This window comes from Hemiscyllium ocellatum, chromosome 43 (assembly GCF_020745735.1).
Source record: "Hemiscyllium ocellatum isolate sHemOce1 chromosome 43, sHemOce1.pat.X.cur, whole genome shotgun sequence".
NCBI lineage: Eukaryota > Metazoa > Chordata > Chondrichthyes > Orectolobiformes > Hemiscylliidae > Hemiscyllium > Hemiscyllium ocellatum.
In genome coordinates, this window is record NC_083443.1 from 19,442,399 (window position 1) to 19,586,577 (window position 144,179).

General features: G+C 42.5%; 1 protein-coding gene across 1 annotated transcript; it reads left to right on the forward strand.

Annotated features, from left to right (window-relative positions):
- The first annotated feature begins 1,399 nt into the window (after positions 1 to 1,399).
- On the forward strand, positions 1,400 to 51,161 carry comtd1 (catechol-O-methyltransferase domain containing 1). Its single transcript, XM_060854125.1, has 8 exons — positions 1,400 to 1,442; positions 5,041 to 5,244; positions 9,089 to 9,225; positions 11,041 to 11,146; positions 13,537 to 13,655; positions 28,789 to 28,843; positions 46,450 to 46,583; positions 49,814 to 51,161. The coding sequence occupies exons 1-8, from the start codon at positions 1,400 to 1,402 to the stop codon at positions 49,961 to 49,963; spliced, it is 948 nt and encodes a 315-aa protein (XP_060710108.1). The 3' UTR covers positions 49,964 to 51,161.
- The last annotated feature ends 93,018 nt before the right edge of the window (positions 51,162 to 144,179 follow it).

Here is a 144,179-nt window from a genome sequence, read left to right on the forward strand (position 1 = left end):
TTTCTATGTGCTGGGGGCTTTGGCAATGGTGGCAAACAGCGTTCTATCTCCGACTCCAGCCCAACCCCAGCTCAATGGTGTCAAGTCCAATAAGCAGGCCAAAGTCTCCAATATTAATACTATTCTGAATCTAATGTGGTAACATTCAAAGTTATGGGCCAAGTGCTGGAAGGTAGGATTAGTGAAGATTGGTCAATGCAGACTAGAAAGGGCGAATCCCCATTTTGTCATACCTTCAGCACTTTTCCAGTCCTCACAAATAGATAGGAAACAAACCCCAGGTAGCCCTATATAGAGTGTGCAAGCAAATGATTCCCACTGACACTTAAGGTCAGGCATTTAGCTCCCCACCCTCCAGTCAAAACAGGCTGCTTTTGCATTCAGCCTGTTTTTCATGTATTTTTCCATGTTATTTCAATTGCTCATTATCATGTCCAATTAATCCTTAATGATTAACCCTTAATGGTCTGGTTTGAAGATACCTTTGAGCCCAACACCACAGGGGCTTCACTGCCCCTTACCAGGAAAGGCTTGGCAACACTGAGCTGGTCAAATCCTGGAGACTGGAACTGTGACAGGTGCTATGAGCTCATCCTCACCAGCTCTCATGGAGTCAGACACCAATGAACAGGCCCTTTGGCCCATCGAGACTAAACTGACCGATCCTTGCTAATCCTACTTTGTAGCATTTGGCCAATAGCCTTGAATGTTACAACATTTCGATGCTCATCCACATACTTTATAAAGATTCCTGCCTCAACTACTCTCCCAGGCAGTGCATTCCAGATGCCCACCACCCCCTGGGTGAATAGGGATTTCCTGAAATCCTGTTGCTTGACAATGTTAACCTGAGTGATCACTGTGCAGTCCATGTGGATGCAATGTCCTAATTTCCCAACGAGGACAGTCTCCATCACGTTGTGGATCACTGCCACTGTACTCAAAAGAGTAGGTTCAGAATAAATTTAGCAATTTTCAAAAAATGGGCACCCACAAGCCACAGAATTGTCTCCCACCATAATCTGCAGCACGGCACATTCCTCACTCTGTTACTGTCTCACAGCCAAGCCAGGTAATCAACCTCAGCCCAGAGCAGAACCAGGCATGCCTCAGAAATGAGGTGCCATCCTGGTGAAGTTACAGCTTGGGCCTCCACACCTGCCAATCAGAAGAAGCAGAATATTCTGACAAGTGATCTCCGCCATGATCACATCAGTCCTGTCCCATCTAATCATGAACGGCGGTGAACCTTTAAAGAAATTGACTCAAAGAGAAGTTGCCACATCTTTGTTGGAGGAGCCCAGCACCATAGGCAGGGCTGAAACATTTGCAATGTTCAACCAGATGCGCTGAATGCTTGATCCATCTCAAACTGTTCCTGAAGTAACCACTGGTAGAGATGCCAGTCTCCAGCCACTTTGTTTCACTCCACGTGATCCGGAGTAATGACTGAGTGATCCGGACACTATGGAAACTACAGACTGTAGTACCTGAGCTTCAATACCAGCTCCCCCCACCCCCTCTTCCCCACCAGCCAAGGTGTTCAGTATAACAGTGACAATTATATCTACCTAAAAATGTAGAAGGAAATTGCACAGATCGCTTCTGTCCACATAAAATCAGAAGGAACCCAATTCCTAGCTGATCATCTCCCCACTCATCAACCAAGACATCAACTTTTTCAAGCAGAGGGTAGTACGTGTATGGAATAAGCTGCCAGGGGAAGTGGTGGAGGCTGGTACAATTACAACATTTAAAAGGCATGTGGGTGGGTATATGAATAGGAAGGGTTTGGTGGGATATGGGCCAAATGCTGGCAAATGGGACTCGATGAATGTAGGATATCTCATCGACATGGACGGGTTGGACCAAAAGGCTTGTTTCTGTGCTGTACATCTCTATCACTCTAAGTCCCTCACCCTCAATAACCTGGGGCTTACTTTTTGACCTGAGACCTAACTGGACCAATCACATAAATAGTTGGCTACGATAGTGCGTTTGAAGCTGGGATTTCTGTGGCAAGTAACTCCTCTTCAAATGTCCAAAAGCATAAATTAGAAATGTAATGGCATATTCTCCACCTACCTGGATGAGTGCAGCTCCAAAAACATTCCAGGATCTTGGTGTCATCTCGAACAAAACATTACACTTTCAATATTTGCTCACTTCACCAATGATGTGCAGTGGCAGCAGTGTACACCAAGGTGGCGCAGTGACTCACCGAGGCCCGTTCATTAGTCTCTTCCAAATGACCTCTACCCTTGGGAAGGACAAGGTCAACAGATACATGGCTACAACACCATCTGCGGTTTCCCTCCACGTCGAACACCATCTTGGCCTGGAATTATATCACTGTTCCTTCAGTGCCACAGGGTCAAATCTCTGGAACTCCTTCCCAGTCTGCAGTGCTTCAAGATGACTGTTCACCTTTTGAGATGGGTAATAACCATCTGACCTCACCAGCTTTGCTCAAATCCTATGAGTGAAAAAAAACATTTTAATAATTGTAACCAAGAAGCTATTATTTTGAAAACAGGAGCAGGAATAAATCATTCATCCCACCGAGCCAGATCCACCGTCAACATGACCACTGCTGATGCTCTGTGTCAATGCCAAACCTCCACTCTCTTCCCATACCCTTTAACCTCCAGAAATCTATCTATTTCCTTCTTAATTACATTCAGTGAAGTCACCTTCTCAGTCTTCTGTAGTAGAGAATGCCTCTGGATGAAAACATTTCTCTTTATCCCAGTCTGAAATTAGCCAACAGTAAAACCTAAGGCTGTGACCTCTTGTTCTGAACCCCCTGGGCCAGAGGGTACATCAGCCCTGTATCCAGTCTGTCCAGCCCTGGCAGGGTTTTATCCATTTCAATGAGATTTCCTCTCATCCTTCAAAAATCTAGCCATCCCGGGAATCAGTCTGGTGAACATTTGCTGTACCCTCTCTATGGCATGTATATCTTTTCTGAGGTAACGAGACCCAAAATTGCACCCGATATTGCAGGTGTGGTCTCACCAAGGTCTTATACAATAGCAGCTGAACGTGTGTTGCTGGAAAAGCGCAGCAGGTCAGGCAGCATCCAAGGAACAGGAAATTCGACGTTTCGGGCATAAGTCCTTCATCAGGAATGTGGAAAGTGTGTCCAGCAGGCTAAGATAAAAGGGAGGGAGGAGGGACTTGGGGGAGGGGCGATGGAGATGTGATAGGTGGAACGAGGTCAAGGTGAGGGTGATAGGCCGGAGTGGGGTGGGGTCGGAGAGGTCAGGAAGAAGATTGCAGGTTGGGAGGACTCTACAAGGATTTCAGTGAGTCCCTCTCTCACTGCACCCTCCAGGTCACACCGCCCTCCTAACCCGCAATCTTCTTCCTGACCTCTCCGACCCCACCCCACTCCGGCCTATCACCCTCACCTTGACCTCGTTCCACCTATCACATCTCCATCGCCCCTCCCCCAAGTCCCTCCTCCCTCCCTTTTATCTTAGCCTGCTGGACACACTTTCCTCATTCCTGATGAAGGGCTTATGCCCGAAACGTCGAATTTCTTGTTCCTTGGATGCTGCCTGACCTGCTGCGCTTTTCCAGCAACGCATTTTCAGCTCTGATCTCCAGCATCTGCAGACCTCACTTTCTCCTTATACAATAGCAGTAGAGATTTCCTTGCTCCTGTACTCAAACCATCTAGTACTGAAGGCCAGCCTACAATTTGCCCTTTGCACTGTTTGCTGTATATTTCTTTCATTGACTAATGTACAAGAACATCCAGATCCCTCTACACATTAATGTTTCCCAATCTGTCACCAGTTAAATAATACTCAGCTAGTCTGCTTTTCTAACTAAAGCGTACAATGTCATTTTTTGCACATTATATTGCATCTGACCATAGAATTCTTACAGTTTGGAAGCAGACCATTCAGCCCATCGAGTCCATTCAGACACTCCAAAAAGCATCCCACCAGGACCCAAACCTAATGACTAAGCCACCTTAGCCTGCGCCTGCGTTGACACTATGGGCAATTTAGCATCACCAATCCACCTAACCTGACACGGGGACAACACACAAACTCCACACAGTCACCTAAGGGTGGAATCAAACTCGGATCCCTGGCGCTGTGATGCAGCATTGCTGACCACTGTGCCAACCATGTACTTTTCCAATCACTCAACATTCACTAAATCACCCTCTTCATATCCTCCTCACTACAACCACTCAGTTTTGTGTTGTCAGCAAACTTGATAATAATAACATCCTCCATTCCCTCATCCAAAGCATTGAGATAGTTTGTGAATTGCTGAGGCCCTAGCGGTGATCCCTGCAGTAAATCCCCCAACATCACCTGTCCTTCCAAAAATGTCTCATTTGTTCTGAACTGCTGTTTCCTCACTGCTAATCAATTCTCAATCGATGCCAGTAAATATTACCCCCAATAGCACGTGCTTTGATTTCACAAAACATATACTTTATGTGGGACTTTTATCAAAAACTTCCTGAACAATCAAAATATGGCTCTCCCTTCAACTAAATGTGTCCTCAAAAATGCCAACAGCTTTGTCAAAAACAACTTTCCCTTTCATTAATCCATGCTGACTCTACAGTTGTAGCAAACCTCACCTTACTTGGTAAGGAGATTTGGATCTGTTTTGAGGTTCTGGACCAGGTTAAACCTATTTATTCGGGATGTGGAGGTGCCGGGCTGGGGCAAAGTTAAAAATCACACAACACCAGGTTATAGTCCAACAGGTTTAATTAGAAGCACTAGCTTTCAGAGCGCTGCTCCTTCATCACGTAGCATCTCAAAGCTAATACTTTCAAATAGACCTGTGGGACTATAACCTGGTGTTGTGTGATTTTTAACTTTATTTATTCAGGGAAGGATGTGGCGGTGGTTTGCTGGTTCTTGTCCAAGCCTAGCTGGCCTTGGGGGTACAAAGGTCAAACGGTGGTTATTAATTCACGATGTTTTTTTCCGAACCAGCGAATGGCTGTTAACCAGGCGGCAGTGAGAGGAGATTTCATGAAGCAGTGGTAACCACCTACAGATGTCGCTGGTCAGATTGGGAAGCTGCCGTCTGGGTTCCCTCTTCAATTCACTTTGCTGCCATTCGCCTGTTGCTCTCACATCGAGAGTGAGGGATTCTGGAGAGAAGCGGAGTTTCTGCTGCTGGCCATGTTTAGCTGGAATAGGGATGCGCTGCTATGCGCTACTACCCTGGGAGTGACTTTCAGCGCTGGCGTCTGGCTGGGTAAGCTTTTCGAGCAACCTCCCCCTCTCCGTCCCTGCTTCTCCCAGCTCCGGGCCTTGACTCTGCTTCCTGCTTCCTTTGAGTTGGGTCAAGCAGCACGATGCTACACTTACCGCACTGTTATGGTGTCTATCTGCTGGAGAACTCTGTGGGTGCTGGTGAGCTGTGATGCACCCTGAATATTGGGAATGGTAAATCCCTCCTGAGAATTCGTTCCTTTTGAATGAACTGTCACTGCCGGAGGAAGTAGTTCCCGTGGATATAAAACCCTCTAGTTACCCGATGTGACTGAGTTAAATAAATGCCTGCTAAGGACTGAAGCTTCGCCCACAAATTATAAACTCCTGTTTTTCTTTGTGAGACTTTACACAATGTGATGAGGAATCTCGTTCCCATTTCACTTTCCCCACTTCGTTATTGTGTTCCTAGTCCAAAACCTAATGTACTACCTGACCCGCAAAGTTAAAACAGAGGAAACATATTAATGAAGCAAAACACAGTCTCCTGAACTGTTCCATCCTTTTTCTATTTTTTTTCTGTACTTTTGGACGAGTTGGGCCGAAGGGTCTGTTTTCGTGCTTTACAACTACATACCTTGGTGAAAGGTTCACAGCTCGTTAAGAGCCTGAGTCTACATGCACCTCATAATAATGATTTGATTTCGATTTGCAGTTCATTGTATCTGGCAGAGTTAACGGTGGTTTCAGCCAGTGTATGTGTCTATTCGAATATACTGAAAATGTGTTGCTGGTTAAAGCACAGCAGGTTAGGCAGCATCCAAGGAACAGGAAATTCGACGTTTAGGGCCAGAGCCCTTCATCAGGAATCATATATTCGAATATACGTTTGACTCTGCTTAGTTAAAACCCTTGATTGCAGTTGAGAAGTTTTGATACAATATAACAATTTTTTTTTTACACAATGATAAAGTTAAAATCTCACAGCACCAGGTTATAGTCCAACAGGTTTAATTGGAAACACTAGCTTTCGGAGTGACGCTCCTTCATCAGGTGGTTGGGGAGTCACAACCACCTGATGAAGGAACAGTGTTCTGAAAGCTAGTGCTATAATTGTTGGACTATAACTTGGTGTTTTTTTTAAACTTTGTACACCCCAGTCCAACACCAGCATCTCCAAATCATTTATACAATGAAACGTTCCAACTGCAGGATGATCAGTAAAGAGAGAACATAGGTTACAGCAATTGGCAACAGAGCTGGGATTAAATGCCATTTAAACTGCACCTTTAACAGATTGAATCAAGTATAAAGACAAGATAATATGTGGAAGCAATTGCCTGGAAGCTAGGGTGGGAATAGATTCAATGGAGATGAAATTGATGAACTCTTTCCAGGTGAAATAAAATGCAGGGCCAATGGGAAAGAGTGGAGGAGTAGAATTATCTCAAACTCTTTGCAAACCAGGTATTACTGGGAGATTGGACCAAATTGGACCATCACCACCTGGATGCATGGCTCAATAAAGTGAGTTTGGAGTTTGCTGTTTCTGTGGTGCTATCTGTTCCCCCGTTGTCTGTATCCATGATTTTTTTTCCATTCTCCTAAGTTTTTTTTTATTATCCAAACATCAAAAAGGACAAATGCCCGCATCATATTAAAATATTTTAAGACTTAAAAGAAATAGGACCAGGAGTAGGCCATTCGGCCCCTCGAGCTTGCTGCACCATTCAATAAGATCATGGCTGATCCAACATTCCACATGTCCACTTTTCTGCCATTTCCCTATAACTCGTGATTCCCCAACTGATCAAGGATCTATCTAACTTGGCCTATAGTCATAGAGATGTACAGCATGGAAACAGATCCTTCGGTCCAACTCGTCCATGCTGACCAGATATCCTAAATTAATCTAATCCCATTTCCCAGCATTTGGCCCATAACCCTCTAAATCCTTCCTGTTCATATACCAATCCAGATGCCTTTTAAATGCTGTAATTGTACCAGCCTCCTCCACTTTCTCTGGCAGCTCATTCCATACACGCACCACCCTATGCATGAAAAAGTTGCCCTTAGGTCCCTTTTAAATCTTTCCCCACTCACCTTAAAGTGATGCTCTCTAGTTTTGGACTCTCCTCACCTGGGGAAAAGATCTTGGCTATTCACCCTATCCGTGCTCCTCATTATTTGACAGACTTCTATAAGGTCCCCACCCCTCAGCCTCCGACACTCCAGGGAAAACAGCCCCAGCCTACTCGGCCTCTCCCTTGAGTTCAAACCTTTCGACCCTGGCAACATCCTTGTAAATCTTTTCTGAACCCTTTCAAGTTTCATAGCACATTTCCGATAGTGTTAATATATCTAAGGACTCTGCTCCCGTAACTCTGTAGCAAGGAGTTCCAAAGAGACAACCTTTTTAGAGAAGAAATTCCTCCTCCTCTCAACTTTAAATTGTCGTCCCTTTTATTCTGAGACTGTCTCCTCTGGTCCTAGACTGTCTCATGAGGGGGAAGCATCTTCTCAGCGCTGACCCTGTCAAGCCCAATAAGAATCCTATCTATTTCAATGAGATTACCTCCTTTCTCAAAACTCCAGTGAATAGAGTGCCTACCTGTATAGCCTTTGCTTATAAGGCAATTTCTCCAAATCGGGAATCATTCCAGTGAACCCTCAGTGAAATTCCTTCAATGAAGCAATATCTTTCCTGAAATAAGGGGACTAAAACTGTCCCTGATGTGTTCTGCACTTAGCCCAGTTGCAGTAAAAACACCCCTATTTTTAAACTCTAAATGCCTTGAAATAAAAGCCGATACTTCGTTGGCCTTCCTGGTCACCTGCTGCACCTGTGTGCTACCTTCATGTTTTGTGCACAATTCCCCATTTCCCACCCCCCCCCCCCCCGAGTCCCTTAGTGTTGCAGCTTTCTGCAGTTTTTCTCTGTTTGAATAATACTCAGTTCTCTTGTCCCTTCCAATTTGAACAACTCCCCATTTCTTCACACTCTACTACATTTGCTAACTTTTTACCCAATTACTTAACCTAGCAATATCTCTCGGTAAACTGCTTGTATGCCTCTCACAACTTGCCTTTCCATCTATTTTTGTCATCTGCAAATTTTGCCATGGCACGGTCACTTCCTTCCTCCAAAGTCATTAATTTATAAAGGGTGATGTAAACAGTTGCGGTCCCAGTATTGATTCCACTGGAACCCCACTGCTTAGATATCGCCAACCTGAAAAAGAACCCTTTATCTCCATTCATTATTTCCTGTCCAGTCAGCAATTCTCTAAGTATGCCAATATATTGCCTCCAACATCATAAACTCTTATTTTGTGAGGTGCCTTGTCAAACCACATCAGGAAATCCAAATACACCACATCCACTATCCACTTTGGTTGAGCTGTCCTCCAAAACCCCCAACAAATTAGTCCGACACATCTTTCTTTTCATGAAGCTGTGCTGACTCTGCTTGATTAGTTTGATTTTCCAAATGTCCTGCTACTACCACCACAATAATTGATTCCAACATTTTTTCCAGCAAGAGCTGTCGGGTTAATTGGTCTATAAGTTACCTGCTTTTTGTCAGATTGGCAATTTTCCAATCCTCCGGTACTTCTCCAGCATCCAAGGATTTTTGGAAAAATTCACCCGCTATATTCAGATGCTTTCAAGATGTGCAGGTCAGGTGAATTGGCCGTGCTAAATTGCCCATCACGCTCGGTGCATTAGTCAAAGGGAAATGGGTCTGGGTGGGTTACTGTTCGGAGGGTTGGTGTGGACTGGTTGGGCCAAATGTTTCCATACTGTCGGGAATCTAATCTAATCTGATAGATTTATGACAGAATTGGAGCAACCTGATTAGTTAACCATTTGACTTTCATTTACAGGGAGAAAGTTGTTCTCACACCGTTATTCACTTTTAAGAACCTTTAAGAGCCACAGTGGTGCCAAAGGAGACCCATTAATGGATTACGTTCTACAGAATTCTCTCCGAGAGCATCCAATCCTGAAGAAGCTAAGGATGGTCAGTGAGTTAATTGCTAATAACTATTCAGTGGGATTTAATGCCAAGCTCAGAACATAGCTTAACCACAATTAAAAGAACTGAGAGCTGAATGTAGAAAGTAAACTTGGTGAACTTAGACAACCAAGTCCAGGAGAAAAAGTAAATTCCACACTTTCCTGGTGTTACAGAGATTTGAAATGTTAATTCAGTTTGCACTTGAACATAAGATAAATATGAAGAGCGTGCCAGATAGATCTCCTTCTGATATTCAGAATTAAAGAGTCAGTTTACTGAAGTATTCAAGTGAAGTATCAAACTTCATTTATCAGGTAAAAGCTATCCCAAATTCTATAATAAACACACACTCATCATCACGCAGGCAAACATTACATACAGTATGTGGGAGGTGGAATTCAAAAAGTCACTCATGGTTCCTTGAAGAACTTATGAATTGAACAGTGATGTTTCTGGAGACAGTTGTATAGTAGAGTTCCACATTTGTCAAAGATTACATTACATGAAAACACAGTTTGAATTTTGTAAAGCAAAGTAAACAATTGAAAACCGATTCCAAGTTTCTAAATTACAGCTGGAAAATGTTTGTTGGACTCATTCAAGAACTGGATTGCGTCAGCCTGATAATAGGTCACAGTCTAAATGCACACTCAAAACACCTTTGATTAATTCACATTGGTTTTTTGTCTCACACTCTTTTTTTTGATAAATTTTCGTAATGCTTTCAACTGGTTAGCCGTAAAGCAGCTGAGGGTGCACGGCACAGTGGCTCAGTGGGTAGCACTGCTGCCTCACAGTACCAAGGGCCCAGGTTTGATTCCACCTCTGGTGATTGTCTGTGTGGAGTTTGTACCGTTTCACCATGATTGGGTGGATTGGCCATGCTAAATTGCCCATAGCGTCCAGGGAGGTGCAGGCTAGGTGGATTAGTGATGGGGAATGCAAGGTTACAGAGAATGAATAGGCCTGGGAATGATGCTGTTCAGAGAGTTGGTGTGAACTCGATGGGCCAAATGGCCTGCTTCCACACTTATGGATTATATGATTCTATAACTTCTGCCAATCTAGGTACCCCTTCCAATGAAAGAGGGTATCTTATCCTGGAGGTGGCTGGTCCTCTTTCTATCACAAAAAAGCCCTCCGCTTATGTCAGGGCTGCTTATAGGGAAGGTTTTTATACTGGAAAACACAACTGTTGGCCCACGGGGCAGTCCATTTTTTACAGAATGTTTCAATGGTCCAATGTTAGGTTCCCCTTGTCGTAGGTAGTAAGTATACTATGACACAGATCATAGAGTTTCATTTCTCAGTCTTTGTTTCAGTAATACATTTAGTCAAGAAGTCTTGTCTCCAGAAACATCTGAAGGCTTCATTGTGAGCCACATGTCCCCAAGTGAATGACCCAGCTGAAATTTGTAGCTTCCATCTTGGAAACAAAGTTGTGGCAGTGCCCTGAGACAATTGTCAACATGTCAAATGTTCTGTGCAAAAAAAAATTCTAATCCTTGTCATAGTGACTGTGACCATATCAGATTCTTTGGAGGTTCATTGATATTGATCAGGAGAGAAAGCAAGCTCATGTTTCAAGTCTAGATGACTCTTCAAAGGTCATTTAGAGCTAAACTTTTTTGTTAAGCATAGCTATTAAGGGGTATGGGCCAAAAGGTATGTGGAGTTAGTCCACAGATTGGCGATGACTTCACTAAACGGTGGAATATGTTCAAGGGGCTAAATGGCCTACCCCTGTTCCTAAAAAAACAATGTATTCGGAAGTCTCTTTCTCACTACTTTTTTTTTGTTTGTAAAATTCCTCTTCAGCGTACTCTCCAGGATCGAATGTGCATGATGTTGGTGGCTTGTGAACAGGCTCAATTCATGGGCAATCTGGCAAAACTTATCAAAGCAAAGAATGTGCTGGAAATAGGTAAGTAAACCTCCACCAGAACCCGTATTTTGCATTTCGCTTGTAAACCTGCTCACGTGGAAGTCAGTACTAATGAACCAAGAATTATTCATATAGAACAGTGTGCTAACGGAAGAGTCACTCGTGCTTTGCTATCGGTGACACAAAGTGTGAAAATACATCTGAGATTAACCATGAGCATTCAAGGGCTCCTAATAGTCAATAAAAATGTAACTTTGTCCAAGTGGTTTGCAATAGTTAGTTATGCAATACTCAGAATGTATGATCAACAGTTGTATTTGATCAAACGTTATTTATTTACTTATGAACATGACCGTCATTGGTTTGGATAATTTAGAATGATAGGAATGTGATTCTCATTCGATTCTGTACAACCTGTTGTCGAGAAATCTGATGGGCCCTTGTTGAGTTAGCGCCTCAGAAGCCAGTTGCAGTCCATATCAAGTGATTTTAACAGGAGGAATCTCCCAGTGGTTCACGGGAGAGAAAGGCAACTGTTGCTAAAGATTTATTACGATGGTTTAGCGAGATGAGGTGATGTTTTGATCAAGACTGGGTTTTGTGAAGGTGCTAAAGGGGTACGGTAGAGGTGAAAAGAATGACATTCATAAAGTGCCTTAATTTAATAACTCCATTTGAAGCACAATCACTGTTGTAATGCAGGAAATGTGAGAGCTGATTTGCACACAGCAAGCTCCCACAAAGAATAGAGTTACAGCTGGATGAGCGATTTTATTCAGGGATAAATGTTGATTCAGACACTGAGTAGAACTGCACTGCTCTTCAAAATAAGAGGTACTTAAGTCCATTTGAGAGGGTACATAGGGCCTTAGTTTAAAGGTTTATGTTAAAGACAATACAATAGAAGATAGAATACCCTCTGTACTTCGTTGGAGTAGCTGCCTAGATTTGAGGTAGAGATTTAAATTGATACTATCACAGAGGCAGAAATGCTACCTTTGAACCATAGCAGATATCCTGGCCAGGAGGGTTGAAGGGGGAGTGTGTTGGAGAGTAGAGGGTCAGGAGAAGTGTCCAGGATGCCGGAGTGAGGGAATAGGAGTGTATGGGAAGAGCCGTAAAGTTGTGGAAAGCTACAGAAGGAAATGGGCCAGGATTTGTTGATGAGGACCATGTACTTCTGACCTCCAATGGAATGAAGTCTGTACAAGTTATTCATATGTCGCGGGCTAACTGACATCAGAGTGACCCAATATTGATCTCCTAAACCAGCATCACTGTGCATGTTATCTGGCTATTAATCACATTCAATGGTAGAAAAGTTAAAAGGTCTTCTGAGGGAGGTGGCTGAGGAAATAGCGGAGGGGTTGGTTGAGATCTTTCAAAAGTCACTGGAGTCAGGGAAAGTCCCAGATGATTGGAAGATAGCTGTTGTAACCCCCTTGTTCAAGAAAGAATCAAGACAAAAGATGGAAAATTATAGGCCAATTAGCCTAACCTCGGTTGTTGGTAAATTTCTAGAATCCATCATTTAAGGATGAGGTTTCTAAATTCTTGGAAGAGCAGGATCATATTAGAACAAGTCAACAAGTAAGGGGAGGTTGTGCCTTACAAACCTATTGGAATTCTTTGAAGAGGTGACAAGTAGTTTAGACCAGGGAAACCCAGTGGATGTGGTCTATCTAGACTTCCAAAAGGCCTTTGATAAGGTGCCACACGGGAGGCTGCTAAGCAAGGTGAGGGCCCGTTGTGTTCGAGGTGAACTAATGGTATGGATTGAGGATTGGCTGTCTGACAGAAGGCAGAGAGTTGGGATAAAAGGTTCTTTTTCGGAATGGCAGCCGGTGACAAGCGGTGTCCCACAGGGTTTGGTGTTGGGGCCACAGCTGTTCATGTTATATATTAATGATCTGGATGAAGGGACTGGGGGCATTCTAGCGAAGTTTGCCAATGATACGAAGTTAGGTAGACAGGCAGGTAGTACTGAAGAAGTGGGGAGGCTGAGAAGGATCTAGACAGTTTGGGAGAGTGGTCCAGGAAATGGCTGATGGAATTCAACGTGAGCAAATGCGAGGTCTTGCACTTTGGAAAAAAGAATAAAAGCATAAGCTACTTTCTAAACAGTGAGAAAATTCATAAAGCCAAAGTACAAAGGGATCTGGGAGTGCTAGTTGAGGATTCTCTGAAAGTAAACATGCAGGTTGAGTCCGTGATTAAGAAAGCGAATGCAACGTTGTCATTTAACTCTAGGGTTGGAATATCAAAGCACCGTTGTGCTACGGAGACTTTATAAAGCTCTGGTTAGCTTTTGGAGCGCCATTCCTTCATCAGGTGGTTATAGAGTATGAATGATGGAGATACCAACAGATCTTTAGTAAAGCTGCTGTTTTGTTTCGCTATCTGATATCTGGCTTGTTTTGTTTCTTCAGGTGTCTACACTGGATATAACACCTTGAACATGGCACTTGCAATACCCAATGATGGGAAAGTCATTGCCTGTGATATCAGCCAGGAATATGCCAATATTGGGATACCATACTGGAAGGAGGTGAGGAGTGATTCCTGTGTGAGCACCACTCAGTATAATTGATCAGGTTAACTGTAGGGTGTGTGTGTGTGTGTGTGTCCGTTAGATTTTGTGCTGACAATTATCCTTATGAATATTTACCCCCAAAATGAAACTTTTAATCCTTTTGGAGGAAACATCTTGAATGAGGCGTAGGCCATTCAGCCCTTCAAGCACGTCCTATTCAGTGATACATTAAGTATTACTTACCTCTATTTTTCCAATGATCTCTGAAAGCCTTTTAAATAAGTGGCCACTTAGTACAGTGCATACCTCCACCGTGCTGTGTTTACTCAATGTTATTATAATAATGCAGCTCTTTCTTGGAGACTTTTCCCGGTCTGGTTGATGGTCTGTAACTTCACAGCTGAAAGCAAAAATCCTTTTCATGGAGAGTTTCCATCTCGCTGAGGCAGCTTCAGGCTAATCCAGTTCCAATGTCCTACTCTGGAAACCTTGCTCAAGTTTTGACAAACTCCACAACTGCAGCTAAAGCAATCTGTAACATGTTGGATCGACAGCATTCCAAATCAAACTCCATTCTACTAACTTTCTGATGACTCTAGTACAGGCTTTGAAAACGATTATTGAGGGAGGAGTATTATGTGACTGGCAATTGTTAGTAGGATGAATTCATGTCTGAGCAACAATTAAATTGTAATCGCTGATGTGAACCCTCCCTTTGAACAAGCATCAAAACAGGAATTGAAGTTTTTAAAACAGCAGCTGGTACATGGTGACTATGTCTTTACGATAATGATATCCGTCAGGTAGAGAGTTCCTACCTAAATGAGCAGCACCCCCAGTGCTGTGAGTTGTGCTGTTCCTATGAGATTGTCATTTTGGAGCCCTGTGAGGGGTAGCTGCAGTTCCATAAACAACATTTTGTTGCTTGAAATGTGCAGTGAGTGACTCTCAATTCGGTGTGTGCCCCAAATTGACTGAGAAGGCAGCAGAGTTAAGCAGTGCTTCTCCATCGTCTTCAGAAATGAAGGGCTTTTTTTAAAAAAAAAAGATTTATCCATCTTCGCAGGAGGGTCCAGTGAGTAATTGGATAGGAGAAAGAGTCCAATACAGCAGCTGGTCATGATCCATTTGTTCCATCTGCTTGGCCATGATTCCAACTGAATGAAACATATGGAAATGCTCTCTCGGGTTCCTGCAAAGGGGTGTCGTGCTGTTTTGGACACACATAGGGCGAAGTCCAACTGGGCTTTCAATGTGGAGAGAAAATCCCAAAAGAGGCTAGAAAATCACACACAGGTGAAAACTTGTGAAACAAAAAGGAGAAAGAGGATGTAGACTCTTCATAAACTGGCAGAAAAATGATGCAATGTCAAAAAGAGTGGCGCAGGAAAAGCACAGCAGGTCAGGCAGCATCCGAGGAGCAGGAGAGCTGATGTTTCGGGCATAAGCCTTTCCATCAGGAAGGTGGGGAAGAGGGTGGAAGGGGGCTGAAAGATTAATTAGGAGCGGGGAAGTGGAGGTGGGGAAGATAGCTGGGAAGGTGATGGGTGAGGTGGTGATGGTGTTTTCAAGTCTGGGAGAGTGTGGCCCTGAGCTGGTTTTTCAGGTCTGGGAGATGCAGCATTACAGAATGAAAGGAGGGAGGTAATGAATTGAGGGTGAATATGTTAACTGACTGGTGCAGGATTAGTGTCCTGAATCACTGATAATCATGGGTTTAATATCCTGAATAGTTCTCACAAGCTTCAGTTATCATCATGGGTAAGGTGTGCTGCTGATACTAGTATACTACTGAAAGCACATGAGGAAAAAAAAATTCTGCATATTTTCCATGACCAGCAATGATTCCTGAAATCCTGGGTATGGTTTAAACTGGAGACTGTGCTTGTGGAAAACTTTTTGTGATGTAGATTCCATTGTCGCAGAGTGACCTTTCCCTTCCATGAACATTTATCTGCAGCTTTGCTCCTCCTCCGTTTCTTTGCCATGTTTATTTTTGGTGGCTAAAAATGTGCACTGGCAGAGTTTTCTTTTTCTGTTGGACACTATCCCAGTATCAAGTGATTATTCTCCATGATCACATCCAGTTTTGACTTTGGGACAGTGAGTGGTCTGTTAACGATTCAGTCTCCAAAAACAATGCTCGTTGTGATGTCCAGTGTGTTCAATAACTTTCTGAAGCTGGGAATCTCGAGAGGGGAATGAATAGGATTTATCGCTGTTCTCCTCCAGTTTTAGACCCTTCTGTACGTCAAAGTTTAAGCACAGACTCAGAAATTCTCTCAACTCAGAAAACTCGGGCACTAAACTCAGAAATTCTCTCACTTAATCCCTCAGTTTCTCTTTCCTCGTTTAAGATGTTTCTTAAAACCTAACTCTTTGACCAAACTTTTGACTTGAGTTAGCGTCATCTTGACTGGCTCCAGTTTTTTTTTGGTAACTGCTCCTTTGAAGCATCTTGGGGCTTTCTGATGCCAATTAAAAATGTTATCATCAGTCACATGCATTGATACAGAACCTTTCACAATCCCTAGCTTTCTGAAAAGGCATTATATAGCCAAAGGGCCAGAGACGAGAAGGGAATCCTCTTTATGTAGCATGTCGTTACGATCTGCAGTTCAGCGCCTGATGGAGTGGTCTGGATAAATTCAGTAGCAGGTTTCAAACTGAAAATCAGACAGGTAGTTGAAGGAAGGAGCAAATTGCAGGGATATAAACAAGAATAGCTCTTCAAAAGAGCCACTGATAGTTGAGCTCATTTTCTGTGCTGTATGAATCAGATTCTATGAAGTACTCTTTGTTTTAATGCATAATCATCATCATTGTTACATTGGGATCACATTCCTAGAACTAATGAGTATGAATGAAGCAAAGAACTGAACTCTTGTTAAAAAGGAACAGCACTCCAGGTCATTGCCACACATCCTAGACACATTCACTGAGCGACAGAGACACTGATGTACAGGACCCTAGCTTGAGAGTTTGAGGGAAGTGGGAACAAGAGTGAGGGACTAAAACAGGAGCAGATAAACTAGATCTGTATCTCCGCCTTGAGGAAACACCAGCAGTGAGGCAGCTGCCTTGGCTACCTTCAGTATTCAGTGATGAATGATGTTCTGGACTTCATCGTTGATGCAGGAAGTTGATGAGATCAGTAGAACCGGGAGAAAACTGCAAGGTGCCACTCCCAGAAGCTGAGTCAGCTGTGGCCAGCCGAGAGCTGAGGTGAAGCTCTTCTGAGCTTTGACAATATCTACTGGGGAGGCGGTGGCCTAGTGGTATTATCACTGGACCTTTTTAATCCAGCGCCCCAGGTAATGTTCTGGGGACCTGGGTTCGAATCCCATCATGACAGATGGTGGAATGGCTGGCTCCAGAATTAAGAGTCAGTGACCCAATGAACCCATTGTTGGAAGAATCCATCTGATTCACTAATGTCCTTTTTTAAGGAAGGAAACTGCAATCCTTATCTGATCTGGCCTACACGTGACTCCAGACCGACAGCAATGTGGTTAACTCTTAACCACCCTCTGGGCAATAAATGCTGGCCTAGCCACAGGCTCCCACATTCCGTGAATGAATCAAAACAAATACACACTCTTTCTACTTGAAATGACAGAGTTCCCAGCCTGCCAGTACTTATTTAATCTAGAGAATACCTTGCAGCAAGTTGAACTGTGAAAGCTCTGGGAATGCGAACCTGGAAAGTTGGTAGCTATAGAAAGTCACTGATCCTTTTTCCCCTGAGGTTAGGGTGGCGCAATGAAGTGTGTGATGTTCAGTTAACACCTAAACCGGAGGCTGTTGGACTTCCTACTGGCTGACTGCTTCATTGAAAGTCTCTAACCTTGATCTGCTATATCTCACGACCCTTGTCCTCGCTCTCTCTGCTCTGCTGAGAGACTGTCCCCCAGATTACATCATGGTGGTGGAATCCAAATGCGCTGTGTCAGATTAGTGGAGAGTTATCTGAGCCAGGATACATGCTGACTGAACTCTAGCATCACTCTGTGGGACCACGTCACTGTTTGGTGTCGATTTTGAATGGGGGTGGGGGGATGGTGGTGTTAGTGGTACAAGGAAAAGGAGGGAGTGAGGTGGAAAGAATTGCTTGATCATAAACTTGGATTCAAAATCATTTGTATAGACTTACAGGAAAACGTACTATGCATGTAAAACAGGAGTATGTCTGATATTAACTGTGACTGGTCATTGGAATAAAGAATGATAGATGGAAGAAGGCCATTTGGCCCATCCACTGTATAAATAGTGAGCCTAGAATTTCCTACAGAACAGTACTGCTTGCATTTAGTTGTCAGGCAGATTGAATCTGTATGCCACTGTAGACAGGCAGGAGGGTGGAAGAACACAGCAAACCAGGCAGCATCAGGAGGTGGAGAAGTCAACATTTCGGGAGTAACCCTTCTTCAGGACTCGTGTTACACCTGAAACATTGACTTCTCTGCCTCCTGATGCTGCCTGGCTTGCTGTGTTCTTCCAGCCTCCAGCCTGCCTACTTTGGATTCCAGCATCTGCAGTTTTTTTTGCCACTAACTGTTGAGCCACTAGCTCATTTTCAAATTCATTGGCATTTTCCACCTCTGTTATTTTTCCATTCACCAATCATACTGCCCCAAGCCTGGCTTCCAAAATTCCGAGTCCTTCAAACATTGTGCAGGACGTAGGAACACGAGGGAAATCTTTTTGCACCTTGACTGTTCCTGACCCAGTGAGACCATAGGTGGTAAACGAAAGGACACTTTGGCACCTGGTGCCATGGGGTTAGGGTCAGCAGCTGCCATTCCCCACCCCATCACAACTAGCCAGTGGGGAAAGTGCACATGAAGGTGTAACACTCACTATCAGCAGGGTGTTATAAAGCCAAGGTTGGCACCCACCCTCTAACTCTCTGATAACTAAAACAAACATCCAAAGAGCAGCATCTTGCCCTATAATCTATTAAAAAAAAATTGCGAAATGTGGTGTAACCTGCTTTTCAGAAACCTTTGTGGTTAAATAAAATAAATCCCTGACGCTCCCTTTAAAATCAACAAGGAACAATTTATTTATCTAACTCTAACAGTGAACAAATTAACTATTTTATTAATAAAACTGAATAAATATCTTCTAACTACAAACTATCCCAAATAAAACAAGGTTCTAATGTTATGCCGTTCCAATCAATTTAAATCCTACTCATTGAGTCACAGAGATGTACAGCAAGGAAACAGATCCTTCGGTCTAACTCGTCCATGCTGACCAGATATCCCAACCCAATCTAGTCCCACCTGCCAGTACCCGGCCCATATCCCTCCAAACCCTTCCTATTCATATACCCATCCAGATGCCTTTTAAATGTTGCAATTGTACCAGCGTCCACCACTTCCTCTGGCAGCCTATTCCATACATTAAAAAATAAATAGAGTTTCGTCTTTTGAAATTACAGCCAGGTTACGATTCTTCCGGAATGATCAGTGCCATCTTTGTCAATTTTTCTGTTAGAAGTATTCACGAACGCCGTTGGTACTGTTGTTATTTAGATGCTGCTTTCTCAAAGATACAGAGGAACCTCAATTATCTGAACAAGATGGGCGGCAATAATTGATTATTTGGTTAGTTAATTTCCTCTGGGGCTCGGAGTTTTCTCTGAAGTCTACTCCCCGTTCAGGAGACTAGACAAAAGCACACTGCGTGCAAGCCCCTGCCCCCCTCAACCCTGTCCGCCCACACCCCACCTCACCTCCACCACCTCTCTAGGTCTGAGGGACGTTAGTTCTGGCGGATGGTAGTTAGCTCTGAGATCTTTATCTAACTGCCCCCTCCTTTTAGACCTATCAATATTTCTTACAATAGGATTGGTCCTCTATTGTCAAAACTATCAGATTTAAATGTAATAGGTTTCACATTGATTGGCTAAATTCAAAAGCTTGTTGTGTTGGTTAAATCTTGGTGCTCGGCCTGCTAACATTTCAGATCAGGCTGTCCGTGCACCTGCAAGCCCCCAAGCTGCTACTCATAGGCATCCATTTTAGATCTTTAAGCACAAAAAAACACATGATCTTTTAAAAGGACCACTCAATGCTTTCCCCCCCCCCATCGCCCAGCACTTTACAAACACCAAATTCTCACTTCCTGCCTCCCAATTCAAAAGTACTCTATCCAGCTTCACCATAGAGGTGACGTACGGCATCATGGCCACCCCATTGGTTGGTGGCTGCTAATAACCGTGACATGGTCCCCGGCTACGTGTGTGTGCTCAAAGACCAGGTGAAGCAGAGATACCTCTAAGTAAATTGAGCGAGTGAGCGAGTCCAATCTGTCAGCTGACAAAGTGGCCTTACAGTGCTGAGAGGTGCTGGGGTGCAACATTGAAGTGCAGCAGTCTACTATAGGTGGATCAGAGTCTGTGCCGTGATTGTGTGGAGGGGGTGGCACTTCTCAGATGCCAATGTCTGTGGATGTGGAGTGCACGCCACCACTGCCTGAAGCATGCCCCAAAACGTTGATGCTGGGTGTCCACGTGGCGAGCTGGTGTTGCCCGATACCCACTCTGACTCATGTCAGGAATCCTCCATGTCTAGTTTCTGTCCATTACGGGTGGCACAATGTCTCAATGGTTAGCACTGCAGCCTCACAGCGCCAGGGCCCCAGGTTTGACCCTACTGTTCGGAGGGTTGGTGTGCACTTGTTGGACCAAATGGCCTGATTCTATACTGTAGGGAATCTAATCTAAAGGATGGTATGGTGGCTTAGTGGTTAGCACTGCTGCCTCTCAGCACCACGCACCCTGGTTCAATTCCACCCTGGTGTCTGTCTATGTGAAGTTTTCACATTCTCCCTGTGTCCCTCTGCGCGGGTTTCCTCCCACAGTCCAAAGATGTACAGGTTAGGTGAATTGCCTGTCCTAAATTGCCCCATAGTGTTCTGGGTTTTGCAGGCTAGGTGGATTAGTCATGGTAAAATGTGGGGTTATAGGGATTAGGGGCTGGGTGGAATGCTGTTCGGAGGGTTGGTGCAGACTCGATGGGCCGAATAGCCACTTTCTCCCCACAAGGGATTCTGTGGTAGAATAGGAAACCATGTGAGGCTAACAACGTTTGATCAAGTTGTAACAAGTGGTGATCACCATGAATAGGCCTTGTGCTATTGTGAATCTCCTCTTGATGTCTGGAACTTTGTGGGGAAAATGTGATTTTTGTTTTGCTTTCAACATCAAGAAATACTTCACATGATTTTACCGCATATTGCATGTTTTAAAATGAATTTTGACGAGTGGATTACTGTGATCTTAGGAATAAAATGGCTGTAAAATATTGAGACTGCAGCATTCCATTTCCTGTGTCCGTCTCTGCCCACACTCTCTCGGGCCTCTCTCTCCTCATGACCTCAAGCTCCCTTTAATCCAACGTCCAGTCCGTGTACACACACTCTCTCTCACACTCTCTCTCACACTCTCTCTCACACTCTCTCTCACACTCTCTCTCACACTCTCTCTCACACTCTCTCTCACACTCTCTCTCACACTCTCTCTCACACTCTCTCTCACACTCTCTCTCACACTCTCTCTCACACTCTCTCTCTCTCTCCTTGGTTCTATTGGCCTGAGTCCAGCTGACAAACAACAAGGGTTCCTCAGCCTCCCTAACCCAAAGGCAGGAAATCCTCTAGTACTGGGAATGTGCTTTACCTAGGACACTTAGCTGTGAGGTGAAGCAATGATGGCTCCTGAGAGGAGCTGTTGACTTTCTGCAGAACTTTGCCTGCCATTGCCCACATCTGCTGGCCCTGCAGTAGCTGAGCTGCTGACATTTCTGGCTTACATTGAGGTCAGACCAGACTCTGGGCAAGAATAGCTGCTTTCACTGCACTCCGTGCAGGGGGCGGGGACAGAAAGTATTGACGTGTTCCACAAAGCATGTGTTCTGATTTATCAGTAAACCCATCTTTCTAAGGTGTGAATTGATTTGGTGTATTGATTTAGTCACGTTGTTTCAGATTACTTCAGTTCCTGAATTTTTGGAAGAGAGGCCCATGTTTTGAGTTTGATTCTGATTTATTCTTTCTCTGACCTGCCGTGTGTTAATGAAATGAGAGCTTTTGAAAGCTTAACGTTCAGTCACGTGTTTTGTTGAATGTCACATTGTTGTTGATCAGCTTTTATAGGATTACCTTGTCTGGAGAGATTTGCAATGGCCAATACAGTCAGAGATTGAAGTAAGATTATTTCTAAACAGTGCTTGATCATTTTTCAAATACTCCAATTTCATTCTGGACATCATCTAGTTTAAAAAAAACTTAATTGAGAAATAAAATTAATTGAAAATGAAGGAAGGGTCTGTCTCTCTTCCTTTCTCTTGGCGTGTTCTCAATCTTTCTGGTGACTTGCTGTGTTTCTTTGATTAAAGATTGTGACTAGAAATTTAGTTTTGAGCTGATTGGGTGTGAGGGGAATGGGGCAGGGTGGAGTGGATATTGGTCAGATTGAGGCTTTGGATGATGTGATCTGGATCACGGTTCGTGAGTTAGAGGTGGAGCGTAGACTGGAGTTCATAAACTGAAGTTAGGTTAGAACATAGAAGAATACAGCACAGTACAGGCCCTTCGGCCCTCGATGTTGCACCGACCGAAGCCTACCTAACCTACACTAGCCCAATAACCTCCATATGCTTATCCAATGCCCTCTTAAATGACCATAAAGAGGAAGAGTCCACCACTGCTACTGGCAGGGCATTCCATGAACTCTCAACCCGCTGAGTAAAGGTTGTTGGCAGGGTGAGTGTTCGGAGGATGTGGAGGTGCATTGGGGTGCTCTTGGAAAGGATATGCTAGCATAGACACTTTATTTAAAAAAAAACCTATGATAGCAGGAGTTAACTCACCTACATTCATCTAAGGTGTTGAGGGTGGCATTGCTGCCTCGCAGCATCAGAGATCCAGGTTCAATTCCAAACTCCAGCAACACTCTATGTGGAGTTTTCATATTTTCCCTGTGTCAGCGTGGTTTTCCTCCAAGTGCTCCGGTTTCCTTCATTGCACTGAATCAAAATGGATTTCACCAGTTTCCTCATCTTCAGAGAGTCAGTGTGCACCAATGGGCCGAATGGCCTGCATTCATGCTGTAGGGATTCTACAATACATGTTTGCCTTAGTTGCACAGTGCCTCCTTCTGAAGGCTTTGACAGCCTCTGGGCATTCCAACACTGAGTGGTATCCCTGAGCAGAGGGCATGCGAATACAGAATTTTAGAATCCCTACAATGTGGAAACAAGCTCTTTGGCCCAACAAGTCTACACTAACCCTCCGAAGTGTAACCCACCCAGACCCATTATATTTATCCCTGACTAATGCACCTAACCTAAACATTGCTGAACACTATGGGCAATTTAGCCTGGCCAATTCACCTGGCCTGCACACCTCTGGACTCTGGGAGGAAACCGGAGCACAGGTAGATACTGGGAGAGCGTGCAAACTCCACACAGACAGTCACCTGAAGTTGGAATTGAACCCGAGTCCTTGGCACTGTGAGGCAGCAGTGCTAACTACTGAGCTACTGTGCCTCTGGAGCAGATAAAGGATGGCGCTTGTTTAACCTCGCCAGATGAGGAATGGGAGTTTAGTTTTCGTGTACCGACTGGGGCCAAAGGACACTGCACAGCTCCTGTGAACTGATCAGCGCACACCCAGTGTGTCAGCCCATGACTTCACTCTGGTACAACTGGAGCTGATCCAGTCTGCTGAAGAAAAGCCTGGCCTGATGCCTATGATTGTACCAGTTTGTATTTGAGTCACTGTACTCCCTATCATTGGAAACACTGCGTGAGGAGCACAGTGCGTCATGGTGAGGCATCCAATTTTCTTAAGCCTGGAACTCACGAGAGTCATAGAGGTGTACAGCACGTAAACAGACCCTTCGGTCGAACTCATTCATGTCGACCAGATATCCCAAGCCAAATCTAGTCCCACCCACTAGCACCCAGCCCATATCCCTACAAACCCTTCCTATTCATATACCCATCCAGATGCCTTTTAAATACTGTAATTGTACTCGCCTCCACCACTTCTTCTGGCAGCTCATTCCGTACATGTACCAACCTCTGCGTGAAAAAGTTGCCCTGTAGGTCTCTCTCATATCTTTTCCCCTCACCCTAAACCTCTCCTCTCTAGTTCTGGACTTCCCCACCCTAGGGAAAAGACCTGGATTTACCCTATCTATGCCCCTCATGATTGTATAAACCTCTAAAAGGTCACCCCTCCGCCTCCGACACTCCAGGGAAAACAGCTCCAGCTGATTCAACATCTCCCTATGTTCAAACCCTCCAACCAGAGCAACATCCTTGTAAAACTTTTCTGAAGCCTTTCAAGTTTCGCAACATCCTTCCAAAAGGAAAGAAACCAGAATTGTACACGATATTCCAATAGTGGCCTAATCAATGTCCTGTACAGCCACAACCTGACCTCCCAACTTCTGTATTCAATACTCTGACTAATAAAGGAAAGCATACCAATCACCGCCTTCACTGTGCTCCAAGGTCTCTTTGTTCAGCAACACTCCCTAGGACCTTTACCATTTAAGTGTACAAGTCCTGCTAGAGTTTGCTTTCCCAAAATGCAGCACCTCGCCTTTATCGAAATTAAACTTCATCTGCAACTTCTCAGCCCATTGGCCCATCTGACCAAGATCCTGTTGTAATCTGAGGTAACTTCCTTTGCTGTACACTGCACCTCCAATTTTACTGTCATCTGCAAACTTACTAACTACAACTCTTATGTTCACACCCAAATCATTTATATAAATGATTTAAAAAAAACAGTGGACCCAGCACCGATCCTTGTGGCACTCCACTGGTCACAACTCTCCACCACCACCTTTTAGAGCCCATTCTGTATCCAAATGGCTAGTTCTCCCTGTATTCCATGAGATCTAACCTTGGTAACCAGTCTCCCATGGGGAACTTGTCGATCGCCTTATTGAAATCCATATAGATCATGTCCACTGCTCTGCCGTTATCAATCCTCTTTGTTACTTCTTCAAAAACCTCAAGTCTGTGAGACATGATTTCCCACGCACAAAGCCACGTTGGCCATCCCTAGTCAGTCATTGACTTTCAAAATACATGTACGTCCTGTCCCTCAGGATTCCCTCCAACAGGCTCACTGGTCTCTAGTTCCCTGGCTTGTCCTTCCCACCCTTCTTAAATAGTAGCACCACATTAGCCAACCTCCAGTCTTTAGCACCTCACCTGTGCCTATTGATGATATAAATATCTCGGCAAGAGGCCCAGCAATCACTTCTCTAGCTTCCCACAGAGTTCTAGGGTACACCTGATCAGGTCCTGGGGATGTATCTACTTTTACGCATTTCAAGACATCCAGCACCTCTTCCTCTGTAATATGGACATTTTCCAAGATATTACCATGTATTTCCCCACATTCTATATCTTCCATGTCCTTTCCCACAGTAAACACTGATGCAAAATACTCCCCATCTCCTGTGGCTTCACACATCGGCTGCCTTGCTGATCTTTGAGGGGCCCTATTCTCTCCCTAACTACTCTTTGACCTTAATGTATTTGTAAAATTCCTTTGGATTCTCCTTAACCCTATTTGTCAAAGCTATCTCATGTCCCCTATTTGCCCTCCTGATTTCCCTCTTAAGTATACTCCTACTGCATTTATACTTTTCTAAGGATTCACTCGATCTCTCCTGTCTATACTGGGCATATGCTTTCTCCTTTTATCTTAACCAAACCCTCAATTTCTTTAGTCATCCTGCATTCCCTATACTTAACAGCCTTCCTTTCACTGTAACAGGAATATACTGTCTCTGGATTCTTGTTATCTCATTTTTTTTGAAGGCTTCCCATTTTCCAGCCATCCCTTTACCTGCGAACATCTGCCCCCAACCAGTTTTTGAAAGTTCTTGCCTAATACCATCAAAATTAGCCTTTGTCCAATTTAGAACTTCACCTTTTAGATCTGGTCTATCCTCTTCCATCACTATTTTAAAACTAATAGAACTACGGTTGCTGACCCAAAGTACTCCCTCGCTGACCCCTCAGTCACCTGCCCTGCCTCATTTCCCAAGAAAGTTTCAAGTTTTGCACCTTCTCTAGTAGATACATCCACATACTGAATTAGATAATTTTCTTGTACTCATTTAACAAATTCCTCTCCATCTAAATCCTTAATACTATGGCAGTCCCAGTCCATGTTTGGAAAGTTAAAATCCCCGACCATGATGACCTTATTATTCTTACAGATAACTGAAATCTCCTTACAAATTTGTTTCTCAATTTCCCTCTGATTATGAGGGGGTCTGTAATACAATCCCAATAAGGTGATCATCCCTTTCTTATTTCTCAGTTCCACCCAAATAACTTCCGTGGAAGTATTTTCAAGGATGTCCTCCCTCTGTACGGCTATAATGCTATTCCTTATCAAAAATGCCACTCCCCTCCCCTCTCGCCTCCCTTTCTGTCCTTCCTGTAGCATTTGTATCCTAGAACATTCAGCTGCCAGTCCTGTCCATCCCTGAGCCATGTTTCTGTAATTGCTGTGATTATCTCAGTCCCATGTTCCTAAGCAGGCCTTGAGTTCATCTGCCTTCCTTGTTAGGCCTCTTGCATTGAAATAAATGCAGTTAATTTATCAGTCCTACCTTGTTCTCTGCTTTGTATGTGCCTACCCAGACTGTTTGACTCACTTGTGTTCTCAACTGTACCAGTCTCAGGTTGATGTCTTTCCTCACTATCTTCCTGGGTCCCAATTTCACCTCCCACCGCTCTCCCGCCCCCCCCCCCACCACCACCACCACTCCCCCTAAGCAGCTCTAGCAAATCTCCCTGCCAGTATATTAGTCCCCTTCCAATTCAGGTGTAATCGATCCTCCTTGTACAGGAAAAGATTCCAATGATCCAAAAATGTGAATCCTTCTCCCATACACTAGCTCCTCAGCCATGAATCATCTGCTCTATCCTTCTATTTCTACCCTCGCTCACAGCACCGGGAATAATCCAGACATTAGTACTCTCAAGGACCTCCTTTTTAAATTCCTGCCTAACATTGTTTGTTCTCCCTTCAGAACCTCATCCTTTTCCCTTCTTATGTTGTTGGTTCCAATGTGTACAATGACCTCCTGCTTGGCCCTCTCCCCTTGAGAACATTCTGCACTTTCTCTCCGAGATATCCTTGATCCTGGCACCAGGGAGGCAACACACCATTCTAATTTTTTGCTGCTGACAACAGAAACATCTGTTTGTGCCTGGGACTAGAGAGTCCCTAACACAATTGATCTCTTGGAACCCGAAGTATCTTTTGTTGCATTAGAGCCAGTTCTCGATACCAGAAATTTGGCTGTTCGTGCAACATTCCCCCGGGAATCCATCACGCCCTTCGTTTTCCAAAACAGTATACTTATTTGAAATGGGGATAGCCACAGAAGATTCCTGCACTACCTGCCTAACTCTCTAAACTTTCCTGGAGTTAACCCATCTACCTGACTGTAACTGCAACCTTTCTCCCTTCCTATAACTGCCATCCATCACACCCTCTTTGCTCTTGTAAATTCCTCATTGCCTCTAACTGTTGCTCTAACCAATCCATTTGATATGATAGGATTCGCAACCAACAGCATTTATTGCAGATATAATCCTCAGAAACTTGTAAACTCTCCCTGAACTCCCACATCTGACAAAAAGAGCATATCACTCTACTAATGGCTATTTTTGCTTCTTTCAGTCTACAGACCCAGAAAGTAGCAGTATCTTATACCTCTACAAATCACTGCTCCAGGCTAACTTAATACTATGGCTTATATTTTTAAGTTTAATTAAGAGATATATCTCAACAAAACTATAATCAAGAAAGAACCCACTGTACATACTAATGCAGACTTACTGTAAGGTCACACTTAAAACTATTCACATCTGTTTCTGTGCTGTGACCTCCAAGATCAGTTGTGAATTTCACTGTTTGTTGATTTTCCTAGGTGCACTCCGATGTCCAGCGATACACGAATTCAAACAGCAAAGGGAGTAACTGTACAGTTTCAATGCTCTTGCTCTCTCTTGCACTGACCATCTTTGGATGCTGGCTGACCTGCTGTACATTTCCAGCACCACACTAATCTTGACTCTCGTAGTTCCTTTGTCATCCCTCTCCCTTCTAAAAGTGCTGCTGTTCTAACATTTTTTTTTCTCCAAAGTTCCAAAACAATGCAACACCATATAAAACAGTAATTGCTGCTCCTGAAATTCGAGGAAATCCCCTCCAACACCTAAAATCCCTCAAAAAGGAGCAGCCTGTTACAACTAGAAATTTTTCCCATCCTCCATCTTGAATCACCCAGAATCCTCTTTTTTTTTAAACTAAAAGAAAATCCAGGTACAATTGTCTAGAACAGCTAAGCTAATCCTGTGCCCAGGCCTCATGTGAATAAAAATGTCCAAGTCCCATTGTACTTGGTGTCTAATGAAAGTGAATCTCCTTTTTGCCTGTTGTTGTTGTCCAGTGCAAAGTGGGTTTAAAAGGTTGCTTGCTTCCAGTGAATCATCAGTATTGTGGATAGCAACAAGCTAGTGCTGTTGATGTTAGCCTATTGCACTCTGTACTGACGGGAGGCCTGTGATGAATAGGGACACTGGCTGTTCACTGAGTGGGATTGGTTTAGCTTGGACTGAGTGCAGACAGTTCGTTCTTTTTGCACGTGGTTCCTTTTGTTTTTATTCACTCAACGGATGGTGTCAGTTGTTGACAAACCGTAACTGTCCTTGGAAACAATGGAGCAATGTTCTCAGCTATTTCAGAGGACAGTTAAAATTCAACCACATTGCCATGAATCTGGAGTCACCTGTAGGGCGGGTGGCAGTTTCCTTCGTAAAGGATCAGATCATTTTTTTTTTAAACTGACCATCAATAATGGATACAATGCCATCATTAGACTCTTAATTACCGATTTGTTTTTACTGAATTCAAATCCCACCCTCTGCTGTGGTGGGCTTTGAACCCAGGTCCCCGAAGCCTTCTGCTATTTCTGGATAACTCTCTACACCGCTGAGGTAAATCCAATCTTGACATTTAAATGATTCATTCGTGTTGGGGCTTTGTGCTGTTTAAAAAAAAATTAAATCTCCACTCTGGTTTATTGCAGGCTGGAGTGGAGCATAAAATTGACCTTCGGATTAAACCAGCAACTGAAACACTAGGTGAGTAAAGCAACACAATACCATTTGTTCACAGTGATGAGGGAGCCAGTAGGACTTTTAAAGACCCATCAGCGTTATTTTAATGCAAAATAATTTTCATCTGGCCCTTTCATCAGCTGGAGCTTAGTTGCAAGGACTCTTGCCTCTGAATCCAAAGGCTGTAGGTCCTCTGAGCGTATCATTCAGAACGTCGCTGTAGGTCATATTGTGGAGGTGTTACATACGCTGTGGTGCCAACTTGTAGACAAGGTGCTAAACCATAGTCATGTCTGCCCCCTCGGATGGGCAGGAGCAATCCCTTTTGAGCTGTTTCCAAGAGGAATTATTAACCTCCTGGGAGGTTGCCATTGACCAGAAACTGAACTGCACTAGCCATATTAATACTGTGGCTACAAGAAAGAGCAGGTCAGAGACTAGAAGTCCTGAAGTGAATAACTCAACTCCTGACTCTCGAACCAGCTGCAAAGTACAAGTCAAGAGTGTGATGGAATCCCAGCCCTTGTCTGGATGGGTGCAACTCCAACAACAATCGAAAAGCTCAACATTGTCTAGGAGACAGCAGCCTACTTAATTAACACCACACACCCACGCATCCTGTCCCTCCAGCACCAATGCTCAGGCGCAGCAGTGTGTACCATCTACAAGATGCACTGCAGAAATTCACCAACTTTCCTCCAACAGCAACTTCCGAACCCATGACCACTTCCATCTAAGAGGCCAAGGGCAGCAGGTACATAGGAAAATCACTTGCAAGCTTTTCAATTTAATTAATTGTTTGAGGTTGAGAGTTATAGCTAACCTTTGAAATGACAATTTGAGAGGTCCCATCACCAGGGTTGTGTACGTAGATGGATCACACAGACCTGAATGTTCTTTTCACATTGTGATCCAGCCCAGCTTATTCAAGATGGAGTGATCTATCAGTGCATCACCAAGTGAATGTATAAAGTAGTTCATTCAGCCTCTTGACCATTCACAAGATCATGGCTAATCTGATTAAACCTCATTTTGGCTTGCTTGGGCAGCAAGTAGCTGCTGTGATACAGAACACACAGCTGGGAATGTGGTGGAGACAGGGTTTTCAAGAGAGAATTGTCTGCTGGGGAACAGTTTTCTGGGCTGTGGTGAAAAGGAGGGGGAATGAGATTGTGAATTGCTCTTGCAGAGAGCTGACACAGACAAGCCCAGGCTGAAAGGCATGACACAGAAAATGGCCAATTTCATGACTCCTTGTGTGAGATTCCATGTAAATAGTTACATTCCTACAGCTGGCATGGGAGATGCCAGACCCATGCCCAATGTGCCATCTACACACACAATTGACCATGTCCTTGAGCAGAAAATTATTTAAGAGTGTGCAAGTTAAAATCTGCTCGTGATGCAGTTAGGTAATAGCCATGTTTGTGACTAGGAGCTTTCCGTAGGATGTAATCAACTTAACAATCAGCGTACAGGAACTGGGGGATAAACCTTACCTTTTTCAATTTTGCTTCATTTGTTAATACATAGAGTTTGATCAGGTGGATGTGAGCTTGCTCCCTTAGTTCCTCTAGGTGGCGTCTGTGTTCTATAGAAGCAGCTTCCAGCTGATTGGTTTTTGATTTGGTTTAAAATTGTACAATTTTCCAAAATTCTGCTTAAACATTGCAACAGCTTCCAAACCTCCTAATTCCTTTAACAGAATATTGTTAACTTGGTGTGTGGGACTATGGCTGTACAGCAGATGCAAAAAGTAACCTTTATTCAGTAACTTCCATGAACAGAAAAGGTAACCATGCAACAGTGTTAATGACTACTATGAGAGAGGAAAAGGAGTAAGTTCATTTGGCACCTCCGATTCTAAGAGGGTGGTGCTAGGAAAGCACTGCTGTTCGAGCAGGATTCCTGATGAAGGGTTTATGCCCAAAACGTCAATTCTCCTCCTCGTAGGATGCTGTCTGATGGGCTGTGCTTTTCCAGCGCCACATTCTTTCAACTCTGATCTCCAGAATCTTCATTCCTCATTTGGCCCCTCTGCCTGCTCCACCATTCAATAGATTATGGCTGATTTGTTAATCCTTTTTGTAAATTATCTTCCTTCCCACCAATCCACTGCACCTTCCGCTCTGACCTAATCACCATCAGCCCCCCACCTTCATCCACCTAATTATAGTCTAGCTACCTTGTCTGACTGCATGCTCCCCCCCCCCCCACATTTATCTCTAAGACCCCTTGAGCCACCTCCACGTTCCTAATGACTGTCCTGTTCCTTGGTTGATACCTGACTGGCTGTGCTATTCTAGCACCATACATTTTGACTAGTTATCACATTCCTGATGAAGGGCTCTGGCCCGAAACGTCGAATTTCCTGTTCCTTGGATGCTGCCTGACCTGCTGTGCTTTAACCAGCAACACATTTTCAGCTCTGATCTCCAGCATCTGCAGACCTCACTTTTTACTAGTTATCACATAGCCTTAATATGAATAACTGAAGACCATTACTCATCCTTTACTCCAAAATATCAGCAATTATTCAATGGACACTTGACTTCATGACACAATATCACAAAGGTACAACTACAACATTTAAAAGGCATCTGGATGGGTATATGAGTAGGAAGGGTTTCGAGGGATATAGGCCAAGTGCTGGGAAATGGATTAGATTATTTTAGGATATCTGGTCAGCATGGACGAGTTGGACTGTAGGGTCTGTTTGTGCTGTACATCTGACTCTAAAACAGGGACGTTATTCCCTGATTCCTATCTATCCCAGAATTAATGTGTTCCTAGCAAAATAGATAATCTAGTCATTTATCACATTGTGCTCATGGAAGCTTGAAGTATGTAAATTGGTTGCCATTTTATTGGTTGCAAAGTATTTTGTGACATACAAACATATAGAACAGGAATAGGCACTCATCAAGCCATTCGATAAGATCATTCTGTGATTGTGAAGAATGTCAAACACTTCTCTTTTATAATGTAAACCTCCTGGAGCCTTTCATTTTAAAAAAAAAACTGGCAAATAGTCTGGTGCTTCACATCTTTCACCGAACCCCTATGAAATGCTTCTATTAAATCTTTTAGCTTTCAATGATTGACCCTGGGAGATCAGTGTGACTGTGAGTGTGAGCATTGAGATGGGCATCCAGTTCCCAAGTCTGATTTGATGTGATGCCATGAGCCTTCATGGAGTCTGGAGTCTGTTTTGAGGATATCTGGAGCAACTCTCTTCCAAGTGTCATCACCTCTCCAAAAGGGAGGGAGATAAAGTGCATGTTGCTACAAGACCAGCTGGCTTAACATCTATCATTGGGAAAATGATAGTGTGGAATTAACAGAGCATTTAGGAATGTGTAATAAAATAAAGCATAGTTGACATGACTTATTAAAGAGAAAATATTGCCTGATAAATTTGCAGGACTCTTTGAGGAGGCTACAAGCAGGATAAAGTAGTTGTAATATATTTGATTTCCAGAAGGTGTTTGATAAGGTACCACACTCTGCCTGTGTAATGAGATACAAGCCCCTCATGTTGGAGGTAGTATATAAGCTTAGATGAAGTTTATTAATGACTTGGATGAGGGACATGGCTGCACTTTCACAAAGTATGCAGATGACACAAAGTTGGTGGGAAGGCAATTAGTGAGGATGACTCCAAGATTCTGCAGGGGGATATAGAGCGGTAAAGTGAGTGGGCAAAAACTTGGCATTTGGAATATAAATTGGGAAAATGTAAGGCTATGCACTTTGGCGGGGCGAATAGAGATTCTGAATATTACTTGTACAGAAGGGAGTTGTGAAAGAAAATAAGAGATGCAAAGAGGGATTACGACAAAAAATACCGGCAAGAGGCATGGCTGAGGTGTTAAATGAATACTTAACATTTGTACTTGATGGCAAGGCCGACACTCCCGTTGTCATGGTGACAGAGGAGGAAAGATGTTTGCGAGAGGGGTTTAGCTTTGAGAAGGCATTGATAAGGTACCCAGGCTGGATAACATGGATGACAGTGGAAATTGTAACGGCATGGCATTAATTTCTCAATCTTCCTCTTTTATTGGTGGCCTATTGTAGTTACAGTATGTTTTGCCAATCCTTGGTTTCAGTCTGTCTGGCCCAACTTTGATCTTGCCCTGTTGAAATCAGCTCATTATTATTATTCTGGATTGATCATTGTCATTTTCTATCCTCATCCTAAATTTTATGGTACAATAATCACTGCCTCCTAAATGTTTACCTACTGATATTTGATGTAGTCCCTGCAGTGGTTAGCACTGCTGCCTCAGTGCCAGGGACCCAGGTTCAATTCCAGCCTCTGGTGACTGTGTGGAGTTTGCACATTCTTCCTGTGTCTGTGTGGGTTTCCTACAGGTGCTCTGGTTTCCTCCCACAGTCCAGAGATGTGCAGGTCAGGTTAATTCAGCATTGCTAAATTGCCCATGGTACTAGGTGCATTAGTTAGGGAGAAATGGATCTGGGTAAGTTACTCTTCAGAGGGTTGGTGTGGACTTGTTGGGCCTAAGGTAATCTAATCTCTGTTTGACTTTTTCGTTTGCATTAATTGCCATGAGCAAATTGACAACTTTTATACTGCAGTGGCTTTCACAAATAATCTTTTTGAACCTCACTCATGTATCCCAGCCAACATCATGATGTTTCAGTAAAGCTTCACACACACAAAGTGTGACTTTGGTGCTGTTTTAACTGTGTTTAAAGGTGTTTAATTGGGTAATAACTGAGCCACCTGTTGGACAAATCGAAACATTCACTTTAGCACTCTTAACTAAATTGTGATGGGATTGTCTTTGTTGGCCTTGCTCGACTATTGCCCTGGAGTAGCATAATATATTTCTGATGGACTTCCTAAACTAAGTTGATTAGATATTGTGGCTTTCATGAACACAGGATGTTTAAGTGTGATTTACAGCTGATGAACTACTTTTCAAGTGTAGTCAGTGCTGTATAGGAAATGTAAGGTTGATCTGCAGTCAGTTAGCAATGTGATAATGCCCTGTTTTTCTGTTCTTCAACGTACTACCATGGGATCTTTTATGACCGGCCAAAGGGCAGATGGGACTTTGGCTTAGTTCGAAAATCACTGCAGCAATGAGGGAGTATCAACTTTTTTATTTTTGTGCTCAAGTTCTGAAATGGGAGTTGAACCCACACCCTTAAGATTCAATGGCAAATGTTGACACCATTAATATCTTTTTGGCATCAAATCCTGAGTTTGAATTTCGACTGCAGCCTGTTTTTTAACAAGATTTATTTTGTTGAATTCTTAACATTGCTTTGTTTCTGAATACAGAAAAGATATTCTAAAAGAAGAGGTCTGTTTGCATCTGTGAAGCCCTCCAAGTCTTTTATTCCTATTAAAATGCTATTTAAATGCAATGATTGCTTACAAAATGACCATTTGCTTCCCTTTTTGGAGGTGATTCTGAAAGATGGGGTTTTCATGCCTTTAGAGAGGCAAGGATTCATTAAGGACAGTCAGCATCCCTTTGTGTGCAAGGGAAATTGTGTCTCAAACGTGATTTTAAGGTTTTTTTGAGGAAGTAATCAAAAAGATTGAGGGCAGTGCAGTAGACCGTGTTTACGTGGACTTTAGTAAGGCCTTTGATAAAGTTCCACATGGTAGACTGATTTAGTAAAGTTAGATCACGTGAGATTTGGGGTGAACTTGCCAATTGAATACAAAATTAGCTTGATGGTGGGAGAGAGTAGGTGGTGCTGTTGGGCAGTTGTTTTTTCAGACTGGAGGCCTGTGGCCAGTGGTGCTCTGCAGGTATCCGTGCTGGGTCTACTGTTGTTCATCATTTCTATATTCTCATACAAATAGTTTGAGTTTTAGTTAGTAAATTTGCAGATGACGGTGACATTGGTGGTATAGTGGACAATGAAGAAGGTTATCTAAGATTACAAAGAGATCTTGGTCAATTGGATCAATGGGCTGAGGAGTGAACAATGGAGTTTAATTCTAATAAATGGGAGGTATTGTATTTTGGTAAAATAAACAAGAGCAGAGCTTATGCAATTAATGATAGGGTCCTGGGTAGTGTTAAGAACAGAGTGACCTGGGGGTTCAGGCACATTATTCTTTGAAATTCGCATCGCAGTTGGTTAACGAGGCATTTAGTGTGCTTGCCTTTATTGCTCAGACCTTTGATTATGGGAGTTGGAATGTCCTATTGAAGTTGTACAGGATGTTGCTCAGGCCTCTTCTGGAGGACCGTGTACAGCTCTGGTTGCTCTGCTACAAGTTTGAGTTGATTAAAAATGGCTTTGATAGGCTGAGACTTTTTTCACTGGAGCATAGGAAGTTGAGGGATGAGCTTAAGGAAATTTTATAAAATCAAGAGTGGGATGGATAAGGTGATTAGCAAAGGTTTTTCCTTAGGGTGGGGGATTTCAAGACTTGGGGGCATATTTTTAAGCTAAAAGAAAGTTTTAATAAGAACACGAGGCCAACCTTTTTGCACAGTGGTTTGTGTGTGGGAAGAACAGCCAGATGAAGTGGTGGATGCAGGTACAGTTACAATATTTTAAAAGACATTTGGATAAGTACGTGAATAGGAAAGGTTTGGAGGGACATGGACCAAACACAGGCAAGTGGGACTAGTTTAGTTTGGGAAATTCAGTGTGGACCAGTTAGACTGAAGGATCTATTGTATTTCCATGCTTATGATTCTAAGTCCAACATCTCATGCTCCTCACCTGTGTGTACAGGACATGCATGTGGATGTATTTATTTGGGGTTCCCAACAACTATGGAGTGCTTATACTACTCTGTAAAGATGATTAGTGCAAGAACAGTTGTAAAAACTCCTTAGCACTTAACTAGCTTCCTGGTTCTCTGGGGAGTTACCAGTGAACTGTTAGTGACTTAATCTACTCTCCTCATTTCATAAACTGCTGTCCCAGAGAATGGATTATCATGTGACCACTTCACTGATGACAGAATTAGAGCTTAGAACGCACTGACTTGACCTCGGTTTCCCTGATTGGAAGAGGGTACCGTAACTATACAACCTCCCTTCCTGAATCTTTCCACCATTTTTGTAAATTCTATCATTAGCGAATTATGACCTCGTTCATCTCTCAAACCTGACTCCAATCCCCAAGAAGGTAATAAACCAATAATTGCGCTTGATGCTGTGACGTTAAAAGATCCCACATGATGTCAATCACTTGAATATTTGAAATGGATGTCACAGTGCCACTTGCTGTTGCAAGCATTTTGTTTAGTCTAAGATTTTTGGGGAACCAGTGGTCATACAAAGCAGGAAAGATGAGCACTTCCTTTCGCCTCTTCTCTGAGTGAGCTAGTAAAGACCAAGGGCTCAGAAACCTATCCTGGTTTGTTAATCTCTCAACAGATATGCATTAAAATATCTGGAGTAGTGAGGCTGATAGCAATAAAGTTGCAATGTAATTTATTTTTAACAGATTTATTGGCCCCTCCAGCAGCGAGGAGAGTTAGAAATTTCTATTTATGATTAGAAATATTCAGAAACTGTTACCCAACAACTACTGATCTGGATGTTAATATTTAAACTGAAAATTACATAACCCTGCAGTGTATTAAGAATTTTCAGATCAACCCATTCAGTTCCTCGTTGTTTAAGCCTCTATGAACAGCAGTACAAAATCAGTATATCCTTCAGCCCCTCTTCCTCGGCCCAGAGATAAAATTGGGTTTTATTCCCATGTGTCAATCCTGTCATTTCACTCATTTTGAGTATAGTGACCTTTGGTTTTTATAAGGACGGACATGTGAAAATGACAGACAGGACAGCACCTCGCCAGCATTCCTTAGACAGCACTGTCTAAACTCTCAACCGTTGCTGTCTGGAAGGACAGGGGCAGCAGATACATGGGACTGCTACCACCACGTTCCCCTCCACGTCACTCACCATCCTGACTTGGAAATGTATTGCTGTTCCTGCAGTGCCATAGAGCCAAAATCCTGGAATTTCCTCCTTAGCGGCACGTGGGTGTACCTACACCACATGCACTGTTGTGGTTCGTAAAGGCAGCTTACCACCATCTTCTCCAGGACAGTTGGGGATGGCCAGTGTTACTCGCATCCCCTGAATACTGGAAAAAGTCCCAACTGGTCCATCCCCTCTACCTAAACAATTGTGATGCTGCTTAAGTGTCATGTTGCCTAAGGCTCTTGACCCACCAGCAGTAAATTAATTACCTGACAGAGGCCGTTTAAAAAAATTGATTTTAAATACAGAATCAATTTAGGAAGAAAAAGGTCTGGAAACTAGTCCTGAAACCACCAGCAGCTCCCTAACGGTTTCTCCACTGTGACCCTATTTTCAGCTCATATTGCCTCTCGGTGAGAAGAGAGAGAAAAAGGGCCTGTTAGATCAAGAGCACGTTGGTACTTGGGCCAAACACCACGGCAGCCATTACTGGCTCGCCACCCCAACCATTTGGCCCTGAGATCCACTTTTGAAAGCATGACATTAGACAACCAAAGCTAGCTGAGGAAATGTGAAGGCCCTCGAGCAATGCATTGCACTTGTAATTGGGGAAAATGTTCGAGTCTGTTGTAAAGGAGGCAATATTGGAGGATTTAAAAGTAGATAATAAAACCAAGCAGAGTCTGCATGGCTGAATGAAAGGGGAAGTTATGCCTCAAATTTATTTTGATGCAACAAACAGGTTAGATAAGGGGAAGCCAGTAGATGTAATATGTTTGGAATTTAAAAGATATTTGATTAACAACCACACGCACACAAAGTTACTTGGGAAGAGTTCATGGTCTGAGGGTATTCTATTTCTATGGATAGAATCCCGACGGTGTGTAAACAGTCTTTCAGCCCAACAGGTTCCACCGACCCTTCGAAGAGTACCCACCAAAACCCATTCCCCTAGCCAATTACTCTACATTTACCCCTAGCTAACACATCCCTGAAAAATATGGGCAATTTAGCATGGCCAATTCACTTTAACCTGCACATCTTTAGACTGTGGGAGGAAACCAGAGGAAACCCATACATACACTGGGAGAATGTGCAAACTCCACACAGACAGTCCCCCAATGCTGCAATCAAACTCTGGTCCCTAGTGCTGTGAAGCAGCGGTGCTGACCACTGAGCCACCTTGCCACCCCGGATGATTGGCTAAGCATTAGGAAACAGAGTTGGGACTGGGGGCATTTTCAGGAAGGCTACCTAGACAATAGAGCACCATGAGGATCAGTGGTGGAACCACAATTGTTTATTAATCACTTAGCTGAAGCAGGTTAAGTTTGCAGGTGACTCAAAATAGATGGGAAGGCAAATGGTAAGACTGACTTGGGGGGTTGGGATAGTGACAGGTAGAGATAAATAGGCAAAAATGAGGCAGATGGAATAGAATGGGAAATGGAAGATTATGGATGTTGGCAGGAAAAATAGAGGAGCTGAATATTTCTTAAATAGAGAAAGACTGCAGAGAGCTACAGCACAAAGGAATTTGCTGTGCTCCTACATGTATTACACAAACCTAGCATCCAAACTTAGAAGCTAAGAAGGAAAGTAGTTGGAATGATGGTCTTCATGGTATAAAAATTGGGAGGTCTGGCTCAAACTGTACTAGAAACAGCTGGGATAGTGTGGATGGTTTTGATTCCCTTCTCAAAGGAAAGATTATATTGGCATTGGAGGCAGTTCCAACAAGATTCATGAGGTTGATTTCCAGATATGGAGGGATTTTCTCTCAAGAAGGCGTTGAGTAGGTTGGACTTGGAATCATTGGAATTTAGTAGAATGAGGGAATGCCTTATTGAAGCTTATCTGGTTATTGAAAAGGTAGGTGAGAAGTTGTTTCCCTGTCTGAGAAAGGTGAGGACCAGAGGGCTTTATCTCCGAGTAAGGAGTCACCCTTAAGATGGAGGTGAGGAGGAATTCCTTTTGAAGGTCATGAATCTGTGGAATATTTTACCACAGGGCTGTAGAGATTGGGTCATTTCAAAAATTCAAGGTTGAGATGGATTTTAAACAGTGAGGGGATCAAGGCTTCTGGGAAAAGGCAGCAAAGCTGGGGTTGAGTACGGTCAGATCATTCATGTTCTCGTTCAATGGCAGAGCAGACTCAATGGGCTGAATGGCCCATTCTGATCCAATATCCAACGGATTTATGGTGACCATTTATCATGAATCATATTTGTTGGGGTTTCTGCTTGGATTGTATTCTGTGAGGTCTGTCACAATTAGAAACTACTCTTCCTTCAGTTCTTCGTAACTAGTTTCTCTCAATCGACGATCCCATGGGATCCAACAACCATAAATATCCTCTCCTTTGCTAAGCATAATTCCAACCAGCAGAGTGTTTCCCACTGATTCTCATTAATTCTGCTTTTGCTAGGACTCCTTGATGCGCCACTCCGTCGAATGCAGCCTTGATGTCAAGAGCTATCACTCTCCCCTTGCCTCCAATTCAGTTCTTTTTTTTTGTCCCTGCTAGAACCAAAGCTGCTGAACATATGCTGATTGATAGCACCTTCCATCACTTTACTGGTGATTGAGAATACACTGTTGGGGCAGTAATTGGCTGTGTTGGATTTATACTTTTTTTTTCTGTACAGAATGTGCCTGGGCAATTTTCCATATTGTTGGGTAGATGCCAGTGTTTTATTTATACTGAAACAGCTTGGCTGGGGCGATGGCAAGTTCTGGAGCATAGATTATTACTAAAATGTTGTCAGGGCCCATAGCCTTTCCAGTAAACAGCCTTTTCTTGATCTCACATGGAGTGAATCAAATTGGTTGAAAATTAGCATCTGTGATGCTAGGGACCTTTTTGGAAGAGGCTGAGATGGATCATCCATTTTGTACTTCTGGCTGAATGTTGGCATGCATTTAGTCCTTTTTGGTAGCTTTTGACACTTTGTTTTTAGGTATGCCTGCTTCTGCTATTGCCAGACCCTCCTGCACTCTGGATCGAACCAGGGCTGATCCCTAACTTCGTGGTAATAGTAGCATGGGCAAATACCAGACCATGATGCTACAGATAGCCCCCAGCTTCAGTTGGATGCCCAGTCTCGAGTTGCTGGATCTGGTCACAATCTATCCCATGTTGCATGGTGATTGTCCCACAAGTTCAAGTGTATTGTTTATGCAGAGATGAGATTTTGCCTCATACTGTTATGGACAGATGCATCTGTAGTAGGCAGATTGGTAGAGTGAGATTAAATATATTCTATCTGGTTGGTTTCTTCACCATCTGCTGTAGACACCGTCTAACAGCTATGTCCCTGAGGACCTGACTGGCTTGATCAATAGTACTGCTGCCAAGCCACTCTTGATGATATTGAAATCCCCCACTCAATGCTTCCTCCAAGTGTTGTTCAACCCTGAAATGGGGAAGATGCTTGAGTTGGAAGAACTAGCAAGGCATCTCAGTAGAAATTGTCCCATTGGGCAGACACAGCATGGGTTCGTGAAGCTCAGGTCATGCTTAACAAGTCTGTTGGAATTCTATGAAGACATTGTGAGCAAGGTGGACAATGGGGACCCAGTGGATGTGATGTACCCAGATTTCCAAAAGGCATTTGACAATGTGCGACACAAGAGGTTGCTACATAAGATAAGGATGCATGGTGTTATGGGTAAAGTATTAGCATGGATAGAGGATTGGTTGACTAACAGGAAGCAAAGAGTGTAGATAAATGAGTGCTATTCTGGCTGGCAATCAGTAGTTAGTGGTGTGCCTCAGGGATCGGTGTTGGGACTGCAATTATACAGATGATTTGGAGTTGGGACTATGTGTTGAGTCAAAGTTTGTAAATGACACGAAGATGAGTGGCAGAGCAAAGTGTCCAGAGGATTGAAACTCTGCAGAGGAACATAAATACTTTAAAGGTTTGGCAGATGGCATATAATGTTAATAAATGTGAAGTCATCCATTTTGGTAGGAGTAACAGTAAAAAGGATTATTACTTGAATGGTAAAGAGTTGCAGCATGCTGCTATGCAGAGAGACCTGGGTGTCCTTGTGCGTGAATCAGAGGGTTGGTCTGCAGGTGAAACAGGTAATTGGGTGAATGGAATCTTGACCTTCGTTGCTAAAGGGATGGAGTTTAAAAGCAGGGAGATTATGCTGCAGTTGTACAGAGTGCTGGTGAGGCCACACCTGGAGTAGTGTGCAGTTTTTTCTCCTTGAGAAAGGATGTACTGGCACTGGAGGGGGTGCAGAGGAGGTTCACTGGGTTGATTCTGAAGTTGAGGGGTTGGCTTATGGGGAGAGACTGAATAGACAGGGATTATATTCATTGGAATTCGGAAGAATGAGGGGGAATCTTATAGAAACACATAAAATTATGAAGGGAGTAGATAAGATGGAAGTAGAGAGGGTGTTTTCACTGGCAGGTGAAACCAGGACAAGAGGGCATAGCCTCAAGATTAGGGGGAGCAGATTTAGGATTGAATTGAGAAGGAACTTCTTCACCCAGAGGGTTGTAAATCTATGGAATTCCTTGCCCAGTGAAGTAGCAAACACTACTTCAGTAAATGTTTTTATAGCTGAGATTTGTTTGGACAATAAAGGAATTAAGGGATATAGTTGGAGCATGGGTAAGTGGAGCTGAATCCATGAAAAATCAGCCATGATCTTACTGATTGGTGGAGCGGGATTAAAGGACAGGGTGGCCTACTCCTGCTCCTAGTTCTTATGTTCAACATGGAAGAGTATCGATTCATCAGCTGCAAAGCAGGTAATCGGTCAGTGATTTCCTTTCCCATATCTGATCTGATACCAGGAGATTTCATAGGCAACATCCTCCTGTAAAAATGCCTCTGGTGGGACTTCTGTTCCTCACCAGGAAGGAAATCCCACCCCCTGCAGTTCAATATGATTGGCACTGCCAGTCTCTCAGCTTGACTGTTAGTTCAGCAGTGACAGAGTCACTGGAACCCTGGAGGGGGGGTATGTCCCAGGACTTGGTATTGAGAGAGATTGGGAAATTGAGGGCTGGGTTTTAAATTACAACATACAGGAAAAGGGGAAAGTACAGTCTGCACAGTTGCTCCCTGGGGCTTTGAACATTTTAAAAGAAAAGAGGTCGCCCACAGCCATCTGACTGTCAATGCCAATGCGATATGGTGTGGAGAGTGTAATATTGATCTCCATTTCATTGACCCTTAATTGTTTATCCATATGGAGGGTGTTTTTTCAGATTTTGGTGTCCACTTCCCACTCAGTATTTTAGGAGGATGAATGGGAAGGGTATAGGTCAATGATCTGACCTATATGGAATGTAATATCTTGCTGCATGTTTAAGCGCTCGTCCAACTCTGACTCTTGACCTGTCTCCTTGAAACGTTTACCTGGTGCCTGCTGGCATCCGTAAGAGTCAGTGCCAATGATCGTCATTCCTTGCTGAGTTCTCTGGCTACGGAGCAGCAACTTACAGATTCATCCAAGATGACTGCTAGGTGGAGGAGGGACAGAGGAGCATCAATGAAAGAAAGCAAGGCCCAGGGGTAGGGAAAGACCTCTCGCCAAAGGAAGAGGCTGATCATCCCCCTCTCCTGACATGCCACCAGGTTTGATGGGCTTCTCTGTTCTCGTGTGACTGACCAGTAAGATAAATATTTCATAAATGTGCTCATTAATTTGAATCATAGAATTGAATCCCTACACTGTGGAAACCAGCCCTTCGGCCCAACAAGTCCACACTGACCCTCCAGTGAGGAATCCACGCAAACCAATTCCCCAACCCTATTACTCTACATTACCCCTTACTAATGTATCTAACTTACACATTCCTGAACACCTTTAGCATGGCCAAGTCACCTGATCTGCACACCTTTGAATTTTGAGAAGGAAACTGGAACACCCAGAGGAAACCCCCACAGACACTGAGAGAATGTGCAGACTACCCACAGACAGTTGCCCAAGACTAGAATCGAACCTGGGTCCCTGGTGTTGTGAAGCAGCAGTGCTAGCCACTGTGCCGCTCCACTTCTTTCAATTCCATTCTTCTTTTAAAGAAAAGTTCTGAGATGTGCTTGGGAGAAAGCTTTAAATAGGTTTTATAGCCATATTATCTACTGTCTGGACAGAATGGGGCCAGTTTGAGATATGATTATGTGCAAGCCTGCTTTGTATTGGCTGTTTTTAAACAAGGAGAAGCAGTATAAGTCTGACGATAAAACTGAATAAATCCCTGCTCATATCTGGGAGTGATCTGAAAGAACTGATAATTGAAACTGAGCTTTGAATGAGTGAAGAGTCTCCTAATGAATGACACAAAACAAGTAAATGTTTCTAAATCTGAAAGATATTCATTTGTCGTATTTCAAGTCATGTTCTGAGAAAAAAGGACGCCCAACAATGGCCAGATTTTATCTTTTATTTTGATAAGAAGCACAGAGCTGAAATTAGAATTACTTCAAATGTGTATTCGCTGGGAGTTATCAGGTGATTGGTGAAAGGCAGAGCTTCAATGAGTGGACCCTGTGGAGTATGCCAATGATCTGTCACTGTTCCTGTATTGGTTTGGGGGCTGGTGGAGCAAGGAGCTTAACTGCCTTGAAAAGGAAACTGTTACCAATTGATTTTAAAAAAAGACTCCTGCCTGCAACTCTCTCATTAGCATCACCATACTGCAGTCCCATTCTGCTGGAGCGAGTGCTGTGGTGCCGTCAGATGGTACAGAACAGCTCTGAGCAAACTCACTCTGCCATTATGGGTGGCACAGTGGCTCAGTGGTTACCACTGCTGCCTCACCGCACCAGGGAACCAGGTTCAATTCCACCCTCAGACCATGCAGACATTCTGTCTGCGTGGGTTTCCTCCGGATGCTCCTGTTTCCTCCCACAGTCCAAAGGTGTGCAGGTTAGATGGCATGGCCATGCTAAATTGCCCATCGTGTCTAGGGATGTGTGGGTTAGGTGGATTAGCCATGGGAAATATAGGGTGGGGGTGTTGACTGTGGGTGGGATGCTCTAAGGGTCAGTGTGGATTCGATAGGTCACATGGCCTGCTTTCACACTGTGTAGAGATTCTATGCTTATCCCGGTTTTCACTCCTCTCGGCATTTCCGAATGTTCCCGTATTCGTTAACAGGAAAGCAACTATATGTACTCAAACTGAATGGAAGGTCGGCCTATAATATTGATCCTTTGTCTTGGAATGCCCACAGGTCACGAAAGGCGTTGGGCACATCGGTGGGCACCACATATAGTCTCCTTCCAAAGCCACCTGGATCTGGCCTAATAGAAAGAGGCATCCAGAGTTGTTCCATCTCTGTACCACCCTTCCCTGGCATGTTTAAATCTGATCTGGAGAGCAGACCATCAAGAAGGTCCTATTAAAAGCAGGAAGAAACAATGTGACCTTTTGCAGTCGTTCCACTAGCTTAATTAATTAAACAAATTAATTAAATAAAACTCTGAAGTTACAAAGCTAGCATGACTAATGGTCACCATGAAACTACCATAGTTTTTTCATTAAACACCTGTCTTGCTCATTGATTTTTAGGGAAAGGAAATCTGCCAAGTGTTCATGGTCTGACCTATACCTAACTCCAGAGTGTTGGTTACCTTTTAAAATGCTTTCTGAAATGGCCTAGAAAATCTCAGTTGCACTCGAAAGTGTGGTTTAAAACCACTTTTTCTCAATGGAATTGGGGATGAACAGTAAAGGCTATCCTGACACGTCCTGTGAATGAATAATGAAAAGTAACATGGTCTGCGATCATGGGTTCTTGATTAGGATTGTGAAATGTTTGTGCATGTCAAGCACAGTCATCTGACCATCACTGTCCAAACTACTCCACCGAGTACCCATTCACTTGTCAACATGTATCTGACCAGATTACTACAGCACTGCTACCTTCCTATTATGTTTTTTTGCAATAACTTAGAAGCACATTTCTTTGCCTTAAACATTTGTAGCCTGTTTTATCCAAGTTCAGCTTATCCTTTGAGGAGGTGGGTTTGTCTTCCAGAGAGCAGCCATTTGACCAGCTTTGTGAGAAAATGAGAGAGAGGCTACCTTTGATTTTTCAACAGTGGAAATGTCTGAACTTTGACTTTCTATTGGTACAGATGCCCAAAAAGATGGTATTTATTAATTAGCTAACTAGGAAAGATTAATTGAAAATCAGTACAGGTTGTTCTGCCATATCGTGACAGTTGTGATCCTCTGCAACCTCACGCTATAAAAAATTGCTAATTGAAAATCGCTATTCCCATTTAGTAGAAAGTTTGAGTTATCCAAACAAGTCCACAATTCATCAATCGCGTTATAGCCAGTTCGTGCTGACAAAACATGTATTTTGGCAGAATGAGCTGTAGATTAGTGTGGGTGTCACTTCAGAATATGCAATCAGGTGCAGAGTGAGTCCTTGCCTTGCAATTTTATTGGCCTGTTGAGGGTTTTAAATATTTGGCTATTGATGTTGCCAGGTTCTGGACCAGTAATTATATTGATTTCTTGCTGCAGGACATGCAAATAAATTTCCAGATATTTCTCTCTCTCTCTCTCTCTCTCTCTCTCTCTCTCTCTCTTCCCTTTTGCCTTGCTGAGATAAGTGTCATTAAAATTGTGCTGATACTTAAAGCACGGTTTCTTCAATATTTTCATTCGACTCAATCTGTGGTTTGCTCGATTATAGATTTTAAACTTTCACCTGAGTGTGAAAGTAAGAAATTAGCCGATAAACCAGATTTTCGACTTCCTATCTCCTTCCTTCTACGTGCAAATGTTCCACCTTTTTGCTATCGTTTTCTTTTTTGACTAATAAACATTGTCCATCTAATCCTGTGAGGTTATCAAGTTTGGCTGATGACAAACAATTTGGAGGGAGTCCTTTCATGTTGTCGAGCAGCTAATTGTCGCACTCAAATCACTGGATTTTAAGGGCAAATGTGTACTTTGCCTGATCATTAGGCCATGTGGAGCAGGCAGTACTCCTCCGTCTAGTTTTAACACAGAATGTAGCTGCAGCAACATGGTGTTCTCTCCTTTTATAATGGTTTTGGTATTCATTACTCAAACAGAAATAATTGAGGGAAGTAAAGCAAATGATTCTTTCCAGCTGTTGGAAATGAGGTGCTGAGTCTTGTGCTTTGGTGTCTAGCTTGGTTCAAGAATGGGCTTCCTATTTGTTGACTAATGCACAGCTTCTAATCACATGCTCTAACTCTGTCTAGTCAGTAAATGCCAATGGTCAAGAGCACTGGATAGCTTGGGGTTTTAATCCATGACCGCCTAACTTAATGACAAAATGCTGTTCCCTGAGCCACAGATGACTTAGAATGCAGTGTCTTAGCTGCATTGAGTCATTAGTAATACAACATGGAATCAGACACTTCGGTCCACCCAGTCCATGCCAAATATATTCCCAAACTAAACTAGTCCCACCTGCCTGCTCTGGGTCCTTATTGCTTCAAACCTTTCCTACATGTGTACTTCTCCAAATGTCTTCAGCATTGCAGTTGTGCCTTTCAGGTACTAATTGTCACATAAACACACAACATCAATTCTACAGACACTTGGACAAGATTATTGTGCACATTCATTTTTTTTCACCTGTGCATGTTAAGTAAAGAGGTTTAAAAAAGATTCAGCCCTTTTTGTTTTAAACTAATACCATTCTGCTCTTTGTTTTTTTCACAGATGAGCTTCTAGAAGCTGGCAAAGCAGAATCCTTTGACTTTGCCTTCATAGATGCTGACAAGCTGAATTATGGCGTTTATTATGAGAAATGTTTGCAACTTATCCGCAAAGGAGGAATAATAGCCGTTGACAATGTGAGTCTGCAGGGGGTCTTTGATAAGGGCTGCCTCTCTCAGCTGATGCTGCTTGAGATTGATAATAAGACATTCTTAAACAGTTGATTCAATGCTGTGGGTGGAGGTAATTATCACGCAACAAACATTTTGAAGGTCTTTTCAGGACTTTCACCTGATTAAGTTTGAACTGGTCTTGCTCCATGATAACACAATCATGCGTTGTTTATTTTTCTGTCCTCCCATTGAAGAATGTTTTGGGATCTGCTACTTCCTCAAGTGTATTTGTGCTCCTGACATGGTAACCCTTCTCCACAATAGGTGCCAGGGATTCCGCTTGCAGAGTGATCCACTAGGAATACTAGGTTAATTTGTATTAAAACAAGAATTGTCAGCCATAGACAGTAGGTAGCACACTCCCGTCTCTGTCGGAGGCTTCAACAATTCTTCCTCTCTCCCCATTGCAGGTACTTGAGCACAAAGTTTAGGTTAATCCCACCATGTAGTACCAAGAGAGTGGTACATTGTCAGAGGCCCATCTTTCAAATGAGACATTATGCCACTATACACTTTGCTTTGTTCATGGGCTTCGCTGCATAAGCCAGCATTTATTGCCCATGTCTAATTGTCCAGAGGGCCGTTGAGATCTTTTGCCATGGTTCTAGAGTCACATGAAGGACAGACCAGGTAAACACGGCAGATTTCCTTCCCTAAAAGGCCTTTAATGAACCCGAAAGTTTTGTTTTTCTTTCACAAGGTCCCCAAGCTCTAACTTGAAGAGAAACTGGAGAGTTTGCCATGGCTTCCTGGCAAACATTAATTGGAGTGAGACTTTTGTATTTTGGAAGCTTCCTTGTTTTATTACTGACAAGCTACTACTTTGCAATGGTCATGGAGTCACGGTGTTGGAGTTGTACAGCACAGAAACAGACCCTTCAGTCCAACTCCTCCATGCCAACCAGGTTTCTTAAATTAATCTCGTCCCATTTTCCAGTATTTGGCCTGAATTTCTCTAAACCCTTCCTATTCATATACCCATCAAAATGCCTTTTAAATATTGTAATTATACCAGCCCCCACCACTTCATCTGGAAGCTCATTCCATTTACTCATCACCCACTGCATGTAAAAGTTGTCCCTTAGGTCCCTTTTTAAAATTTTTTCCCTGTCACTTTAAACCTATGCCCTCTAGTTTTGGATTCCCCTACCCCAGGGAAGAAGACCTTGGCTATTCACCCTCATGACTTTATAAACCTCTATAGATCACTCCTCAGCCTCTGACAGTATGGGGAAAATAGCCCCAGCCTATTCAGCCTCTCCCTATAGCTCAAATCTTCCAGTCCTGGCAACATCCTTGTAAATCTTTTCTGAACCCTACCAAGTTTAATAACATTTTTCCGATAGCACGGAGTTGAGTATTGAACACAGCATTCCAAAAGTTGCCTAACCAATGTCCTATACAAGTGCAATATGACATCCCAACTCCTATACTCAATGCACTGACCAATAAAGGCAAATGTACCAAACGCAGCCATCACACTCTACCTACAACTCCACCTTCAAGGAACTGTGAACCTGCAGCCCAAGGTCTCTTGGTTCAGCAACACTCCGCAGAACCAACCATTGAGTCCTACCCTGATTTGCCTTTCCAAAATGCAATGTCGTATATTAGTCTAAATTAAAGTCCACCTACCACTCCTTCGCCCAAGGTTCTGTTGTACTCGGAGGTAACCATCTTCACAGTCCACAGTGTCACCAGTTTTAATATCATCTGCAAACTTGTCAACTATTCCTCCTATATTCACATTCAAGTCATTTATATGAATGACAAAAAGTAGTGGGCCCAGCACTGATCCTTATGGCACACCGCTGGTCACAGGCCTCCAGTCCAAAAAGCAACTCTCCACTACCACCCTCTGTCTCCTATCTTCAAGCCAATTTTGCATCCAAATGGCTAGCTCTCCTTGGATTCCATGTGATCTTCCTTGCTGACCATGTGGAACGTTATTGAACATTTTGCTGAAGTACATGCAGACAACATCCTCCATTCTGCCATCGTGAATCTTTGTCACTTCTTCAAAAATCTCAATCAAGTCAGCATGATTTCCCATGCACAAAGCCATGTTGACTATCCCTAACCAGTCCTTGCCTTTCCAAATACATGTAAATCCTGTCAGTCAGAATCCTCTCCAGCAATGTACTCACCACTGATGTCAGACTCACTGGTCTATATTCCCTGCTTTTCCTTACCACCTTCCAAAACAAAACACACATTAGTCACCTTCCAGTCTTCTGGCACCTTACCTGTGGTTATCAGTGATTACAAACATCTCCCTACAAGACCCACCAATCACTTCCCTCGCTTCCCAGAGTTCTGGGATGCACCTGATCAGGTCTTTAATGCTGCAAAGAATCAAACTGGGTATTTAAAGCTTTGCACATTTGCTCGCATTCTAGGCTTCAAGGTTAAATTACAGATATAATCCTGAAATTGAGCATTTATATTCTACACGTACATACATAGATTAAATATACTGTATCTATAACATACGCACAAACAATATTCACAGATTCTGATGGAATGAGTAGTCTTTTTGGCATGTTTCAACTGATCTTAATTTTTGCTGTTGATTGATCATTGATCCTTGTGAAAATGTTTTAAAAATATTTTAAAAGATTATAAGCAAGTAAGCGAATAAGTTTCACCATGAAGATAGATTAGATGGGCTGAGACTGATCTTCTCGGAGCAGAGAAGGCTGGCAGGATTATGAAGGGCATAGATAGGAAGGAATTTTTTCCCTTTTTGTGGAGGAACCAGTAATCAGGGACATAGATAAAAAGTAAGGGGCAGGAGGCTTACAGGGAAATTTTAAGGAACACATTTTCCACCCAAAGGGCAAGAATATCTGGAAAGATTTCTGAGAACCATTTCAACATTTGAAGAAGTATTTAGATGAATAATCGAGAAGCCATAGTTTTGAAGGCCAAGTGCTGGGGAATGGGATTAGAATAGATGGATGCTCAATGACTGGTACAGACATGATGGCCCTAAAGGCTTCTTTGTGTTATAATAGTCTGGTAAGTGTAGGTACATCAGCTAATAAAGATGCATTTGTACTCCCTTGGATTCCCCAGTACTATTGCAGATATTTAATTAGGAAGAAGTTATGATCTCGATATGGAATGTTGATGATTTTGTCAGGTGTGGATTTCCATTCACCCTTGAACTGTATTTTTTTGTTCACCTGTAGGTACTATGGGATGGGTCAGTACTGAATCCAAAAAATGACCCCAACACACTGAGCATTGTCAAACTCAATGAGAAGATTTACAGAGACAGCAGAGTCAATATGAGCATGCTCACCATTGGTGATGGAGTCACCTTGGTCTTCAAGTTATAGGAAGGCCAACTCCAACGAGAGCACGTTCTCACTGATTTTTCAATCCTTCAAGTGCAACATAAAATGTATTGTCGTCTAGTTCTTCATAGCATTTATATCCTTTCTCTCCTCTTAACATTTCTCATCCTATGTTTTAAATTGATCAGCCTTCCAAAATGATCTACCAATGGTGTGCTTATTCCCTGACTTCTTTCAGCATCCAGACCATATCTTCAGCCTCTTCATTACCTCTATCTGTAAAGGATCCTTTCCCACTTGGCCAGGGTAATATCCTGCCAGCATTTACTCTGTTAAACTCCTTAAGAATGTTGCAATTAGATCATCTCTTGGTTTTCAAAAATCAAGGACATTTAGGATCTCGTCTACTGAATGTTACCTTCTCTTTCCTTTAATCTATTTCCTCTTTTCTCAAAGGCCAAGCTTGTTTAAATATGCCAACCCGAATTCTATAGACTCTAATTGTATTAGGATGTCTTGTATGGTGCTTTATTGAATGCTTTTTAAAAATCAAAACACAGAACATCCATTGATTGTCCCTGATCTACTCATTCAGCCTTATTCGCACGTGTACCCTGATCTTTTGCAATTGTTGTAGCACTACTGTCTAACACTTAACAGCCATTCAACAGGGAAATAATTTGATAGCTTCTATAAATGCACTTTTGTAACCAATTTGATAGGTTTCTTAGTTCAAGGAATCTGAGCTCCAATTCACTAATGGACTAAATGAGCTTTGAAAATGGCATCTGAGAGATCATGTCAAAGATGAAGGAGATGTAGGAAGTGAGTGAAGGTGCGCACTTGCCACTTTGGTCTTTCATCTTTGGTTGATTTGGAAGCCAGTACCCATGATTTCATTGCTTTCCTTGTAGGTACTGCAAAACAAAGGCACTGTCAAATTTATTTCAATCCAGACGTACATGAAGTTGAAGAGATGGCTGTTTTTAAAAAAAAATCCTCTAATGAACATTTAATTTGTTGCTGCAGCCATCATTGAAATTGCTCCAGCAGGTAGTGAGACATCTATATAAATTTATTAGCATTGTATTAATTTAATCTACTTGCTAGAATTAACTTCCCCATAGTAATTAACTTCTGCCCAGTTGAGATAATTCGGAAACTCAAATGCATAAACAAACCTGGTAACTTTGCTATTCAGCCTCCAACGCAGGGGAGAATAAAGCTTTGGTTGCCTTGACCAGTATGTCAGTGTCTTTATTTTCACTCTCACCTTACTAGAGCAGTTAGCATCTCCATGGGCACAAAGGTACGTTGGGACTCTGAACTATTACTTTAACAAATCACACCAAAGTAGGTGTCCTGCTGTTCTCTCTCAGGTGGCATTTATTGCTAATGGGCTCAGGCAGCAGTTTGTGATTTGGAATGCCATCTTCGTGTAGAGGACAAGGCAGGTGGCTTTGCAGCTAACTCTCTTTCAGCACTGTGTGCCAGCCTGGCCTGCAACGAGAAAGCTTTTGGTGGGGGGGGGGAGGAAGCAGGGGTGGAGATGGGGCAGGAGCAGTTTGTGAGCATGCACAGCTAGGTCATCCAGCAGAAGAGTCCCTTCAGCCCCATTGAGTCTGCACCATCGCATGAGGAAACACCACACCTAATCCCCAGGAATTGGGCGGGATGGATTGGTAGTTGATAGGGTGCGCGTCCTTGAGTGTGTATCTCACATATGTAATGCTCAAGCTGCAGGTTATGACCAGTTGTGAGAAGCCGGTTTGGTGGCAGGGTTGGATTGATGCCCCTGTGAATGTGAAGATAGTGCCACCTGCCTTTGTAAAGCACTGGGCATTGTTCAGTTTCTGGTGGTACTGTTTGACGTTCTTTTTTCTGCAGCTCAGTAGCACTCCCAGCCCAGACAGTTCTGCAGGGTCAGGATGGGCGTTCTCTCAATGGCAATCCAAATTTGATTGAAACACCATAGGTAGACAGCTGTGAATGGCTGTAGAAAGGAAAAGTTTCACAAGCCAGATAATTATTATAATGCACATGTTTTCTCCAGGCAAATATCACAGATGTATCCCTCAGGAAACAACAGCATGAAGTAACCATCGCCTCCACTACAGATGTGCTAAAAATACAAACTTGATCACATAAATAATTTAGCTAAAACACCAGATCCCAAACCGTCAGCTCAGAAAACCACTTGCCTTATTGTGGGTTTTATTCTTTATCATGCACAGGCTTTGCCAAATACTGCAAAGATATTCACCGTATGAACAGTCCATCTCGGCAGAATTCCTGCTTTAATCTCTTAAAGCAGATGACTTACAAATCCCTTTCCCAGAAATGTTCAACTTTAACAAATTAACAATGAATCTGAATTGATGCGGGTGTTTTAATACACTTGGTTGAAGATGTCTGTATAAAAGGCATGTTTGTTTCTCTTTAAAATCTTTGGAATGATACTTTGCTAGAGGATGTCATAGAGTTAATTTTTAACTTTAACATTGCAACTACAGTGAGAGCTTGGTTCAAATTCCATCCAATATTCAGAGAAGATTATAATGGATTGGCTGTAAAACAACTATTGCATCCAGAACCATAAACGTTCCACCCAAATGGTTAAAATTGTCCAAAGATTATGCTGTTGGGTTATTTTGGCTTAGTGTTGCAAAATTGCAAATTTATTTGGTGAAAGAACTATGATTATTTGCTTCTGATTGTTAATCAATAATGATTTATTACCTACTATATGAAAAGTTTAAATATCTTTTATGTCATGTTGGGCTTCGGAGTGAACAGCTCAGTTGAAGGTGACGTGCTTTTCTGTGAAAATGGTATAAAAATCAAATTTTTTACATTGCATTTTCTGGGGGGAGATAGGAAGTTGAAAATATTTCTTTAAAAATTTTACCTGGTTTATGTTTGAGTAAATCATTGATATTTAACATACAGATATTTAACCAGCTCTGAGTATTTAAGGTATGTTAGGTTGTGCTTATTTTTAGATGGCAAGGAACTCATTAAATTGCTTGGGAATTCAGTTTGAAGTTTATTTAGGTTATTTATGGCATTCACTGTTGATATACGATAACCTACGTTGTCAGCAGAGGGAGTTTGCTGGAAGGATGTTTAAGGGTCATTTGGGGACATTGTGTTTTCTGTGTCTGAAGTAATTATGCAACTAAAGGTTTCTCCAGGGAAGATAATTCATTTTGCATTTTGATGGATTCATATTCAAATCGTGTCATGACCTGCTGCAAAAGTTATCTTTTCATCCTGTGTAAGGGGATATGTTCTTTTTTTACGTAATGTGATGAAACACCAGATCTACAAACGCATCCCCAGAAAGTGGGTGGGATGGATTGGTAGTTGATAGGGTGCCAGTTTTTGAATGTGTATCACAAGTGTAATGCTCAAACTGCAGGTTATTTTGATGGGCAGATTTGATGGGGCCTGTCATTGGGTGGTTATAGATTTTTGAGAGTGAGCTTAACTATTGACAGACATGGTTTAATGTAATTTAGTGTCTTATGAATCCAACTGAATACAGCGGAGTGGCGCAGGAAAAAAAAATGAGGCCTCTAACCCAGAGGTTGATTGGTGGAAACCAACCCTCTGTTATTTACATATGCAAGGATGCACTTGCTACTGCTGAAAATCTTATTGAGGGCTCTTGTAGTGCAATGGTAGGGCTCTGATCTCTCAACCAGGAGGCCTGAATTCAAACACCACCACCTCCAGAGGTGTACCATAATATTTCTGAACAGTTTAATTAGAAAATACCTATAATCGAATTGACCAAGTCTCCCAAATTCCTCCTTCCCTGCTTCCCCAGTATTTATCAGTTTGGCTCAGTAACAGCATTATTGCCCCAATGTGCGAGTGTTCGAATACCACTTCAGAAATTTGATACAAGATTTAGGCTGAGTGAAGGAGTGCTACACACTCTCTGAGGCACTGTCTTCTTTTTTTCAGGGAGTTAAAGATTGGGTGGTACAATCAGTTCCAAGACACATTCTGAAGAATAGCTGAGGGGTTTCATGATCAACATTTACATTTCAACAAGCAGCAACAAAACCAAAGTGATGTGCCATTTATCGCATTGCTATCATTGTGATCTAATAGCACACATGCAGGGCTATAGCTTTTTCTAGCCATGTGTCAGATTGTGAAATATTTTGTAATGTCTACTTCAGTCCTTCTGGCTGAAGATGGTCACAAACAAGTAACTGCATTTTTATGTCTGCTAATCAACATGTTCGGAGATGTTATTACACACCTCTGGAGCAAGTGGGATTGAACATAGGCCTCCTGTCTCAGAGAGGGATACTACCTGTGGTCTAATCTGTTGGTTGTCTGAACACTCAGCTGGGTCTATAGCATACTCTTTCCATTGGTTAGTGGCACTTAATCCTGTGCTGTAGCTTCACCAGATTGGTACCTTTTTTTTTGAGCGTGTCTTTGGCATATTCTTCAACACTCCTCATTGAGTATCTGGTTTGATGTCAATAGTAGAGTGAGGGATATGTTGGGCTGGGAGATTATAGACAGTGGTGAAGGACTGCTATTGCAAATTGATCACTCTACTTCATAATTGCCTCTGGTTTGAACTGCTGGATGTGTTCTTAATACATCACACTGCTTCAGTGTCAAGTCAGGATTTAACCACCAGGAGAACAATAAGCTGACCAATACTGTCATGTCTCAATTTAGCTGAGATGTGAAAATTTGTTAAATCCTCATATTGGTTCTCTCCTTAAGTCGCAAACCCAGTCTGGCAGTCTCGGCCAACTTGGTCAGTCATGTTGTTACCAAACCGCTCTTTGAGATGGATATAGAAGTCCCTCACCTAATATACATTGTGTCCTTGCTCACCTAACTACCTTCTCAAAGCAGTATTCAACGTGGGGGACCATTGATTCCCACCTCACTGAATTATCACTGATTTATGTTTGACCCAAAGTCTTGAGACTTCATGCAGTCAATAATGAAAATTCTCAGGGCCATTCATAACCTCACTGTATGACCACTATGCCACCACTTCAGGTAAGTCTGTCCTACTGGTAGAACAAGATGGTGATGAAGGGCTTTGAGACATTGATTAGTTAATGTGTTTGAGTAAAATTACAAAAGCCAATAGACTAACAACATTCTCAATCTTGAACAACACTTCCTAAATCTGTGAGGGGAATTTTTTAAGGCAAGGTGACTTTTTGGTCTGGCCCAAATCAAATGTCAAGGTCAAAACTAACCTTCACAGTACTGCTCTCCTTGGTAGTGGTCTTATATAACTGAATGGCTCACTCTTTTGAAGGACATTTAAGAGAACCACATTGGTGTTGTATTAGATTCACATTGTCTTCCTATTGTCCAATCTAGTCCATGCTGGCTCTCTGTAGGGCAAGCCAGTCAGTCCCCTTCAACCACTATCTCACTATCATCCTAATAAGTTTGATTCTTCAAGGACCGATCCAATCTCATTATGTCCAGGTCCACCACCCTCAAATGGAGTGGGTTCTAGGTTATCGCCGGTTTGCGTAAAATGTTTCTTCCTGATATTGTCCCACATCTCTTGCCCAAAACCTTTTAATCCCCCCCTAGTGCCTGTATCACAAGTATTACATTCTGCATGTTGTCAGATTTAATCAATTCACTTGCTGTGGTGGAATTGAAAGACATGACTCCTGAAAGTAGGGTAGAGGAGGATGCAATTATAATTATTAGATGTATTTTATTGTAAGGAATGAACTGCCCTTCTGGCCCCCATTTGCGAGTTGTACTCATGTCTGGTACACCTCTCATTCCAAACCCTAGCAGTTTTACGGTAACTGAATACAAATGTGTTTGAATGTGGCTCAAGGTTGAATTTTCAATTTGCAACCTTCTGGTTGGGGATTCAGTATTCAGCACAGGATTTGAATTGTGCTGGCAGTGACCCATCTCTGTGGTGCATGCTGTTCATTTTACCACAAGATCCATAAACCTCTCATTCTGCTGGGGAATAGAGAGTTTCACTGGTGACAAGGTCATTTACTCACCCTGAGGGCAGATATAAAAAGCTGCCTAATTGGTTCCCAGCTTGCTTTCAAAGCAAAGAGAAAAAATCTTGGTAGCGAACAGTCGCACTGCAGTTCCCAGGGCACTTGTACATTGTACTGAAATATTAATCACTGCAGTGTTTCAATGCAAGTTACTGAGCCTTGGTCACTTGTTGTGGGTTAACCAGAGGTATGGAAATAAAAAGGTAAGATGATCCCTTATTTAACTTACAAGGCAATTATAAATTAAATGGAGGTGTAAATAAATTGGGAGTATGGGGGGGCACACTGGTAATCTTATTTGACTAGTAATGCAGAAGTTCGGACAAATATTTCTGCTACAGGTTTGCATCCCACCACAGCAGCTGAATTTCAATCCAGTAAATTAATAGTTCAGAATAAAATGTCAGTCTCGTGAGTAAAGATCGCAAAACCCATTATTGTGAAGACCTTTACTGTCTTTCAGGAGAGGAAATCTCATTTCGTAGCTGGCCTGGCCTACATGTGCTTCCAGATCCATAGCCTTGTGGTTAACTCTGCACTGCTGTCAGATGGTTTTGCAATTGTGTCAAACTGCTGCAGAATAAAATGCCATGGGTGAGCCTATTGCAGGAGTTTATAGAATCCCTGCAGTGTAGAAACGGGCCATTCAGCCCAACATGCAGACTCAACCCCCCAGCCTGTAACCCTGCATTTCCCATTGCCAATCCACCTAACCTGCATATGTTTGGAGTGGGGGAGGAAACCGTAGCATCTGGTGAAAACTCCCTCAGACCCATGGAGAATGTGCAAACTCCCCACACAATTGCCTGAGGCTAGAATTGAACCCACGTTCCTGGTACTGAGAGGTAGCAGTATTAACGACTGAGTTACTCTGTCACCTGTATCATGGGTATGGTTCATTGCTCTTCTCAAGGGTGATTTAGTGAGACAGTAAACACTGGCTTTGCCAGCATTGCACCTCTCACAACTAACTATATTTTTAAAAAATTCAAAGTGTAGTTCATTTCATTTGTAACTTTTTAAACATCAGCCTCATTCTGTTTCTGCTTTGGTGCATTGCTACCCCCTTAGCTACTTGTATAGATTAGAGATGTCCCTGACAGAGCTCTGACTGCAGATCCACATTCTTTTTCTCAACAGTATGCATTTATCTATCGTGCCCAAAATTCCATCACTTGGAGTTGTGAAGGAGCTGAAATATAACCTCATATTATCTCAGTGAAGGTAATAGCACATCAACCAAAATCCTCAGTGGAGAATGAAAAGCTGTTTATAAGACAGCTGGTATCCCCAGTGTGTGTGTGTGTGTTCCATCTGTACCTGAATCCAGTTGAAGGTAACCCTGCTAGAAAGTACTCAGCGAAGGATGAATTGTAGAGATTGGCGACATAGAACACAGAAAACGCCATTCGGCCCACTGTGTCAATGCTAGTCAAATACAAGCTCCCAGCTATGCTAATCCCATTTTCTAGCACTTGGCCATAGCCTTGAATGCTATAGCAGCCAAAGTGCACATCAAATGTTTCTTCAATTTCTGAGGGTTTCTGCTCCTACCACCTTACAGCCAGTGCGTTCCACTTTCTCCTAACTGTGGGGTGGCTCAGTGGTTAGCACTGCTCCCTCACAGCACCAGGGAGCTGGGTTCAATTCCCACCTCTGGTGACTGTGCAAACTCCACACAGACATTCTCCCCGAGTCTGAGGGTTTCCTCCCACCATCCAAATATGTGCGGGTGAGGTGAATTGATCATAGTGTTAGGTACATTTAGTCAAGGGAATGGGTCTGGGTGGGTTACTCTGAGGGTCGGTGTGAACTTGTTGGGCCAAATGGCCTGTTTCCACACTGTAGGGAATCCAATCTAATCTTGGTGTACAAGTGCTTCCTCATATTCCCTCTGAACCTCCTGCTCCTGCTCTTAAATCTGAGTTCCTACTCATTGATCCCTCTATTGAGGGAAAAGCTTTCTTCCTGTCTACCTTGTCTCTGCTCCTCGTGTTTTATGGATCTCGATCATGGCTCCTCTCAAGCTCCTCTGCTCCAAGGAACATAATCCCAGTCTGTTCAATTTCTCTTCATAACTGAAACTCTCCAGCTCTGGCAAATTCCTGGTAAATCTTCCTCTTCAGTGTTATCACATCCTTCCTATAATGTGGATTCCATAACTGCACACAATACTCTAGCAGTGACCTAACCAATGTTTTATACAGTTCCAGCATCATCAGTCTGCTCTTAAACTCTGTCTCAACAAGCAAAAGCAAGTATCCCACATGCCTTCCTAACCACTTTATCTATTGCCCTGATACCTTGAAGGACCAGGATATGTGCACATCAAGATTCTCTGTGCTTGCCAGGGTCCTACTATTCATTTTGTATTCCCTTGAGCTGTTTGTCCTGCCCAAATGCATCACCTCACACTAATCCTAATTGAATTCCATTTGCCACTGATCAGCCACTCTGACCAGCCCATCTCTTGTCAGATCCTCACCATTTACTATCTCACCAATTTTTGTATCATCTGCAAACTTACTGATCAAGTTTAACTGGAAAGATAATCAATGCTGAAATGAAGAAGCACTGAGTATTCACCATTCCATATCGATTCCAGTGCTTTCAATAGATGGTTGAGGTACCATAACCCATAGAACTTGGATCAGGGGCTGGAAAACAAAGTTGGACCTGTCTTTGCTGAAAACAAATGATCTAGATTGCAATAGGCTGAATGTCCTCCTTCTCAGTTGTACACTTCTTTCATTAGTTTTAAAATTCTCAACTTCATTCTCATCTTTCATTGAATCCATCTATTCATTCTAATGAGATGGGTCAAGGGTTGGATTTTGCTAAAGAATTTTGCAGTGATTTTCTCATGTTTAGTCCATTAATGCACAGTATGTGGTGGGGGAAGGGTTAATAGATTGTGTTATAACCTCAGTTATCATCTCATCACTATTCTGCACGTTCCTTATCTCTCTGCTCCATCACCCATGGGAATTCTGTCTGACAACAGGAAGATATCAGCTATCTGATATGACAGTCTTCAGTTTGCCTGTCTCCAAGCTTTTAGCTATGGGCTAGTAAAACATGACTTTTTATATTTAGCTCATCTGTCATAGTGAATGACAGACATGACACTTGCCTCTATCAAATGAAATGTCACAGATCATTGGCTTAAATAATAAGCATGAAGTCACATTTATCAAATACTTGCATTCCTTAAGGAATGCTCCAAATCCATTAACTGCTTTGAAGTGTTGTACAAATAAATGGCAGCCATTTTGTCAAGGATAAGAGTAGGAAGGGTTGAGAGTGATGTGGGTCGAGTGCTGGAAAATGGGACTAGGTTTATTTCGGATATCTGGCCAGCAGAAACTGATTGGACTGAAGGGTATGTTTTCGTGCTGTACAGCTCTATGACTCAATTTAAAAAGTTCTATAACCAGTTAAACTGTTCAGTGGTGGCTTGGTTGTCTGTTCAGCCTCTGCGAGAACTGCCTGACCATCTTTAAATACAAAGCTATTTGACATCCAATTGGTTCAACAAAGACTATATGAACAAATATGAAGTTGATGTATAAAGACTTTCAACTGTTCACTCACCTAAAGACAGAAGCCCTGAATGCAACATAAACTGTTTGGCAGAGTTTATTTTTCCATTTATTTGTCTCTCTGTCTGAAGGCAGCTACTCACAATGAATTACAGTGAGTGCCAGTTGTCCCCAGATCCTGCACCTAATTTGAAATAGTAGCTTCACATAAGTAGTCATTCCTCATAAATGAAGGGAGCAAACTGGTCAACCATGGGGAAATCAGAGTCTATCCTGTTATCAGCCAACATTCAAGCAGAATGACTGAATTCTTAATCAGGACCAGTTTCCTTCCACTACAGGCGCTTTGAAGCCAGTCACAGTATATGTTTTGGAGTTGTTACAGCACAGAAAGGGGTCTTTAGGCCCATCAGTCTATGCTAGCTCTCAATGGAGCAATCTAATCATCCAGGCTAAGATCCACTAACGTAACACTTCCTGAGAACCACATTTGAGAGCTCCTGTCCTGTGCAACAACACCTTCCAATCAGTTGTAAAAAATAACTTGAATGACTCAGGAGCAGATGGTGCCTTACTGCCAAGGTGGTCTTGTCAGAGTTTCACTCTGATAATTCGAAACAACACATTAATTTTAACCACTTGAACAGAAATCATACCACGTTCCAAATTAGCAGGAACTAATGCCCATAGTCACAGAAAATACATTTGGTCCATTCATTTATATTCACTACAGTATCTTTCACATCCATAAATGCTCCCATCAAATGTTCCTGTGAGTCTCTTGTCAGCTTTGCTAATATTCTAGTTAAATATTTGCTTCATAAATATTTATGAAGTGAAATCTTATCACATTCCTCCAGAGAAATGGAAGTCTACTTACTTTAAAAAGATTTTGACACGTGTGAAAATTAGAATAAAATATCTGATGTACTTTTCCATATAACATAGAAATAATGGGATTCTATTAGCTCAAGGTTTTGAACACTCGGTGCCCAGTCATGTAATGACTTTCAATCCTATAGCTGGTTGACTATGAACATGGTAACTGACAATGAACCTGGATGGACTCATCCTAGACTGGTTGGCAGATGGAGCACACTAAGGCCTTTTCATCAAACCCAAGTTATCGATTCACAAAATATTTTTAAGATTTACAGATGAATAGATCACCAATACAGTATCAAGTGGCTATTTTTTATTTTATAGCATTAATGCCTAGGCTAAATGATGAGGCTAACATGGGGGTCGGACTGAAGGCAATATTTTATAGTAATAACTGGTGTTTATTTTGAATCCATTGATAACAGTATCCTAACTTGGAGTACTTGTCAGGCAGAATAGACCTTGAGCTTGTGACAAAGAGTTTGAGGCTAGGATTCTAATGAATGTACAACTTGAAAAGAAAGAACAAACACTGGGCTTCTCTTTATCACCTTAAGAGTTTACAATGAATATAAGTGATATCTGTTTGCATTTCTAATGTTTCTTTGCAACTTGATGTTGGAATTCTCAAACTGACTCTTTACATCAGTGATGTAATGCTCTGTGTGCCCTTTCATCTCTCTGCTGCTGAAGTCCTCATCCAGGCTTAATCTTGACTATTCGCCTCTTGGCCAGCTTCCACTTCCCACTATCTGTAACTTGAGGACATCCAAAATCTGATGCCAGCCTCTTAATTTGCATTTGTCGTATTTTCCCTGCACCGCTGACCTACAGTGGCTCCCAGATGAGCAAAGCCTCATTCTTAAAATTCTCATCTCTATTTTTGAGTTCCTTCCCAGCCTGTTCCCTCACTATCTTTGTCACTTTGCCAGCCCCATAACCCTCTGAAATATCTGTCTTTCATTCAGACACCTTGCATATTCCTGATTTTCACTGCTCTCCCATTGACAGTTGTGCCTTCAGCAACCTGACTTCTGGGATTCCCTATCTTTCATCCTTTAAAAACAACCTCCAGATCATCTGCCGTAATACCAGTTTATGGTTGAGTATGGATTAAAATTTGATAATACACTTATTGCCTTAAAAATGCTGTATAAATACAAGTTGTTGTGAATAATATACTGATCGGGTTTGATTAAGAGGAGCAGGCAGTGTCATATGCAACACAAATACAGATGTAAACCAGTTGGGCCACATGGTCTCCTTCCATGCTGTACATTCTATATTTTCCTATCAGAACAGCTAAGTGAGCCTTCCCCAATGTTTCCTGATGAAGGATTTATGCCCGAAACGTTGATTCTTCTGTTGCTCAGATGCTGCCTGGCCTGCTGTGCTTTTGCAGCGCCACGCTTTTCAACTCTGACTCTCCAGCACCTGCGGTTCTCACTTTCTCCTTCCCCAAAGTTCTGTCAATTCTATTTTGTTAAGATATCCGTTGAATGCAGTGCAGGTTTTTTGCTCTTTGCAACATCACCCCCATCTCTCCAGTGAACTGCTTTGTCGATGATTAGTTTCTCATTCTGATGACCTAAGGGCTCACAAAGCGGAGAACCTTAAAATCAATACATTATGCTATTAATCTGTGACACAGAGACATTTCAGAATATCACGTTAGAAGGACTGAGAAATCAACAAATATAGCCAATGTAGTAAATGTCTGCCTGACTCCTGCATAAAGTAGCCCAGATCATAGAATCACCCAGTGCAAAAGTGGAGTGTTCATCTCAGTGTCTGTGGTGCTTCTTTGAAAGAGCTAGCCAATTAATCCTTCAAATCTGCTGTCATCTAACAGACCTGAAAATGCCTGCTTTCATTGATGCATTAAATCAATGTTTGTTTGCCCCAGCACAGAGATGAATGTTTCAGTTTATTGCAAATAATTAGTCTGTTCTCATTATTTAGTACCTCCCACTCTGCGGGTTCAACACCATTTTTCGCATAAAAGAAGCTTTGTAAAGTACTATTTTTGCTACAATTTAGCGATGCAATCTCATATATATTCATGAAGAATTAGTGAAAATAATTGAATAGCCTAAGGTTTTGCTTCTATTTTCAATAAAAAATCTCAATCAAGGATTATCAGCACATTAATTACATACTGATCAGATTACAGCCTTCTTAGTTTAATTGTATTGAATGAAGTATTCAGAATTTCCCTGTTGTGATCTGAATGTGATAGCAGTGAGGAAACATGAATAAGTCCCCAACCATGTAATTATGCTCACTCTGTAATACTTTGGAGGGTCATAAGATGTTCACAGTATTTCTACAGAGTAGAGAAAAGAATTAATTGGAGTCAGTATACCCTTCCAATGTAACTCCAGTCAGACACCACAGATTCCAGCCATCGCCTTGAGCTGTTCCTTTCATGACAAGAATGTTCCCACATTGTGGAGTAGTATCCAAAGGGACTCCAAATGCGTAGGTCGGAGTTTCCGTTTCTCAGTCCATTTCTATTCAGGGTAGAGTCAGTGGTCTCATTGCCCCTCAGGTAAACGTTTTCCCCATTGACCAACCCAACTTATGGGGTCCAGATCCCAACCCAGTGGTAAGTTACTAAAGAGGTTCTGGTACCTTTCAAAGATCATTTATTGTGTCACCCTTTCCCCACTGGTTTTCTTCTTCCTTCCCTGAAGATTGCTAATCACATCAGGGTTTTAATAAGGTAGGTCCTTGCATCAATCAAAAGAATTTCCCCATTAACATTCCTCACTCTATGCTTCTTCTCAGAGAGATTCAGTGGTGATCTACCTGTTGTGCTAAACTTGAATAAGCTCCCACAATGTCATCATTATCTGTCAAATTGTAGTTTTATGAGGTGAGTATATTGATATGTAAATAAGTTGGAAAGCTATATTCAGAAATGTGTTTTCACGTAAATTTTTAGAATACAGAAGGGCACAGATTCAAGCAATCAACTTCAAACTAATGTCAGGAATTTCTGCTTTTCACATGTGGAAGAGGCTTCCAAATCTATGCACTGAAGTTAGAGAAACCTGTGTATAAATAACTGAATATTGTAGTTGACAGATCGATCCTTTCTGGTAGATTGACTGAATAGGCTTTTGAACCTGCTATTGACCCGGTGATGGGTGCTTTCCACATGCAGATTACAGATAGGTTCATTATCCGTACATCCTAGCACTTCTGGTTTCTGTTGATAATCCATGAAAGTACTCTTTGAAAATTCATACAACCATGTTTCATCATGAACTTCTCTACCTTTCATTTCTGTGATTGGAAGCATAAAGTACAAATGAGTACAATCCTTGACATAACACAACTGCAACTACCGTCACCAAATGTGCCTAAATGTAAAGAATTAAACCAATAATTTCAACTTCTTGCTTCAGCAATGCATCTTAAGTCCTTTAGTTTGTTTTCCCAACAGCTGACAAGGCCTTTAGCCATTTGTCAGACAGCTCATTTGTCCTAAATTTAGCCGATTTGGCACAGCACACATCTGGATAGCCTGGGACATTTTTCACCGGAGCAAAGAAGATTGAGAGGTGCCCTTTAGAGGTTTATAAAATCTTGTTCATAGCTCTTTGAAAGTGGAGTTGAAAGTTAGGATAGCGAAGAAGGCGTTTGGTATGCTTTCCTTTATTGCTCAGAGTATTGAGTACAGGGATTGGGAGGTCATGTTGCACTGTACAGGACATTGGTTAGGCCATTGTTGGAATATTGCGTGAAATTCTAGCCTCTTTCCTATCAGAAAGATGTTGTGAAATTTGAAAGGGTTCAGAAAAGATTTACAAGGATGTTGCCAGAGTTTGAGGATTTGAGCTATAGGGAGAGGGCTGGGGCTGTTTTCCCTGGAGTGTCGGAGGCTGAGGGGTGACCTTATAGAGATTTACAAAATTATGAGGGGCATGGATAGGATAAATAGACAAAGTCTTCTTCCTGGAGTCCAGAACTAGAAGGCATAGGTTTAAGGTGAGAGTGGAAAGATATAAAAGAGACCTAAGGGGCAACTCTTTCATGGTGGTACGTGTATGGAATGAGCTGCCAGGGGATGTGGTGGAGGCTGGTACAATTGCAACATTTAAGAGGCATTTGGATGGGTATATGAATAGGAAGGGTTTGGAAGGTTATGGGCCGGGTGCTGGCAGGTGGGACTAGATTGGGTTTGGGATATCTGGTCGGCATGGACAGGTTGGACCGAAGGGCCTGTTTTCATGCTGTACATCTCTATGACTCTGAGGAGTACAGATAAGTTGAATGGCAGCTGTATTTTCCTTAGGGTGGGGGATTTCAAAACTGGAGGACATGTTTTTAAAGTGAGAGGAGAACGAGTTAAAAAATACGAGGGGCAATTATTTTACTCAGAGAGTGGCTTGTGTGTGGAATGAACTTCCAGTGGTTAATGCGGGTACATTTACAACATTAAAAAGACATTTGGATAAGTACATGAATAAGAAATGTTTGGAAGGATATGGGCCGAGTGCAGGCAAGTGGGACTAGTTTAGTTTGGGATTATGTTCGGTGTTGGACTGAAAGGTCTGTTTCTGAGCTGTATGATTCTATGACTCTATGAGGAGTGGTTTTACAATAGATTACCAAGATTTACGTTGGGTTCATCGCACAGAAACATGCTGTTGCACCCAACGAGCTTCTTTACTCCCACTTCTCTTCATCTAACCCTATCAACATAATACATCTTTCCTTTCTCCCTCCTGTGCGTATCCAGCCTCCCCATAATGCATCAATGCATCACCTCAATCACTCTGTGTGGCTTATTCCCAGGTCGGTAATACTGCAGGATCCTCCAACTGCCTGAACACACTCTTCAATTGCAGGTGAAATGAAAATGCTGAAGTACATTCCAATGTAGGCTGGGTTTCCTCCATCAACAATCTCATAATTCACTTTTAGTGGTAGCAAGAGGGTTTCTGTTTTGGTGTGAGAATGTTTTGCGGATGTTTTAAGACAGATATTTGGTACTGTTAAATAACTTGTTGACAGAACAGTTGAGCAAAAAAAGCTGCATTGCAGTATACTGAGAATTAATATGAAGTAGGAAAATTGTAATGAATGACTGGAAACAGTGGGACAGCTTTTCAGCTACCATTAGTTGAAAGCTTCTGTTATTAAGTTGGTGAGAAAAGAAACAGCCACACAATCTGAAACATACTGTTCTCCAGGTTGATCAGTTTTAAAATAAGGTGAAACTTAGCAGGTGCTAAATCGTCCACCTGTGGGCAAAATATTTTTTACAATACTGTGACAATTGTTCATCTGTTAAGACAGATTGGATGTGTCACAGGCAATGTTAATTTGCAGTGGATATGCACTAAGTAGAGCCTTAAAATGCTTGGAGAAAACTACTGAATAGACGAATTTAACTGGCAGTCAGAGTTAGCATTAACACCAAGGTCATATCTAATGCTATATTTGGTCATCAACTCCGCCAGTTGCCCTTCGAAAGTGAATGATTTAGCGTCTGTGTTTTGGATACGTTTGAAAGGAATGGGATGGATTGTTTTTCTGAAATTAACTCAGAAAACCACCCACAACAAAGTTTGGAGTGAAGTTCAACATAAAGTTAGGTAACCTGTTGGACAACCTGCAGATAATGCCAATCAAGATGGTCAAACAATGTAAAATATATTTTGAAGGAATTGAAATGTGAAAATAATGCAATCGCTGAGTTTTAACTTTAAAGTGAATGCACAGGTACTTTTCTTGTAAAAGTTATAGAAAAAGCTCCAAGACAATTTACAACACTTAAGTTGAATCTCCATCTGTATGGCAACTGCATGGGAATAATTGCATGTCAACAGTTGGTATCCATTTGAAACCAGGACCTAAGCATCAGCACCAGCTCAGAATAAGAGACAAAAAAACTGTAGGTGCTGGAATCCAAGGTAGACAAACAAGAGGCGGCAGGAAGCCAGGCAGCATCAGGAGTCCTGAAGAAAGGTAACACCCTTGACTTCTCCACTTCCAGATGCTGCCTGACTTGCTGTGTTCTTCCAGCCTCCTGCATGTCTATGCAGAAGAAGGGACAGGCTGCTTGGAACTGAGATGAAGGCAAACTTTTAAAACCCTGTACACCAGAGGGAAGGTCAATCACTGTGTTGAAGTCAGTAAGCAATAGATGTCTAGATATTAAAGACATGGAAGGATAAGGGGGATGAGCAGTCATGATCTAATTGAATGGCAGAATGGGCTTGAGGAGTTGAATGACTGACACCAGCTCCTATTTACTCTTTAATTCTACTTCACACAGCCATTCTCCTTTTATCTGTTACATTCTCCATTTGGATTCCTGCTCTTGAATGTACCAAATCAAATGTAAAGTTAAACAATCATTTGCTGAACCACTGGGGGAGCAGACATTAAGCTGTGGGAAAGCTGTGGATTTGTACTTGGTTTTAAAGTGCAAGAACTCCAAATGTCCCCTACGCAAGCAGCAGTCACAGGGCCAACTCTGTGACCCTCTGCCTGCTCAGCAGATTCTTCCAGCTATCTCCTGGTGGTCCACTGACATCCGCTCAGCACCATCCCAATGACCACTTTCTGAATGTTTAATCAATACCATAGACAGTTCAATTGAATTACAGCTTGCTTTTGAAGAAATCAGGCATCTTTGTCAGAGATTGTTTTCCAGCCAAATAAGGAGTAATTCTGAATTGCTTCCAATGCAATTTATCCTTTCTTAAATAAGGAGTTCAAAACTAGACACGGTACTCAAGGTATGACTTCGCCAGTGTAAGGTCATGCACTCTTTTCTAAATGGGGAGAAAATTCAGAATTCTGAAGTGCAAAGAGACTTGGGAGTTCTAGTCCAGGATTCTCTCAAGATAAACTTGCGGGTTGAGTCAGTAGTTAGGAAGGAAAATGCAATTGTTGGCATTTATTTGAGAGGGAGATTCCTGATGAAGGGCTTATGCCCGAAATGTCAATTCTCCTGTTCCTCGGATGCTGCCTGACCTGTTGTGCTTTTCCAGCACCACACTCTTGACTCACGACATTGATTTTGAGAGGACTTGGATATAAAAGCAGGGATTTACTTCTGAGGCTCTATAAGCCTCTGGTCAGACCACATTTAAAGTATTGTGCGCAGCTTTGGGCCCTATATCTCAGGAAGGATGTACTGACTCTGGAGCGTGTTCAGAGGAGGCTCACAAGAATAGTCCCAGGAATGAAAAGCTTAACATATGAGGAACATTTGAGGACTCTGGGTTGATACTTGATGGAGTTTAGAAGGATGAGGGGGTATCTAATCAAAACTTAAAGAATATTGAATGGCCTGGACAGAGTGGATATTCCCATTGGTAGGAGAGACTAGGATCCGAGGGCAGAGCCTTAGAGTAAAGGGAAGGCCTCTTAGAATGGAGATACTTCTTCAGCTAGTGAATGGTGAGTCTATGGAATTCATTGTCACAGAAGGCTGTGGAGGCCAGGTCATTGAGACATCGGGCGAATATGCAAACTCCACACAGACAGTCACCCAAGGTGGGAATTGAATCCAGGTCCCTGGCTGCTGTGAGGCAGTAGTGCTAGCCACTGAGCCACGTACCATTTCTGCTCTTATGTATAATGGTCTTACATACAACTGTAGTAAGCATCCTTATTTTTAAGGTCCATTCCCTTGCAATAAGGAACAGCATTTGATCTCCCTCCTTAAACACTTGCTATATCTATGTACTGACTTTATGGATTCATGTACCAAGGCACCCAGATCCCTCTCAATCACAACGTTCAGCAATCTCACTCTAAACAAAGAACAAAGAAAATTACAGCGCAAGGACAAACTCTTCGGCCCTCCAAGTCTGCACCGATCCAGATCCTCCATCTAAAATTATTGCCCATTTTCCAAGGATCTGTATCCCCCTGCTCCCTGTCCTTTCATATGTCTGTCTAGATACATCTTAAATGATGCTATCATGCCCATCTCTACCACCTCTGCTGGCAATGCCTTCCAGGCACCCACCACCCTCTGCACAAAGAACTTTCCACACATATCCCACTTAAACATTTCCACTCTCACTTCAAACTCATGATCCATAGAAATTGAGTGTCCCACTCTGGGAAAAAGTTTCTTGCTATCCACCCTGTCTATACCTCTCATGAGTTTGTCGACCTCATTCAGATTCCTCCTCAACCTCTGTCTTTCTAATAAAAATAATTCTAATCTATTCATAATCCTCTCTTCATAGCTAGCACCCTCCATACCAGGCAACATCCTGGTGAACCTCCTCTGCATCCTCTCCAAAGCATCCACATCCTTTTGGTAATGTAGCGACCTTATTCCACAGTATTCCAAATGTGGCCGAATCAAAGTCGTATACTACTGGAACATGACCTGCCAACTGTTGTACTCAATACCCCGTCCGATGAAGGAAAGCATGCCGTATGCCTCCTTGACCACTTTATCTACCTGCCTTACCACCTTTTGGGTACAATTGACCTGAACACCAAAATCTCTCTGTACATCAATTTTCCCCAGAGCTTTTCCATTTACCATAGAGTTCGCTCTTGAATTGGATCTTTCAAAATGCATCACCTCGCATTTGCCCGGATTGAACTCCATCTGCTGTTTCTCCACCCAACTCTCCAATCTATCTATATTCTGCTGCTTTCTTTAATAGTCCCCTTTGCTATCTGCTACTCCACCAATCTTAGTGCTATCTGCAAACTTACTAATTAGACCACCTATACCTTACTCCAAATCATTTATTCATATCACAAACAACAGTGGTCTCAACATGGATCCCTATGGAACACTACTGGTCACAGTTTCTCAATCAGCCGACTATGGGGAACTTTATCAAATGTTTTAGTGAAGTCCATGTATACGATACCTCTGTTGGAACAATTTACTGCTTTTCAATGCTTCCTGCCAAAGTGGACATATTCATATTTTCTGATGAAGGGCTTTTTCCCGAAACATCGATTCTCCTGCTCCTTAGATGCTGCCTGACCTGCTGTGCTTTTCCAACATCACACTCTTGACTCTAATCTCCAGCTTCTGCAGTCCTCATTTTTGCCTCATTCATATTTTTCCACAGTACAAAACATCAGCAAAATTTTCACCCTCTCACTTGCCCTGTCCATTTCCATTTGCAAATGTTTTATTGGCATCTTGCTCTCTTAACTTTCTTACATTCAATGCCTTACAGTCTTACATTCAATGCCTTCATCTAAGCCACTGAGACAGAATGTCAATAATTGAACTGATCTCTGTGGCATGTTACTATTATAGCTGGCTACTGTCCATATAAATGTTATCCTCAGGCCTAATGCTTGAAATGTCATTTTTATATATTGTCCCTCACACAGTTCACTGTGAGACCAACTCATGAACAGGGCTTTAAATTATTAGCATATAAGTGCACTACATGATCTGATGACATGGCTCTCAAATATCTCCATCAACCAATCTTTACCCAGTATATTTCTAGTCTTCACCCAGTGAAGAGCCAATCTTTACCCAGTATATATCTATGTCTTCACCCAGTGAACAGCCAGTCTTTACCCAGTATATATCTAATCTTCACCCAGTGAACAGCCAATCTTTACCCAGTATATATCTAAGTCTTCATCCAGTGAACAGCCAATCTTTACCCAGTATATATCTAGTCTTCACCCAGTGAACAGCCAATCTTTACCCAGTATATATTTATGTCTTCACCCAGTGAACAGCCAATCTTTACCCAGTATATATCTAGTCTTCACTCAGTGAACAGCCAGTCTTAACTCAGTTTATATCTAGTCTTCACCCAGTGAACAGCCAATCTTTACCCAGTATATATCTAATCTTCACCCAGTGAACAGCCAATCTTTACCCAGTATATATCTATGTCTTCACCCAGTGAACAGCCAATCTTTACCCAGTATATATCTAGTCTTCACCCAGTGAACAGCCAGCCTTTACCCAGTATATATCTATGTCTTCACCCAGTGAACAGCCAGTCTTTACCCAGTATATACCTATGTCTTCATCCAGTGAACAGCCAATCTTTACCCAGTATATATCTAGTCTTCACCCAGTGAACAGCCAGTCTTTACCCAGTTTATATCGAGTCTTCACCCAGTGAACAGTCAGTCTTACCCAGTATATATCTATGCCTTCACCCAGTGAACAGCCAATCTTTACCCAGTATATATTTATGCCTTCACCCAGTGAATAGCCAGTCTTACCCAGTCTATATCTAGTCTTCACTCAGTGAACAGCCAGTCTTAACTCAGTTTATATCTAGTCTTCACCCAGTGAACAGCCAATCTTTACCCAGTTTATATCGAGTCTTCACCCAGTGAACAGTCAGTCTTACCCAGTATATATTTAGTCTTCACCCAGTGAACAACCAGTCTTTACCCAGTATATATCGAGTCTTCACCTTTTGAATAGCCAGTCTTTACCCAGTATATATCTAGTCTTCACCTAGTGAACAGCCAATCTTTACCCAGTATATACCTATGTCTTCACCCAGTGAACAGCCAGTCTCTACCCAGTATATATCTATGTCTTCATCCAGTGAACAGCCAATCTTTACCCAGTATATATCTATGTCTTCACCCAGTGAACATCCAGTCTCTACCCAGTATATATCTATGTCTTCATCCAGTGAACAGCCAATCTTTACTCAGTATATATGTATGCCTTCACCCAGTGAACAGCCAGTCTTACCCAGTATATATTTAGTCTTCACCCATTGAATAGCTAGTCTTTACCCAGTATGTATCTAGTCTTCACCCAGTGAACAACCAGTCTTTACCCAGTATATATCGAGTCTTCACCTTTTGAATAGCCAGTCTTTACCCAGTATATATCTAGTCTTCACCCATTGAACAGCCAGTCTTTATCCAGTATATATTTAGTCTTCACCCATTGAATAGCTAGTCTTTACCCAGTATATATCTAGTCTTCACCCAGTGAACAACCAGTCTTTACCCAGTATATATCTAGTTTGCAACCAATGAACAGCCAGTTTTTACCCAGTTTATATCGAGTCTTCACCCAGTGAACAGTCAGTCTTACCCAGTATATATTTAGTCTTCACCCAGTGAACAACCAGTCTTTATCCAGTATATATTTAGTCTTCACCCATTGAATAGCTGGTCTTTACCCAGTATATATCTAGTCTTCACCCAGTGCACAACCAGTCTTTACCCAGTATATATCTAGTTTGCAACCAATGAACAGCCAGTTTTTACCCAGTTTATATCGAGTCTTCACCCAGTGAACAGTCAGTCTTACCCAGTATATATTTAGTCTTCACCCAGTGAACAACCAGTCTTTACCCAGTATATATCGAGTCTTCACCTTTTGAATAGCCAGTCTTTACCCAGTATATATCTAGTCTTCACCCATTGAACAGCCAGTTTTTACCCAGTATATATTTAGTCTTCACCCATTGAACAGCCAGTCTTTACCCAGTATATATTTAGTCTTCACCCATTGAACAGCCAGTCTTTACCCAGTATATATCTAGTCTTCACCCACTGAACAGCCAGTCTTTACCCAGTATGCAGCCAGCCTGCTCCTGCGTACAGCCATTTGTGACCCAATGTGTATTCTGCCTTCCTTGAATGTTAATAACTTGAGGAATCATTGGAATTAATAAGAACAAGAAGATATGCAATTCAATCTTAACTGCTGCTGAACTTCCTACAGTGTATTAATCATACGGTAATAACCTGCTTACTATACTGCAAGGTGTCCAGGTGATTTGGTAAACTTTATAGAAGTTTGCATCAACGAATTCAATACACGTCATGACGTTGAACACTTCTTGTACCGCCTTCGCCTCTGAGCTTACTTTTTTCATCAAGAACCCCCTCCACCACTTTCTAAGGACCCTTTCACCCGCCACCAACACTACGTGCCAGTCTATTGCCCACCCTCGACCTCTTTATTTCCAACTGCCATCGAGACATTGATTGCCTCAACCTGTCCGCACCCCTTCCCCAACTCCAACCTCTCACCCTCACAACGCATAGCCCTCCACTCTCTGCTCCAACCCCAATCTCACCATCAAACCAGTGGACAAAGGGGGCACAGTGGTAGTTTGACCTCTACACCGCCGAAGCCAGACGCCAACTTGAAGAACCACCTCCTACCGACCCCTTGACCATGACCTCACCCCCCCCCCCCATCACCAAACTATTATCGCCCAGATCACACACAACCTCATCACCTCAGGGGACCTCCCAATCACCGCTCCCAACCTCATAGTTTTGGAACCCGGCACCACCCGATTCTACCTCCTACCCAAGATCCACAAGCATAACCACCCCAGCTGACCAGTTGTCTTAGCCTTCTCCTGCCCCACCAAACTAATTTTCATCTATCTTGATACTGTCCTATTCCTCCGATCCAGGAACTCCCCACATATGTTTGGGACAAAATCCATGCCCTCCACCTCCTCCAAGACTCCCGTTTCCTCGGCCCCCAATGCCTCATCTCCACCATGGACATCCATCCCTCTAGACCTCCATCCGCCATGACCATAGCCTCCAAGCCCTTTGTTTCTTCCTCTCCTGACACCCCCACCAGTATCCTTCCACTAACATTCGTTTGGCTGAACTGGTCCTCACTCATAACAATTTCTCCTTTGATACTTCCTCCAGATGAAAGGGGTAGCCATGGGCATCCGCATGGGCCCCAGCTATGCCTGTCTCTTCATCTGTTACATAGAATAGTCCATTTTCCATAGTTACACCGGCACCACTCCCCAACTTTTCCTCTGCCACGTTGATGACTGCATCAGTGCCACCATGTACTTGAACAATGAGGTTGAACAGTCCATCAACTTCACCAACACATTCCACCCCGACCTTAAATTCACCTGGACCATCTCTGACACCTCCCTCCGCTTCCTGGAGCTCTCCATCTCCATCAACGATGACCGACTCAACTTTTTACAAACCCAACGACTCCCTCAGCTACCTGGATTACATCTCTTCCCACTCTACCTGCTGCAACAATGCTACCCCATATTTCCAATTCCTCCACCTCCATTACATCTGCTCCCAGGAGGACCAGTTCCACCACAGAACACACCAGATGGCCTCCTTCGTTAAAGACCGTAATTTCCCCTCCCACATGGTTGAAGATATTCTCCAACACATCTCATTCACGTCCCGTACCTCCGCCCTCAAACCCCACCCCTCCAACCACAACAAGGACAGAACACCCCCAGTCCTCAACTTCCACCCTATCAACCTCCGCATAAATCGCATCATCCACCAACATTTCTGCCACCTCCAAACGGACCCCACAACCAGGGATATATTTCCCTCCCCACCCCTATCCACATTCCGCAAAGACCATTCCCTCCATATAAAACCTGGTCAGGTCCACACCCCCCAACAACCCACCCTCCCGTCCTGGCACCCTCCTCTGCCATCGCAGGAATTGCAAAACCTGCGCCCACATCTCCTCCCTCACCTCCATCCAAGGCCCCAAAGGTGCCTTCCACACCCATCAAAGTTACACCTGCACTTCCACAAATGTCATTTATTGTATCCGTTGCTCCCGATGCGGTCTCCTCTACATTGGGGAAACTGGACACCTTCTCACAGAGTGCTTTAGGGAACATCTCCAGGACACCCGCACCAATCAACCACACCACCCCGTGGCCCAACATTTCAACTCCCCCTCCCACTCTGCCGAAGACATGGAGGTCCTGGGCCTCGTCCACCGCCGCTCCCTCACCACCAGATGCCTGGAGGAAGAACACCTCACCTTCCGCGTGGGAACACTTCAACCCCATGGCATCAATGTGGACTTCACCAGTTTCCTCATTTCCCTTCCCCCCATGTTATCCCAGTCCCACCCTTTCAGCTCAGCACCATCCTCATGTCCTGTCCCATCTGTCAATCTTCCTTCCCACCTATCCACCCCACCCTCCTCTCTGACCTATCATTTCACCCCCACCCATCCACCTATCACACTCTCAGCTACCTCCTCCCCACTCCCCACCCCCCACCCATTTATCTATCCACCCCGAAGGCTCCCAGCCTCATTCCTGATGAAGGGCTTTTGCCCAGAACATCGATTTTCCTGTTCCTGAGATGCTGCCTGACCTGCTGGGCTTTTCCAACACCACTCTAATCTCGGCAAGTCAATCAATTGGATCAAACGAAGAAAAGTCAGATAAGCACAACACAAAGACTGCAGCAGATTAAACATTCAGTTTACTACTATCTTCTTAAGGGCAATTAGGGATGGACAATAAATGCCCTATCATGCAGTTGCACATATCCCACCAGCCAATCAAAGAACTAAACAGCACAAGCTTCAAGACCTTGGAAGCAGAGCCTTTAAGTATCTTTAAGGCAGAAGCAGACAGATTCTTGTTAAGGAAGGGGAGAATTGAAAAGTTGTCTGGGTTGGCCAGGTTATGAAGTAATCAAATCAGCCAGAATCTTATTGCCTGGCAGAAAAAGCTCAAGGGGCTGAGTGGCCTATATTTACTCCTAATTTGTATGTTTGTGTGACAGGATTTACAGCGATTTCAGGGAGTTTAACACGGAGGAGGTTACAATGATTAGGAAGAGTAAAGGCACTGAGAGATTTGAAAATAGTGCATCCTTCTGAGAAGTGTACCAGGAAATTACTGCTTCACATGGTTGTCTCGTGTGTTTGAAACCCTAATTATTAATGCCGGAGAAATGGACAGATTTTACATCCACAAGGACTGTGTGGAAAAGTGCCCGGTAAAGAAGTGACAGACTGGAAAATAAAATGCGAGGAGAAGGAAGATTGTATTATGCCTGACTGTATCATAAATGACAGGAGCTGACCAGGCAGATTAGGAAACTAATGAGACAGAAGCTGAGGATAGAAGGGACCCATTTCTTTTGAGAGAGGAAGTACAGGAAATGAGACAGTCTAAATCTAACAAAGTCCCTGCAGCACAATTACGGTCAAACTAGGGAAAGTGAGACATCTATGACTGGTATTGAAAGCAACGCTGCACTGCTGAAAATAAAAATTGGAAGCAGCCACTATCAATACTGTTATTATTCAGCGAGATGTAATGACACACTCTCACCGCTTGGACAGCTTCCCAGGAAACTGGTTTCTGTCTTGCACTCAATAGCATCAATATTAAGCAGACCACCAGCAAAGCTGAAAACCACATATACGAAGGTCCCATCCTCCAATTGCAGCAACACATTGAGGTGACATATCACTTGAATACATTATGGAAACTAATTACTAGAAATACATACTCTGTGATGACAGCGTGTATAACAAGCGATTTTATTTTGCAGAGTAACTAACTCCAGAAATAGATTTGAACAGAATTTTAAACAGCGCACCTGTGAACTAAATGTGGTGCTGTTTATACACCATTAGCACTGAGTGTGAAATTGTTCTCTTTGTGTTAAATTCTATATTGGGAATCCTTGTGTCATTCACTTTGAGTACAGTGAAAGTAATAATGTTGTTTAAGAGTAAAGGCTAGTTAACTAACTAACTAGCTAATCGGTAGTCAGGTCAATCATTACTGGATTGGCAGAATACAGTAAATCCGTTTCTAATATTGCTGTAATATTCCCAGCAGGCGATGATTGGGCAAGGACATGGCAGATGGGATATAATGGGAATCAGTGCAAAGTTATTCACTACGATTAAAAAAATACATAAAGACGGGATATTTCTTCAATGGTGTAGGTTGGGGAGCATCAGACCTGGATGTCCTTGTTCATGAAACTAAAAACTAGTATGCCGGCGTGGTAAACAACTAGGAATGCAAGTGGTGTGTTGGCCTCATCCAGAAATGGTTAGCTTGGATGGCTGGTTTGCAATGCAGGTAACAGAAGTAATGCGGATTCAATTCCGACATTGGCTGATGTTACCATGAAGGGGTCTCCTTGTCAATGTCTCCCCTGGCCTAAGCTGTGGTGACCCTCAGGTTAAACCACCACCAGTCGTCTCTGTCTTACCAGAGAGCAGCTCTATGGTTTGGTAAGGCTATGGAATGTTTTATCTTTATTTGAGAACGTGAGGAAAACTGATTTGGTGCAATTGACTAGAGGCTTGGTGAGATCATACCTGGCAGAATTGGAATCAAAAGGAGTCAGGCAAAAGCTCCTTTGGTTGGAGCCTTACCCAGTTCAAGGAAAGATGGCTGCAGTTGTTGGAAGTCAATCATCTCAATCACAGCAAAATCATAGGAGGAGATCCACAATGTAGCGATGTAGACCAAACCATCTTCGACTGATTCATGAGTGATCTTCCCTCCATCACCAGAAGTGGGGACATTTGCTGTTTTCACAATGTCCAACACTATTCTCCCTCCCTGTAGATATCTCTACACCACATGGGCCAGGAAGGCAGTTCACTACCACCTTCTCAAGGGCAACTAGGGATGGTAATCAACAATGGCCCGACCAAGGAAGCCTACATCCTATGAATGAAAAGCAAATCCATTCACAACTGCTCAGACACTGAAGCAACTCCTATTTATGTGCAGGAATGCCTGGACAACATGGAGTCATAGATCCAGGCTTAAGCTGATAAGCAACAAACAATGTTTGCACCATACATGTACTAGACAAAGCCTCATCTCCAAAAAGAAAGAATCCAAACATTGCCCATAGAGGTTCAAAGGCATTACCATCACTGAATACCCTATTGTCAACACACTGGGCTTAACCATTGACCAGAAGTTAACTGGGCCAACTATACAAACATTGTGGCTGCATGGTCAGGTCGGACGCCACAATTCTGTAATGAATAACTCTCATCCTGTTTCCCCAAATATTGTCCACCATTGACAAAGCACAAGTCAGGAGTGTGATGGAATACTCCCTGCTTGCCTGGATGGATGCAGCTCCAACAACATTCAAGAATCTTGCTGCCATCCAGGACAAATCTGCCCGCTTGATTGACAATCTTTCCAACAACTTCCACATCCACTCCCCTCACCAGCAACGTACACTGGCAGCAGTGTGCGCACATCTACAGGAGGCACTGCAGAAATTCAGTAAGGCTCCTTTGACAGCGTTTTCAAAATTCACGACCACTACTATCTGGACAGATTTAAGGCAGGAGTTTGGTGGGAACACCAGCACCAGCAAGTTCCCTTCCAAAGCATTCACTTGCCTGCCTTGAAAATATCACTGTTCCTTCAGTGTCGCTGGGTCAAAATCCTAGAACCCCCTCTCTAACAGTGTTGTGGGTGTCCCTGCACCTCAAAGACTGCAGCAGTTGAAGAACTCAGGTCACCACTACCTTCCTCCAGGACAGTCAGGGCTGGGTAATAGGTGCAAGCTTAACCAGCTAGGCCCACATCCCATGAATGAATCATCAAAACTAAAACCAGAAGAACAACAGAAATCAGAGAATAATTAAGTTGTAAAAAGTCACAATCCAAAAATCATACAGGATTGCAAAGATCATGTTACTTGCCTTGATGAGAACTGTAATTTTAGAAGCATTTTGACTCAGCATATATGATTTTATAGAATTATATGTTACAATGAAATGTTCTATAATATAAGCAGCATTTAGCCCAGTTGGGAAGGTCATTGCTATCCCGAAGTTTGATGTTAGGGCAACTGCCATGAATAAATATATCAATCAACCACGTCCAGTTTCGTACACAAGGTGAACTGATGCATTGTGTAAAAGACTGTGCTATTTATAACACCTTCCTACAGTAGCTGAAAGCAAATAGTCAGCAACAGTTCTGTATCGGATTTGTTTTGTTTGCTTAAAATGATCCCATCTGTGAGTGTAAACAGAAAATGCTGGAGGAACTTGGTATGTGTGGCAGCACTTGTGAGGAGAGAACCAGAGTTAGAACGTTCTGTTCTAAAGAAGGATCACATTGGATTTGAAACAATAATGGTTTCTCTCTTTGTAGATGCTGCGAGACCCGCTGAGTTTCTCCAGAAAGTTCTGCTTTTATTTTATATTTCCAGCAAGTGCAGTATTTTGCTTTTATGTGGACATGCACAGTATACAGAATATAATTGTACAAGTTCTTTACATTTGTCCAGCCTGAACTCAAGACTTCCACATTCTCCCTCAATTTAATTGTAATAATTGCTAGCTTTCAAGCATGATTATAAATTTGTCATGCAATAATTTATATTTATAAAGTATTTTTAACACAGCTGCTCACGTACCTCTACGTAGCTTCCAGAGCCTGGTCTTTTTCCCATAGCAGGGACAGTAGCACAGTAACAATATTACTGGATTCATAATGCAGACGAATACTCTGGAGACGTGAGTTTCAATACCATCAAGACAGATAGAGGAGTTAATGAATCGAAAATTTAAAAAGCTAGTCTTATTAATAGTGTTCAAAAAGCCACCATATTGTTGTAAAAACCGATCTGGTTGACCAGGTTCTTCAGGAGAGAACATTTCCTGTGCTTATATGGCTGTTGGACATGTCATTTCAGATTCCCACCATAATGTGAATTGCTTTCTTAACTCTGGCCTAACAACTCACTCAGCTGCAGGTAATTAACCTTCACCTTACTCAGGGGCAATTAAGGGTGTGTGGTGCTGGAAAAGCACTGTCATCAAGCAGCATCTGAGGAGCAGGAGCGTCGATGTTTCGAATATAAGTGCTTCATCAGGAATTTTCGAAATGCTTACGCTAGAAACGTTGACTCTCCTGCTCCTTGGTTGCTACCTGACTGGTTGTGCTTTTCCAGCACCACATGTTTTGACTCTGATATCCAGCATCTGCAGTCCTCACTTTCTTCTGGGCAATTAAAGATGCATCACATGTTCACATTTCAGGAATAAGCCACAAAGGAACTGAGTGAAATATTTAGACTGTGGTTTGACAAAAGCATAATGTGATTTGAAAACAGTATCTTGCTGATAAAGCAGAGATTGCTTCTTCTCCTGGGGTTCAGATTTATACCATCAATCCTCACTTCTATCTTTTGACAATGACATTTCCCTAGGGTAGAACTCTAGATTAAATTTTTTGGATAATTAGATGATTAAATACTTGACTTACTTTTTAGTCATTATCTATGTGAACTAGATACGTACTTTACACAGTGACCTGGTTAAGTAAATGGCACTGTAGCTTAAATTGATTTTCCTTTGCCTATTGCGGGTGTAACTTTCCCACCCATGGGCAAACCTGCAGGCTTTCAAGATGCAAAATACCATTGATGCTGCAAATCTGAAACAAACATCTGAAGAGGATCTGGGAGAAACTCAGCAGGTCTGTGGAGAGAAGCATTTTACAGCCTTGAAGCATCAATTTTGATTTCAATAATTTCAGAAACTGACCACATGATGTCAGTTCTCCATTTTTCTTCTATTCTCTCCATTTTCCCTGCCACCAATCTTGCCGATTCTCCACAGCCTTCTCTTGTTTGAGTCTTATTTACTTTGCTCTTTCTAGAAAGAGCCCTTTTACATCTCATTTACACCCATTTACATCTCTTTTTCCTTTTCTCCGCTATTAACAATTCCTTAGTTTTTTGGACTGGGCCTCTGCTTCTGTCAAAAGTATAATAAAAACACATTTTTCCCAACACCTTTCAGTTCTGAGGGAGAGATATACTGGACTCGAAATGTTAGTTCTACTTCTCTCCACAGATGCTGCCAGACCTGCTGAGTTTCTCCAGCATTTTCTGTGTTTGTTACTGTAGAGTTGAAGGCTATAGGACTGGCCTAGTGGACCTTTCATTGGGGCACCCAGTCATAAAAACAAACAAGTTAAAACCAATGAAATTGTTCTTTATTTTATAAAGTACATACAGGTTTAACATAATAGCTTTTCATTGTTGAATAGGCACAATTCATTTAAATTGAGAAGGTCCATTGTAGATTCCCAGTCTAAAAAACATTTTCTAGTTAACCTGTTTGGAGATGCTATTACTCACCACTGGAGTCAATGGGACTTGAACCCAGGCCAATGCTGAGTTAAAAGTGATCAGTTGAGGAACTTCAAATCACTTTGCTGTTGCTCTCTACTTTTAATGCATATGTCACCGTGAGGTCGAGCAACAAGTGACTTTGTTTGCTGTACGTGCTTGTCTCTGCAATATTACTTCAGATACTCAGCTTCACTGCTTCACATGGAATGACAGTCAGACATATGGATACAGGATCTACAACATGGAGTGCAGAAATGCACCAAGGCTCCTTAGAAAGCACCTTCCACCGCTACCACCTTGGAGGGCCTGGGCAGCACCATCTGCAAGTTCCCCTCTAAGCCGCTCATCATCCTGACTTGAGAATACATCACTGTTCGTTCATTGTCACTGGGTCAACATCCTAAAATTCCTTCCCTAAGAGTACTGTGGGTCTACAGCACATTAACTGCAGCAATTCAAAAAGGTAGCTCACTACCACCTTCCCACGGGCATCTAGGCATGGGCAATGCTGCCCCTAACATCAATGCCCACATCGGTAAATTCATAAAAAGGACGGTATGAAATGATGACTATATGGGAAGATTTAAGACCAAGCAATAATAAAGACAAGGAGAGAAAGGCCAATGTTAGCTATGTTTGTTTCATTCCTCTTTTTGAATATGGACACTATAATGGCTTGATTTTAACACATTCAAATATTTTTCCAATATCCTTGATCTCCCATAATAATTATTGATGCCTCACATTCACTTACTATTCAATATTCATATCCTCAGCCTAACATATCCACCTTCCATTTTAGCTGCTTACAAAGATTATTCTTAATCTTCCACACGCAACACCCTATTCAATTCTTTATCCCTTTGACTAAGGATCACTGCCCACATTAACTTGGTGTCTCCATCTTCAACATCCTCATCCCCATCCAGTCCTGAATCCATGCTCCTATTGCCACAACTGCCAGCTCAATGGTACCATTCAACGATGGGACACTATCTAACCAGCGTGAGGGCTTGGTTAGCTCAGATGGCTGGATGGTTGGTTTGTGATGCAGAATGCACGCCAATCATGGGGATTGAATTCCTGCACTGGCTGAAGTTAATGTGAAGGATTCTCCTTCTAATCTTCCCTCTTTGCCTAAGGTATGGGGACCTTCAGGTTAAACCAACACCTGTCATCTCTCTCTCTCATGAGAGAGCAGTCCCATGGACTGGTAGGACTATGATGACTTTACCTGTGTTGTAGGCACATGACATGCCTGTATTCATGATGAAGGGCTTTTGCCCGAAACGTCGATTTTACTGCTCCTCGGATGCTGCTTGAACCGCTGTGCTCTTCCAGTACCACTAATCCAGAACATGACATATACTTTGCTATTGATCTGTGAAAACCTGGTTTTAAAAACGTAAACATGGAATATCTGTCACATTTTAAGATAGAACACAATATCATGAGCCCTCAAGTTTGCTGCATAGAAACTAGATTAAGCAACTTAAATGTCAAAAATTGGCTTGGGAACACCAAGCACCTTGAATGAATAAAAGGAAGAACAGTATGAAAGCAGATAATAAGCTCCCCAAGGAGAGATCTCATTGTTCCTTAGCAGCCAACAAATAGAATGTGAATTCAAGGGACGAATGATTCAAGTTTGATATTGTCGAATCCAAGAGAGCAGACGTTGATTTTCACAGCCACTCTGTAAATAGGATTGCAACTCAGGAGGATTTAATAATGTGTGAAGATTATCGATAAATAATTTATCTCAAATCAAATATGTTGCTCACTCAGTAAATCTGTCACAGAACTCTTATTGTGGAATATGTAAAGCAGAGTTACCACAGCTTCTTGTGAGAAAAGCCTGGAATCCAGATTCAGAATGGTTTAATAATGTTAAACTAGATTTTGACAGATCACTTCTTAGATGATAGAGGATTCTGGGTAATCCAAGACGGAGGATTGGAAAAAGTTGTGGCCATAAGAGCTGCTCCTTTTTTGAGATATTGTCAGTGTCAGAGCTGAATTCATTGAATTCTTGGAGCAATAATTATTGTTTTATAAGCTGTTGTACTATTATGGAACTTTGTAAAAACAAGAGCTCGAAACAATCACACTTTAAAATGGAGAAAGAAAGACAAAGCAATGACCACATGAGAAGTGAAACACATGGAGAAGTAAACCTGGACAGCTGTCTGACTGAGCAGTGAACCTGCACAGCTGCTTAGTCCAGCAGTGAGCCTGCACAGCTGCCTGACCCAGCAGTCAACCTGCACAGCTGCCTAATCCAGCAGTAAACCTGCACAGCTGCCTGATCCAGTGGTAAACCTGCACAGCTGTCTGATCCAGCAGTAAACCTGCACAGCTGTGTGATCCAGTAGTAAACCTGCACAGCTGCCTGATCCAGCAGTGAACCTGCACAGCTGCCTGATCGAGTGGTAAACCTGCACAGCTGTCTGACCCAGCAGTGAACCTGCACGGCTGTCTGATCCAGCAGTGAATGTGCACAGCTGTCTGATCCAGCAGTGAATGTGCACAGCTGTCCGACCCAGCAGTAAGCCTGCACAGCTGTCTGACCCAGCAGTAAACCTGCACAGCTGCCTGATCCAGCAGTAAACCTGCACAGCTGCCTGATCCAGCAGTGAACCTGCACATCTGCCTGATCCAGCAGTGAACCTGCATAGCTGCCTGACCCAGCAGTATATTTGCACAGCTGCCTGACTCAGCAGTAAACTTGCACAGCTGCCTGACCCAGCAGTGAACTTGCACAGCTGCCTGCCTCTGCTGTTTGGTTTCATGTATCAATAGACATCTGAGTTATTTAAGTAGAATAAATAAACTGTGAAATTCTCAGCTGACCTTGAAGAACCCTGTTTGGGGGAGATCAGAGCAGGGGAGTGACTAGTTTTTAAAGTTAACCTTACTGTTTATGGAATGAGCTGCCAGAGGAAGTGTTGAGACTGATACAATTCTAATATTTAAAAGGCATTTGGATTTGTGCTTGAATAGGAAGGGTTGAGAGGGAAACAGCCAAATGCTGGCAAATGGGACCAGATTAGTTTAGAATATCTGATCAGCAATGCATGAATTGGACGAAAGGGCCAGTTTCCATGCTGCACAGCTCTATGATTCAATGACTGGCTATTTTTAACAATCTGACGTGATTAACTTACGAGGTAAAAACAATGACTGCAGATGCTGGAAACCAGATTCTGGATTAGTGGTGCTGGAAGAGCACAGCAGTTCAGGCAGCATCCAACGAGCAGCGAAATTGATGTTTCAGGCAACAGCCCTTCATAGGAATGACCTGATGAAGGGCTTTTGCCCGAAACAACATTTTCGCTGCTCGTTGGATGCTGCCTGAACTGCTGTGCTCTTTCAGCACCACTGATCCATGATTAACTTACTGCCTCCCAATTCATATCCCACCCAAAAGAAGCACTCTTTGTTCATATTCTGGGAGGACTGGAAGGTTAGTCAACTACACTTGGCATCACCATAAAGTTCTATCTTTTCATCATCTTCAGTGATGCAACCTTCCAACTGGAGTCAAAAAATCAGGCAAGATTCTGGCTCCTGAATGTCACTAATGCCCACTGCAGATGGATATCGGGAGGCAGCGAGGCAAGTCTTGACTCTAATGCCACCTGAAGCAACAACAACTTATATATAGTGCCTTTAAATGTCTGTAGGCACATGACAGGAGTGTTATCACACAACCTTTGACACTGTGCCACATAAAGGAGAAGGATGGGTCGACATTAAGCAATGAATTAAAAAGAAAGAAAGAGTTGGAGAGTCTGAGAGGTTAGGGAAGAGAATTCCAGAGATATGAGGCACGGCAGTTGAAGGCTCAGCATCCATGGAAGAGGAAACAAGGGATATGTAACAGGCCATGTTCAGAGGGTTCCGAGATCTCCAAATGTTGCAGGGCTGGGGAAGCAGGATAGATTGTTGTTACTTATTGTCTACAGCAATGTATGCAGTTTGGTCACTTGGGTATTTGTGCTGGGATGAGTCAGAAAACATAAGAGAAATTTGTAGAGAAAGGAAAGGAATGGGCTATCTAAGCAAACAAACCAAAGGCAGAATTTAACCTTTAGGATACACAATCATCAGCAAATAATGTAATTTTTGCTGTTAAAAGCTGAAAAGCTTCACTGAAATTATGGAATGCCTAGAGTCTATCTGGGAAATGCAAAGCCAGTAGCACCTATAATAAAAAGTCATGTAGGGAAAGAATTAGGAAACTTATTATTATGCATTCTCAGTGTTCTGACTTGTCAAAAGATCACATATCTTCAGGAAATCTCTCTAAGCAGCAGCAAAGAATTTGTACTGTCACTTCCTCTCTGGAAATATCTGCTCCTCTGCTCTTAGTAAATGTGTCAGAGGAGAATTTGGAACTTGCCACCAGTATCCCCAGAGTTGAGCTGAAATGAAGCTGCCAGTGAGATTTATGGGCAACATGTCAAGGTCACTTTAATTAAGAAATGAATAATACTGTATGGTGAACAGAGGAAGGAGAGACACCCACCTGTGATAATATCGCAATATCCTTCTGTTAAATGTCTGTACATTGATAAATAATCATATCCTGGTGCAAAAGGTTCACAGTAATTATTGCTGGCCTTTGCCTTTGATTGTGGCAAAAAAGCATTATAAAGGGACAATTAAAATGAACAATTTGAAGAGGTTATGCGGTAATTAGTAGTTGAGATGAGTAGTTCATATTGCTTTGATCTGGATCCTCTGGGATAGAGGTCTTTGGATTTGAGTTGAACTTTCCATCATTAATAGTGCTGCTAAAGAGGCATACAAAGCACTTTCTATTTGTTTGGCTATTTTCACAGAATCACAGAAAGATACAGCACAAAAACAAGCCAATCAATTCATTAAGTCCGTCCTTTTTTCTCTCTCCTGATTAACTATCCATCAATTTAATTCCACTGCCCTACTCTTTCCCCACAAATTTAAATATTCTTCTTTTTCAATCAATGGTCTCATTTCTTTTAAAGAAGTTTGAGGGACTGCGATTGAATGATCTCGAGGTAGAGGGCATTTTTTTCAAGTTTTTGCTCACTTCCTCTCCCATGAGCACTCCTCATGTGTCGGCTTTCCAGGTTCAACTGGGTTCTGTCTGGATGCCACTTTATTCCCTCTGTGTCCAAAGCAGAGGGAAGGTCTATATAAAAGCTATTGCTTGTTAACTGAAATCTGAGGAAATGTCACTCAACCAGAAATGTTAACTCTGATTTCTCTCCACAGATGCTACCAGACCTACTGAGATTTTCCAGCAATTTCTATTTTTGTCTTTGATTTACAGTGTCTGCAGTCCTTTCGGTTTTTATTCCAATAGAATCTGGGTGTTGGTTAGTTTAGATGACTGCTTTGTAATATGCATGGGTTCAATTCCCTCACGTTTGCTGAGGTTACCATGAACGCTACCCTATCTTAACCTTTCCCCTTACCTGAGGCTCGGTAATCCTCAGGTTAAACCATCATCAGTTGTTTCTCTGTAATGAGAGAGCAGCTCTATGGTCTAATAAGACTAGTGACTTTACCTTTAGAGACCTGTGTACCAAATCAATTGTTCGCATAATGGGTGTAAAATCCTGTCGCAATATTTGTTGCAGAGCAGGGGAGATCTTCCAAGTCTTTGAACCGGTATTCAATCTATAATCAATAACATGCAACATGTTATTTAGTCATGACTCATAGCTGTTGGTGGAATCTTACTGTGTGTGGTTGGCTGCTATGTTTCTCTGCATTCAAAAACACTCAATTATGCTGGATTCCAACGTTTGATTACACTGGAACATCCTGTGATCATGAAAGCTGCTCTATAAATGCAGATCTTTCAAAGGCTGATCTGAGGAAAGCAATTGCCTGCTTCAGACAGAATACAACCATTAGATCCAAAGAATTTCTTCCAAAGGGTTTTCGACTATTTACAGAAGCTGGTAACAGAGAGAAATATTGTTGGTGATGCGACAGAATCACCACTGTTAAATCCGTGCCAGCAGTTTTGTCCTTTTTGTATGTACCATATCATTTACATAGTGAAGGTTTGTCAATTGTCTGTTTGCATCCATGCATTGCACTGTAAATACGAAGAGAAATTGAGAGAGGAGGAATTATAGATAAGAGATATTCAGGCCATGTATTAATTGCCTGAGTTATACTATTAAAGAACAAAGAACAAAGAAGATTTACTGTCCAGGAACAGGCCCTTCAGCCCTCCAAGACTGAGCCGATCCAAATGTACTCTCTAGACCTGCCGGTCAATTCCTAAGCATTTGTATCCCTCTGCACCCCACCTACTCATGCATCTGTCCAGACGCATCTTAAATGAACCTACCGTGCCTGCCTCTACCACCTCTGCTAGCAACGCATTCCAAACGCCCACTACCCTCTGTGTGAAGTACTTGCCGTGTGCACCCTCCCTTAAACTTTCCACCTCTCACATTGAAAGCATGACCTCTCGTTATTGAATCCTTCACCCTGGGAAAAAGCTTGTTTCTATCCACCCTGTCTATACCCTTCACGATTTTGTAGACTTCAATCAGGTCCCCCTTCAATCTCCTTTGTTCTAGTAAAAATAAACCTAACCTACTCAACCTCTCTTCATAGCTAGCACCTTCCTTACCAGGCAACATCCTCGTAAACCTTCTCTGCACCCTCTCCAAAGCATCCACATCCTTTTGGTAATGTGGTGACCAGAACTGCACACAGTATTCTAAATGTGGCCGAACCAGTAGTTGAGCAGTAATGAGAGGAGAAATGCTGGAAATCCTCAGTGGACCACTACCATCTGGAAGGACAAGGGCAGCAGATATATGGGAACAATATCACCTGCAAATTCCCCTCTAAGCCATTCACATCCTGACTTGGAAATTTATCGCCATTCCCTCAGTGTCACTGGGTCAAAACCCTGAAACTTTGTCCCTTACACCATTGTGGGATTACCTACACTAAATGGACTGGAATAGTTCAAGAAAGTCCCTCATCACCACCTTTTCAAGGGCAACTAGAGATGGGCAATAAATATTGGCCATGCCAGCGATATCCACACCTCATGAATTCATTAAGGAAATACTTGAGCACATATCGAATTTATTCATATGGCTTGGCCCTGTTGCCATTAACAACAACTTGGAATTATAGCGCCCTTTTTTTAATGGAGTACAACATGCCAAGGCATTTCACAGCAGCATTAACTGAAGTGGAGCCACTTCTGGTGACATGGTGTTTTCTTCTATTCATTCATGTGGTGTTGGCATCACTTCCAATCTCAAATTACCCAGAAAGCAGTTAAGAGTCAACCACATTTTTTGGATCCAGAGTCACATATAGGGCAGACCAGGTAAAGACGGCAGATATTCTTTTCCCTAAAGGACATAAATAAAGCAGATGAGGTTTTACAGCAATGATTATATGGTCATCATTAAACTAGCTTTTTAATCCCAGATTTGTTTAATTGAAATTTCACCACCTGCCTCAGTGAGATTCAAACCACCTTCATGCCCTCATCCTGGGGTTCTCGATTCCTGGTCCAGCTGACATTACCACTACATCGCCACCTCCCCTTTTAATCAAAGCTTCGTAATTGAAGTAGATTTGAAGGAGCATTTAAGAAAGAAGATAAGCGTAGAGAGAGAACACCAAAGCTTAGGGCTTAGGAAGCTGAGAGCTCAGGCACCATTGGTGCAGCCATTAAAATCAAGCAAGAGACTAGAAATGGTGGAGCACTCAGATCTTTGAAAGCTGGAGGACTGGAGGAGGGAAGTGTGAGGCCCTGAAGGAATCAGAAGATACGATTGAGAATTCTAAAGTTTGACAACAGGAACCCACTTGGGCCTGCAAACCTACAGGGTGGATGGTGAAGCAGGATTGGGGTGAGTTACGATACAGCCAGCAGTATTTGCATAGGGTTAGGGATGATTTGCAAATCACTGTTTTCACTGGGCTAAAATGAGGCTAAACGGGAGAACATTTCAACTCTTGTGCATGTGTACTAACATAAAGGATTAACTGCAATATTTTAATGAGAGCTGTAAAGCAGCAGCCTTTGCTGTAATATTAATATTCATGTTGCTTCTTCTGCAAAGAACATTCAGTTCTGAATGGTTATTACACTAAGCTGCATGATATTATCCAGTGACTTCAGCAATCTCTTATTATCTATGATGTTATTCGGTCCAGACCTTCCCTGGAGTAGTCTTATTGAGTGGCTTGCTCATTGACAGTCAAGGTCACCTCTGCTGTGTTTTCAACAGAACCTTCAGAATGAGAAGGGAAGTTTAATTGATTTTCTCAAGAGCATTTCAATTGATTCATATTATTGGAGGGGGGAGGAAATTCATTTCCTGCGCAGCTAATGAAGTAATACTGAGTGCTATAGGGGAGCAAATCTATCTAATTTCACATTCATCTCTTGGCATGTTGCTTATATGCAGTTTTAGTTTTTTCTGCTGCCTATACCTTGATTCACATCAAATCTCGATCCACTGTCATCCCTAATGACCTACCTTTTCACATGCTCAAGCACTGTCTTGATTTTAAAATTCTCAAATGCCTCTACGGCCTCACCTCTTCCTATCGCTGTAATCTCCCTCAGCAACACCCCACCCTATCGCTGTAATCTCCCTCAGCAACACCCCACCCTATCGCTGTAATCTCCCTTAGCAACACCCCACTGTAATCACTGCAATCTCCCTCAGCAACACCCCAACCTATTGCTGTAATCTCCCTCAGCAACACCCCACCCTACCACTGGAATCTCCCTCAGCAATACCCCATCCTATCGCTGTAATCTCCCTGAGCAACACCCCATCCTATCACTGTAATCTCCCCCAGCAACACCCCACTCTATCACTGTAATCTCCCTCAGCAACACCCCACCCTATCGCTGTAATCTCCCTCAGCAACACCCCACCCTACCACTGGAATCTCCCTCAGCAATACCCCATCCTACCGCTGTAATCTCCCTGAGCAACACCCCATCCTATCACTGTAATCTCCCCCAGCAACACCCCACTCTATCACTGTAATCTCCCTGAGCAACACCCCATCCTATCGCTGTAATCTCCCTGAGCAACACCCCACTCCGTCACTGTAATCTCCCTCAGCAACACCCTACCCTATCGCTGTAATCTCCCTCAGCAACACTCCACTCTATCGCTGTAATCTTCCCCAGCAACACCCCATCCTATCACTGTAATCTCCCTCAGCAACACCCCACTGTATCACTGTAATCTTCCCCAGCCACATGCCACTCTATAGCTGTAATCTCCCTCAGCAACAACCCCACTCTATCGCTGTAATCGCCCTCAGCAACACCCCACTCTATCGCTGTAATCGCCCTCAGCAACAACCCCACTCTATCGCTGTAATCGCCCTCAGCAACACCCCACTCTATCGCTGTAATCTCCCTCAGCAACACCCCACCCTATCACTGTAATCTCCCTCAGCAACACCCCACCCTATCACTGTAATCTCCCTCAGCAACACCCCACTCTATCACTGTATCTCCCCCAGCCACACCCCACCCTATCCCTGTAATGTCCCCCAGCCATACTCCACCCTATCGCTGTATTCTCCCCCAGCCACACTCCACCCTAATGCTGTAATTTCTTCGGTCACACCCCATCCTATTGCTAAAATTTCCCTCAGCCTCACCCCATCCTTTCGCTGTTATCTCCTTCAGCCACATCCCATTTTAGTGCTGTCGTCTCCCCAGTCCCATGCCATCCTATCGCTGTAATCTCTCTCAGCAACACCCCATCCTATCACTGTAATCTCCCCTAGCAACACCCCACTCTATTGCTATCATCTCCACAATCCACATCCTATTGCTGTCTCTGTAATTTCCCCCATGATCAACCATCCCCATCTCTCTTATCTCCCCATGCATACTTTATCTGTGTAATCTCAGCCAACCTACCTGCTCTAATTCTAACCTCTTGAGCATTACCTCTTTGAATCACTTCACTATTTCTATCTTCAGGTGCCAAGGTCCTATGGTCTGGAACACACTCAATGTGCTCTTTCTCACACTGTATCAATATTTTGGTTTAAGACCCTGTGTAAGAGCTATCACTTTGGCCACCTGACCCAACATCTCTTTCCTTATGTGGCATGTTTGGTTTTATAACTCTCTCACGAAGTACCTTGAGACATTTTATTACTTAAAAGACATCATGTGAATATAATTCTCGTTGTTATTTTCAGTCACAAATATGGAAGGTCTTGTAGCACAGTGATAGTGTCCTTATCTCTGAGATAGGAGACATAGTTTGAGTCACACCTGGTCTGGAGATATAAGATAACATACTTGGCCAATTTGTTTTTAAAAAGTACCAGTCACAAGTATAAGGTCTTTGTGGTGCAGTGGTACTGTTTCTTTTTGGGCTAAGAGTACCAAGTTCGAATCCCACCTGCTCCAGAGATACGGCATGGATACAGACCACTTGGTTCAATTTGTCCATGCCAATCCTCAATATCCTTAATTAATCTAGCCCCATTTGGCCCATTTCCCTATTCATGCACCCATCCAGATGCCTTTCAAATGTTGTAATTGTACCAGCCTCCTCTGGCAACTCATTCCTTGTGCATACCACCCTCTGCGAGAAAAGGTTGCCCCTTAGGTCCGTTTTATATCTTTCTCCTCTCACCTTAAGTCTATGCCCTCTAGTTTTGGACTCCCCTACCCTGGGGAAAAGACCTTGACATTTCACCCGATCCATATCCCTCATGATTTTATAAACTTCTGTAAGGCCATCCCTCAGCCGGACCATCGCCGAATCTGTTGAATCAGCGGAAGCAGAAGTTGTGAGAGTTCTTGTGAGGGTGGCTGTGTCCCTATCTGTGAGCTAGGTGGCCTGAGTTCAAGTCCCTCCTGCTCCAGAAGTCTGTTGTAACATTTCTGAATAGGTCAGTTAAAAATATCTATAAAATGTTTGAAAGGACTTAATGAACCATAACAGAATTTCCAGCACTGGCACTCCTTGTGCTCAATATCTGGACTTGATCAGAGGGAAGCTTCAAATGCTGCCCACTTTTAAAGGAGTGAGTGCTATTTTGCTGTTGTTTATTTTTCCAACATTTTTTCCATGCTGATCTGAATTCTTTTATTGACTGTTTCATTTTACCTTATTCCCAATCGTTTTTTGGCCCGAACATTATGAGAGACATCACAGGGTAGCAAGTTGTCAAACAGGCCAGGAGAAACTAAATGATGAAGGGCTTATGCCTGAAACGTCGACTCTCCAGCTCATTGGATGCTGCCTGACCTGCTGTGCAGTGCCACACTTTTCAAGTCTGACTCTCCAGCATCTGCAGTGCTCACTTTTCTCCCAGGAGAAACTAGATGACTCATGGCAGGATCTTAATGTGAAGTGAAGCAACTAAGTAAGAAATAATAGAGAAAGAAACAAGCCAAGCAAAACAAAACATGAAACAAAATCAGGGGGTGGGGTTATGAGTTCATTCCTTTTAGGTGCTGCCATTCAAATCTCCCTGAGACTGATCTTCCATTTCTTTACTTGTCTCATTAGCTCTCCTTTTGGCCTGCATCATGACCTTCTTTGTCCTTTAATCTCCAGTACCCATCAATCTACCAGACTTCTCATCTCTTCTCCTTTCTACCCATCCTTTTCGCATTTAGAACACAGAACATAGAAGAGTACAGAACAGAACAGGACCTTCAGCTTACAATATTGTGCCAAGGATTAGTCCTAATCTGAAATAAAATAACCTAACCTACGCACCCCTCAACTCACTGCTATCTATGTGCATATCCAGCAGTCGCTTAAATGTCCCTAATGATTCTGCTTCCACCACCACCGCTGGCAATGCATTCCATGCATTCACAACTCTCTGCATAAAGAACCTGCCTCTGATGTTTCCTCTATATCTTTTTTCTAATATCTTAAAATGATGACCCTTCATACCAGTCAATCTTGCCCTGAGGAAAAGTCTCTGGCTATTGACTCTATCTATGCCTCTCATTACCTTGTACACCTCGATCAGGTCACCTCTCTTCCTCCTTCTCTTGAGAAAGAAACGTCCGAGCTTAGTCAACCTCTCTTTGTAAGACAAGCCCTCCAGTCCAGGCAGCAACCTGGTAAACCTTCTTTGCACCTCTCCATATCTTTGCTACAATAGGGTGACCAGAACTGGATACAATATTCCAAGTGTGGTCTCACCAGGGTTTTGTAGAGCTGTAGCAAAACCTTGTGTCTCTTAAACTTGATCCCCCTGTTAATGGAAGTCAAAATACCATGTTTTCTTAACAATTCTATCCACTTGGGTGGCAACTTTGAGGGATCTATGCATTTGAACACCAAGATCCCACTGTTCCTCCACACTGCCAAGAATCCTGTCTTTAATCCTATATTCAGCATACAAGTTCAATCTTCCAAAATGCATCACTTTGCATTTATCCAAGTTGAACTCCATCTGTCATTTCTCAGCTCAGCTCTGCATCCTGTCAATGTCACGCTGCAGTCTGCAACAGCCCTCGATATTATCAACGGCACCTCCAACCTTTGTGTCATTGGCAAATTTACTAATCCACCCCTCAACCTTCTCATCCAAGTCATTTATAAAAACTACAAAGAGCAGAGGCCCAAGAGCAGAGCCTTGTGGGACATCACTCACCACTGACCTCCAGCAGAATACATTCCATCTACAAGCACTTTCCACCTTCTGTCAGCCAACCAATTTTGAATCCAGTCAGCCAAATCTCCCTGTATCCCATACCTCCTGACATTATGAATGAGCTTACCATGGGGAACCGTTTCAAATGCTTTGCTGAAGTCCATGTACACCACATCCATTGCCCAACCTTTGTCAACCTGTCTTGTCACCTCTTCAAAGAACTCAATAAGAATTGTGAGGCATGATTTACCCGTCACAAAGCCATGCTGACTGTTTTTAATCACGCTATGCTTTTTCAAATAGTCACAAATCCTACCCCTCAGAATTCTTTCCAAACCTTGCTGACTACAGGCATAAGACTGACTGGTTTGTAATTGCCAGGAATTTCCCTATTTCTCTTCTTGAAAAGAGGAACAACATTCGCGTCCCTCCAATCCTCCGGTATGACTCCCGTGCTGAAGCAAAGATATTTGCCAGTGCCTTAGCAACCACCTTTCTCGCTTCCCGGAGCGACCTAGGATAAATCCGGTCTGGCCCTGGGGACTTATCAATTTTAATATTTGCCAAAATTCCCAGCACATCAACCTCATCAATCTTGATCTGCTCAATCCTGTTTCCCAGCTCCTCAAGTTTCTCATTTACAATAAAGTAACTTTCCTTAGTGAACACCGAGGTACAAAGCTCATTTAGGGTTTCCCTTATCTGCTCAGACTCTATTCATAAGTTCCCTACGCTATCCCTGACTGGCCTTACCTTCTCCCTGATCATTCTCTTGTTCCTCACGTATGAATAAAACACCTTTGGGTTCTCTCTAATCCTCCCCACCAAGCCTTTTTTGTGCCCCCTCCTGGCTCTCCTCAATCCATTTTTGTGCTCCTTTCTAGTAAGCCTGTAATCCACTTTAGCTATGCTGGATCTTTGCTTCCATAAGCTGCCTTCTTCCTTTTGATGAGAAGCTCCTCTGTTCTCGTCATCCAAGGCTCCTTAATCTTACCCCTTCTTACCTGTCTCAGAGGAACAAATTTATGCATCACTTGCAACAACTGCTGCTTAAATAGTTTCCACATGTCTGTTTTTTTTAGATTAGATTCTCTACAGTGTGGAAACAGGCCCTTCGGCCCGACAAATCCACACCGCCCCTCCGAAGAGAAACCCACCCAAACCCAGTACCCTATCCTATATTTACCCCTGACTAAGACACCAACACTATGGGCAATTTAGCATGGCCAATTCACCTGGCCTGCACATCTTTGGATTGTGGGAGAAACCGGAGCACCCGGAGGAAACCCACGCAGACACAGGAAGAATGTGCAAACTCCACACAGACAGGCGGGAATGGAACCCAGGACCCTGGTGCTGAGGGGCAGCAGTGCTAACCACTGAGCCACCGTGCCGCCCATATGTGCCCTTTCTATGGAACACTTGCTCCCAATCTGTACTTCCCAACTTCTGTCTGATAGCGTCATAATTTCTTTTTCCCCAATTAAATATCTTCCCTCGGTAACTGCTCCTTTCCCTCCGCTGCTATGGTAAATGTGAGGCAGTTATGGTCACTGTCACCAAAGTGTTCTCCCACCACGATATCTGACATCTGTCCTGCTCATTGCCAACACCAAATCCAAAATGGATTCTCCCCTCATCGACATAACTAAGGAAACCCTCCTGAACACACCTGACAAAAATGGCTCCATCCAAACCATATGCACTAAGGAGGCCCCAGTCAATATTGGGAAAGTTGAAGTTACCCGTAACACCGATCCTGCTACATCTGTTTTTTTCCAAAATCTGCTCCCTTGCTGTTCCTAACTTCTAACCATACTGACTCAGTAGAAAACCTTCCTCAACAACCTTCATTTCTGTAGCTGTGATGCAGTCTCTGATTAGCAATGCTACACTCCCTCCTATTTCTCAACCCCCCATTCCCCTCCCACTGTTCTTTTTAAACATTCAAAACCCTGGAACGTCTAGCAACCATTCCTGTCTCTGTGAAATGCATGTCTCCATATGGCCACAACATTATAGTCCCAAGTACTGATCCATACTCTTATTTCTGACACTCCTTGCATTAAAGCAGACACACTTTAACCAATCCCTTTGTTTCATCACATGAAAAACCTCCCTAATAGATTCACACATCCTGTCACTGCCCCACCTACAACTAACCCCCCTCTCAGATATGTAGCTCTGGTTCCCACCACTCCCGCCAAACTAGTTAAAACCCTCCCAAACCACACAAACAAATCTCCCACCAGGACACTGATGACCCTCCAATTCAGGTGCAACCCGTCCTTCTTGTACAGGTCCCACCCTCCCCAGAAGGGATCCCAATGGTCTAAGCATCCCAATGGTCTAAGCATCTGAAGCCCTACCTCCTGCACCAGCCTCACAGGTTGTGTTTAGCTGCACTCGCTGCCTGTTCCTCATCTCACTGTCTCGTGGTACTGGTAGCAAACCTGAGAATCCTGCTTTCCAGCTTCCAACCTAGCTCTCTGTAGTCACTTTTCAGATCCTCAATCTCTTTCCTGGCTATGTCATTGGTGCCAATATGTACCACGATTTCTGGCTGCACACCTTCCTCCTTCAGATCTCACCCACTTAAAAACAATTACTTACCTTTCCCAGTAGCCCTCGCTTCTCTCCACCCTCTCACCTCGCCACTCTGTGAAGAAAAAGGGGCCCAAAACTTGCTCAAAACCCATTCCATTTCTAACCTATCTCTGTCCTGACTAAATGTTCCTGCCTGTCTCTCTTTCTCTTTACACTGATGCTGCCAGCTTTGCTGAGTGCTCACAGTATATTGACTTTTACTTCAGATTTCTAGCATTAGCAGTATTTTGCTTTTGTAACTATGCTGCTCAAAACATACCTCTCTGGCCATGCTTTCATTTATCTGTCCCACTATCTCTTTTAGTTATTTGACCCAGCTTATAGTCCAACAGGCTCATTTTGAATTTTCCCACATAGATGAAATAGTCAAGAAAGCACAATAATGCCTCTTCTACCTCAGGCAGTATCCAAAATGGCTGAGGGGAACGGCCACAGAGGATCCCTGCTCTGACCGTCGCTTCCCTTTCCTCCCCCGACCGTAACCCAGCTGTCCTTATCCAGCCAAAATTGCTGAGGGGAAATTTAGCACGTCCATAAGGATTCTCACCAACTTTACAGATGCACCATAAAGCATAATGTCCGGGTGCATTACGGTCTGGTCCGGCAACTGCTCTGCCCGGGACTGCAAGAAACTGCAGAAAACCGTGTGCACAGCCCAGACCGTCACAGAAGCCAACCTCCCATCCATGGACTCCATTTACACTTCTCACTGCAGCAGAAAGGCTGCTAACATCATCAGGCACCCCTCCCACCCCAGTAATGGTCTTCCACAATCCATCCATCAGGCAGAAGAAACAGAAACTTGAACACACGTAACAACAGGTTTAAGAACAGCTTCTTCCCTGCTGTCATTACATTGATGAATGGAGTCTCCAATTTCAAATAATTTTGATCTCATTAATGTTGATCTTGGTTTGCACATGTCCTGTGCAGTGTAACTTATATGGCTCACTTTGTCTAAGCACACTATGATCTGTATATCCTTGTTTGCTATGATGTGCCTATATTGCTCACAAAACAGTTTTTCACTGTACTTAGGTACACACAACTGCGATAAATCAAACCAATCAAATAAAATCACAAGCTTTTGGTGCATTGCTGCTGTTGAAGGGGCAGTGTTCCAAAAGCTTGTGATTTTAAATAAACCTGTTGGACTATCACTTGGTGCCATGTTACTTCTAACTTTGTCCACTCCAGTCGAACATCAGCACCTCCACAATGTAGTTATTTGCCCAGCCATTCAATCTTTGTAAACGCTGTTAAATTACACCTCCTCTTTCAACATAATATAGTAATTTTAACAGCAAACTTAGACATTTTGTTTGTAATCATTTCACCAAGGTCATAATTAAATGTATGAATAGCCCTTGCATCAGGATTTATGTTTTTACCATTGCTCTAGTCACCCCTCTCTTGGACTGAGTCATCCTTATTCAAAGACTGCTCTCTATTTTATTTTGTCAAATCAATTTTCTATCCAATTTACTGTTTCACCTCCAAATGCACAAAACTTTTGTGTTTTGCTATAAATCTTTGTAACAGACTGCTCAAACATTGTTTGCAGAGACAGAACACCAAATCCATTCCCTTCGTCCGGCAGTCCAATTATATCTCTCAACTCCATGCTGAAAGAAAGAGAAGGGCCAGATCATGGGGCAACACAATAAAGAGACTGGAGATCTGAACTAAAGACTGAAATTGCTGGAGAAACTCAGCTGATCTGGCAACATCTGCAAGGAGAAAAGAGAAATAATGTTACAATCGGGAAACTGTGGTCCGATTTAAACACAAAGGCTGAGAGTTTTGAGATTGAGGTATTTCTGGTCTGGGGGTCAGTGTTGCTCAGTCCAAGAAATATGTGACGCATAATCATCATTTAATCAAGAAGAGTTTTGTACTTTTAATCAAATCAATCATTTTGCATTCCTCTTTTAACAATAAAGGTTAATGATTAGCATAAAAACCAAAGGAACTCAGATGCTGGAAATCAGAAACAAAAAACCAAAATTGCTGGACAAGCTCAACAGGTCAGGCAGCATTTGTAGAGTGTCCTGTGGAAGGATCTTGGACCTGAGATATTAACTCTAATTTCGCTCCACTAATGAGTAGCATGTTCCATTATTGATGTCTAACTAGTCTGCAATTAGCAGATCTGCACCTCTGATTTACCTTAAAGAATTTCTGGTCTCCCAGTATAATCTATGTTTTCAAGGAGTGAGTAAACAAGTCACAGATGGCACATTACCAACTCTCAATGAATGTTTTGGAACTTTCACCTCAACACTCAACTGAAGATTTATTAAATCAGAAATTTTATAATTGCTTATTCATCCAAATTTTATTTCTATATTAGATCATTGCTCTTACAGATATAAATCTTGAGGAATTTACTTGAAGGTTGATCCTGGCAAGGTTTTGTTCTTCCTGCATGCTTTTCCGATATGAAGATACCCATATTGAAGTCCATTGTAACTTTGGGTGATGATACGTAAGTGTGTGACAATGAATTAGTCACCCAGTACATATAACGCTCAATTTTCACCATGCAAGTAAAAGGTTGAAAAATAAGGTAAATTTTCCCCAAGCAGCCAAAGTGATAATCTGCCATATTAAATCACAGCAATTTTTCTCACATTAGAAAAATACTCCATTTATTTTTAATTTATTTTATACATATGACTAATCTCTGAAGTAATACGAAAAGTACTCTTTCTTCTTATTTTGGTTTCTTTTTCAAGCACATAAGATTAGGTTCAAATAGTTCTTCTGCCTGCCTAAATATTTTCCATTTTTGTCATATATGTTTCTCTTTCAACATGTTCTGTAATTTGATCTTCCTCAATTCATGTGTGATGATCTACATTTGCAGTGACCGCTTTTGTGTTGTAACTTAAAAATGTGTTGCTGGAAAAGCGCAGCAGGTCAGGCAGCATCAAAGGAGCAGGAGAATCGACATTTCAGGCAGAGGAATTCTGAAGAAGGGCTTATGCCTGAAACGTCGATTCTCCTGCTCCTTTGATGCTGCCTGACCTGCTGCGTTTTTCCAGCAACACATTTTTAAGCTCTGATCTCCAGCATCTGCAGTCCTCACTTTCTCCTAGTTGTTTTTGTGTTGTAACCAGGTACATTGACCTTCATTAGTTTTTGCCCCTTCCCCATTACATTCAATTTAATGACCCTTCATCTTACGATTGTTGAATGTCACAAACACTCCATCTGCTGCTCACTTCTGTCATTTTTGTAGGCAGAGAGTGGGTGTTCCACAAAGCAATTCTGTTTCCCTCCTACAACAATGATATGGTCCCCCTGGTCCTCACCTACCACCCCGCCAGCCTCTGCACCCAAAGGATTGTAAGCTACCATTTCCACCACCTCCAGAGGGATGCCACCACCAGACGCATATTCCCACCCCCCCTCCCTTGTCAGCCTTCTGCAGGGACTGTTCCCTCCTAGATGCACTCCTCCTCCATTTCCAATATCTTCAGACACCCCCGTGGGACATTCCCTTGCAATCACAGAAGGTGTAAAACCTACCTATTTACCTCCTCCCTCCTCACCATCCAAGGCCCCAGACATTACTTCCAAGTGAATGCAGCGAATTACCTGCACTTCACTGAATGTAGTCCACTGTATTGGCTACTCTCTACATCAGAGAGACCAAATGTAAACTCAGGGCACGTTTCGCCGAGCATCTCAGCCAGGCCCACAGGGGCCGACCTGATCTCCCAGTCATGGCCCATTTTAATTCCCTTTTCCACTCACTTTCCAACATGACCATCCTTGGCCTCCTCCATTGCCACAGCGAATCAGACTGCACATTGGAGGAACAGACCTCATCGTGCACCTAGGCAGCCTACAGCCTGAAGAACTCAACATTGAGATCTCAAATTTCAAATAGCTCCCTTCCTATCCCCCAACTCCCTTCCTAGCCCCTGACCCTCCCTTCCATTCCTCTGATCGAGCCTTCCTTCCAGCTACCAATCGGATTCATTCCTCGAATTGACCATCCAAGTAGTACCGGAGCTGAAAATGTGTTGCTGGTTAAAGCACAGCAGGTCAGGCAGCATCCAAGGAACAGGAAATTCGACATTTCGGGGCAGAGCCCTTCATCAGGAATGCAGGATTCCTGATGAAGGGCTCTGGCCCGAAACGTCGAATTTCCTGTTCCTTGGATGCTGCCTGACCTGCTGTGCTTTAACCAGCAACACATTTTCAGCTCTGATCTCCAGCATCTGCAGACCTCACTTTTTACATCCAAGTAGTACCGTCTAACTGTGTTGGACTTATCCCTACCTCACCACCGTGCCCCCACTACCCCTTTATTGCCAGCTCCCCGTACATCCACCCCCGTCCCGAAGAAGGGTTACACCCGAAATGTTGATTTCTCCACCTCCTGATGCTGCCTGGCATGTTGTGGTCTTCCAGCCTCCTGCTTGTCTACCATGTGGTCTGATCTACATTGGAGAAACAAAGTGCAGAACTGCTCAGAGTGCAGACGGCCTTGGCCAGGTAGAGGAGGGGGCTGGTAGGGCCTTTCTTTCCAGGTAGAAGCAGAGAGCCCTGAGGCCATCTTGGCCGGCATTCGAATAACTGAACTTCGGATCATCTGAGTAACAACGCAACGTCCTGATGCGTGGCTAACTATATTATCCAGCATTGATCAGCCGGCATTCGATTAATCCACCAAAATACTCCCCATCTGTGTCCCTTGGATAATTGAGTCTCCTCTGTAAAGGGAAAAGGAGATGGCTGGAGCCCACAAACTAGAAATTCAGAAACTGGTGTAAAGTGTCAGAAGAATATGGATGGATGGAAGTGGGAAGGGACTGGACAAGGAGAGAAAATTCCTGTCATGATAGGAAGATATGAGTCCTGAGGGACAGCAGCAGGCAGAAACAATGGGTCTGCCCAGACAGAACTGTTAGTGGATTTTGGGAAGGAGGTAGAAGTGAACCATGTGGGTTTGGGGGCTTGTGAGCTTGGAGGCAGAGGGAGGGAGATCACCAAATGAAATGAGATTAGTGACCATTGTGGACATGATAGCCTGGTGCCCATGGTGGAGTCATGGTCCGGGGAAGATAGGAGAAGGCATCTGTGAGTTGACACTCAGCCTCCACAACTTGAAGGTGAGTACACCAGAGGACAACAGCGCCACCCTTGTCAAATGGTTTGATTACAAAAGTCAGGGTTGGATCTGAGAGCATGCAGTGCAGTCAATTCAGAGGGAGATAGGTTTGAATGGTTGAGGGGATCAGAGAAATTAGGGTGACCAATGTCTTGTCGACAGTTCTAGATGAACAGATCAATTGCAGGTCACAGGCCAGAGGGAAGTGTCCAGGTGAAGGGAGAGGCCTGGAGGTGGGTGAAGGGGTTTGTGGGACAGGGAGAGGACTCTTGTTCAAAGAAATAGGGCACAGAAATGGATCCACACTCATATGCACATTCTGGGCTAGTGTCTCCATCAGCACTGGCTCAGTGCTGCTCTGTCACATTTCCCCACCTCCCTCAGTTCCATGTCATCCTCCTGCTCATTTGACGTTGTAACAAGGAACTTTTTCTTTTCCTTTCAAGCATTGACACCTTCCTCCTCTCCCCTTCCCTCTGACTCCATCTCCTCTACTAGCCCCACCTCCTGTTTATTTATTTTCCCTTCTGACCTTCTGCTCTCTGATGCTAAACCTTCTGTTCTCAGCAACAGTCTTAGTTTCATCCCTCTGTGCTCCCACCTTAATGAATCTCAAGTAAAACCTGACATTGAACTCTTCTTCCATTGCCTTCACCTCCTGCTGAATTTCTTCAGCAATTTCTCTTTTTGTTTCTGATTTCAGTTCTTTAGGTTCTTCTAAAATCTTACCAATGACTGAGGTCAGGCTAACCGACCCATTGTTTCCCATCTTCTGCTTCCCTCCCTTGTCAAATAAGGGTGTTGGATTAACCATTTTCAAGTTCTCTGGGACCCTCCCTGACTCCAGTGATTCCTGAAAAATCACTGCCAATGCTTCTACAATCTCCTCAGCTATCTCCTTCAGAACTCTGGGATAGAGTCCATCTGGTCCAGGTGATTTTAGAGCTTCCAGCTTCTCCAGCACCTTTTCCTTAGTGATGGTCATTACACTCACCTCTGCCCCCTGACTCTCTCGAAGTTCTGGTGTGTTACTGGTGTCTTCCACTGTGAAAACTGATGCCAAATAGCTATTCAGTTCCTCCACCATTCCTTTGTTCTTTATTATTATTTCTCCAGCCTCATTTTCCAGTACAGGTAGTTCTTCTATACATGATGGTTACGTTCTTGTGTAACCCTACATTATAGAAAAATCCTGCTTTAGAAACAGCGCTTAAAGAGTTGGCGATGTAATCAAGTTACAGTCAACACATGGTTTAAAAGTTTGTGCTTTGGAAACAATGTCCCCAGTTTGTCTCATCACATTACAGAGAATTTGTGTTAATGAAACGTACATTATAGAAGAATGACCTTTAGTCAAATGTCCACTCCTGCCCCGTCTTATATTTTAAAAAGTTAAAAAACTTTTGCAATCTTCTTTTATGTTACTAGCTAGTTTACCTTCATATTTCATCTTCTCCCCACTTATAGCTTTTTTAGTTGTCCTCTGTTGGTTTTTAAAGGCTTCCCAATAACTTGGGCTTCCCACTAATCTTCACCACATTGTTTGCTTTATCTTTCGTCTTTATGCTATGACTTCCCATGTCAGCCATAGTTGCCTCAGCCTCCCCTTATTATGTTCCTTCTTCCTTGCGATGAATTTCTGCTTTGCTTGCTCCAGACACTCCTGCTATTGCTGCTCTACCATTTTCCCAGGTAGGCTCCCCTTCCAATTAATTCTGGCCAGGTCCTTCCTCATGTCTTTGTAGTTAGCTTTCCTCAATTGTAATACTGTTACATCTGATTGATGCTTTTCCCTCTCAAACTTCAGGGTCAATTCTATCATATTATAGTCAGTACTTCCTACAGGCTGCTTCAACTTAAACTCACCTTAAGCAAACCTGCCTCATTACACATCACCAAATCCAGAAATCAAATGGGCTCTACCAGAAGCTCGAAAAAAACCATCCCATCCACGAATTCGTTTGTTTGAGATCCACTCCCAATTTGATTTTCCCAACCCACCTGCATATTGAAGTCCCCCATGGTTATTGTAATCATCCCCTTTTTGCATGCGTTTTCAATCTCCTGATTTACTTTCTGTCCCACATCCTGACTACTGCAAGGTGATGTTCTCAAACAGTTACAATAGATTTGTAAGATAACCAAATCAAAGGAAGATTAAGCAGGTGAAAGCTGTTGTAACTTAACTCTGAATGAGCTAATTAATCTGTGTGTATGTATATTATCAAGAATTTTATTGTCTTGTGGTCATAAATAGGATAATCTACATAGAGCTGAATGGTGTTTGCACCCTCGCAGATAATTTCTCATTTGCTTTTAACGGTTTACCACTATATCATAGACATCATTATTTGTTATTAAGTGCAAATTCCTTTAAAGTCCCATGGGATTTTTACATTTGATTGTCCCATAAATCTGCACAAACCTATTATAGGAGAATGCAGACTTTTGAGATGTGCTTTCATTTTGACAATTTCAATGATTTAATAGCAGATAGACTGTAAGAGAGGATTGTTTCCAGCATGCTTTGTGGTTTCCATGTTAATCTGTTGGGTCATTGATCCCTTCACAGATTCTCTACTTCCTGCTACTCTGGGGTTTGGGTGACTGCACTTATACTCTTCGAAGGTTACTCTGTTTTTACTGGGCTAATGCTAGGCTATCCTTAGTCTCTAACATACCTTGATTGTCCTCATGCAACAGTAAGGTTCTTTTTATAGATTAGATTACTTACAGTGTGGAAACAGGCCCTTCGGCCCAACAAGTCCACAAATGACCCGCCGAAGCGCAACCCACCCAGACCCATTCCCCTACATTTTACCCCTGCCCCTAACACTACGGGCAATTTAACATGGTCAATTCACCTAACCTGCACGTTTTTGGACTGTGGGAGGAAAGCGGAGCATCCGGAGGAAACCCACGCAGACACGGGGAGAATGTGCAAACTCCACACAGTCAGTCGCCTGAGGCAGGGACTGAACCCGGGTCTCTGGTGCTAACCACTGTTCTGTCTTTCACTACTGCAACACTTTATTTAACCATTATTGAAAAAAACACTCTTAGAACACAGCTGTAGAACATAGAACAATACAGCACAGGAACAAATCAAACTAATCCCTTCTGCCTGCCCTTGGTCCATATCCCTCCATTCCTTGAATATTCATGTGCTTATCTAAAAGTCTCTTAAATGCCCCTATTGTATCTGCCTTCAATACCATGCCGGTAATATGTTCCTACAACTCTCTGTGTAAAAAAAATTGCCCTTCACATCTCCTTTGGACTTTCCCCCTCTCATCTAAAGTGCATGGTCTCCAATATTAGACATTTCAACTCTGGGATAAAGACTCTGACTGTCAATCCTATCTATGCATCTCATAGTTTTATAGACTTCTATCAAGTCACCCCTCAGCCTCTGCTGCTCCAGAGAAAATAGCCTGAGTTTTCCTAGCCTCTTCTTATAGCTCATACCTTCTAACCTAGACAGCATCATTGTAAACCCCTTTTGCACCCTCTCCAAAGCCTCCACATCCTTCCTGTAATGTGGTCACCAGCACTGAATGCAATACTCTTCGACAGTGTTTCCCTTTATTATGCTATTCTCTCTAGACATTGTCCATTCATTTGTGGGATATATGCATCCCCATCTTGGCCATTTATTCATTTATTGCCAATCCCTAATTGCCCAAGAGGCAGTTAAGAGCTAACAACATTGCTGTGGGCCTGGAGTCACATGTGAGCGGATTGAATAAGGATGGCAGATTTCCTGGTTTCTGTTATGCCACAGATGAGAATTATTCAGTCGTAGACAGGCTTGCAAGGCAACAAGACTATATGTCTCTCTTTTTCTCAGTGAGGAACAAAAAATCCTTCAAGTAAACCTGTTAAAGAAATAGCTCAGTAAAGCCTTTCCTAAGAATCAGTAAAAGTTCCAGGAATCAATATTTCAAATCTCCTCATAAAATCTGAAAACTTATCTGCTCATTTAATCATAAGATCGATATCTTGCAAACCTGCTCCACGTTACCAGAACCAATGTTCTTCCAATGTTCTGGAGCTGCTGCCAACATGAACATGTTGTCAAGAAACCGAAGGAACAATGGAAAAAGATTGGTCTCTTGATCAACAAGATTTCTTTATTTTTTTCCACTCACAATTGCTCTATGGAACTGTAAACCTTGCCCTGTCTGTGTAGGAGTATTTGTGGATTGGGATTAAGGCACAGTGGCTCAGTGGTTAGCGCTGGTGACTCATAATGCTAGGGACCTGGGTTCAAATCTCAGCCTCAGGTAACAGTGTGTGGAGTTTACACAATCTCCCTGTGTCTATGTGGGTTTTCTCCCACAGTACAAAAGATGTGCAGGTTAGATAGATTGGCATTGGGAAAATATAGGGTCAGAGGGTGCTGTTTGGAGAGTTGTTGGGGCAACTGGCTTGTTTCCACACTGTAGGGATTCTAATTAAAAAGATTCCTGTAGTTTACACTTCTGGCACAGTTCATGGAATAATGGGGTTTGATTTCCGGTGCACTCCTCTCACCCCAGTTAACACACAACAGTGCATTGGCTCTTCACAATCTATCCATCTTAAATAAACTAAGAAAGCCCTGTCACAATCAATACTGTATCTCAGAATACTTGCAATGTTTTTGTATTTAATTTAATAATTCATCTGCATTCAACATTATACCTGTATCCTGATTCTTTATATAATAATTCAGTAATTACATAGCAAAACACTCGACTAACTTCAATAAATTGTCAGGGTTCAGAATAAAAATAGCCTCAATGAAGAAGATATTTTTATGAATAAAATTTTAATTAGCCTAAATATTGTGAAATTGTTTTCCTGTTTATGCAATATTTCTTCACAAACTCCAAGGTAAGAATTTTAATTTAATGCTGTTTTGACCATTGTTGCAACCTCCAGCATTGATCTGTTTAAATATGAAACCATATTAACAAGCAAAGTCATTTCACATTATGGTGGTCATGGAGATATACCTATTCAAACAGCTGTTTGAGCAGCAGTAAATTGAAGAAGTAGGTGGACTGGGGATGGGGAAAATGTACAGTGGATATTGTGAAGGAATGCAAACAGCATTGGATGTAAGGGGTACTCTATTGTATGAAAGGAATATGAGAAGAACAGGGAGATAGATACTTCTTAGACACTGGAACACTCAGCCAAATGGATCATAGCGATCTCTGGTTCTTAGACAAGACAAACAGTACCTTTTTGAAGATAAACAACTTGCTGGAAATACATGTTCAATGAGATCTTGCATTTTGAAAAATCATCATTATTTTATCTCCGAGAAATGTATCCAGATGTATCCAGAAATGACAATTACAATAAAATCATGGCAAAATTGCCATTGAAATATGCTAGAGGTTTGATGCATTAATATTTCCAATGTCCTGGAGTAATGGAGCCCGAGGGATGACCTTATAGAAGTTTATAAAGTCGTGAGGGGCATGAATAGGGTTAATAGTCAAGGTCTTTTCCCCAGGGTAGGGGAGTCCAAAATGCGAGAGCATAGGTTTAGGGTGAGAGGGGAAAGATTTAAAAGGGTAACTTCTTCACGCAGTGCATGGAATGAGCTGCCAGAGGAAGTGGTAGAGGCTGGTACGATTGCAACATTTAAAAGGTTTCTGGATGGGTATATGAATGGGAAGAGTTTAGTGGGATATGGGTCAAATGTGGGGAAATGGGACAAGATTAATTTAGAATATTTGGTTGGCATGGACGGGTTGGACAGAAGGGACTGTTTCCAGTCTGTACAGCTCTATGACTCTATAATTATTAATCGGTTTATTCCTCCTATATACTCCCATGTTATTCATTATATAATATGTTTTCAATTTAAAAGCAATCTCACGTAACATATCAAGCCCATTTTGTTATTTATATGTTTTTATATTCCTTTTTATACATTATGGCTTATCTTTTACCTAAAAGTTCACTGCTGTACTTGAGCATTCTCCAACAGCACATTAAGAACATTCCTTAAGTATAGATTATTACCAGACTTTTCAAATGCTTTATCTCCTTCAAGTGATAAGAGTTTGCCAATGGGCTTCATGTTTCCATTTCTAAAAGAGCTGGCTGGCAGTCAGAAGAAAATCCTCAAGAAATAATTCAACTTTTAAAAAGCAGAAGGACAAACTTGGATTAAGAATGATGCCCAAATGAACAGCTCCCAGATACAGCATTATATTATAACATGGTGGCAGCGTGGAGCTAGGCAGCAGTGCATGGCTGCAAGATCTAAGTTTCAGGCCTTGAAAAGCCCACTGAAGATACACAACCCTGGCTCTCCAAACATGTGCTGAAAATGTGTTGCTGGAAAAGCGCAGCAGGTCAGGCAGCATCCAAGGAGCAGGAAATTTGACGTTTCGGGCATAAGCCCTTCATCAGGAACCTTCATTATGCCCGAAACATCGAATTTTCTGCTCCTTGGATGCTGCCTGACCTGCTGCGTTTTTCCAGCAACACATTTTCAGCTCTGATACTCCAGCATCTGCAGACCTCACTTTCTCCTCTCCAAACATGTGGGAGACTAACAGCAATAAGTTTATGTGAACACTTATCTCTGAATTACGTAGGCAGGAGTAGACTTCTAGTTAAAGGTCAAAACCGCAACATGTAGAGCTCCATGCTACAAACTATAAACGACTGTCTTACAGACAGATCCTCAATTCTGTGCATTGGCACAGTCGCAATGAGGTGCAAAATTGCAAGTTCAGCTCAGAATCTCAAAAATTCTCTCCAAAAATCCAGCAGCAAAAGGCCTACTGGTCTGAACAGATCTCAGCATCATTACCATTCACGAGATTTGCACCAAACCCACAGTGGTGAGAATGAAAAAGCTGCAGGATTCTCTTCTTCAAAGATGGACGAGAATGAAAGAGATACACCACCAATAAGCAGGTAGAAAACTACCACAAGCACACAACTATCAGACAGAGAGTGCAAGGCAGAAACACGGTCACAGATACCTGGATACAAGCAAAGATTTTGAAGACATGCAATCAGCCCAGGTTATATAATCATGACTGATCATGGTATTGTGAAGGCTGAGAAGCAGGCTAAGAACAAACAATACACATAGGCAGTGAGGGAGAAAGGTCCAACAACGATGATGATGCGATGATGTTGACTTGCAGCTACCAACAGCAAAAGAACTGAGAGGTCAGCTAGGATTGAGAGTGTGGTTCTGGAAAAGCACAGCAAGTCTGGCAGCATCCGAGGAGCAGGAGAATCAACATTTCAGGCATAAGCCCTTCATTGGGAATGAGGCTTATGTGCCAGGAGCTGAGAGATAACTGGGAGGGAGGATGGAGTTTGGGGGGAGAGGTTGCTGAGAATGCAACAGATAGATGAAGGTGAGGGAGAAGGTGATGGGTCAGAGAAGAGGGTAGAGCGGATAGATGGGAAAGATGATGGAGAGCTGAAAATGTGCTGCTGGAAAAGCGCAGCAGGTCAGGCAGCATCCAAGGAGCAGGAGAGTAGACATTTTGGGCATGAGCCTTTCTTCAGCCCTTTCTCCTGCTCCTTGGATGCTGCCTGACCTGCTGCGCTTTTCCAGCAACATATTTTCAGCTCTGATCTCCAGCATCTGCAGTCCTCACTTTCTCCTAGAAGATGATAGAGAGGTCAAGAGGGCTGTGCCAAGATGGAAGCTTGGGACTGGGATAATGGCAGGGGGGGGGGGGGGGGAGCGGAATGAGGAAACTGGTGAAATCCACATTAATCTAATGTGGAACAACCGAGAATAATGCAGAGCCCTCCAGATGAATGCAATATTACCAAATCAGAACAGATTACCAGAATTCCAAAACATTAAGGCAAAACAAAAAAGCATTCTACAGGGACTATTTCTTTCGTGGCACCCTCCAGGTAAAGCAGCAATTTATTTGGCCTTCTTTCAGTCGAGTCTATTACTGCTCACAATGTGGTCTCTTTACAGCGACAGGGCCAAACACAGACTCGATGAACACATTGGAACACCTCCGCTCTGTCTGCAGAAATGACCCTGACCTTCCAGTTAGTTCCCATTTCAGTAAACCATCTTGCTCCCATGCTGATATTCTCATCTTGGGCCAGCTACACGGTTCCAATGAAACTCAACATAAGTTGGAGGAACTTTGACACTTTAAGGCCTCAACAGAGAACCCCACAGCTTCACAGCATGAACTCCATTACCAACCTCCATTTTTCTTATTCCTTTCAACATCCCCCAACACCCCAAACCCTACCTGTGACTTGTTGACTTTGCTAGACCCATTTTCTCCTTTTCACACTTACCATACACACCCATTCTACATATCAATCTTTCCTTTACCACCATCATTACCCTCTTTGTCTTCTACTCTGGGCACCCTCACAATCTGTTCCACATCCCCATATCAACTGCATAAAAACCATTATTTTCCAACCCTTCACATTTCTGAGGAAGAGTTATATTGGAGTCCAAATGTTAACTCTGTTTTTCTCTCTCCACCCATGTTGCCAGACATGCCAAGCTTTTTTTTATTCATTCATGGAATATGGCCTGACCAGCATTTATTGCTCACCCCTAATTGCCCAGAGGGCAGGTAAGAATCAGTTGCTTTGTTGTGGGTCTGGAGTTACATGTAGGCCAGAACAGGGAAGCACAGTAATTTCCTTCCCTAAAGGACTTTAGTGAACCAGATGGGTTTTCCTGACAAACAGCAATGGTTTGATCATCATCATTAGATTCCTAGTTCCAGACATTTATTGAATTCAAGTTCCACCATTTGCTATGACAGATCCCTGGAACATTGCCACGGTCTCTGGATTAATAGTCTAGCGATAATACCACCAGGCCATATCTCCCCTGTCTCCAGCGTTCGACTTCTCCCTTTCTATTTTGACTCCAAAATATTAAATGCAATTTAAGTTGCAAATATTTTTAATAGTTTCACCTGTTTGTGTGATTATTGAATGAACAGTGCATGCCTATGGATAACTCTCTTTGGGATTTATTTCTCTTTGGAAAAATGAGGACAGTGGGTTATGTCTTGCAGCTCATGATGTCATCACTGTATTATGGCATGTTGCACCTTAGTATAAAGGTATCAAACTCCATCTTACTGAGTCCTCTTGCAGCATGACATATCAAGAGAAGCATATCACAGTTTACATCCGAATGTCTTAGATTGAGCCCAAACAGACAAATGCTTGCGATTGTAAAATACATGGATGCCAAGAGGTGGAATAAAAGACTACTGGATCCTTCAGTACTAAGCAGCCCATGGCTTATACTTATGTTTTGGGAGCTAACATAAGTATCACCTCATCAGTTATAAATGCCCTGGTAGAAAGTCCATCACTGCATCAACAGGGGATCATGTGGGCAGAAAGATCTGGGTTGTCAATGGTGGCTGTATATAAATGAATCCCAAATCCCATACCATGCACACCAATTAGCTAGTAATTTCCCTACAACAACTGGTAGGAAAATTCCTCCATGATTTTGACACATTACTTTAACTATCTACATTTGACTGACTTTGTTACTTTTCAAAGCTAACCTCTAGACCCTTTTAATATTTTATCTCCATTTCTCACTTGCACACAAAAGCATACACCAACCGGGCATTATTTCCCCTTTGCAAATTAATCATAATGCCCTGAATCATCTCACACCATTGACTGATTGTATTTTTTTAATTGTAATTAGTTCGTTGGCTTCCTTTAATCAGATGTCTCCACCCAGTTTCTATTATTCAGATCCATATGGGTATGGTTTAATCTTCCCTGTTCGGTTCCGGCTGTGATAAACTCCTTTCTTCTCCTATTTTCTTTAGCAGGATGTAGTAGACATCCTCCTTCCTTTCCTTGACTCTGAAAATGAGCCCTACTTTGGTTTCTCATTCAGCTAGCCTTCTGAAACATTTATCAAAAAGCAGTGTTATTCTTCGCTGGCATGCTTCGCATTGTGTTCAAAATTACTTTCTTAATGAGAGTAACATTTGCTGTTGTTCCTGCATTCAATTTTGTGATTGTATCATCAGGTCCTTTCCTCCTGTTGGTGCATCAGTTGTTCTTTTTCTAATATTGCGCCATTTTCCTAATGTCTGCGAACAGTTAACTCTGCGACAGCACCCATCACTGGTTATAAATTCAATCACTAGGAGTCAGTTTTATTACTCATTCCTGGGATGTGGATGTCACCAGCTAGCCAGCAGTCATTGTCCGTCCCGAGCTGCCCTTGAGAAGGTGATAGTGAGCTGCCTTCTTCAGCTGCTGCATCCACTTGCTGTGGGTTGGCCCACATTGCCCTCAGAGAGGGAATTCCAGGATATTGGCCCAGCAACTGTGAAGGAACGGCGATATATTTCCAAGTCAGGATGGTGAGTTTGGAGGGGAACTTGCAGGTGGTGGTGTTGCAATGTATCTGCTGCCCTTGCTCTTCTAGATGGTGGAGGAAGTGATCATGAGTTTGAAAGGTGCTGGCTAAGGATCTTTGGTGAATTTCTGCAGTGCATCTGGTAAATAATATATGCCACTGCTTCTGAGCATCAATGGTGGAGGGAGTCGATGCTTGTGGATGGGTGCCAATCAGGTGGGCTGCTTTATCCTGGATAGTGTTGAGTGTTGTTGGAGCTGCATCTATCCAGGCTCGTGGGATTAATTGGCCACGAAGTTGTAACCAGTGAAAAATTACTCATCAAACTATTACTTATACGCTTAATTGTAGGGCCTTGGTTAGTGTTGTAGAATAGAGGGACGTAGGTGTTCAGGTTCATATTTGTTTGAAGTTTGTGTCACATGTAGACAAGGTGGTTAAAAAAATGTTTAGCACACCAGCCTTCATTGCTCAGTCCTTTGAGTATAGGCGTTGGAAAGTCATGTTGAGGTTGTGCAGGACTTTGGTGAGGCCTCTTCTTGAATACTGAGTCTAGTTCTGGTCACCCTGTTATAGGAAGGATATTATTAAGCTAGAGAGGGTTCAGAAGAGATTTACCAGAATATCCCCACGTATGGAAGATTTGTGTTATAAAGAAAGACTAAATAGGCTGGATGTTTTTTCACTGGAACGTAGGAGATTGAGAAATGACCTCATAGAGATGTACAAAACCACTATTCAGTCAAAAGGTGACAGATCATTTTTTTATTATACATAAACATGAGCTAACATCAAGCATCACACTGAGAACTCACTGATGTAGATTCTATTTAATTGAGTCCAAACAGTAATAATAGACCTTCTCTTGATATAAATATTCATGTACAAAGCACATTATGTAAGCAGAACCACTTGACTAAGTGATAAAATGAGATAACAAATTAGCACCACATATTCAATCCCATGGGTTATTAATTCTGAACTCTTGCACCTTCCTAACTGTAATATACTTATATTAGCCACCCATAGGTTGCACATGACAAAACTTTGAACTATTCATAAAAATAAACCCAGCAGTGGTTGTTTCTTCAGCATCCTCTGTCAGATCAAGGAAAGCTACCCAACATCCACTTGCTGCTTACACTTTCATTGATAGAAGTAAAAGATCATTGAGCTTTGTCAAACAGAAACAGTTTCACACTGCCTGTTAGAGATCTCAACTGGCTGATTTCAACCCAATCCCATTCCACTACACAGTTTGCATAAAAACATACTTTTCACTGACACAAATGATGTAACTGTCCTATAGCTATTTTCCCAATGAACCTGTTCAGAGATCTTATTGCGCACCTCTGGTGCAGGTGGGATTTGAGCCCAGGTACACCTGGCTCATGAGGTCAAAGCCACTACCACTGTTCCACAATTATAGCCCATGGTTTAAATGGTGGTCCAGCTGCTGGGAAAGCACTGCTGTAAACATCACAATATTTTAACAGGTCAAGTCAGATCTGCGGCCAGTACAGATACAGAGTTAGAGTCATCAGTCTAAAATGTAAACATATTTCTCTCTTCACTGATGCTGTCTGACCTGCTAAGCATTTTTGGCATTTTCTGTTTTTATTTTAGGTTTCAAAAATTCACAGTATTTTGTTTTTTGTGAACATGTTGGTCAGTCATCTGCTAATCAGTCACATCTTTTATATTGATGATCATTTTGTGCACAAGCGTTAATATTTAGAAAAATGTCATAACAAATACTATTTCATGAAAAAATTGCAGTGATATAACAGATATTTTAAAACATGAGAAAATAAGTGTATTTACCAGATGTACTCATATCGCACAAATCAATTTCACCCTGAGAGCTACCTCTATACATTATGGTGAAGCAAAATGATTTATAAAGGGAAGACTTGTTTTTCATTACACGTCACCTTTTCTTCACAATACATTAATACCCTGTGCCATCCATATCTCATTTACACAGTTGTTTTAGAATATGGAGCATTGCGAGTGGTTGGCACTCATTCCCATGGCATTGCATGCTGCTGTTGATTTCATAGCAGTTTGGTGATCGTGATAAGACCAGAATGAAATGGTGAAAGTTCACACTGAGAACGCTGCAAAAGTTTTAATCTTTAAAAAGAACTTGGCAACTCCTCTGAATGTCAAATGGTGGGAGAGCATGGTTCAGCTGTTTTCCAACACCAGCAAAATTAGCAGGTCAGCAGGGTTCTGCTTAGCATATGTGATTTCTCTACCTTGGGAGACATGTTACTCAAGAGATCTCCAGAGACTGCACTGCTTGCTACAACATAACCGGGAACATCCATTTAACATGTAACTGCCAGTCAATGGGACTGTATTTCTCCTAAGCACACTTGACAGTATCTGTGTAAAAAGCCATTACTGTACTTGCAGACCCATTTCTAGCATGCTTCTGCTCAGGTTAAAAAGCTAAGTGTTTCTTACCATTTTTACTAATGGATGAATTGTTTCTTTTTTTTGCTTTTGGTTTCTTCAAGGGTTTTGGGGGGGTTGAATAGAAAAAAAATATTCTGCAGACATGTGAGATATATTTCCCTGTACACACCGCCAAATATTCTAAGCCAACCATCTTCTGATTTTCTTCATGGAATGCCCTACTAATGACAAGAGGTCCCTGGAAGTTCATTTGTGTATCTTTAGTAACTGTGGAACATGGACAAGTCAATTCAGCTGATGAGCTGCATTTATACTGTTAGCAGGAAAATTGCAGACAATCAAACCATGTCTATTCAGCCCTAGTTTCCTACTTTACAGATTGGATGTCATGTGGACCTTTGCCACAAAAATCTTTTCCTTTTATAGAGGTGCAGCAGACTAACTTTTTAAGTCTATCTGTCAGAGTGATAGCAGGCAGAAACTGAAAATTATCATGATGTGTTGTTCTTTCCCAATTAGTGAAATAACCATAAACATAACAAGCACTACATCGTGGATCATAAGACAGCGGACATTGTTAGCAATGGACTTCCTGACTATAATGTTATTCATAAATTCTAGTTGCTATTTAGAGGTTTGTTGGCTGTTGCCTCTGAAACCAACATTGAATTTATGCCCCTTACTCCTAGTTTCCTTTTGCTTTATTTTCCCTTTCATTTACACTTTTCTTTGTTACTGCTTAGTACTCCAGCTACTTTTAAAGACCAGTATTTCTCTTCCCAACGTTCTTCTCCACTGCCTCCTCTACTCTCGCCACTATTAACAATAAAAGGAACACCTGGATTTCTTGCCATTTAGATCATTCAGCTCCCTCTGCTTTCTCAGCCCAAGCCCTGAATTAGCGTCTACCTCTGTGACTTTTTTTCCCTCGTGCTCCCTCCAAGCTCACTAGACACACAAAATCCCCCTGTTTCTCACTTGTCCCCATTGCTGCCCACTCTCTTTTATACCTGCCTCCATGATAATTGACATTTCAAAAAGTTCCCAGTCTTCAGGTGTTGTCCCCTCCCTTTCGGATTTACCATCATAACCCTACCAAAATGATCAACCCTGACCCCTCTGACCTTGCAGACTACAAATCCAAGTCAACTTCCCATCCCTCCAATGTCTATGAACAAGTTTTCACTTCTAAAGTTTGTGTCCATATACCCAGCCACCCCACATTTGAACTTCTGCGTTCGGATTTCAGCTTCACCCCCATAGTGAGACATCCCCTTAACCAAGATCACAGTTTACATGATAGTGATTATGTCCACAATCTTTCCTCATCTTACTCCTTTCCTCCATTCTCCAGCTACGTGGGACTTCCCTCCCCAGTTCATCTCTTCCCTAACCACTCAAAGTTAGCGAGCTTCCTGAAATAACTTCATTTCTCATACCTTAAATCCCAAAGACTACAGAACATAGGAACAGGAGTAGGCCATTCAGCCACTCATGCCTGCTAGATCATTAAAAGGATCATGGCTGATCCAACCAACTTTCTTCATGTCCACTTTCCTGCTGTTTCCCCAGAACTCTTGATTCTCCAACTGATCAAGAATCTTTTTATCTCAGCCTTAAATATACTCAAGGACACTGCCCCCATAGCTCTCTTCGGCAAGAAGTTACAAAGACTCTCAATCCACTGAGACAAGAAATTCGTCCTCATCTCAGTCTTAAATTTGCATCCCTTTATCCTGAGACTGTGCCCACTGATCATAGACTGTCCTGTGAGAGAAACATCTTCTCAGTATTTACCCTGTCAAGCCCCCTAAGAATCCAATATGTTTCAATGAGATCACCTCTCACTCTTTTAAATTCCAGTGAGTAGAGTCCTAACCTGTTTAGCCTTTTTTTTCCCTTCATTCACAGGATGTGGGCATCACGGGCCTGGTCAGATTTTAGTGCCTATCCCTAACTGCCCAGAAGGCAGTTGAGAATCAGCCACATTGTTGTAGGTCTGGAGTCACATGTAGGCCAGCACAGGTAAAGGGATGGAAGACTCCTTGCTAAAAGACAGTAGTGAACCAGACGTGTTTTCCCCCTTGATAATCACCTTGTAGTTACCATTAGATTCTTAATTCCAGGTTTTTATTAAATTCAATTAACTAATTCCACCATCTGCCATGGCAGGATTTGAAGCCAGGTCCTGAGAACATTGCCTGGGTCTACTGAATTAACAGCCTAGTGATAATACCACTCAACCATTGCCTCCTCCTTGACAATCCTGCCATACCAAGGATCATCCTAGTTAACCTTCTCTGAAATGCCTCCAATGAATTGAAATCTTTCCTTAAACAAAGGGTTCAAAATTTACTCCAGATGTGGTCTCATCAGCACCTTGTAAAATTGCAGTAAGATGTTCCTACTCTCATATTCCAACCTCCTTGAAATAAAGGCCAACATTTCAGCAACGTTCCTGATAACCTGCTGCAGCTGCGTGCTAGCTTTCTGTGTTCTATGCATGAGTTCTCTTTGCGCTGCAACTTTTCTCCATTTAAATAATACTCTGTTCTTTTGGCAACTTGTAAACCTTTCACTGTATTCATGTGAGTGCATGTGAGGATAAATCTAATTCAAATTAATCTCCATCTGCTACGTGTTTTGCCCACTTATCGAACCTATCAATATCTGCATACAAACGGTATCCCTCTCAGAACCCGCCTCTCCATTTACTTTAGTGTCATCTGGAAATTTGGCCATAGTATATTCACTTCCTTCCTCTAAAAGATTAATAAATATTGTGAACAGTTGTGGTCCCAGCACTGATTCATGTAGAACCCATTGGTCATCGGTTACCGATCTGAAAAAGATCTCCTGAGCCCCACGCACTGTTTCCTGCCCATGAGCCAATTCTTTATTCATGCCAATATATTATCACTGACATCATGGGCTCTAATGACTTCACCTTTTGTGAGGCAGTTTGTCAAATACCTTGTGGAAGGCTAAATACAACACATCTACTGATTTCTCTCTATTTACTCTAGCTGAGATTTCCTTGAAAAACTCTAACATATTAGTCAGACACGTTTCATTCCTGAAACTACCATTTTAAGTAACATTAATTTTCTGAAATCGGTTAATGTTTAATTCTTAGCCCTCTCCTCTTCCTCATTGACATTTTGACCACAGCAAAATAATTTGGAAGTACAACACCATGTGGTCCTTTGTTTATGCTGACAGTATCCAGCTCTATCTCACTACCATTTCTCTCAACCCCATTGCCATTTCACAGTGTTTGACACATACTGAGGCCCTGGTAAGTACTCCCAATTAAAACTGAGAATACTGTAGTCATTGAGTTTAGTACCTGCCACAAAACAGAGAAAGTGAGGACTGCAGATGCTGGAGATCAGAGTCGAGAATGTGGTGCTGGAAAAGCACAGCAGGTCAGGCAGCATCTGAGGAGCAGGAGAATCGAAGTTTCAGGCATAATCCCTTCATCGGGAATCAGTTTCCTGATGAAGGGATTATGCCTGAAACTTCGATTCTCCTGCTCCTCAGATGCTACCTGACCTGCTGTGCTTTTCCAGCACCACACCCTCAACCTGCCATAAAATCCTTTTGCTTTCCACCCTCGATTCGTTCACTGTCCAAGATTAGACCAGACATTTCTATGCAGCTGTGCCTCTAATCTCCTACCATCTCCATTACAAAGACTATCAGCATTGACCTCTGCAACATGACCACCTTCAATGCTGCTCCAACCCATGTGCTTCTGAAACCCCTATCCGTACTCATGTCACTTCCAGATTCCAATGTTTGAAAGTAACCTCCCACCTTACATACTCTGTAAACTTGGGCTATTCTAAAATTCTGCCCTCAGTATCCTAAACTTTACCAGATCATACCAACCCATCACTCCCATGTTCACTGCATTAGTTCCCAGTCTGACAACACCTGAATTTAAAATTCTCACTCTTGCGTTCAAAGCCCTCACCATCAATCCCCCACCCCCACCACAACTCAGGCATCTCCTCCTACCCTACAACCCTTCAAGTATTCCACACTCATCTCTCGGATACACACCATTCCCCTCATCCAAATGCTCTATCTTCAACTGTTCTGGAGGGCCCTCTACCTTTAAGTTCTGGAGGGCCCTCATTAAACCACACCACTTCAAGTTCCTCCTTTCTACATGCTTCTTAAAAACTACCTCTTTGTCAATTTTTTTTTGTCCTTCTTTGAATTGGTGTCAACTTTAATTTTCTGTGAATGGCTTGAGAGGTTTTATTGCATTAAAGGTGCCACATAAAAGCAAGCTGTTGCTGTATTGAGGCAGGAACTACATGAGCAGCATGTGCTGATGTGAAAGAGAGTTATGAACTGTTTGGTGTTTCAGTCATTCTTTCTGAAGGTTAGCAATAAAGCAAGCTGGCCTGTAGGGGGCAGCCAGGTTCAGCACTATGGACTGGACTCAGGTCAAGTAATACGTTGAAATGTTAACTACACAGTACATAACATACAGCATTGCGCTATCAGTCAGCTACAGCTAAATTTCTCAATATTAAGCTAACAGCTCCCTCAGAGTTTCCCACATCCAGGCCCCTGATTATTCAAACAACCAAAGAACGTGCAGTTGCTGGAAATCAAAAACAGAAATTAGATTACTTACAGTGTGGAAGCAGGCCCTTCAGCCCAACCAGTCCACACCAACCCTCTGAACAGCAACCCACCCAGACCCATTCCCCCTTCACCTAACACTACAGGCAATTCAGCATTGCCAATTCACCTAATCTGCACATCTTTGGACTGTGGGAGGAAACCCACTTAGACGCAGGGAGAACGTGCAAACTCCACACAGACAGTTGCCCAAGGCAGGAATTGAGCCCGTGCTAGCAGTGCTAACCACTGTGCCACATGCCGCTGGAAAAAACTCAGCAGGTCTCGCAGCACCTCCGAAGAGAAATCAGAATTAACATTTCGGGCCTGGTGACCCATCCTCAGAACAGAAATTTCTGAGATAGGGTCACCGCCTCCGAAACATTAACTCTGATTTCACTTCAGAGATGCTACCAGACATGCTGAGCTTTTCCAGCAATTTCTGTTTTTGTTATGGACCATGTGAAGGTGAGGGCAGGGTGGAAATTGGATGCAAAATTGATAAACTTTTCCAATACTGGGCCAGAAAGGGAAGCAGCACTGATGATGTCATTGACGATGTCATTGATGTATCAGAGAATGAGTTATGGATTGGGGATCGGAGTGGGTCTGGAACAAAAAATATTCTGCATGCCCTACAATGTGACAGGCATAACTGGGGCCCATGTGGGTACCCATGGCAACTCCCTGGACCTGAAAAAAGTGGGAGGAGTTATTCAGAGTGACAACGTGTTTTGGCCAGGCAAAGGAGGGTGGTGGTGGGTGGGGACAGTTCAAGTCTCTTGTCCAGGAATAAGCAGAAAGCCCTGAGCCCATTGTGATAGGGGATGGATGTGTAAAGAGATTGCAAATTCATGTTACTGAGGAGGCGGCTAGAGCCTGCCAACTGGAAATTCTGAAAGTGGCATAAAGCCGTCAGGAATTGCAAATGTAAGTAGGAAGTGACTGGACAAAATAGAGTCAAGGGATGCGTTCTCTTGGGCAGGAGCAGGCAGAACCAATAGTTCTGTCTGGGCAGTCCTGTTAGCGGATTTGAGATGGAGGTGAAATGGACTGTGCAGGGTTGGGGAACTATGAGCTTGGAGGCAGTGGGTGAAGTCACCAGACGAAATGAGATTAATGACCATTGTGGACTGATTACTCATTTGTTTACTGTTTGTGGGATCCTGCTGCACACATTGGCTTTTGACATGAGTCTACAAATCGTTTGTGTCTACACTTCTAAAGTAATCCCTCATTACTAAAGCGTGGAAGGCAATAGTAAAAAGTGAAGAAGTGAGACACTAAATGAACGAATCAACGTGCATCCATCGTTCTATTTTCAGGGAAGATCAGGTGTCCATAACCCAGAACACGAGGAGTGTTTCACAAGGACCTGTCTCCCTCACAATGTTTGCAAACAGCAGTGCTGTCCTGTGCAAGTCGAGACAATTGCAAATATTGCCACTCTTATTCTGACGTTACGTGTAAACATTAACCTAACTTCAGCCGTCCTACAACCTCATAGTGGCATTTTGTAAATATAACCTGGGCAACTGGCACCAACAGTGGTAAGAAGTGCACATATTTTTCTTGAATCTCTGTTTACAATTTTGAGGATATCCATGGTAACTGTTTCACTGGTGACCTCTAGATTCACTGTCCTCTAAACCGCTCCTTGTAAGTCAATTCAAGGAGCTCGTTGTCCTGACCATCTGTTTCAATGACAGCTGAATAATAATCTTCCCATTGGAGAGGCTTCTTCTGCTTAGCTTGTGGTACTGCACATTCAGATTTGGGTGGTCTGAATGTCAGTGTCAGAGTCCTGTATCTGCAGGAATGAAGTTAAATATTCTTTTGACTGCAGTCAACTCTAAACATACAGAGGCACTGAAGAGTACAAACTGAGCTAATAACTATCAGGAAAGATCGAACAGGCTGGGGCTCTTTTCTCTGCAAAACAGAAGGCCAAGAAATGACCTGACAAATGGTTTTAGCCTTACAAAAGGTTCAGTAAGACAGATGTTGATAAATGTTTCCACTTCTGGGGAAATCCAAACTAGAATCCATGAATATTGTTAATAAGTCCATTTGGGAATTCAGGAGAAATGTTGTTAGGCAAGAGGCTGTGAGAGTATGTGATATTTTACCATATGGCATGGTCCTAGTCAATACCATAGGTGTGGTTATGAAACGGTATAATTACAAGGATACAGGTCAACAATATATGAAGTTATAGTCCAATGTCTTCAGGTTTCCATAAATTAGACTTTAAACTCAAACCACTGCTACATGAAGCTTATTCATATGGGTTTCCACTTGACTGGCAGCTGATGCTACAAATTCACGTATCAGGTTCAAATTCAAATTCAAGGTATCGAGTGAATCCCTGGAGGAGTATAAGGACATTAGGAGCATACCTAAGAGGGAAATCAGGAGGCAAAAAGGGACATGAGATAGCTTTGGCAAATACAGTTAAGGAGAATCCAAAGAGATTCTATAAGTATAATTAAGAACAAAAAAGTAACTAGGGAGAGAACAGGCCCTTTAAAGATCAATGTGGCCATCTATCTGTGGAATCATAGGAGATGGGTGAGATACTAAATTAATATTTTGCGTAAGTATTTAGTGGAAAGGACATGGAATCTAGGGAATTGGGGGAAATAAATATTGAAATCTTGAAAAGAGTTCATAAAAGAATAATGCAATTCTTTTATTTATTTTCTCTTTTTTTTGTACCTAAAAATTGTACTTAGGTACTTTGTACCTGAGATGGTGCTATGTGCTGGCAACATTGTGCATTTTCACCATACTCCTGTTCTTTTATAACTTGAGTATTCATGACAATAAACCTAATTCTAATTCTAATTCCCAATTCTGTAACAGAAGAGGAGGTGCTGGACGTCTTAATGGTGATAAATCCTTGGGACCCAATCAGACATTTCCCAGAACTTTGTGGAAATCTAGGGAAGAGATTGCTGGGCCCCTTGCTGAGATATTTGTATCACCAACAGAGACAAGTGAGGTGCCAGGAGACTGGAGGTGGTCCGTGATGGTACCATTATTTAAGGAATGTGGTAAGGAGAAGCCAGGGAACTATAGACCACTGGGTAAGTTGTTGGAGGGGAATCTGAGGGTCAGGATCAACATCTATTTGGAAAGGCAAGGATTGGTTAGGGATAGTCAACATGGTTTTGTGTGTGGGAAATTGTCTCGCTAGCTTGATTGAATTTTTTGAAGAGGTGACAAAGAAGATTGATGAAGGCAGAGTGGTAGATGTTGCCTATATGGACTTCAAAAGAATGTTCAACAAGGTTGAATGTGGTGAACTGGTTAGGAAGGTCAGATTACATGAGATCCAGGGGGAGCTAGGTCAGATTGGGGTAACTGGTCAGCGCAGACAAGTTGGACTGAAAGGTCTGTTTCTGTGCTGTATTGCTCTTTGTCATGACTGCAGTGAATGTCATTCCCAGGATATTGATTCTTCCTTTAATTCATTTACAAGTTGTGGGCATTGCTAGCACTTGACATCAATTCCTAATAGCCCTTGAACTGCATGGCTTGTCAGGCCATTTCAGTTAAGCATTTGTTGTCAGTCTAGAGTCAATTATAGACCAGACCAGGTAAGGATGGCAGATTTCCTTCCCCAGCTTAGAGGGGAAAAGCAGGGCTGAACGTACGTCAATCATGGAACAATCAAAATTACAACTGGTCAAGTGGACATAAATGGAGCCACACCAAAGATCCTCTAGGCTTGGAGAATATTGGGAGGGATGCATGGATTTGTAAACTAGGATAAGAATCTTAAACCTGAGCTGTGGCAGGACTAGGAGCCAGTATCGGTCAGTGGGCACAGGGGGAGAAATGGATGAACAGGACTTGGTGTGAGTCAAAATCCAGGTCATTTTGATGTACGTCATTAATCATACTGATCGAGTGAGTGAGGTCAAGGGGAAGAACTTGAGTTTATTGTTCATTCTTTTGTCCATGAGCAGGTCTGCACAACTGCAGCAAAGTGAGGAGTTAAATTATAGCCTCCAATATTGATTTTCCTTGGAGTATTCGTCTGTTGGCAGCTTTACCAGTTTGTAAAGCCCTGTGGGCTATTTCAGGTAAAGAAGGGAACTACAGCCAATTAATTTTTTCCAAAGTTCAATCTGTCACTGATCCAAGCCTAATGAATAGTGTAATTGGAAGCATTCTGTATAGCAGTAATGCTAAAGAAGTATACAGACTAGGGATTGTTCGAAATCTGTTTCTGGCATCATCAAATTAGAATCGTGTCAGCGTTTTGAATTGAAATACTATTTCTTTATGCAGAGGATGATAACAAGCTGAAACGCACTACCACAGGCAATTGCTGGAATCAAATAGATGTATTTCAGAGGAGGCTAAAAAAAATGCATGAGTGAGAAAGGAATAGAGGGTTAAGAAGAATTAGATGAGGAGAAAATAGAGGAGACCCAAAGACTGAAAACACTAGCCTGGGCTAGTTGGGCTGAACTCCTGGTTTTAGTGTTGTATCCTCTGTGTAAAATAGACAGCGTTGTGACAGTATTGAAATAGTCAGGACTATCTGTGTGGAGTTTGCGCTATCTCCTTACGTCTGCATGGGTTTCCACCGGGTGCTCCAGTTTCCTCCCACAGTTCAAAGATATGCAGGTGAAGTGGAATCACCATGTTAAATTGCCCATAGTGTCCAGCGATGGTGCAGGCTAGGTGCATCAGCCATGGGTGAGATGCGCTTCAGAGGGTCAGTGTGTACTCGATGGGCCAAATGGCCTGCTGCCATACTGGGATGTCTATGATTCAGTCACCTCTCCTAATATCTCTTTCTTGTCACTCGATATCAAATTGTGTTTAATAATCACTGCAGAGAAACACTATCGGCTTTTACTATGTTAAAGGCTTTGCAAAAAGCTAATGCTGAGATAGTTTTGAAAAACCTACCATCACTGCTGTAGGGATTAGTGGAGAAAAAAGACCCTTCACTGGTAACTGCAGCAAAAAGAAGGCTCCCAGGAGATGAATGGTTGATTCTGCAAAACAGTAGCAAAGGCTGCAAATAGATTTACATTGCCTGCTGCAATACTGTAGAAGAATTTGCACTCATTGTAAAACCATTACATTGATCCTCAAATTTCAGAGAAAATTAAAGCTGAGATCCATTTTTTACCATGCATTAATCAAAAGAACATAGCAAAACAACAATTAACCCAAAACAGGAAAGGCAGGATTGATGAGAAATCCTCTTACTAATAATGGTACATTTAATCTATATACTTTGCAATCAAAGTATCTCGGAAGTTCCGTTCATGGTGTTCAGTTACTAACAGTATTCACAGAGGAATTTTCCACAATATGTTTTTCTCTCTCTGAGTTTTGCTTTCTTTGGGAGATCAGATATATTTTCTTGTTGTGTGAGGGTCTGAAAGAGTTAGTGTCTGGAAGGTTCAGAGTCACATCACTCGTTAGAATAATGTCAGAGATCACAGGAGAAGGAAACAACATGTACTTGAATGGAGTCAGATGTACTACTGTGAGGAAGTGTATATTTTATAAGTATTGCCCTATGTTAACATACAGCAAACTCTGTAATTATCCTCAGAGTAAATAGCCTCCTTTCTACCCCTTACAGAAGAGGTGGGTAGGATGCAGGAGATGGCCTGAACGAGGCTGGAGGGAGTGAGGCAGAGGGCAGCAGTGTTTAATCACTGTCCATTTATCATGGTCTGGTAGAGCAAGTTTGATGGGCAGGTACTCATTTCCATCAGGCCATAGATATAGGATCACAAGTGGCCATTCAGCCCATTGAATAAGATCATGACTGACATCATACTCCTCAACTCTGCTTTCCTGCCTTTCCCCCATAACCCTTACTGATTAAAAATCTCTCTTTCTCAACATTGAATAGACATAACAACCCAGCCTCTCCAGCCTCTGTACTAAACAACTCTACAGATTCACCACAAAATACAACATTCTATAAAATTCACAATGCGCTCCAGTAATTTTTTTTCGCCAGCTCATTGCACAACTTACTTCATTTAAAGCAATAATTTCATATTTTTGGTCCACTGACGAAAAGTATAAAATAAAATTGCAGGCTTTACCTCAAATAGTGCTCACAAGTCCCACATTGCCAATGCTTTCTTACTAAAAAAGATTTTGAATTCCAGTTTCTGATTCTGTGAAGATCATTTAATATTGATGGCCCCTTGTTTGTTTCTTTCCCACACATGTAAACACATTCTCACAGCTCTATCAACACCTTCCATAATTTTAAAGGTAATCTATTGGGAACCCCTTAGCCTCCTTGTCTTGCCAAGAGGAAGAAGTGAGGTCCCCACTTGTTCATCCTTCTCTGATGGGTTTAATCTGGCAGTTCTGTTCGCTTCCTTACTAATCTGCTTTGCACCCTTCCCAGTGTCTCATAAGTTTTAGCTATTATAGTAACAAGAACTGGACAAAGGACTGAAAGGGTGCTGGAATCAAGATTTGATGCAGGGTTACCACTTCTCCACTCTTCAACTGTATATAGAGTCATAGAGTCATGGAGATATACAGCACAGAAACAAACCCTTCAGTCTAACTCGTCCATGCCGACCAGATATTCTAACCTAATCTAGTCCCATTTGTCCATATCCCTCTAAACCTTTCCTATTCATATACTCATACAGATGCTTTCTAAATGTTGTAATCGTATCAGCCTCCACCATTTTCTCTGGCAGCTCATTCCATACACGCACCACCCTGTGAGTGAATAAGTTTCCTCTTAAGCCCCTTTCACCCTAAACCTATGCCCTCTAGTTCTGGACTCCATCTCTCTAAAGATAAGCCCGAGTGTTTAGTTGGCTTTTATGAAGACCTGGTTGAGTTGTATAACAATTTTTAAGGACTTATAGGTAAGACTTTCCCTCATCTCTTTTCTGCTCAGATTCTTATTTTCCAGCAACATGTTTTGCCTTAGTTTTTGTACCAATTATCTATATTTTAATCTAAAAAAAGGTTAAATTTTGCACTGTAACCCACTATACCTTTGGGGAGGCCATAAAAAAAATTGGTTGTGACATTAAGGTCAAATTGATGAGAAAATGCCATCACAAAATTCAAGCAGAACCCCACTGAGCCTCCCTGTGCAAAACTGAATAAAACAGACAGGATTACTGGAGTCTAACATCCACCTCCAAATGACCTTCCTTCTCACAGATAACCACATTTATTGAACCTGACTGTGAGCACAAAATTCTAACAATGCTTTTTAACTGTCTCTCATCTGTTTGTCTTATAACTGAGCAAAAGATTCCCTTTCTACAAAACACAATCAATTGGTTAAGGGAATGTGAATTTGGAAGGTTTGGCAGAAACAAAGGTTATTTCTGAGTCTGCCTGTGAAAATCTGTCCACAGTCAAGTTGAAAGATCCTAAGGAGGAAGACATTGGGGGATGTTGGGAAAGGAGAGAGAAGGAGAAAATGAGGGAAACATTCAGCAATGTGTGGAGAGTGATAGGGAGTTAGGTTTCAGGTCTACAATATTTCAGCAGAACTAAATCATCAATACTGTCAAGCCTGCTGATTACTATTCCTAGTGTTTTCTGTTTCCTCTCGTGAAAAATTCTGAAGTTGGATATGATTTGCGCCATTGTGTTGTGATCTGACACAGTGAGGAACACTGACTGGTGAGATCTGTCATTGTCAGGAATTCTGAGGAGTGTAATCTCTCATTGTGAGGGACACTGACTGCTTAGAATTCTTACTGTGAGGGAAACCGATTGCTGAGATTTCTCATCATAACTGGTGAGACCCCTCATCATGAGGGACACTGAGTGGTGTGATCTCTCATTGTGAGAGTCACTGAGTGGTGTGATCGCTGATAGTGAGATACACTACTGATGAGATCACCCATCATGAGGGATACTGACTGGTGTGATCTCACCACACATGCTATTACATCTGTGACAAAGCTGCTCCTTTAACAAGGTTACATTCTCCCTGATTTTTTTCAGAGACTTTGTCAAAGACACAGACTATGAAAAGTCCAAGTTGAAGGGATTTAGGGCCAATTTGATTATAGCTAACAGATACTGCCTCAGACAAAAGGCTTTTAAGTTTTAAATAAATCTGCTTGTACAAGGAAATGGGAGTGGCCAGTTCTCCCAGCTCAGCTTTTCTCTGGTTTGGTTTGGTTTTAGCACAGTAGAGTTGAAAAGCTGCTGGACCCAAGTAAGCAGGTCCAGGCTGGTCCTCTCTGTCTGACATCTCTCCTGTAAGACCTTGGGTTTGATTTTACCTTTTGTGCCAAGGGCTTTGCAAGTATTGGGAACAGCATCATTAAGTTGGTTTAATCTGTTGGGTTTCCAGATAGATTAAGTTATTTGGCATTCTGTTTTGCTTAAAACTAAGTGGTGGACCAGCTGCATCTCTCCTGGATTATCCACTGTACACCTGCTTAAAACAACTAGCAAAGTTAGGGTCTGGGCTACTTTCTTGAAATATTTTGAGGGGTCTGGCCTGGTCCATAACATATCCTATGGACTCAGATCCATCTATACAAAACATTCAAAATAGTTAATATTCAATGAATTACCAATATTGGGTGCAGATGTCCTGAAATAATTGGAAAGGTTGATTGATACATGCAAGTAAAAAGAAGCTAATCATAAAACATTAGATTACACTTTTACTAAGAAATTAAGTCAAAAAACACAATCTACTCTTAATTCTGTTACTCAAGTCAAAGGATCTATTAATTTAAACAATGTATCGTTAAATTTTGAATTCGCTCTGTTAATAATTAATTTAAATTATTGGTGTTGTCTTATTTCATCAACAGCTTTGCATTATCAGGATCTGACAGTCACAGGCAATTATTACTTTGTCAACAGAACATTTATAAAGGGCCAAAAAAAGAAGCATTCTAAAATTAATAATTCAGGTTCAGCATCTGTAATACACTCCACTGAGAGTAACCTACGGAGTTCTCACTGGAAGTGACTATCAGAAAGTTTTAAGAGACAAGCAATTCCGCAGAACAGTAAAAGATAGAGTAAAACTCAATAACAAAAAATATCTGATGCCATTTTATCTTGTTGACATGACACACAATTAACTCAGATACACAATTGTACTGAATTGTTATTTGATGTCATCTCCCATGTATCTTTTAGACATTGGGGACACTAACAACACCACAAGAGTCAGAAATGGATAGTCTTCAGAATGCGGAGGGCATCTCTTCCATTTGATACAATCTATTTGCAGAATGAAGATGTGTAAGTCATTCAGACAGATGATGCTGGCTGGATATTCCAATCAGTTTCTAAGTATAAGCTAATCGGCATTAGCTACATGTGGACTTTGCAAAGTGAATTCAATCTTTGAAGAAAATTGTACCGGCTGCATTTTCTTAAAACAAATTTTGGAATTTACATGGAATATATTTAAAAAGAGAATAAAAACAAAATACCAGGCAGTCAGGAATCAGGAATACAAACATGAAATGCTGGAAAGAGTTAACACTGATCACCTGATTTATTGAGTATTTCCAGCATTTTTTCATCTTTTAATCAGAAAGATGTATTCTTTTAAATTATTGTCACATTATTTTACTATTCTGTAGAATGTACACTGCTTAAAGCATCTGTCTTATGATGGCTGATAAGAAATAGGATAATTCCTGCATTATTATCAATGTTCACCTCAGGAATGAACATGACAGTAAGTTGATATCTTTGCTGAACCATGATCAGAACTCTCCATGTTCAATGCTGCATTAGCAATACTTTGAGAGGTTAGTAATGGCACACACCAACTCCAGCCTCCCAGGTTGGCTTGATCCACTACAATTTGTCTACTGTCGCAATAGGCCCATGGCACCTCCTTGCCCCTACACCTATGTCAGACTCCTAGTTATTGACTCTAGCTCTGCCTTCTCCACCATAATCCAACCAAACTCATCTCCAAACTCCGAGATCGAGGACTTTGCTCCCCCCCACCCCTACACCCACAAGTGGATCCTCGACTTCCTGACCCACTGACTGCAATCAATGAGGAAAAGCAACAACACATCCTCCACAACAATCCTCAACACTGGTGCCCTACAAGGCCACGTGCTCAGTCCCTTACTGTACTCCTTACACACTCATGACTGTGTGGACCAACTCTAACTCCATTTACAAATTCACCACTAGAGTGGGTGGGATCTCTAACAACAAGATGGGAAAGAGATAGACAGCTTAGTGAAATGATGTAATGACAACAATCTCTCCTTCAATGTCAGCAAAATGAAAGAGCTGGTTATTGACTTCAGGAAACGCAGTGGACGACCATGCCCTTCTCTAATGGTGTTGAGGTAGAGATGGTCAAGAGCTTCAAGTTTCTAGGAGTGATGATCCATCCACATCAACGCTACGGTCAAGAAAGCACAACGATGTCTCTGTTTCTTTAGAAGGCTAAAGAAATTCAGCATGTCCACAATCACTCATCAATTTTTAAGCATGTACCATAGAAAGCATCGCATCTGGTGCATCACAGTTGTGAAAAAAGCCCTGTCTATCAAGCCTTCCATCCATTGACTTCATCTACACTACCGTTACTGCCGGGAAGCAGCAGCAGCATAATCAATGACATCTCCCACACTGGTTATACACTCTTCCAACTTCTTCCATCAGGCATAAGATACAAATGTTTGAAACTGCATGCCGACAGATTTAAGAAGCACTTCTTCCTTTCTGTTAGAAGACTTATGATCGGACCTCTCACATTTTAAAGTTGATCATTATCTGCACCTTCTCTGTGGCTGCAATACTGTATTCTGCATTCTGTTCTATTGCCCTGATGTACTTATGTAAAGTATGATTTGTCTGGTCAACAAACAAATCAGTACTTTTCACTATATCATGTGACAAAAATAATAAATCAAATCAAGGAGTCAGAACATCTCAGATCTCTGCATTCCTGGGAGACCTGTAGCTAAGCTCACATTTCCTTTGCGTTCTTCATGTGCACAACCTAGATAAAGGGCAGATACTGGGGTTCAGTCAGAAGGGGGTTCGTGATGGAAGTGCATGTGGTCAGAAGCTCAATTCAATGTTAAATAGGATGCCAAGTCCATGAACAATCTGGATTATGCTGTTGCTAAGGAAAGGTTGTAATCAGTGGTAAGGGAACAGAGTTTGTCAGGGATCCAATGCTTCAGTCTTCCCATCACCTAATTGGAGAAAATATTTTCTCATGCAGAACTGAATATTGGACAAAGTAAAGTCAGTGGATGGATTGAGAGAGGGATTAGTGAAGCAGGTGGGTCTATGTACTTGTAGAATGTAGTTCTAGAAGACAACTGTACCCAGGAGTTGTACCCACAATGATTCAATACGTTCAGGAGAGGAGAGAAAAGTGGAAAATTGAAGGGGCAAAGTAAAACTTTTTTTTTGTTGAATACCAGCAGTGACCTGAGAGTGTGGTACAGTTGCCAATAAGTGCATAATTCAAAATAATAGGTTTGCCATTAGATTGCTTCTTTCAATGAAATAAATGTCCAAATTTTGGCAAGGTATTACAAAGGGTCAGCTCTTGCAATTTATGTAGGTAAACAGATTTTGACACCTCAAACTGTTTATAGAAATTTGTGGCCAGAAATCTGTGTTATATGCCAGTTCTTTGCTGATGGCCCCAAAACAACATTTTTAAAAAAATATTTGTGGACTCTGATTGATAGAGGTGCTGCCATGGAGAATGCACCAGTTAATGATGATTGGCAGTTAACTGCCAAGCTTTCTTTAAATTATAAACAAGGTGGGCTGATGCTGATTGGTCAGGGCATGTGGCTGTTACCTATTTTGTCGAGTTGAAACAGGTGCAGTGCGTATACGTCTTTTTTCCCCTTGTGTCAATGAAAATAGGCTCCGTGTATTAATACATGGAGCTTATAGCACATGTTAGCAAGCCACACTGCAAACATGACTCACAATCTGAAATTGAGGGTCAGAACAATTCTGCACACATTCAGGGTTATCCAGCAAACTGAGAATCCACGAGCCAACTGAACAGCATACTGTTGTCATACAGTATAAATATAGGTTTTCCCTTTAAATTCACATCTTGTGTGACTCGTCCTGATAAGAGCAAGATGGAATGCTTCAACAAAATATGTATTTTATCAGCATTAATAGATCCGTTACTGCTGCATAGTCCTGCTTACCAATGGGTGTCTAATGCCAAAACTAGGAGAACTGTCTCACAGACTAATCAAGCAAAGCCTGATATAATCACACTCACGGAATCATGCCTTATATACGTCACAGGGAATAAGCAACAGGGAAAAACATATTTGACTTTATCCTCACTCATCTGCTTGCCGTAGATGCATCTGTCCATGATAGTACCAGAAGGAGTCACCACTACATTGTCCTTGTGGAGATGACTGGACATCTTCACTTTGAGGATATCCACCATTGTATTGTATGGCATTAACTGGGATAGACCTCAAACAGATCTAACTCCTCAACACTGGATATCCATGAGGTTCATGCAGATTGATGTATCCAGCGCAATCTGCAGCCTCATGGCCCAGCTTATCCCCCACTCAACCATTACCATCAAGGCAGAGGACCAGCTCTGATTCAACAAAGAGTGCAGGGGGTCCCAACAGAAGCAGCACGAGGCCTCCCTAATAATGAGAGGTCATCCTGGTGAATCTACACATCAGCTAAGCAGTTCGGCAACCAAGTCAGTGTGAAACTCTGCAATTCTGCCACATTCAGTCATGAAGCGTCATGGACAATAAAGCACCTGGAGCAGGAGGCTCCACAAGCATTCCCATCCTCAATGATGGAGAGCCCAGCACCTCAGTGCAAAAGCTAAGGCTGAAGCACTTGCAACAATCTTCCATCGAAGGTGCCGAGTTGATGATCCATCTTGACCACCTGAAGGTGTCTGCAGCATCACAAATGCCAATTTACCTCATGTGACATCAATAAACTGCTGAAGGCACTGGATCTGTAAAGCCTATGAGTCTTGTCAACATTTTAGACATAAGACAGAAGGCATGTGCTCCACAATTAGCAGTGCAATAAGCCAAGCTGTTTCAGTGCAGCTACTGACATCTAGCCAAAAATGTAGAAAGTTTCCCAGGGATATTCTATACACAAAATGCAGGTCAAATCTGACCCAGCCAAGTACCAATCATCAGTAAAGTGATGAAAGAACAAGGACAAAGATCAAAAGTGTCACGAACAGAGCTGTCAAGTTGCACACTTCAGTAATGCTGAAGGGCTTATGCCAGATACGTCAATTCTCCTGCTCTTCAGATGCTGCTTGACCTGCTGTGCTTTTCCAGCACCACACTTTTCATCTCTAATCTCCAGCATCTGTAGTCCTCACTTTCGCCACATAATAACCTACTTAGTGACACCCAGTCATGAGCTCTGCAAGGGCTACTCAGCTCCTGGCCTTATTACAGCCTTGGTTCAAAAATGGACATGGGTTGAATTCCAGAGGTGAGGTGGGAGTGACAGCCCTTGACAACATAGCTGCATTTGACCAAGTGTGGCCTCAAGGTGCCCGAGAAAAACTAGGGAGAATGGGAACTGGGGGGAAATCTTTCTGTTAATTGGAGTAATATTTGGCAGAAACGAGGGTAGTTGTAGTTGTTGGAGATCAGTCATCTCAGCTTGAGAACATCTCTCCAGGAGTTCCTCAGTGTAGTGTCCTAGGCCCAGCCATCTTTAGCTGCTTCATAGGGTAGGGATGTTCACTGCTGATTGCACAATATTGAGCACCTTTTGTGACTCCTCAGATACTAAGGTAGACCTGGACAATATCTAGATATGGGCTAGCAAGTGACAAATAACATTCACACTGCACAAGTGCCGGACAATAACATTTTGAAAAATAGAGAAATCAACCACTGTCCTTTGACATTCAATGGCATTACCTTTTCCTGAATCTCCCACTATTGATATCCTGGGGCTTACTATTGTCTAGAAACTGAACTTGACTGGTCATAGAACTACAGCAGCTATAAGAGCAGGTCAGAGGCTAGGGATATTGCAGTGAGTAACTCAACTTTTGACTTTCCAAAGCCTATCCATCATCGACAAGGCACAAGTGAGGAGTGTGATAGAATGCTCCCCACTTGCCTGGATGAGTGCAGCTTCAACTACATTCAAGTATTTTGACATTATCCACGACAAAGCAGCCCACTTGATTGGCATCACATCCAGAAACATCCACGCACCCCCACCATCAATACTCAGTTGCAACAGTGTGTACTATCTACAAGACTGATTGCAGAATTCACCAAGGGACTTTAAACAGCACCTTCCAAACCCATGACCACTTCCATCTGAAAGGACAAGGGCAACAGGACTTGGGAACATCAGCACCTGCAAGTTCCCTTCCAAGCTACTCACCGTGCTGACTTGGACATTTTTTAATTTTATTATTCATGAGGCTGTCAACCTTAATTGCCAATCCCTAATTGCCCAGAGGGCAGTTGAAAGTCAACCACATTGCTATGGGTCTGGAGTCACATGTAGGATAGACCAGGTAAAGATGGCAGATGTGTTTTTCCAACAATTGACAATGGATTCATTTTCATCATGAGACTCTTAATTCCAGATTTTTATTGAATGCAAATTGCATCATCTGCCATGGCAGGACTCGAACTTGAGTCTTCGTAACATTCCCTGGGTCTCTAGATTAATCGTCCAGCAATAATACCACTAGGTCATCACCCCCCAATATATTACAGGTCCTTCAGTGTCATTGGATCAAAATCCTGGAATTCCCTCCCTAATGGCATGCTGGGTCTACCACCAAATGGGTGCAGCAGTTCAAGAAGGCAGCTAACCACCACCTTTTCCACAGCTATTAGGAAGAAGTGATAGTTGCTGTCACAGCCAGAGATGCCCACATCCTATGAATCAATAAAAATTTCTCAAGGACAAGAAAGTGAAGTTGAGGTAGACAATCAGCTTTTACTTTTTTGAATAGTGGAGCAGATTCAAGGTGCGATATGGCTTATTCCTACTCTTATTTATCATCTTTAAGATTACAGCAAGTATGTTCTAAATTCTTAGTGCATTTACTGATTCCTGTTGTCAGCAGATTCTGCTACTGCTGATTCAATAACACTCATGGTGGTCTTTTTCTCCCTGTGTGCTTTTTGCCACATATTGTACCGAAAATAATTTCTGAAAATAATATGACCAGATCAAAATTAACACTGAAAACAACCAACACCCATTAAAAAAAAACAATGCTTCTTTCCTTTACAACTCCCATTTAGTACACAATGAAGCAACAATCTGAAGGCTTTTTCAAAATCTACATCCCATGCTTCTGTCTTCAAGGGAAGAACAGGATATGAATCAGAGTTATAAGCAAGGGCAGCCCTGAGCAGAGAAATTGCTGTTTGAAGTTAGGACCACATAGACTGCTCACCCTGCAGCCATTCTTTATTTCCCTGGCATCTTTGACAGGTGCTGCAGCTATGAAATATTGGTTGAGTGTAAGAAGCAACACAACCTTCTACCTCAAGTATCCCGAAAGTTATAAGTTATGTAATGCTACCATTTACAAAGAATATTCCATGCTTTTGATGGGACCATTGCACATGAATAGAACTTGCTATGAATGTTTGGTTCCATTGAAATGATATGCAAGGACCATTCGGACAATATGTAACTACAGATTGCTGATGTTTGCATTGTTCAATTAACCAACTGGCATGGAGCTGAACCAAATAGTAAGATATAAGACTTTTACTTTAATTCATTTTTAGTTCTTTAAAGAAATATTTGGTGGGATATGGGCCAAGTGCAGGCAGGTGGGGCTAGTTTAGTTTGGGATTATGGTTGGTCGGATGGGTCTGTTTCCAATGCAGTATGACTCTATATACAAGAACAGAAATGCTGTATCCCTGTATCCTGTCATCACAGTCTAGAGACCTTCTTAACTACGAGTTAGCTTCCTTTCAGTTCTTTGCTTACTGTTAATTATTTGCAGATTTGTTGAATATAGGAAGATTATACCAATTAGTTTGCAAGTAGACACATTCAAACAAATTGATTAGAAATAACGGGTTGGGTTTACGCCTGGGCTTTCAGACATAACAGCCAATTGGAAGTCTCTAAATTTGCCAACTTTAAGACTGGCTCAGAAATCTCCTAATTTGCAGCTTCTAAGTTTGCTTTTGGGTTAAGGATGTCAGAGGCTTCACTGCTCTGGAACCTTCACACTTCCATTGAGAGAGGTAGGTAGGAGACAGTGAGGGAGCAAGACATGGAACCAAATTGCTGGATTTTCTGAATTGAGAAGTTTATTGCTCCCACTGACAGAGCAGCAGTGTGCAGGGTGATGGCTCTTAGCAGTCAATGTGGTTGGTGCTTGTAATGGGGTTATGTTGTAGGCTGAGGTGGGGGGGGGGGGGGGGGCGAGGTGGTGAAAGAAGGTGTTGATGGACTTGTGCCTTGTCACAGAGAAGCTGTGACAGACTCTAGCCTCAACCAAAAAAACCAATCATTATGGAAACATCACTTTTACGTTAATTCAGTAATGGGTTGTTGACATCACTGGCTGGCCCAGTATTTATTGTCAACCCTTAATTGCCATTGGGAAAGTGATGATGAGCTGCCTTCTTGAACTGTTGCAATCTTTCTGTTATAGATACAGCCACAAAGCCTTGGGGAGGGAGTTCTAAGATTTTGACCCAACAACACTGAAGGAAAGGCAGTATATTTCTAAGTCAGGATGATGAGTGGCTGAGAGGGGATCTTGCAGCGGTTGGTGTTCCCATGTATCTGCTGTCCTTGTCCTTGTAGATGGTGGAGGTCTTGGGTTTGGAAGGTGCTGTCTAAGGAGCCTTGGTGAGTTCTCTTTAATTGAAGAAGTTTATCCTAAATTCTCTGTTGGATTTCTTGGTGGCTATCTGATATTAATGACTTCTTGTTATGTTCTTTCCCACAGGAGGAAATATTCCAAGTGCATCCATTCTAACAAAACATTCCAACATTTTGAATACCTCGATTGCTCAGCCTTCTCTTTTCAAGACAAAGGAGACCCAGCTTGCCAGTCCTATCCTGCTATTTACTGTACACCCACACATTTCTGGCATAGTCCTTGTGAGTTTCACATTCAACAATGTGCAGCCCTGCTTTAATTGTGAGCAGTAACCCTTTAAGAAATGTTGGTTCGCCGCACATCCTGAACAACACACCCGCTATATTCCAAACTAATCTTTTATTTATTTGGACAGGGGATGTGGGTGTCACTGGCAAGGCCACCATTTATTGCCCATCCCTCCGTGCACTGGAGTTGGTGGTGGTGGACTGCCTTCTGTAATCACTACATTCTCTGCAATTTAAGCATAAGACCATAAGACATAGTAATGGAAATAAGGCCATTCGGCCCATCAAATCCACTCCGCCATTCAATCATGGCTCATTTCAATGCCACTTACTCGCACTCTCCCCATATACCTTAATTCCTATAAGACCATAAGGCATTCCTACAGTGCTGTTAGATATGGAATGCCAGGATTTCGACTACATGTGTCTACATTTCAGCTGATGTGTGACTTGAGGAGGAATATAAAGGGAAAGGTGGCATTCCCAGACACCCACTGCCCTTGTCCTTTTAGGCAGCAGTAGTGGTCACTGTTTTGGAAGATATTATTAAAGGAGCCTGTGCTAAGCAATTAAAACGAGGTGACATTGCAGGACAGTGTGAGGCGCGGGTACACACCAGACAATAGTATTCGGATGACCCCCAACAGGCACGACTTTCAGGGTTCCATTAAAACATATAGCAACAAAAAGCACATACCCTCACAAACAACCCAAGCAATGAGGCTCCCTTCTGTATGTATGGCCTCAAGTTGTTTTAAAGGTTAGCGCAAGTTTGAATTTTAATGATTTGAACTTGGGTAAGGTAAATCTGAATCAGCCTTTTTGTTCTATCAACAGTTAATATATGGAGGTTTTCTTTTGTTTTAAATTTCAAAATGGTTCACTACACAACCTGACTTGTCTCTGTTCTCAATGACCTTGGCAAACTGAAGCTGGCAATATTCAGTCCGACACAACAGAGAGCTTGGCTTTCCAACTGCTCCACTCCAGCCCTAAACAATATGCTCCTAAAATCAAGGGATATCATTAGGTCAGCTTAAACTGAAAAATCAAGATTTACTCCAAAGGATTCTAGCAAATTTTATATAAAAAGGAATTGGTCCTTGCAGAGATGACTTCATTTTCTTTGCAACACTGCGAAGTATTGATATAAATATTCAGAATATAATGCTTGCGTCAGAGTCAGATAAATAGTCATTTGTTTTTGCAGTAGAATGTTAATGGGTTTGAACATAAAGTACCTGCAGATCCAGTAGAGTAATTCATAGCTGCAGACTTCCTTCTCAGTCGAAATTGTCCAAATGTCGTGTTAATTCTGAATCCCTGAAGACATACAAAGCAGATTTTTCTGACAGTAGCATCTCTAAAAATGATAGAGAGAAAAGCAGTGAGGCAGCATCTCAGCCAGGATAGATAAGCACCTTTAGATTGATATTGTGATCATCCCAACAGCTCTGTTATAAAACAGGCTCTGAAGATAATTGCATGCAGATAGAAAAAAAACGTTTTATTTATCTACAATATTAGTGTGACTCATCTAACCAGTCAAGAGTATTAAAGTTCTGTTTTGGCAAAAGGTTAATGGCCAACAACTTTAAAATATTTGGTGGGTACAGGGGGAGAACAGTCCTCCCTGGTTACCATCTCAACCCCTGCCCCCCCCACCAAAATAAAGATCTGCTTGAGAGACTTTCCTGTTTGCTCATGTTCTGTACAGAGACACAGAAGAGAGGGTAGCTCACACAGAGATGGCCACAAGGGTGAATGCTCAAATTTTCCAGTTTGTCTTCCAATGCACAAAGCCTGTCTCCAACGCACTAGCTCTCCGCCTCAAAAGTGGTAGAACCATTTCAGAGGTACCTCGAATGGCAGGATGCAGCTGGGATCACACCTTCCACTGTAAGTTCCCAATCTTGGGCAAATGGTAATGTTGAGCAATGGGGCAGGAACCAGGCTGCCTCAGAGCCTGTCTCCCCACATTCTGGGAGGGGACATCACAGAAGCAGCCTGTGACTCCAGGTTGCTCTCACTGACCTATTGCCCACCTGGAGAGTTGCACTGAGACCTGAGCATACTCTTCCTGCTTAGGCAGGTAAATGACAAGTGGGCACTGGACTATGGCAACTGTTGAAGCTTTTCACTGTATTTTGCTGTGTTTTTTAGTGTAAAATGCAAGTGACAACAAATTAATCATTCATTCACATGGATCACAATGTTCTGGGGAAACTTTAAAATGGAAAAACCAACACCAAAGCAGAACACTGCTATATGTTGTCAATAGCTTTAAATAGAGTTGGATAGTTAAATAAAGTGACAAGTGCATAGCTTTCATTGAAGATTACTGCACTAGTTCAGTAATAATTCAATCTTAGCAGCGATTTGCAAATAAAAATATACCATAACTGACTTTCTAAACTTTGACTGGTATTTCTTTAACTTGGGATCAAGTGTTGAAGGCATCCTGGATTTTTGTATGTTATCTGGATATGACCAGACATACAGTCACTCACTCACACACGTACACAGTCTTGCAGACAGACACATTGTCAAGAAGCAAGGATTGATTATACTGCAGATCTATAAAATACTTGGCAAGTTGACACTCACCACTATATAAATCTCAAATCTGAAAAGGTTAAGCCCATTTCCATGGATGTTGAATACCAGCTGAGCTGTGAGCTTTCCCTTTGTTTAATTCACAATGCTATCATAAACCTGAATATGGTGAAGTTAATGTGTGGAAGGGTAGCAAACTGTAGCAGACCTTGAAAAAGTCAGATTTGTGCAAAGTGGAAGGAGAGGGTAAGAAAATGAATGAGAGAGAATGAATGAGGCCAGAGAGGAAGAGGGTGGAAGAAGAGGGTGAGAGGAGAGAGACAGATGGTGTGAGGAAGGCAGAATGAGCAAATGGAGCGGTAGGGAGAGATGGAAAGGGGGAATAGGGTGAGTGAGGGCCAGAGGGAGAAATAGAACGTGAGTGAGAAAGAGAGACAAAGTAAGTGTGAAAGACATGGTCAAAGTGAGGGGGGATCGATAATGAGGAGTGAGGGAGACAGTGAAAGAGGGGGAAAGAGCAAGGTCTTGGGGGTGTGGGGGGGGGGGGGGGGAGTGTTGGAGCTGCTAGTGGATTGGACTGTGCAAAGCTGATTGCTGTCTCTGTACAGCCTCCCTCTGCAGAGCTGGCCAGCGTAGATCCGCATTTTATCTGCATTAGATCAGCAAATGCTGCAGTGTTCCTGAAGGCTCACCAGAGCCACCTCCGCATCCAGGATGGTTAACTCTTCACAGCCCAGAAACATCACTCTGTCTGTCAAAAAACCCAAAATTTCAAATGTCCAAGTTTTTTTTGTAATAACTTCTCATTGTATCGTGTTAAATGATGTAAAGACAGTGACCATTTATCCTAAACTCCCATACTGTATATCAAAGTGCTGCTTGCAGAAGTCTCTCTAATTCAGAAAGTTTTAAGATGAATATGATGAACTCTGATTAATCAATGTTTTGGCTAATTGTGTGTCCGTGACTATTTACATTTTCAACCCATCCATTCCTCCTGCCTGCTCTGTTATAGTTCTCTTTCTGCTGCTTATTTGAATTCTTTGCCTCCTTCTCTGTACTTTATCTCCACCTTTCTATTTTCGGTATTTCTCTGTCTTTCTCTTCTCTCCATACCCCTATCTCAATCTTTCTAGGGATGGCTATATCTTTCATCCTACTACATATTTCTCTCTGTCTTTCTGCATTTTTCTACCTCTCCCTCAGTCTCTCTCTCTCTCTGTTAGTTGTCTGTCTGTCTCTCTCTCTCTCTCTCTCTCTGTCTCTTGCTCTGTCCCAGTGGAAATGAAGATTCCTGTGCTGTACCAATAAGCTGCAATGCTTCCCTACTGTAACACCCCTATCCTCCACCCCTCTCCAGGGATGTCCTTATCCCCAATTGTTCTGATTCCCCATGTCCCCTATCCACTATACCTGAGTCTTTAATGTCCCAATCCCCTCAATGTCCCAAAGCCCCAATACTCTGATTCCCCCAGCGAGCCACTCCCACAATTCCTTGTCCTCAATCTCTGCAATGCCTTTCTATTCTTTCCATTGCCCCTCAATCCCCACATTCCCTTCTCACTCTCCCAGTGCTGTCCCCAGCCGCAGTGTTGGATTTGACAGAGATGTTTGGCAGGGCAGAGAGAAAAACTGCAGATCAATACCTGAAAACTGTTTCCTCCTGATCTCAACATCTGTCAGAACCACATTTGAAAAATGCAAGTTTCAAATTCCCATGTTTTCCACAAAAGATTTCAGAATTCAAAGTTTGTGAGAAGATTTGTAGCTCGGGTGCCCGTTGTTGTGGTTCTGTTCGCCAAGCTGGGAATTTGTGTTGCAGACATTTCGTCCCCTGTCTAGGTGACATCCTCAGTGCTTGGGAGCGCTTCTGTGATGTTCCCTCTGGCATTTATAGTGATTTGTATCTGCCACTTCTGGTTGTCAGTTCCAGCTGTCTGCTGCAGTGGCCGGTATATTGGGTCCAGGTCGATGTGCTTATTGATTGAATTTGTGGATGAATGCCATGCCTCTAGGAATTCCCTGGCTGTTCTCTGTTTGGCTCGTCCTATAATAGTAGTGTTGTGCCAGTCGAATTCATGTTGCTTGTCATCTGCGTGTGTGGCTACTAAGGGTAGTTGGTCGTGTCGTTTCGTGGCTAGTTGGTGTTCATGGATGTGGATCGTTAGCTGTCTTCCTGTTTGTCCTATGTAGTATTTTGTGCAGTCTTTGCATGGGATTTTGTACACTACATTGGTTTTGCTCATGCTGGGTATCGGGTCCTTCGTCCTGGTGAGTTGTTGTCTGAGAGTGGCTGTTGGTTTGTGTGCTGTTATGAGTCCTAGTGGTCGCAGTATTCTGGCTGTTAGTAGTCAAACTGACACCCTTATACCCTCATTGCACCCTCACACTCCTCACTCTCCCTCACACCCTCACCCCTCCCTCAAACCCCTCACAAATCCCTCAGACCCTCACCCCTCCCTCAAACACCTCACACATCCCTCACACCTTCACCCATCCCTCGCACCCTCACCCAACCCTCACACCCTCATCCCTCCTTCACACCCCTCACCACTCCCTCACACTCTCACCCCTCCCACATACCCACACCCCTCCCACTCATCCTTATCCCTCTCTCACACCCTCATCCCTCCCTTACAACCTTCACCCCTCCCTCACACCCCTCACACATCTCTCAGACCCTCACCTCTCCCTCAAACCCCTCACACATCCATCACACCCTCACCCCTCCCTCACACCCTCACCACTCCCTCACACTCTCACCCTTCCTCACATCCCTCACTCTTCCTTCACACCCTCACCCATTCATTGCACCCTCACTGCTCCCCCACACCCCTCACACCCTCACACATCCCTCACACCCTCACCCATTTCTCACACCCTCACTGCTCCCTCACCCCCTTATCCCTCCCTCACACCCCTCACACATCCCTCACACCCTTGCCCCACCCACACACCCTCACCCATTCCTCACACCCTCATTCCTTTCTCACACCCGTCACTTCTGCAGTTTTTTGTCTCTTCCTTCATTCCCAGTCACATCTCCCTGACAGTCCTCCAAACCCACCCCTGCTTCGTCCCCTAAATGGTTTGTTGCAGTTATACAACAGCAAAGTCCCTTTAAAAGTGTCACTCTGTGTGAGAGTTTATTAATGACCCCCTAGTCACTGTGGAATGATCCAATGATTCTGGAGCTGTCTGCCTTTTGTGTTGAGAGAAACACTGAAAACAGCGAGATGTGAAGGAAAGACAGCATGGCACTTAATAGACCTCATAATACAACTGAAAATGTGTTGCTGGTTAAAGCACAGCAGGTTAGGCAGCATCCAAGGAATAGGAAATTCGACGTTTCGGGCATAAGCCCTTCATCATTTTTCCTATTCCTTGGATGCTGCCTAACCTGCTGTGCTTTAACCAGCAACACATTTTCAACTGTGATCTCCAGCATCTGCAGACCTCATTTTTTACCCTCATAATACAACACTGAGTTCAACAACTTCAGGGCAATGAACACTGTCCTCCATTTTGATTACAACATGTACACCCAACCGTGTCTTGCTGCATGGGTCTCCTTTCAGCAGAAGTGACCAAGCTTCTACTCTTCATACCTATCATTAACATCTATTCTGCATCTGTATAACTCCTTTGCTACCATCAGCACTCGCTTTGCCTTTTGGTCTGGCACCTTTGCTGTCATTTCCACTTGACCTGCCTCTTCCTCATTAACAGCACTAAAACCATTATCTTGCAGATCCCTTTGCTTCCACAGAAGAGTAATATGAAATTTTAAAGACTATCGCTGTCTCTCTCTCTCTCTCTCTCTCTATAGTTGCTGCCAGACTTGCCAAATTTCTCCCGCAGTTTCTGCTTCTATCTAAGCAGTCAAGAGAGATGGAAATGAAGATTGAGGAGCAAGGAGTAGAAAAAGCACTGAGGCAACACCATTCCCAATCTATACCTTCATTAATGATTCCCATGTATACTGTTTTAATCAGACACAGTCCACTCACTAACTGCATTACAAAAACTGACCCTGTTCCAAAGGGGTAGAACTTCATTTCATTCCCTTGCAATAAGATGCTGAACATCAGAATGAAGAATAGATCTATGTTAATATTAGAAGAAAGAATCTTCTAAATGAACATTTTGAAATGTTGTTGAAGATGGAAAATGTGTCTGTTGAAATTCAGCCTAAAAATTGAATCAATTATAGAGCTCACCAATTTTTATTCATTTTAAGGGAAAGTACACATCAGGGCTAACACATTTATTGCTGTAGCAGATATTTCACAGGAAACTGCATGGGGGAGAGATACCACCAACTAATTTCATAGGGACTTACTTAACAATACATCTTGCTGTAAGAAAAAATCATATTCTAGATCATATTCAAGTCCCACTGGAAGCTGCATGCATTTCAATGTGTTTATTTGCTTCTCAGTTAAAAGGACAGTGAAATGTCGCAGGCTGTGACAGCAGGTCTTTAGAGAATGTACACAGGACCTTTTAGCAGTTTGTAAAAGCCACAGATGCTTGGTTATGAATTCAAAGAAGAGTTTAATCTCTTGAGTTTTATTTTCACATTGCATAATTATCCTTAACAGCAATAGATTTAAAATATCCTTTGTCTGCGTCTACTTATCTAAAATCAGGAGGAGGTGTTTCTATGAAGAAGGCCAGTTACATTTATATAGTGCCCACAGGACATGCCAAAGCACTTTACAAGCAAAGAAGTGCAAAGTCGTGACTGGAGTGATGTTAGAAATGTGACATCCAATTGGCACATAGCAAGATCCCACATCCTCCAATGTGATAACAACCAGATATTCTGAGTTCTTAAATAAAGCAAAGAATACATTGAACAACAGTGAGAATCAAATAATTTTGGCAAACTCGTTTGAAAGAGTCAGAGAAAGTGCTACACTTTCAAACTAAAGAAAAATTATGTAAAATAAAATGCAAAACTGGAAATTCTGGAAACAAAAACAGAAATTGCTGGAGGAGCTCAGCAGGTCTGGCAGCATCTGCGGAGAGAGAAAGTAGAGTCAACGTTTCAACTCCAGTCACCCTTAAGCAAAGAAACAATTAGGTATTTTGTTCACACTCTGCTTTACACAGAGGAATTGATTCTCCAACAGTTCAAGAAGGCTGCCCTGCATCACCTTTCCCAGGACAATTAGGGATGGACAATAAATGCTGGATGCCCACATCCCATCAATTAATAAAAAAATCATTAACTTGTACAGTCTCCGTGCAACACCTCCGAAGGGTCCAGTTGCAAACCAATCAACACTCGCTTCCTATTCAGTATAAATGTTGCTTTCTGTTCTAGTTAGTATTTCTTTTGTATTGTCCTAATGACTGCAAACTTTGACAAAATGTGTTTTTTACTCAACAATAATTCCATTTTCTCAATGGAATAGATTATGCATGAAAGTCTTTAGTTGTAGAATGACATTGTTACAGAAAAGAATACAACGTGGACTGTGTCTTCAAAATACCTTAGGATTGTTATAAATTAGCGAATAAAAAGAAAAGGCTGATTTATGAAGGGATGGAAACCATTAATCATGTTAATATGAAGAATGAGTATACTTCATAAGCATATTGGGGATACCAGCTGTCCTGCATATTACAGGTCAGTGCTGCACTTCTGCACACATTTCCAGTCCTCATGTGTGCCTTATTCTGTTTCATCAAAACCATCTGTTGGGATTTGAGTCCTCATGTCAGCTCCATTTTGCCACATCTCTGAGATGTCTGTATTAATTGCATGAAATCAGCACATATCATCTCACAGCAACCAGCCTTCATCTATTTAAACCACACATGGGAATGGCAATAAATTTCATGCTGAACCAAACACAATAAAAGCTAGGGCAAAGTGAAAAGATCATGCAAACAAAATGCAATAAACCGCTGTTGGTGCGAATCAGAAAATAAAATGACCAGTCAGCAATAATGTAGAGGACACATGCATTAACCCATGCTGCTGGGAGCAGACCTGATAGCTGGTTTTTTTATGGGATGATAGAGTCACTGGCTAGGCCAGCATTTAAAGCCCATATCAAGTTGACCTAGTGAAGGTTGTAGTGAGGTGCTGCAGAGTGTATGATGTCCGATACATTCACAGTGTTGCTTGGGTGTAATAGCAGGATCTTAAGCCAGCGATACGGAAGGAAAAGCGATATATTTCCAAGTCAAGATGGTGTGTGGCTTAAAGGGGAACTTGCAAAGAGTGGTATTCCCACGTCTCTGCCACCTATAACTTTCTAGGTGATAACGGTGTGGATTTGGAAAGGGCTGTCAAAGTAAGTTGTTGGAGTGCGTCTTGTAGTTTGTGTTCACTACAACAACTGTGTGTCAGTGATGAAGGGAGTGAATGTTAAAGGTGGATGGGATGCCAACCAAATGGTCTGCT

Excerpts from the sequence above, each read along its gene's own strand:
- comtd1 (XM_060854125.1), top strand. The coding sequence starts at position 1,400 with ATGCCAGTCTCCAGCCACTTTGTTTCACTCCACGTGATCCGGA. Across the intron at positions 13,656-28,788 it reads GGATACCATACTGGAAGGAG|GCTGGAGTGGAGCATAAAAT; the intron begins GTGAGGAGTGAT and ends GGTTTATTGCAG. Across the intron at positions 28,844-46,449 it reads ACCAGCAACTGAAACACTAG|ATGAGCTTCTAGAAGCTGGC; the intron begins GTGAGTAAAGCA and ends TTTTTTTCACAG.